The 116,089-nt window shown below is 57.2% G+C and overlaps 4 protein-coding genes across 8 annotated transcripts; 1 reads left to right on the forward strand and 3 right to left on the reverse strand.

Moving 5' to 3' along the window:
- Positions 1-12,321: 12,321 nt before the first annotated feature.
- Positions 12,322-18,173, reverse strand: SNAI3 (snail family transcriptional repressor 3). The gene is made up of 3 exons (XM_033128347.1): positions 18,062-18,173; positions 15,493-16,110; positions 12,322-13,353 (listed from the first exon to the last, which is right to left on the reverse strand). Exons 1-3 carry the CDS (start codon positions 18,135-18,137, stop codon positions 13,169-13,171), a joined length of 879 nt encoding a protein of 292 aa, XP_032984238.1. The 5' UTR covers positions 18,138-18,173; the 3' UTR covers positions 12,322-13,168.
- A 6,583-nt stretch (positions 18,174-24,756) lies between these two features.
- RNF166 (ring finger protein 166) lies at positions 24,757-35,194 on the reverse strand. 2 transcript variants are annotated; one of them, XM_033129526.1, is made up of 6 exons: positions 34,958-35,194; positions 29,442-29,598; positions 27,777-27,889; positions 27,138-27,252; positions 26,926-27,033; positions 24,757-25,868 (listed from the first exon to the last, which is right to left on the reverse strand). In XM_033129526.1, the coding sequence occupies exons 1-6, from the start codon at positions 35,110-35,112 to the stop codon at positions 25,803-25,805; spliced, it is 714 nt and encodes a 237-aa protein (XP_032985417.1). In that variant the 5' UTR covers positions 35,113-35,194; the 3' UTR covers positions 24,757-25,802. The 2 variants fall into 2 exon arrangements, with proteins under 2 accessions (XP_032985417.1, XP_032985418.1); XM_033129527.1 differs by lacking the exon at positions 34,958-35,194 and adding an exon at positions 31,059-34,780.
- A 48-nt stretch (positions 35,195-35,242) lies between these two features.
- On the forward strand, positions 35,243-43,266 carry CTU2 (cytosolic thiouridylase subunit 2). 2 transcript variants are annotated; one of them, XM_033129524.1, is made up of 15 exons: positions 35,243-35,393; positions 36,058-36,132; positions 38,390-38,468; positions 38,710-38,769; positions 39,808-39,868; positions 40,437-40,546; positions 40,728-41,020; positions 41,107-41,242; positions 41,404-41,535; positions 42,074-42,165; positions 42,280-42,383; positions 42,492-42,639; positions 42,784-42,850; positions 42,979-43,037; positions 43,128-43,266. In XM_033129524.1, exons 1-15 carry the CDS (start codon positions 35,323-35,325, stop codon positions 43,201-43,203), a joined length of 1,563 nt encoding a protein of 520 aa, XP_032985415.1. In that variant the 5' UTR covers positions 35,243-35,322; the 3' UTR covers positions 43,204-43,266. The 2 variants fall into 2 exon arrangements, with proteins under 2 accessions (XP_032985415.1, XP_032985416.1); XM_033129525.1 differs by having other exon boundaries at positions 42,966-43,037; positions 43,128-43,262.
- A 172-nt stretch (positions 43,267-43,438) lies between these two features.
- PIEZO1 (piezo type mechanosensitive ion channel component 1) lies at positions 43,439-108,157 on the reverse strand. 3 transcript variants are annotated; one of them, XM_033129523.1, is made up of 51 exons: positions 107,804-108,157; positions 76,720-76,815; positions 69,877-69,999; positions 68,803-68,845; positions 68,549-68,687; positions 65,351-65,519; positions 64,987-65,200; positions 64,709-64,880; positions 64,482-64,595; positions 64,308-64,401; positions 63,492-63,592; positions 62,680-62,940; positions 62,006-62,117; positions 61,747-61,925; positions 61,519-61,667; positions 61,205-61,387; positions 60,683-60,792; positions 60,399-60,553; positions 60,092-60,268; positions 59,373-59,498; positions 59,061-59,261; positions 58,307-58,511; positions 54,891-54,995; positions 54,093-54,246; positions 53,581-53,824; positions 53,405-53,501; positions 53,005-53,182; positions 52,371-52,460; positions 52,194-52,288; positions 51,805-51,876; positions 51,064-51,164; positions 50,412-50,505; positions 50,279-50,329; positions 50,005-50,177; positions 49,771-49,877; positions 49,421-49,531; positions 49,083-49,341; positions 48,823-49,011; positions 48,316-48,625; positions 47,934-48,054; positions 47,696-47,843; positions 47,398-47,612; positions 47,121-47,279; positions 46,882-47,029; positions 45,107-45,295; positions 44,843-44,935; positions 44,563-44,735; positions 44,367-44,489; positions 44,212-44,291; positions 43,936-44,125; positions 43,439-43,853 (listed from the first exon to the last, which is right to left on the reverse strand). In XM_033129523.1, exons 1-51 carry the CDS (start codon positions 107,865-107,867, stop codon positions 43,604-43,606), a joined length of 7,506 nt encoding a protein of 2,501 aa, XP_032985414.1. In that variant the 5' UTR covers positions 107,868-108,157; the 3' UTR covers positions 43,439-43,603. The 3 variants fall into 3 exon arrangements, with proteins under 3 accessions (XP_032985414.1, XP_032985412.1, XP_032985413.1); XM_033129521.1 differs by having other exon boundaries at positions 49,421-49,612; XM_033129522.1 differs by lacking the exon at positions 51,805-51,876 and having other exon boundaries at positions 49,421-49,612.
- Positions 108,158-116,089: the final 7,932 nt, after the last annotated feature.

Genomic DNA, 116,089 nt, shown 5'->3' on the forward strand with positions numbered 1-116,089 from the left:
TCACAGTGTTGTGCAACCATCACCACCACCTAGCCCCTAGAACTTCCTCATTTTCTTATACTGAAACTCTGTTCCCGTTAAACACTAACTCCCCATTCCCTATCCCTCACCCTCCGGCACCCACTATCCTTTCTGTCTCCACAAATTCAACTGTTCTGGGGACCTCATGTAAATATAATCATATAATGTTTGCTTTTTTGTGACTGAGTTATTTTACCTAGTATAGTGTCCTCCAGCTTCATCCATGTCGTAGCATGTGTCGGAATTTCCTTCCTTTTTATGGCTGAATAATATTACATTGACTGGATTGATTAGACCACATTTTGGTTATCCATTCACACCTCAATGAACACTTTCCACCTTTTTACCGTTGCGAATAATGCTGCTATGTCTTTTGATTTTCTTCGAGACAACTGTTCTTAGCTCTTGGGCTGTACAAACACAAAGGTGGGGATTGGCTTTGGCCTTGGGCCGTGGTTTGCTGACCCCTGTCTCAAATGCAACGATCCCAAATCATCTTCACTGGTCAGCTTTCAATCCTTGCTTGGTGTTCTCTACCCAGAAACCTGCCCAAACTCACAGGTCGTTCCCATGTAGAGAAGATGGATCAGGGTGGAGTGGCTCACAGCTGAGGGCTGGCTGGGGACTGGCAGGGAGGAGAGATCGGGGACAAGCATTTGCTGGCTTCTTGGCTATCTTCAGGAGCACCAGTTTGGCAAAATGAGAGAGGGAGCTCCTCTTCCTGGACCACTGCTTCGTAACTGCTGCAGGGGTCACTCCCTCCCCTTGATTTCTTTTTGATATCTTTTTCTTCCCCTAGAGCTACTGTTTCTTTGTAAAAATTTCCTGGTGCACATAAAAGAATACAGGTCACGTGGTCATTTGAAGCATCAAAAAAAGAGCCCCCAGCCACCACCCCTCACTGAGCGAACTCAGACCAGTTCTCCAAGGTTGCAGGTGCAAATGGCCCTCCCGGTGTCTGCTTGCAGGGATGCGGGTTGGGTGGTGGGCCCTGCTTTCTCTGCAGTCTTGACCCTGCACAACACTACACATGTTCTGAATCTAGCTATTCTCACACACTATTACATCTAAAGATCACTAATCTCTTCTTCGTAGGATGAATTCAATGTCATGGGGATCCATGGCCTACTTGGCTGAGACCAAGTGTTTTCAGCAGGAAAGTATCTGCTGGTGCCCTGGGAAAGGTGGGCATGGCGGGAGGGCGGGGAAGGCGGTTGGTAGGATAAATGGGAAAATAAGTGTTTAAAGAGAGCATGTGTCAGACTGGTAGTGAAATGGACCTCACTTTACACTTCACGTGAGGACGAGTGTGAGGTCACCCCCTGACCTTCCCATTTTCAGGCTTTCAAAAGTATCCTCCCATTCTCTCCTTCAGGGAAGAGCTGCGTAACTTTCTAATAATCACAAACAGGTTCTAAAGCCTTCTGAGTCTTCTCACCTGTGCTGAAGGTGTGCACGCTGCTCTGTGTGCATTCACAAACCTTTACTGGGGTGACCCTCCAGCAGGGCACCGTAGCAGGTGAGAAGGTTGACGACCCAGTTGTGGAGATGAGACAACTCCTAAAAAGTGAACAACACACAGCAGAGACAGTGGTGCGAGAGGCCACAGGTGACAGCTATGAGTCGCCAGAAGATGCTATAAATGCTGAGGTCCCACAGACATGGAGACGGTCTGGCTTCCGTCTGGAGAATGACATGACTAACTGTATCCTAGGAGCACAGAGAACTGGTGCCATGGATGAGCTGGAGCAAGGACTGTCTTTAGTCAGGAAGACCCCGACTGTGATGGTCTGTGACATGTCTGTTGTGACGTGGATTTACGGTGGTCTGTGACGGCATAGGCTATGCTAGTCTACACTAGAAGATCTGGAGCAGCAGGGGACGGGGCGATAAAAGGAGTCTGAGGGTCTGGCCCGGTGGCTCAGGCAGTTGGAGCTCCGTGCGCCTAACTCCGAAGGCTGCCGGTTCGATTCCCACATGGCCCAGTGGGCTCTCAACCACAACGTTGCCGGTTCAATTCCTCGAGTCCCACAAGGGATGGTGGGCTGTGCCCCCTGCAACTAGCAACGGCAACTAGCAACGGCAACTGGACCTGGAGCTGAGCTGCGCCCTCCACAACTAAGACTGAAAGGACAACAACTTGACTTGGAAAAAAGCCCTGGAAGTACACACTGTTCCCCAAAAAAGTCCTGTTCCCCTTCCCCAATAAAATCTTTAAAAAGAAAAAAAAAAGGAGTCTGAGGCCTCAGAAGTGTGATGGGAAGAAAACGAGATAATGGTGAGGACCTGGGGGAGAGACTGGTGAGGACCTGGGGGAGAGACTGAAGGAAAGAGATAGAAAACAGATCATGGCAAATTCCACACATAAAAATGCTAGAAAATGCACTAACCTATCGTGGCAGAAAACGGAGCAGTGGTTGCCTGCAGCGGGGCTGCAGCGGGAGCGGGGGGAATAGACAGATTATAAGAGGCAGGAGGAAACTTACTGGGGTGGATATGTCTGTTATATCGAGTGGGCTGATGGTCTCACAGATGTGTACGGACGTCAGAGCTCATTAAATTGTACACATAAGGTGTGCACTTGTTCGTATGCCGGTTGTACCACAGTAAGGCTGTGTCAATAAGCGGAGACTTTATATCTGAGCTACCCGGTGGATGGTTATGAATTGAGGGCTCAGAGAAGGGAGGGAATCTGGTGAATGGCTGGCTTTAGATTTACTGCCTTGAATGGGTCCTGAGGATATCTAACATGCTCACCAGGTCAAGCCAGAGGCGTTGTCTTTGCTCAATGCTTATTTAAAAATATTTGCCCTTCAATTTTGGAAGCAAAATGTACTCATTGAACCCGGCATAAACACATTGAAAATGGTGTTTTGGAACAAAGATCAGATGACCATAAAGGCAGCACAAGAGGAAGTTACACAAGTGTAGACATGAAGCTGAGTCTGGAGGACGAATGTGTCACTGATGAAACACTGAGCAGTGAGGCTCCCCTCCTCTGCTGTCATTTGATTCTTTATGTCTTCATTAATCCATCCTCAAGAGCAGAACCAGGGACATCATTTGCAGGGCCCAGTGCACATTGAAAATGTGGGCCCTTTGTTCAAAATGTATGAAGAATTTCAAGATGACAGTAGCAGAGCGTTCACCCGAGCACAGCGGGGCCTCTGTGTGACCTGTCACTGAGGAAGAGACTCAGAAGAAATTGTTTCTGCCAGTTCCTTGACCTGAGGCCTAACATTGTCTGTTTGCATGGTTCCTACTCCTCCCTTTTGAAATTACTGACATTTTTCAGTACTCCAGGTACTCCTTCATTCCACTTCTACATTCCATTCATAGCTGCCAGGTCTGCCTCTTTGGAGGAAGGGAAGCCAGAGTGAGCCCCTGCAGTGCCATTGGCCCGTGGGCCTCTCACAGGTCGCTGGCCTCTGAGCACTCCCATTTCCTACTGAATCCTGCTTTTTGGACGCCTGTTAGGAGGTGACACACCTGGCAGGGAGCAAGGACTCAACAAACGGCAGTTGTCTCCCTTTTTTCATTTTCCATTAGCAGAGAGAGAACAGTAAAAGAGAAGACTTTATTTCTCGATTTTAATTCCTTTTTAATTTTATTTATTTATACTTAGGAATTAGTCTTGGGCACATGTGATCGGCGCAAAGTGAGGAATTGATGCCCTAGTCAGAGGTGCCAGGGAGCTTGTGTGACGGAATGGGACAGCCAGGAGGCTGGGGCTGTGGCCCTCACCACCTGGAAAGCTGTCCCCCTGGAGGCACTGCTGGGGAAGAGGAAGGAGGGCTAGATGAGAGGCTTCTAAATCAGCTCCAGAGAAGGCAAGCACCTGGCTGTTGTAAAGGTGGGGAAGTCAGAGAACCCATCTCATCAGCGTCCCGCCCGTCGTCCTCTGCAAGAACTGTCTCTAGCAGGAAAGAGGCATTAGAAGGACCCCCAAATCTGGGCAAGACCGCTGGGTTCCAGTTCAGGTCCCAGCACTGTAGCTGGGAGACCCTGGGCAGGTCAATTCCCCTCCCATGCCTGTGCGTCCACCCCAGAGCTGAGGCTAGAACAGCGCCACCCTCAGAGGGCTAAAGACTGCCTCCCAGGAACAGGCCTGGGGGCACAGCAGCCTCTGCGAGGCCACAGCAGGGTTTCATTTTTTAAGGTTAAATGGTTCTGACAGGAAGCTCTTGTGGGCTGAATTATATCCTCTGAAAATTCCTATGTTGAAGTCTTAACCCCCAGGACCTCAGAATGTGACTGTATTTGGAGATAGGGTCTTTCAAGGGGTAATTAAGTTAAAAATGAGGCAGTAAGGTGGGTCCCAATGCACCATGACTGGGGAAAAGAAGAAAACAGGACACATATACACCCACACACAGGGATGACCTCGTGACACAGGTTGAGGACAGCATCCGCAAGGCAAGAAGAGAAGTCTCAGGAGAAATCAGCCCTGCTGACACTTTGATCTAGGACTTCCAGCCTCCAGGACGGGGAGAAATGAATGAATGGGGTGCTTTGTCATGGCGGCCCTAGCAAATGGGTACAGAGGTTATAATACGTTGTATTCCCCAAATGCTTAGGAATAAAGGCACAGAGCAGGCATATTGGTGCACACTTCACTACAGGTGGCGACAGTGACCCTCTGTGGTATCTGTACCTGCCTAACGGTGGCCCCTTAGCGTCAGTGCTCTTGCAGGTATTTTGGCAGATTATCAGAGGTGCCTTCCAGCTGCTGCCAGCATCTAGTGGCTAATCTTTCCTTGAAAGGTTTGTAGTTCCAACAGAAACGGTTGCCGTTCTGTAAACCAGAAAGACCAGAACAGTGAGTCATAGAATGTAGAGGGTTGAGCATTTATTGAGCATCTATTGTGTGCCAGGTGTTGTACTGGGCCAGTTACCTGTTATTCAGGCTCCATGCTGGGCTGTTGGTGTGGGTGTGGGGGGGTTTGGGGGGGAGGTGGGGCATGGGGAGGCATCACACCTGGCTCAGGAGAAATCCTTTGCAAATTCACCTTTGGAGCCATTGCTCTGCCACTGCCCTTTGACCTCCCTCTTTTCTCCTTCTTTGCTGTTTCTGTCTTGTTTCTCAAACCTGATCAGCTCTGTAAGATTTTGAGCATTTCCTTATTCCTTTTACTTCCCTCCAGCCTTGTTTTCCTTCTGTTTATCACACCTTCTCTTCCCCTAACCAGAGGGTGAAAGAGAACCTGCTTCCCACCCTTGAGTTCCAGAGCTCCAAAATACTCTTCCAGGTCCAGGCAGCTCCCCTTCCTGCACGTACTCCTGGCTGCCCTCAGCATCTCACCTCACGCCCTGGCCCCAGTTTAAAAAAGTGTCTGTCATCCTGATGAGGCACCCTAGTTCTGATTTCCGAATGGAAGGAGAGCTCAGAATTTCTTACTGAGCAGCCAAGGTGACAGCCTCTCATGCTTACGTTTAAATCCCAGCTCTGCCACTGACCTGCTGTGTGACCGACAAGCTGCTGAACCTCTCTGTACCTCAGTTTCCTCACTTGTAGAAGAGGGAGAAGATAGTTCCTACCTCACAGAGAATAAAGCCTTAGGGTTCACGTCAGTGTCACGCCCGTGTCAATCCACAGCGAGGGCTGATGATTATTGGTCCCAAAGGAAGCTATGTGGGACGAGAGTGGTCGCCTATTGCGAAGAAACAGAATGTTCATTTGGTTAAATCAGTGAGTAACTCAGACGGCTTCTACAGCTTCCAGTTTTCCAAAACAAGGGCTCCAAACATGCCATCACTGACTGTACACACGTGGTGAGGAAACCTTGCCAGCTGGGGCCAGCTGACTGGCATCACCACTCCGCACTTGCCTTGGCGCCTCTCTACCTGAGCCACTCGCCATGGAAAGTATTTCCTTCATCAAGGGGACGTGCACCCAGCTCACCCGCCTTACATGCGCGCACACGCTGTCCTGCCCCACAGCCTGCCTGGATACAGCAACCCCAGGGCTTGGTTCGCACGGTCTGGGTAACAGGAGGCTGCTTGCCCTGCCTCTTGGGACTGGTGGTGGCCATTCAATTTGTGCTAAAGAGAGCAGATTCCTTTCCAAGGATAGGAAAAAGCCACGATTGTGAGATTAGCCCCAGAAATAGATTAAAGGGGGGGGAAAGAAAACAGATTAAGACTGAGCCTTGCCCCGTTCCCTGTTTATTATCCCTCATTCCCTTGATGCTTGTCGAGTGTCCCTCTTAGATCAGATGCAGGTTAGGCACGGGGGATAACAGAGGTTGCTATGAAACACTGGGGCGGGGGCGGGGGAGAGGTGGCCTTGTGCTTGATGCAAGGATTATGGTCTTGAACTTGAGACTGTGGTGACAAACAAGTCTGAGGTTGGAACAGAGGCTTGGGGGTCGTTGTGGAGCTGCATTGGGGGTGCAGGATGAAGGGTGACTCGAAGATGGAAATGCAGGGCTAGACGGATTCCGCAGTTGTCGGGCTGGGAAATCGCAAGACTATGAACTAAGATGACAACCATGAGGATCGAGATGAAGAGGCTGGTCTGAAAGGCTTGGAGGTGAAGTGACTAGATGTGGGGGTCAGGAATGTGGGGGCTCCCTAGCAGTGAGGATCAGGCCATTCTCCTGCTGGTGCAGTGAGTCTGTCTTTGCACATGTGATGATGTCACATGACCTCAGGGATTCATTCCCAGAGTCGGTGGACAAAGCCAAAAACACACATAGAATCACCTCTACTCATCCCTAAAGTCACCCATGAAACAGCAGAACCATCTCGCTGAGGCCGGTGCAAGCTTATCTTCTAGCGCTGGGCGGACTGCTATTTCTTTGCCACCAATGGGTTCATGTTTACACATGACAATCACACGTGGAATACTGGTTATCAAGCTTTGTCTCAAACCCCTTTCACACTCTTCAAAATTCCTGAGGACCCGCAGAGCTATTATTTATGTGGGGTACATCTATTTAATATTTACCCATATTGGAAATTAAAATTGATACATTTTTTAAAAGATTTGCTGCATTTATTTAAAGCCATCATTAATGAACCCATCACAACATTTTTGTGAAAAATAACTATTTTCTGAAACAAAGTTTTACTGTGTTTCCCTGAAAATAAGACCTAGCTGGACAATCAGCTCCTTTGGAGCAAAAATTAATATAAGACCTGGTCTTATTTTACTATAAGACCAGGTATAATTATAATATAATTATAATATAATATAATATAATATAATATAATATAATATAATATAAAATACCGGGTCTTATATTAATTTTTGCTCCAAAAGATGTATTAGAGCTCATTGATTGTCTGGCTAGGTCTTATTTTCGGGGAAACACGGTAGCGAGTTCAGTGGCCGTGTTTGCATTTTTGTGCATCTCCGTAGTGTCTGCCTTCATAGATAGCAGCTGGGCTCCTCTCTCTACTTCCGCCTTTGGTGGACGCAATGCTGGGTGCAACCTCAGCCTCTCCTTTTGGCCAATTCCTAACAGTTGCATTTATTTCTGCCCCCCCTTCTTTCGCCTCCTCCCTCCCCACTCTGGTTCAAGCCATTGTTTCTCAGCCTAGTTGTGTAGGACACAGCTCCCTGGCCCAGGCTGGTATTAGGAGCCTTGTGCTCCCCCCAGCTGAGGCAGTCGGTTGCTGGTCGTCGGTCGGCCGCTCACAGCGGCTCTCGGCAGCTCTCGCCGGCTGCTGGCTGCTCATGCTGGCTGCCAGCCACTCACGATGGCCACCGGCCACTCATGGCGGCACACGGTAGCCTACGGCAGCTCACGGCAGTTCACACCAACCTCCAGCTGCTCACAGCAGCCCAGCTCCAGGGAGAGCTGTTGTTCACAATCTTAGCTGTAGAGGGCGCAGCTCACTGGCCCATGTGGGAATCGAACCCGCGGCCTTCCGAGTTAGGAGCTCGCGCTCCAACCACCTGAGCCACCCGGCTGGCCCAACAGTTGCATTTCAAAAGGTAAATATGTAGATATCACGGAAGAGTCCCCTGTGATCCCATTAGCACCTTCATGCCTCTCATCTAAAGCATGATCCATAAAAGTGTCACTTGTGTAACTTTCATCTGAGTTACCCGTAAAGACCTGTTTCCTGGGGAAGGGAGTGGAGGCGGTGTTTTGAGTTAGATAAACAAACTGAAGTGATTAAGGACCAGTTACATTTGATCCTTACAGGGAGAACCAAGGAGAGAAAACAGAAGGTATTCTGAGGGATAGAGGTGTGGGGAAGAGGAGGTGATGGGTGCTCCCGGGTCAACCTGGGGTCGACCTGGGGGAGAGCAGGCTGTAAAAGTGACGTGGGGGGGTGCGGGGGGGAGGGGCAGCATTGACCGACATGGTGGGAAGGTGGCCTCTAATTTCAGGATATCCAAAGATGGTTCGTGCTCACTTGACAGGAGGGACCCTAGCCTGAATCCCTGCTCGTCGCCACTCCCTCCCTTCGCACCCTCCGTTTACTTCAGCTCTACCCAGTGCTCTGCTGGCACCTACAGATGCCCTGGACAGGTGCCAGGCTAGCTCTCAGGCAGCTTATGGGTTGGGCCTGGGCAGCTGGGAGGAGAGTGTTACGCTAGCCAGAACTTGGTGATCAAGAAATGGACAGAGAGTCTAAGAGGAGTTAAGGCTGAGGGTTTGTCCAAAGTTAGCAATTATATTTTATTTTCGGTATCCTAAGTGCCTTTTTTTTTTACGATTTTGTTTACTTGGCATTCTCCTGAAGTCTGAGATAGAGGTCAGCATGATTCCCTTTTCACAGACACAGAAACCAAAGCTTCGTAATGGGATTGGCCCAACCCCAGCAGAAGCACAGCACTGGAATCAGAGCGCCTCCCTTCTGGACCTGGCAAGCACACCCTTGTTCTCCCATAGAGCCCTGCAGACTCCCCAGCTCAAGGGGAGGGTGCTGCCCACGCCCTGCGCCACCTCCAGCCTCTCTCTGAGTCTGCTGAGTCTTGGCAGCCGAGGTGCTCTCCCTGGAATGTTCTGCCATCCACAAGGTGATGAAGGCCTGGAAACTTTTGTTCCACTGAACTTTGCCAGGGAGCTATACTTAGCCACCAAGTGGAGGCCAGGAGTGTGTTCTCTGAATATAGATAGTAACAAGTGGGCTATTTTCAAATTCCCAGAGAACCCCCAGAATATTTGGGGCCAAAACGTTATTTATAGAGCCCTTTGGGCTCTGGAAGAGAAAGCATCACCTTAATGGGTCTTCCGCTTCAAGAGAGAGGTTTCTTTCAATGGGGTGGGGGGAGGGACCCAGCCACTGAGAAACTGGATGTCCCTCTCACACCTGTTTCCAGGGATTGAGCTCACGGAGGCCAGGCACTCACGTCTGAGTCAGAAAAGAGTGGAGGTCCTGTTTTCTTTCCTGTGCACTCTGGTGCTGACCCTGCCTGCCTGTCACGTGCCATCCTGGGAGCACTTTTCATGCTGTGAAGCTGTTGTCCCCAACTTTGGAGAGCCCATTACATGGTTTTTCTCTTGTCTGGAATCCTCTTGATTTCTTAGGCTCCTTCTTTCACCCAGATTTAACTCGGGCTGTGGCGAAAACACCTGCTTCCAACTCCATAGGTCCTGGGCTCTTGTCCCTCCCTCACCGCTGCTCCCACCTTGGAGAGAGGTTCTGACAACACGCCTGGAGTTGTTCAATCGAAAGGCCTTCTTTAGGGAGAAGAGTGGCAATGTGCTGAGTCAAGATTTGGGTAGGAGAAAGTGGGCCTGTAGGTGCAGGGACCAAACAGCAGACCCCAAGAACTGGGGTCAACGTCACCCAGGAATGAATGCAAACGAGCCTTAGACCCCTTTCTGATTCTCATTCTGTAGGTGTGGGGAGAGGGCTCCAGAATCCCAAATGTTAAATGGGCATCCTGGATTAATTCTGATGGTCAGGCTAAGTAACACGGAAAGGCAAGACGGGGTGGGAAGCTGTCAGCTCCGAGTGTGTGGTGGGTGGCGTGGCCCACGGGGGACATGGCAGCCTCACAGTCTGACTGTAGCCGACAGGCTCCGAGTGGGATGTCCCCCATTCATTCTGTGTCGGTTTCCTGGCAGGTGCCTGGGCCTTTCCTCACCCCTCTGCCAACCGACCCTTCACTACCCCTGCCCTGTGCCAGCCCAGATATAAATATAAGAGCATTTTCCATGGGCCGACACAGAAGGGCAAACACTCGACTTTATTTTAGGCCTGTGAAATTCCCTTCCTTCATACCCAACAGGTGCATTGCCTCATTTAGATATTGGGGCCCAGAAATAGAACACAATTTACAATATAGCTTCCTTCAGGCATCTGGATGCTGAAAAAAAAAAGTCCTGTGAACTGGCTGGGCACAGCACAAACCCTGGCTGGAGCGTTCATCTTTGCCAGGATTGGGGAGAGGCACCCACCCCCAGGCAGCTTGACCCCACTTGGCAGAGAGGCCAAGCACCTCAGGAGACAGTGTGGGGGGGTTGGATCATCCTCTTAGGTGTTCTCACGGGCGTGTTCTCACCCCTGCAGGGTCCCCTGGTAGGACAATGGAGAGGAGGAGAGGGGCAGGCACAGACACTAGAGAGGGGCTGGGTGCTGGGCCGGGGCACTCAGACCTTTGGAGGTGTTTCTAGTAACTGTCAGTTAGAATCCACTGCCCCCCTCCATCCTTTGAGGACTGGGGGAGGAGAGGATCCGGCTGTCCTTCCTTAAGCCCCAAGCACAGGGACACACCTGGCAAAACTATGTGTTCTCATCAGATATTGGGGGTGGTGAATGGTGTCCCTCCAATTTATATGAAGTCTTAACCCCCAGTACCTGAGAATGTGTTTTTATTTGGACATAGGGTCATCGCAGATGTAAGTCACAGGAGATCCTTAGGGTGGGTCCTAACCCAATATAACATGTTTCCTTAAGAAAGGGGGAAATTTGGACACGGACAGACGCACACAGCGAGGACGCCATGTGAAGATGGAGGTAGAGATGGGATGATGCTTCTACAAGCCAAGGAGCACCAAAGATTGCCAGCAAACCAGCAGGAGCGGGCAGAGAGGCCCTCACAGCCCCAGAAGGAACCAGCCCTGCCAGCACCTTGGTCCCGGACTTCTGGCCTCCGGGACTGTGGGAGAATACATTTCTGCTGTTGGAGCTGCCCAGTGTGTGAGACTTTGTTACAGCAGCCACGGCAAACTGATACTTAAGGTAAATGGCACATTCCCAACTTCAGAAGTGTCTTCATTCCACCGGCTGAAATGGTCTTGTGTAGGCCAGGCAGGGGCTCTCCTGGGTGGTCTGCTTCACTGAGGTCACCTTGGTCCAGAGGAGCCCAAGACCAAGGTCAAGTCTCCTCTGGGATGCCCCCAAGGCCCTTCCGACGGCCATCATCAAACCAGCCACCCAGAGTCCTTCACCCCCTGATGAACGTCAGGTGGAATCTACAGTGGGGACGGCCAGGACTGGAACCGCAGCAGCCGGTGGCTGCAGAGTGAGGTCCTTGGCGCTTGGTGTGGTCCCAGTGAACACTCCTGAATGTTGTCACATGCAGAGGCGGCTCAGCAGGTCTGATGGCTCAGGCCTGAGAGAGGGCGGCCTCTTGCTGTGTGGCCCCATTCCAGGGCCAGGTCCAGGGGGCCCAACTCTGTCCCCTGGCCAGAGCCAGAAGTGGAGCTGCTGAGAGCAGGCCATCCCTCTCGCAGAGGGGAGCAGGTGTCCCCACCCAACACCAAGGACTCCGTCTCTGCTAGACTCCTTGGGCCTGGATGCTACCCTCTCTCCAGGGTCCCACTGGAGACAGTTAAGACACACTGGTAAGAAGTGGGACCAGCCAAACGGGTGACCTAGAGGTGAGAGGAGGCCACCTATGAGAAAGAAATAATGCCACTATGCCGGCAGTGGCTGCAGGACACTGGGCAGGGGGCTCTTAGGTGTTTGCATCTGAGTTGGTTTGGGAAGGCGTGTATCCAAGCAGGGTCACTCGCTCCATTCATAGATGCCCCTGGCCTCAGGAGAGGGTGTGCAGACAAAAGGTGACAGTACTGTGGGCAGGTGTGGAGACGCAGCCCCTTGGCGAGATGGTGCAATGAAGACACATCCTGCGGTCTCAGTGGAGAGGTGCGCAGATACCAGACTGATCCTCTTTTCTTAGGCCTTGGGGGGAATGAACACCCTGCCATGCGGCCCTTGTAGCCCACCCGTGGCCTTTCTCCTGGCCTGGGTGTCCTTATGCTTCTTCCCTTGCAAGCCCTCACGCACCCCCAGCCTGACTTCATGGCCTTCAGTCATTCTTCCATGACGTTTGATGTGTTCCCATCTCCCGTCGCTTTTCTTCCAGAAGACACCCTTGCTCACCTGGATCCTGCCGCCCGCAGCCTTGCTCCCCATCCCATCACAACGTCACAGCTCGATGCCCTGACCCGTCTCGCCCTCCTCTGGCCCCAGGAGGGCCCAGTTATCCAGGAATCTTGTTGCTTCTGGAGGATTTCCCAGAGCTTGGCCTCCTCTGTAGACACGGGGCTGGGAAGACGCAGACCCCCCGAGTACATAACAGACCTGAGTGCATGGACTCTTTATTGCCTCACAATTGTGAATGGGGGCCTCGCTGTGCATCCCCCCGGTGCTGCTCCATCTCAGGGACAGCCTAGTGAGGTAGGGAGCGTGTGTGTGACATGAGGCAGCGTGGCCCACATCCCAAAGCAAAGGCAGGTGGAGGTGAGCCTTGAGGTAGCTCTGCCCACGAGGGCTAGACTGTGCAATGCACTCAGCACACGTCAGACTGTGGAGTTGCAGAGATCCAAAGGCAGCCCCACGTGTCAATTTAATGGCAGGAATTGTCTACGTTGGCGACAGTCTCCCAACAGTCTTTAAGTCTCGGAGAAATAGAACCTGAAAATAAAATGGTGGTTCTTGTTTCGATGCAAGTTGTCCCTGGGAGAGAAGTGTCTTCTAAGTGGGCAGAGTGAGCGGGAGACGTGCACAAGCCCCTGCTCACTCTAATGGTCTGCTGGGCTGCTCTGGTTCTGAGTGGAAGCAGGCTGCAGTGGGCCGGAGAACGCGCCTGAGAGTGGGCGGCTGGGCTCCTGCCCTCCCAGGATGCCTGGCTCCTCTGGGCACGTGAGGCAGCACGGGCCTGCCAAGAGGGGTGCTAGCCATGGACTCTCGGGGTGAGGTCCTGGCCCTCCTACCTGCACCAAACCCATGCCTCTCAGGGGCCAGGGCAGCAGCAGCCAGATTCCTCGTGCCGTGCCAAGAGTGACATGCGGGAGAAGGTCTTGGCGCAGCGCTTGCACTGGTATTTCTTGGTGTCAGAGTGTGTCTGCAGGTGGGCCCGGAGATTGGAGCGGTCGGCGAAGGCCCTGCTGCAGTGAGAGCAGGCATAGGGCTTCTCCCCTGGGGGAGGAAGAGGGGAGGGCCAGGTGAGTGACTGCCTGGGGTGTCCTGGGACAGCGGCCCCAGGGTTCACGTGTCCCTGCTTATGAATGAATAACCCATCCTTCCCCCTCCAAATGCTCACCCAATTCGAAGGCATTTATCTTCGTCACCCTCCCTCGGAAGTAAGTGATAGGGATTCAGCCCCTACCTTAGGAGGAGACGCTGAGGCTTAGAGGCCACAGAGCACCCACGGCTGGGGCCGCTTGGGGCCAGGGTGGAATAATACACTAACCCTTCCTAAGAGCAAAGGTCTAGCATAGCTCTTTGCTACACCTACCACCACAGCTGCTAGATCTTTCTCTGTTTCTGCCAGAGCTCTCCTGGGGCCCTTTGCCACCCAGATCTGGATGTGAGAAGCACGGGCACCTTCGGGCAGCTTGTACCTGCCCACTGAAGGCCAGTGGTGGAGACTGGCCGGCTCCCACAGAGTCTACCATGAAGGCAAGCTGGCAGGAGTGAGCCCTCGTCCGGCATGGAAGGCAGGCATTTAGGAATGGCTAACCTTGTAGCCTCCAGGCCACCTCCAATCAGGTGACCAGAGATTTGGACAAAGTCTTTCTCTTGGGACCTTGGCCCCCAGGACAACTCTGACAAGTATAAAAGGAAAGGTCACTGAAAGTCACCTGTTCTCCTCTGCCCGTGTAGCGTGGCGTCCAGTCCTGTAGCCCTACAGAGTCCTGAGAGGCACCAGCCTGTAGTCCCCGCTGCCTGACACGTGGGCACACTCCCAGCCTGGCAGCCTCCTCAGGGACCTCCCACCCCCTGGCTCCCAGGCCAAGAGCACTGAGCCTCTGACGGAGTGACATCCTCAGCGAAAGGGCAAGGAAAACCAGATGGGATTTCCAGCCTGGAAAAAGGCTCCTTTCCAGCAAAACCCTTCTTTCCAGTCTCCACCCAGGTGTGACTCAGAAGATTCTAGTCACCGAGCCATGACTTAGGATTACGGAGGCTCCGGTTATAGAAAGTGTGTATTGCAACTGCGGGCTTATAATCAGGATCCAAGTCTTACTCCAGGAGCTCTGTCTCTCTGTTCCTGTCTCCCACTCTGTACCGTGTGCTTGATAAAGTCCCGGGCTCCGAGCAAAGCTCTGAGCTGAGGTCCAGTTCAGCCACTGCTTGCCCTTGGGCAGGGCAGGCCCCTTCTGCTCTTCCGGGGCACTATTTTGTAATCAACAGAATGAAAAGGCTGAAGTTCTTAGGCCTCCTTCAGCTCCATGCCCACATCCCTCTCTTTCCTCTGTTTCTGTCTTTGTCTCCTCTCCACAGCCGCTCTTCTCTCCTTTGTTTCCTGTGGGCTGCTGGCCACCCTCTCACCCAGATAGGTTTGCTCCAGGTCGCCAAATCCTGAGTGACGTCCCAGCTGTTATTTCTACCCTTCAGATAGGCTGTGACCCCTATGGTTCTCACCCCCAGGCCAAGCCTTTCTTGCTCCCCTCTCTCGCTGCTCCAGAGTCCTGGAAGGCCATGGAATGTGAGAAGTCAGATCCCGCTGAAACCCTGTACATCCTGCATTTTGCCAGGTGTTATCAGTTCAATTGTGTCCCCGCAAAAGAGAGACATCCTAGTCCTAAACCCCAGTACCTGTGGATGTGACCTTAATTGGAAATAGGGGCTTTGCAGATGTCATCAGGTTAAAATGGGGTCATGCTGCAGTTTGTGGGTCCTGGTTCAATATGATCGGTGTCCTTATAACAAGAGGGAAATCTGGACACAGACACACAGGGAGGGGTGGCCCCGTGAAGATGGAAGCAGAGTTTGGAGTGATGAGGCCACAAGCCAAAGAATGCCTGGAACCCCCAGGAGCTGGAAGGGGCAGGAAGGATTCTTCTCTAGAACCTTTGGAGGGAGGCAGCCCTGGGACACCTGGATTTTAGGCTTCCGGCCTCCAGACAGCGTTAAGAGGACATTTGTGATGTTTTGAGCCTCCCAGATGGTGGGACTTTATGCTGCAGCCCCAAGACATGGATCCACTGGAAAGCAGAAGCTGTGTGAATGTCCATTCTCTTGTTCATAAAATCACCCCTCCCCTCTTTCTAACCCCCAGGTCCCACCCCCACTCCTACCCAGCTCTCTCTTGTGGACCCAACGATGTCCTACCTGTGTGGGTCCGGATGTGGCCCTGCAGCAGCCAGGGCCTGGAGAAGGCCTTGCCGCAGATGGCACAGATGCAGGGCAGTGTGTGCGTGCGGATATGCATTTTGAGGGCGCCCAGGCTGGCATACTCTTTGTCGCAGTACTTGCAGGTGAAGCAGCGCTGAGCCTGCAGGTGGCAGTGCAGCTGCCGGTGCCTGGCCAGCCCGGCCAGTGTGTGGTAGGGCTTATGGCAATGGAGGCACTGGAAGCCCCCTGGGGGGCAGAGGGCCTGCTCAGCCCCCAGCAGTCTGTCTGGAGCCTGGTCTCCATCTGGGCCCAGGATCGGGGGCCACCGCGTGGGCAGAACCAGCAGTGGGGGCAGGTTGAGGTGGTTCAGGCTGTCTTTGAGGGGTACACTGGGGCCCCGGCCAGCCCATGGGTCCACCCGGCTGACTTCCAGGGGGTCTGGCTGAGAGGCCTCCCGAGCTTCCTCGTTACGTGGGACGGGTAGGGAGATGCAGGTGATGATGGAGGTGTGGTCCCAGGGCTGGGCAGGGTCACCAGGTGTCGGAGGGGCCGCCTTGTCTGGGAGGAGGAGGGGCACCACCAGCCCCCCGCAGGCAGAGCAGGCGCCATTGATTTCTAGAAGGGCAGAGGGAGAGAGAACGGAAAGGTGAAGACTGAGTCCCAACACATTTTGTTCTCAACCTTGTCTCTTGTGTCCAATCTCAAGCCCATCTTCTAGGCAATCAGCAGCTTGGCATGAAGGGAAAGGCCTGAAAGATGGAGGCGTTGGCTAGGACACCACGGGATCTAGCAGAGGAATCTCAGTTCCTTTTTAACAACAAAGAAGAATATCTTACAGGATCCCAAAACAGCCTTCCTGAAGGCTCCTCATGGAAGGACCCCTCACTGCCAGGCAGGGCGGGCCTTCTCTCTGGGCCACTGTCGCACCTCAGGACCAGCTCGCAGCACATCCCCCAGGCTCTCTCACACAGTGTTAATTCAGAGCACCTGGCAGTGGGCCCCCACATGGGAAGTAACTAATTAGCTTCCAGTCACCTCTTGGTCACCCCTCACCATCATGACACGGTGCACACAGCCTCCTGCCAATGTTCCCGGGTCCAGAGGGGCTGCCTCCTGGATGGAGCTGCTCTCAGCCTGTTGCTCCAGTATTTGTGAGCCAGCATGCCCCATGCTTGACCCGGATGAGAATGGCAGGACCCAAAAATAAACAGGTTATCAGGTGAGAGTTAAATCTGCATCTCCCCAAAGCCCACATCTCCAAACGGCCCATAGCTCATTTCTTATTCTTTATGTGTTGAAATAAACCTCTGGCTCTGGTTGGGGGAGAAAAGAGAGGAGGAGGGTAGCAGAGAGCGTTGACGGACGGTGAGGCTGTTCTCCACCAGTCCTTTGCTGGGCCTTGCACAGCTGCCTGAATTTGCACAAATGGTGACGTAGGGCACCCTGTAGGACTGGACTCTACACAATGGTTTTTAAACTTTTAAAACTATGACCCATGTAAATTCAGTTTTCCATCATACATATCTGAAACAGAAGTTTCTTTGACTAGGAGCACTGCTCTCTGATGGTATCTGTTCTTTTTTATATTAATAAAATTGCTGGTGGTGCCTCTTGATTTCAGCACGCAGAGGTGAGGCGCCTGGTCCTGGAAGGCGCCCCCTGGTGGCAGCCAGTTCTCGGTACCGGTCAGCGACTCCCTCCCCATGCTGGGTTCTGAGAGCGCTAAAGGCTCCGAGGGGGCCCGGCTGGGTGCCCTGGACTCCGCAGTGTCGCTTCTTCCTCTCTCCTCCTTTGAATCACAGAGTAGTCCCCCAGGGTGTCTTCGCCCCAAGAAGCTGCCGAGCTATCTCAGACAGCTCTGACCATTCTAGAGTCCTTTGCCCTGGGACCTCTTCATGTCCCCGTGCCTAGCAGAGTCTGAGAATGAGGGGACTGGGCTGGGTGCTGGACTTCCGTCTCCCCACAGAGCCCCTAGGGTGAGGATTGCAGCCCCTTAGCCCAGCCTGCCCTGGGCAACCTCCACTGGGGTGAGGGGAGGTCGGAAGGAGGGAGACCCTTAGAAGGGACGAGGAGACGCTGGAGGGGCCCGCGCAATGCTGGACGAGCTGGGTCTTGGCACCATAGAGCCCACGGTCACTCTTCGCGTCCCCTGTGGTCACCACCCAAGCCAGGATGCTTCGTAGGAGCCCTTGTACGGCAGCCCCAGGTGGTCCTCGGTCTCTCACCCCACCATCGCTCGGACCCTTCCCAAACCTCCTGCCCCAGGAAGATGGCTCCGGGTTCCTTTAGCTGGGATGGGCGCGCCAGGTCATGGGGGAGAGCCCAGAGAGTGACTAGAAACTTCTCTAAGTGGGGAGAGAAGCCCCACCCGCTCCACCTGACTCGGGCCACCAACCTACCTCCAGCCCTGCGACCTCGGCCCTAGCCGAGCAGGCAATTTAATTCCTCTCCTCCCACCTAGGATAGGTGCCGCCCCCCACCCCACCTCCAACCCGACCCCGCTTCCCCTCCTGCCCCGCGGGAGCCCGAGCCCTGGGCGAGGGCTAAGGACTCCGGCAGCCCCTACCTCTCTGCGTCTCCAGCTGCCCGTAGTTGGGGACCCTGTGGCTGGAGTGCGTTTTCACCAAGAAAGAGCGCGGCATGGTTCCTCGCGGGCGCGGGCTCCACTTGCAAGTCCAGCGGCGCGGGTCAGCAGCGCTGCGGCAGGTGCCGGCAGGGTCAGGCTTATTAGCATAGCGCACCGCCTCGGCCAACCAGCAAGCTGCGCGGCCGGGGCGGGGCGGAGCCGCGGGATGGGGCTCAGGGGCCACGCCCAGGACAGGTGCGCGGCGTGGGGGCGGTAGCGCGTGGCTGGCGTGTTCTGCCCACGGGACTTCCCTGGCGCGCGCCGCGAGTCACGCCGACCCCCTGGGGCCTGGCAGACTAAAGGGCAGAGGTCAGGGCTGGATTGAAATCCAGCCGGCTTCAGTGCACACGGCCGGCGTGCGAGCGTGTGTGGAACCCAGGCTGCGAACCCTTGCTCCCTCCCGTTACAACCACCCCACCCTCTGCGCAAACCAGCAACGGTAGGAGTGGCCCTTTCCCGGTGGACCCCTACCCTGTGGAGACACTACGTTAGGAATTGGCCCCAGGCACCCAGAAAGCTCGTTTGGTGGGAGAAAGGACACAGCCTGGAATTTTGAGGGGTTAAGCGAAGTTTTATCAGAGGGCAAAGCGTGTGCACTCTACAACAGCTTGTCTGTGACGCTGGGCAGCCATGTCCCTCCTTCAGTGTCCTTTGGAATTTTCAGTGTTACAGAGAGCTGGGTGAGTCAGGTCTGGGTGTCTGGTCCCTTTTGTTGTGGACTTTTCATGAGTTCAGGGGTCAGATGGGGCAGTCTCTGCATCCTGAGAGCCACAGGGTGTTCCCATGGCTGTGCAGCAGGCCTGCCTTCCAGGCAGAGCCTTTTGAGGCACAGATGCTGCATACAGCCTGGTGCTCTTTGCCAGCTGTGGGCTTGGGGGTCATGGTGAGGATGGTGGTGAGTCTGTAGAAGAACCCTCGCAGAGACAGTGGGAAGGAGGGCCGTGTCACACAATGGCTTATGTTCCCCCAGTTTTGCAGATGAGAAAACTGAGGCTCCGAGAGGCTGAGAAGTGGTGGAATTGGGACCCAGGCTCGCAGTTCCAGCCTTACCCAAGGTGTGTGCAGCCAGTCTGTTGCTTGGTGAGGGTGCGTGGAAGGACAGAGGAAGTGCATGGATTGGAGAAGGGGAGAGTCTGTCCTGTGGGCCATGGCCTGGCACCACTCTGCCACGCGTGTGGCTTTCAGAGGACATGTGGCTGCCTTCTGCTTGTTCACCTGTTCCTGGGCCTGGAAAGGTTTCTATTTATACCCTCTCTTCCTTCTCTCTCCCCCTCTCAGACACAGATAACACTGTAGATACCTGGGCCAACCCTCTACCCACACTGTCCTTCCTTACCCAGCCACCCCTTGTGTGGCCGCCGGCCAAGATGACCTCCTTAATCCCCAGAGAGACACTCTGTTATTTAGGGAAGCTGGAGCACTCCTGTGGAGAAGCTGCTGATTTCGTTCTGGAAGTGTCCCAGGGATCGGAGGGTCCCTACAGTGCTGGTGGGTAGGGGCAGGTTTTCCTTTTCCTAGGATTGCCATAACAAACGACCTGAAGGGAAGTTTGCAGTTCCCTACCAATATTTCTGTGGTAGCACAGACTCACTTTCAGCTGTGACTCATAGGGTTGTGTCAGGGCTTGACCCAAGTGGGAGCCACAGAGGAAAACCTCAGTGTCTGCCTGTCCCTACCTGAGCAGCCCAGAGAGGGGGTGCAGCTGTCCCCATCTGTTCTGCTCTGTGTCCTTCTGTCCTCAATATTACCACTGTGCGTGGCGGTGAAGCCTTATGCCCTGCCCTGCGGTGGGAAACTTACTTCCCACCAGCCCTGTCTCTCACCCAGAGCAGGACTTGCAGGGAACCGAGATCCACATTTCCTGCAGAAACCATAGCAGTCTTCCTTGGGCACCTGGGACCCAGGGGATGACAGCTTCCAAGAGCCGCCCATATGTCTCCATCAGCTGATCCTCAGGCCAACTTGCAGTGTCCAAGTCAGGAAGCAGGGTAGCCCCAGGAGCCGCAGTCAGATGTTATAATCCCACTTACATTGATATTTTCTTTTTATGTGTATTTTCTATGTATCTGACCACACCATCTGGTCAGATTGGTGGCCAGCATGTGCTTGGTCACCCCCAGTGAAGGGGAACTCACTACCACTTCCAGCTGCTCATTCCATTTTGGGGCCTGGTTGTTAGAGGTGATACTGGTTCATAAACTGGGGTTCAGTGGTCACATCCTGTGTGATATGGAGGTACTGAGAGGGGATAGCGTCCCTCCACAAACAGCTTATAAGACAGGCAGTAGAGGCCTAGACACCTTAGGTCCTGCCAGAAAGAGTGATGTTGGATGCGGAAGAGGGTCCTGGGGGCTGGGGCAGGAAAGGTGAGAACTGAGCAGGGACTGGGCAGGGATTCTGTGTACACAGGCGTGTCCATGCGTGTGCACGCATGTATGTGCATGTGTGCAGACCTGTGTTCTGTAATGCATGTATGCAATACACATGTGTACATGTGTGAGACCACAGGAGCTTTTCCCATGTGATACAGAGATTGAGCATCAGCGGGTGAGCCTTGAGGAGAGGGGTCTGTTGGGTCCACAGCTTGGTCCCCAGCTCTTCAGCCCACTGTATCCTCTCTGCACTCTTCTCTATCCACACAGTGGAGCTGGTTGTAGAAGACTTGAAGGGTCACATGTTGGCTGCTTCTGTCTCTTTCTCTCTCTCTAGGCCATCCCTATCTTGTCAGTCAGTCTGCACTGGAGTGCTGAACCTCGGTACATGTGGTCTCACCTTTACTCGGTCAGTGTGTTGTGCTTCTCTTGCTTGCCCAGCCCCCAGGGCACAGAGAGCAGCAAGGCGCAGCCTGTCCTCGAGGCTAGCAGGAGCAGCATCTCAGCTGGCTCTGACCTCCACAGCAGCTTCCAGCCAAGGAGCCGAGCCCTGCCAGTGGAACATGCCCAGGACCCCAGGATGTGCCTCCTGGGTTCCAGGGCTCCCGTGACAGACAGCCAGGCCTAGGATGGGCTCTCCAGAAGCCGCTGACTGCAGGATCTGGAGTTCCTTCAGGGCACACCCCAGAGGAGCTAGAAGTGGGTCTAATAGGTCCAAAGGCGCCTTCTCTGGCCTGGCATGATGGCCACCACATTCAGCGGGACACCTTTGTAGGGGCCCAGCTGCCTCTGTCCCTGGGCTGGGTCAGGGCAGTGAGTCAGACTCTCAAGGGGCCCTCAGCCACTTTGGCACCAGGCTGTGCCTCTAGCACCCTCCAGAAATCCACGAGGCAACTGAGCACAACCATAATGAGATTATAGCTACCGTGTTTCCCCAAAAAAAGACCGGGTCTCATTAATTTTTACTCCAAAAGACACATTAGGGCATATTTTCAGGGGATGTCTTATTTTTTTCATGTACAACAATCTACATTTATTCAAATAAAGTCATGTCATCTTCTTCTGGAACATCATCATAATGTACTAAATGCATCCGTCTGGCTGATGATCTTAACTGGCGTTTATTTTCGGGGAAACACGGTACCAGTTGCTGCCCCTTGTGTTCAGCGCATTTACCTTTCCAAGTGGCAGCAAGCTGGAGCTCATGCCGCATTCTTTTCTACTCAGCTGTCAATGAAGTGACGGACAGCGTTCGGGATTGAAGCACATATCCCAAAAAGACGTTGAGTCCTAATTCTGGCACCTGTGGTTGTGGGCTTATTTGGAAATAGGGTCTTTGCAGGTGTAGTCAAGATGAGGTCTTTAGGGTGGCCCCAATCTGATGACTGGTATTCTGATAAAAGGGGAAATTTGGACGCAGGCACACACAGAGGGCAGATGACGTGAGGCGCAGGAGAAGACCGTGTGAAGCTGATGGGTCAGAGTGGTACATGTATGAGCCGAGCGTGCTGGGGGCTGCTAGAGGCTGGCAGAGCAGGAGAGGAGGAACGGATGGATGCTCCCTCATAGGCCGCAGAAGGAACCAGCCCTGCCAATACCAGGACTCTGGGCTTCTGCCTCCCGAGCTGCGGGAGAATCCCAAGCTGTGGAAGCAACATTCACACAGACGGTGGCCTGGCTCGCTGTGAGGGCTCAGCCAATCAAGGAGAACTAGCGACAGCCCCACAAACCCACGCGGCAGCAGTGATCAGAGTTTCTAGGAAAGTCCCACGTTGGTGCTGTTTGCACTTCCCAGTGGCCCATTCTTGTCCCCTCTCCAAGCGTTTTCAGCAGTTTGATAACATAGACTCCCCAGGGAGGCGCAGGTCCACAAAACAGTCTGCCAGCTCCTGCTTCTTTTGCTTGTCCCTTGGAGAGGAGCCCACACCAGGAGGAGTCCAGCCGCTGGCCACACTTGCGGCTGTGAGGGCCACACTCAGAGGAAACAGACCGGTTTCAGCTGGCCTCGTTCCCACCCAGTTGCTTGGCATTTTCCTGAGCTGAGGCCCAGGCTCTGGGTGGGAGGCCAGCCGCCCCTCCTGGCTCCAACTATCTGAGAGTGTGCTGCTGGAGCTACGTTCCTGAGGTTGATTGTGTGAAGGCGCCGCGGACCCCATCAGGCCTGGCAGTGAGTGACTTTAAGGACTCCTCCCCACGAGCTTAGGGAGGGACAGAGGTGGGGAGCCCTGGTATCCCAGAGAGAGTGTTAGAAGGAAGATCTGCAGCATTGGGTGTCAGCACCGGGGGTGGATGGGAGGACAGGCACAGACAGCCTTTTCAGAGTCATCTCTGACAGGGCTGGCTCACCCCGGTGTCTGGACAGACTGACTACAGCTGTGTCATGAGCACACACCCTCCCTTGCACCAGACCCCAGGGGCAGAGGCACGTGGTCCCCCATAGATGCCTCAGAGTTTGTCAAGGTGGGCCAGTAGAAAGAGTCCAGACTGGGACCAGGCCACAGCATGTCAGGCCCTTTGCCTCTAGGGGCAGGTTCTTGGAATTTCTTTCTTCATCTAGGAAATGGAAGCAGTGACTTCAGCCTATTTTCCCAAGGGCTCGTGAGCCTAAATCAAGATGAGCCTGTGTTAGATGACCCCCAAGGTACCACCTAGCATGTCCACGGCATTGGGGAGGGTATGGCGCTGTGTGGCAGGTGTGCTGGGTCCCTTGAGGATGAGGTAAAGCAGGTAGACCTACTTGTTTATTTTCTGGTGCCAGACCCATTTACACTTGTGTTTCCTGAAAAGACTGGCCTGGAGTCTCATAAGCCCAGGCTGAAGTGAGCGCGCTAGGAGGCCACTCTGCAGTGGGCTTGTGTGGCTGTCCCGTGTGTCACCCTATTGCCCATGAGTGCCCAGAGCTGATGGCCAGTTCTCAGGAGCCCCAGGCTAGTGAAGGGATCCCAGCCTGGGCTAGAAGGCTCCGTGCTTTGGGTGTCCTGACTTGAAGTCAAGGTCGCGGGTACTTGGGAACCCGTAGGCAGTTTAGGCAGTAGGGAGCGCCTAACACGACAGGAAACGGTGTGCCACCTTTGTCTGGGGACGCCCTAGGGCATAGGCTTGTGGGCCCTGGACAAAAGGAATGTCTGGCTTTATGCTGTGGAGAAAAGCTGCTGGAGTTTGTCAGTCCCTGTTTGTCAGAGTGGAGGTGACCCTGGCTTCAGAAACTCCCAGCTTAAAATGATGGGTCTCTGAATCTGCACCTACACACAAAGCAGTGGGAAGCCTGGGGCACAGCCTTGCAACGAATCTGGTTCTGGCTACCCTATAGGCTTGTGGTGGGACCTGGGGAGGGACAGAGGGAGCTGGCCTGGGTCTGAGGCTGGCATCCCAGCTGTGGTCTGGGCCCCCCACTCTCATTGGGAAGCTCAACTGCACGGATTTCAGACATTTGGCTCCAACTCTGCTCTCATCCAAAGTAAGAGGAGGCTGCTGGGACAGTGGCTTTAGCCTGAGGCGCCCCTGAGCCCCCACTGTGGGCCTGATGATTCAGGTAGCACAGACCCCTGGGGGGAGACAGGACACGGGTACTGGCCAAGGGGAGGCTCGGCCGGCCCTGTAGGAGGTCCGTACTTAAGGCACCAGTACAGGGAGGTTCAGGGGAGAGGAAGGTGCTGGGTCAGAGGGGGAGAGAAGGCTGTAGGCAGCCCAGAGAGTGGCTACCGCATGGTGGCTGCTGGGGTCGGGGGGGCCTTACCCCTAGGGCATTCTGTAGGCCACCCCAAAGGCCGCCATGGTCAATTCTGGGCCCCAGAACGGGCCCCATTCAGACCAGCCCCCACCAGGGAGCCTGGGGAGTGCCCAGCCTGCCAGCCTCAGCGGACCCCATCTTAGGCCCAGGAAGGTGAACGCCACCAGGTACAGTTCAAGAACTTGGAGAGGCAGAAACAGGCCAGGGAGGGAGGGCCACAGGTTGAGAAGCCTCCAGTGCCCTGGGTAGGTGCCATGCTCCTGGGAGGAGCAGGAGGGCCCCGTCTTCCCAGTGACTGCTGGTGGCAGAGGCTGGCAGAGGTCTGGGAGAAGTGGGCAGGACGGCTGTCCCATGGCACCCCTCCTGGCCACTGTGTCCTCTTCATGGGTGACTCTGAAGCCAGCTTTGCTCTGAGCTGGAGCTGCCTAGGGACAGACGCATACCAGCAGACCTCACGCAAAGGAAGATCATAGTGACATACCAGCCCTCTGCTTTTAATATTCGCAGAATGAAACCCACTGGTCTAAGGTGCTACAGATGCTCTGAAACATTTTATTTAAATTTTTTTTAAAAGACAGCAATAATTTATGCCATGAACCAAACAAGAGTACTGACGAGTGTTTTCTGGCCCAGCCCACCATTGCACAGGGCTCCCGCCCAGGTCCCCCAAACTCTGCCACCACTGGGGTGGCCCTGCCTGAGGCGGACGTGGTCAGCTCTGGAAAGGTGTCAGCGGGGCTCAGGCCAGGATCCCAGGCAGGAGGAGGCCGCGGAACAGCCCAGCGATCACTGCAATTGGCCAGTGTGTTGGGATTTCTTCCTGGTCGTTATCTAAGGGAAATGACAAACCAACCACAGGAACCCTGGAAAACACTTGAGATGACCTGGGATGTGGCCACCGCCGTCCCATGTACATAAGCGAAACCCCACAGTTCATTTTGGCTCCAGCATTTACCCGCTCTCTCCTTTTCTCCCCAGCTCGATCCCACAACTGTTTATTTTTGATTGTTTTTTTTTAAAAAATATAATTTTGTAAATGTTCCATAAAAATACTATTGTTCCTAGTCAAACACAGATATTGCAATATGAAGAGTAACTGCTTTGTCTTTGCTCTATAAAATGTGAAAAGGTTATCACACTGGATAATATAGAAAAATGCCAGAATTTCTAGTTATCACAAAGCCAGTACCAGGTGCGCAGGGGGATGTGTTGCCAGACGCTGGCGGCCAGGCGGGTGTCGCCGGGGCTCCCCCTCTATACGGGGAGGACGTCATGGCTTTGAGAGAGACAGACATCTGACTGCCTCAGTCCCAACGGGACGTCTGCTCGGCCCGAAGCACCGAAGAAACCAGCCACGCTCGGCCAGGAGCACCGGCGGCTGTCCTCTGACGGCAAGGGGACAGTGGTCTCTCCCGGGCCCTGGCAATCTTGGGGGCTGCCTCTCCGCCTGCAATGATGAAGGCTCCCTCTGGCCGACAAGGTGCATTCCAGTGCAGGCGCTGGACCACAGAGAGCCAGCCTAGCCCTGTCCCTGTCCCTTAAGGCGGGAAGGCTCGGTCCTGGTGGCCGGGCTGCGCCTTCAGTTCTCAGAGAGAGACAGGGCCAGGGCGGCCTGGAAGGCGGCTTCCTCATCGATGCTGTAGTCCTGGAAGACAGGAAGTGGGGGATGGGCTGGGAGACGAAAGGGCCCAGACAAGCCCGGCTGTACGAGTGGCTTCTCAGGGCTGCCACTTCTGTCCACTCACCCCAAACCAGTGCTGCCACTTCCAGTCTCCCCATTGCCCGTCAGCATGACCCAGGTCAAGACTGAGCCCCTGCAGTCATGGGGACACAGGGTCACTGGTGTCACGCAAAGACAGTTTTGTGGGAGGTTAAAGTGCTGCCCTCATGTGGGATCGCTATCTGGCTTCCCCAAGTTCTCTAGTTCCCCAGGTGCAGCGTGGGGCCTCTGCAGCAGCCCAGCAGACACCTCCCCAGCAGACCCCTTGCCCAGTGGGCCTGTGGGAGGGGTGGACACTCAGAACAAGAGCTGTCCTTTCGTCTCTGGCTGAGAAATGGAATTCTGAGATGAGCAGAGAAGCCAGAGAGCTCCATGCCTCCAACCACTGGAACCCCAGGGGCAGATTGGAGCACGAGTGGTTATCTTGTACAGCCCAGGTGGCTGGCGGCTGGAGGCTGGTGGGGACAGGAAAACAGGGCTGAGTGGGGAGGGGCCAAGCAGGAGGAAGAGCTTATGGAGGGTTGGCAGGCCTAGGGCAGACACCGTTCCGACCCGAGCAGTGAGAGAGGGAGCGCAAGCTGGAGGGTTTCCGGGGGTGAAGTCCCTCTAGTTTTTCTCCAATAAGCACCCGAGAGCAGCCTGTCACTCTCCAAGGAGCTCTCTGTCCCAGCAGGGCCGGGGAGACAGTACCCTTGCGACAGCCGCTGTATCTGTGGCCATCTTTCCCAGAGAAGCCCGCACCGTGTGAAGACAGCTTGCTGGTGAGCCCCACAGAACCGAGGGGCCCTTGCAGACGCTCCACGCACATCCGAGTCCCTGAAGGCCGTCTAGGGGCCATGCAGACCTGACGGTCATCGGCACCTGACCACAGGTGGCTCCCACAGAAATGCTGGGAGGCCTTTGTGTGTCCAACTCCCTTTGGGCTGTGGGTCTGAGGCTAGTTAAGGGCCGGGGCGGGGTGTGGGTGGGGTAAGACACGCACCACAAAGGTGTCGTAGGAGAACTTGTGCCGGTGGAGTAGGTGCTGCAAGAAGTTGGCGCTCTTGTAGCTGGGGTCACCCCAGGGCATCGCCGAGCAGATGGGGCACACCTGGAACAGGGGACGCTGTGGTGAAGCTGGGCCACAGTGGGGAGCAAGCCCCCACCCTGGGGTCCCGGGAGGGCACTGCGGGCAGGCGGGCGGCAGGTGCTCACCACACGGTTGGGGTCACTGCGGTGGTTCTCCACACAGTGCTTCACCAGCTCCTGCTGGTCCAGGTTTCGGGCGCCACAGTAAGGGCAGGTGAAGGTGGACCTGTTGGGGACAGTGCTGGGGCACGGAGAGGAACGGTGAGTGGTGGCCAGCCCGGACACTGCCCATCTGCATGCAGCCCAGCCCTGCCCTCCCCGGCATGAGCCCTGGGCGGCGGGCAGGAAGAGGCCCAGCCAGAGTCCTGAGGACCTCGGCCAATGTGGGGCCCTCTGCCCTGTTCCCCTGCACGTCCCCCTGCAGCTGCTCTAGAGCCGCTTGCTGCCTGGTGAACTCCCAGTCCCGCTCCTTCCCTGACACAGATGGGCAAGCAGCGGGAGGACGGGCTATCTGCCCGAGAGGAGGCATCTATCCAGTCGTAGCCTTTCTGGGGCCCACACTCCTGCTGCGTGCTGATGCCCGGGCCTGACATGGACCTCCTGGGGGTCCCGTTCCTACATGTGGGCGAGGCCCTCCTCAGAGAGGACACAAAGCCCCTCCCACCTTCTCAGGGCAGAGCAGTGCTGACCCCACCTAGTGATGCAGACCAGGAGCTGCCCCTGCAAAGGACAGGGACTCTCAGTGCCCCTGGCACAGTGGCCTACCTGGGAATGGGCTGGGATGTGGGCACCACAGGGACAAACTTGGGACAGTTGGCCATCTGCTCCTGGACCTTCATGCAGGAGGAAATGTGGACCCTCATCTTGGCCAGTGTCACCTAGGAAGAGAGGCAGGGCCGGGGGTCAGGCAGGGGAAGGGGGGCAAAGCCTCAGGCTCTCTGGAGGGCCAGAGAACCTCCAGCAAGTGGGGCCGGTACTGTTCTTGCCGTTCATGGCTCAGCAGCATGTGGAAGTGGGTTCTAGGGGCCTCTGTCAGGGGCCCAGTGTCCCTGCTGGTGAAGAGGCACTGAGGGAGGAGACAGATGTGAGACCCCAGGGACGTGCTGCTGTGGCTGCACAGGGGGCTGCTGTTGGTCACCAGCCCCTGGAGGGGAGCAGGCCCCAGCTAGGGTCCCTGGGGAGCTGCAGAAGGGCAGAGACAGTTCCTGGGGGAACAAGAAGCATGGTCATTTAGGAAAAATGCCCCTCCTAACAGGCACCAATGGACAACATTCTTTTATTAGACAGCTGAACATTTGAAAAACTGCTTCCCCAAAGGTACCAAACAAAAACCAAACAGAGCACAACTTTTTCTTGGCCACCCAAGTCATGAGCTTTGGCCCAGGAGGGACCCAGCTCAGAGCAGGGTAGGGTTGGTGGTGAGCACCGACTTCCTTGAGCAGATGGGGAACCTTGGTCTATGCTCCCTGGGGAGTAGCCACCACCCTCTTGCTATGTCGCCAATGCCAAGAGGCTGGGAGTAAACATTTCACAAACAGACTAGTTCACAAAACTGGGGAAGCAGCATGGAAGGGTGGGTGAGGGTCTGCTGCCGCCATGAGCACAGGGCACCGACCCTGGGCAGCCGGGGTAACAGGAGAACGGCTTCCCGATACCACCTCTGCCCCCAGGGCTGGCGGACAGCGCCAAGAGCAGGGCTGTTTCACATGTGAAACCACAGGAGGACTCCAGGGGAGAAGGCTGCGTGGAGGGGGGGTATGTGAGCTCGCAGGAAGCCCAAACAGCCCCTCCCCGAGGCCCTCAGGGCAGCCCCAGAAGTTCAGACCTTTGCGCTTTAGGGCAAAGCAACCGGGGGCTGTTTTCCATTCTGATAAGTCGGTAGAACTAGTTAACCAGAGAGATAGCAAAGTCTGAAAAATGTAAATTCAAAATCAGTTCCAGCTCTATACCAGGAGGCAGGGCTTCCTAGCCCTGGGGCAGTAGTAGGTACAGGGAGGGTGGTGGGGTGGGCTCCTGGGGCAGGATGGTAAAGGCAGGCCCGGGTGGGGGAGAGGCCACTGACGAGCTCCATCTGCCGGTGGCCCCCAGGTGCCCCCCCTCCCCTATGTCAACTCCTGCGGTGGGCGGATCACTGGAGTGTGAGGCTGCGTCTGGGGTGGGTGTCAGCTCAGTCCTGGTGTCCCTGCCTCGGCCACAATGCACACAAGTCCCCAGAGCCCAGGCCAGGTGGTGGGTGGCGGGGATACAACATGTGACACACACAGGGCCAAAGGGAAGTGGTCAGCGTCGTGGGGGAGGGGCCAAGTACAGCTGTAGAATCCTCAACAGGAAAGGGAAGAGCCCAGTTCCTCTGCTGGGGGTGGAACCAGGACCACAAGCACCCAATCAAAAGCCCCTTGCCAGCCCCCAAAAGCCCCTCAGGTGGGGTACCTTCTTGTTGCAGCCCCGGCAGGGTGCCTTGTACGATGAGAGCTGCTTCTCCACGTGGGCGGCCTTGTCCACCTTTTTGGGGTCGAAGGGCAGGCGGCACAGGGGGCATAGAGGGGACGGCACCTGCAGACATGGCTGGAGGCACTCCCCGCAGAACCTGCAGGGGGCAGGGGACACGGGCCTGAGGCTGCCAGCCTGCGCCAGCACACACGGGACAGCTCCCCTCTGCTGTCAACTGCACGTTTCTGGAGATGGTCACTTCTGAGCCCACTCGCTGGATGGGTACCATACGGCTAAAAGATGACCTCAGGTCCCCTCGCAGCTGTGGGCTCTTGGGACCCCCTGCCGTATCCTGGGGCCAAGCAGAGCTACAGCTGTGGCTCTCCAGGACCTGTGCTGGGCCCGTGGCCCTGGGACCCACCAAGAGCTCTGGCTGCAGGAGGAGGCCTGGGCTCAGCCTGCCACTGTCACGTCCCGTGGTGATAACACCTCATGGGACTCCAAGGGCACAGCGACAGCACAGAGGACCCTGGAGACCCTCCACCCACTAAGCTCTGGGGAGTAAGATGACTAATAATGGCGGGCAAGGGAACTACAGGGGCCCATGACCCACTGGACAGGGCAGGGCCAAAGCTGGCAGCTTTGGGACAGCGTCCCCTCCCCAGGCAGGAAGGGCTTCTGCTAGGCTCCTGACTGCCCAGCAATACCGCCCCCAGCCCCGGGCATGCACTCAGGCACAAGAGGCTCCTTGCAGCGCTGAGCTCTAGGCACTGTCCCTAGGGAGGCCACATCCTGTGTGAGTCGCATGTACAATGAGCCCTGCCCCTGGACCCCTCAGCTGGAATTTACAACCACTCCCCACACTGCAGAGGAGCGCGCTGCTTATTCAGCAGCAAAGTCGGGTCAGCGGTCAGTGGAGGAGAGGGAGAAGGCACTTGATCGCAGGACCATCTCAGTGCAGCTTCGGAGGAAGTGCCGTGGGGACCGTTTAGCCACAACATGGGACCTGGAACTGGAGACACTGAAATGGAGCCTCCACAGCCCCAGAAAAGCCCCAGCGTTGGGGCTGCGCCCAGACGTATGAGAAAAGTAGTAACTCTGCAGATGGCAATAAATCTGCAAGAAACCAGGGTTCGTACCCCTCTCCTCCCACCTGTGTGTGTCAAGCAGGCTGGGCCATGGTGGGGGCAAGAACTGTATGGGACACAGGGACGTGAGAATGTTCCTGAGTGTACCGAGACCTCAGCTACACTGATCCCAGCTCCCTTTGCCATCAGATTTTCACCTTTTCAGGAAAAGGCAGCCAAGGGGGATCCAGAGTCCCTCCTGCTGCCCAACCAGAGGCCCTCCTCCTACATGCTGGCTTCCAGTGCTGCCACCACATGGCTGATCACCACTCACATAAGGTTTGCACACGTTTGTAACAAGAGAAGGCCTGACACCTGAGGCTGTCAGAGTGCAGTGTTCCTGACAAGCCTTGCCCAGCACAATAAGGAGGTCACCCCCCTTGTTACGTCCCGCACCCAGTGAGGGCTTGCCGGGCATCGTAGGCATGCAAAGACGACACCACACACTCACCCCTGGCACGCAGGAGGAATCCAGGGCTGTGCCGCTCACCTGTCTCAGGATCTGCTTAGCTTAGTCTCTGGATGGTCACAATGGAGAGGCTGCACACAAGTGCTCATATAGCACCAGTCACAAGAGCCAAGTGGGAACAATGCCGTGTGCATTGACAGGTGACAGACATGCAGGTCCTGGCCATGAGAGGGAGTGAGGGCTGACAGATGTGACCACTTGGAGGAACCTTGAAAACGTCGTGCTCAGTGAAAGAAGCCAGTCACCAAGGACCACACGGTGTGGGACTCCATTTATGTGAACTGCCCGGAACAGGCAAATCCACAAAGGCAGGAAGCAGGCGAGTGGTTGTGGGGGTGGGGGCATAAGGTTCGACTCCCAGTGGGGACGAGGTTTCTTTTTGGGGTGATGAGACTATTGTAACATTGATTGAGGTGATGGTCGCTCAACACGGTGGACATACTACGGAACACTGAACTGTGCATTTTAAATGAAGAAAAACTCGACAAAACTGTAAAAACACACACAAAAGAAAAGGACACAGGACCGCATGTGGGGATGACCTGTCGCTGCGTCAGCAGCAGAAGGCAGGGTCCAGTGCAGGCCTCAGGAGGAGCAGTCTCTGACAAGAGACATCTAGGACACTGGGGTGAAGGGTGCCCACTGTCCTCCAGTAGGAGGCAGGGAAGCTTTGGGAGTCTCCGGAAGGTATGTGTGGCTCCCTAGCTGACCCCTGGACTCAGCCACCAGCCCTGCAGCACTGCCTGTCTCCGTGTCAAGGTCCCTGAGGAGCTGGAGGCAGAACTAGGTGTCCATGAGGTGGCCCAGCTCACGGCCTAGTTTCCAGCATCATCACTGCGATGTGCTGAGAGCCAGAGCAGACGAACCATGCCCGCCTCTCCCGCAGGAGGTTCCTCCCAGCATCTGCCCAAGGAGCTGGTGCTGGGCCGCTTCTCAGCTGAAGGAGGCAGCTGAGGGGTCTGCGCTCCCAGGCCAGGCCCATGGGCACAGCTGGAGCGGCCTGACGGCCCCTGCACAGACTCCAGGTTACAGCAGCACCACCGATGGGTCTCACTCCCACCTCGGCCTCCCGCACACACAGGTACACCAGGCCAGGCCAATGTTTCAGACCCAGGAAGGCAAGCAGGCCCGGCCCCAGGCACCTGGACCTGTCATGAGCGCGGAAGCTGACTTCTAAAGCCTTTTCTGAGTGATCACTCAGTTGTTCGCTTCCTGGCCCACCTGACTCAGCTCATCCACACACAGATCCAGGTGAGCCATCTGTGGGCCCAGGCCTCCATGCACCTGTCCAAGGCCTGTGCTCTTGGGAGTGACAGAAACTCCTGGGTCCTCTGGGACCCTGCCCCGAGAAGCCAGCTTACTGGCCTGGGTGCAGCTCATCTGCCTGGGGAAGAGCAGTGTAAAGGCTTAGCAGTCCCCAGTCTGTGGTCACTGTTACAAGAGCACAAGGTGTGGGGGGATGGGTGCTGATGGTGGTTGGGGGACAGTAGCGAAGAGGCTGGCCGGGCCTGACTGCCAAGCTCAAACCCTGGCTTTGCTGTAACACTTGGGAATTTTACTCAGCCTCTCTATCTCGTTTTCCTTGTACAATAGGAATAAGAACAGCACCTGCCTCGCCGGGCTGTGGAATGCAAGGAGTACTCAGAAAACATCTATTATTATCATTCCCTGCGGTTCCCCTTAGACATGAGCTTTTTAATTTTCTGTGACCTCTGTTCATTAATATACTGCATATGGGGATACTTCGACGCAGGTACATATGGACAGCACTGACCAGAGGGGTTGAAAGAAGAGGTAGAGAGGCCAGACGTAGCCTCGGCTGAACCTTACCCCAAACAAACATGGGCCCTGGGGGGAGGGTCTATGAGGGTTAAGAAACAGCTGTGCTGCTTCTGGTTCCGGATGTGGCTCACTGCCCAGGATGTTCCTCAAGTGTGACAGACAACTGCCTTCCTCTGGGGCCCCTGGGGAGTTCCTGGGAGCTCTTCTACAAGCCCCACTGAGGGGGTTCTACTCCTGCTCAAAAAAGTCCTGTGATTCTTCCTTCTGTTTGGGTGCTGGAGCAGGGACACCTGCCCCATATAGTGCTGCTCTCACCACCAGAAAATCTATTTTGTGGAAGGAAACTGCTTATAGTCAGGTAACTATGGAGGGAAGTAACTAGACCACCAGCAAAGTTTTTTAAAGTTAAGTTGGAGCCTTTAAATCGGTGGTCCTCTGCACACATACCTTGCCAACACGGGGCAAGAAACTTAAGAAAAGTAAGAGGCAGAGACGGAATAGCCAGGATAACAGGCCAGCAGGCAGAGCCAGGGAGAAAATCTTTCTAAGGCAGAAGCTAGAGCAGAGGCTCGTGTAAGACCTGCCTTAGAAATAGAAGAGGGTCAGATTCTGCCAAGAAAAGCATGGGGGAAGGGCATTGATAGGAGACGTTTCACAACAATTCTGTGTAGTTCTGTATTTTGAAAACCACGTTTTAAGAAAAGACTTATTTGGAAAGAGGAGAAAATATAGGTTTGTGCAGACCCGGAGACTGGAAACACTGTGGCCCACGGCTGAGTGTTGGTGCCAAGGGGACATCACTCGAAGCCTAGGAAAGGCTTTCTAAAAATCAGGCCCAGGACAAGCCTTATAGTTCTCTCAATGATGGACTGAAAGACGCAGAACACACCTTAAAACACCAACTAGCATGTGCTTAGAAGAAACAAGTCTTGTTCAGAGGCTGCCCCTATCACAAAGTCATAAGCAGCATGAAAAAGTGAGGTGTGGTGTCCTTGAAAACAAGTCTGTAAGTGCTCTCTTGCACTGTCTGACATGGGAAAGTGGGAAAGGAAAGTGAAGGGTTCCTGGATTCTGACACTGTCCTTGCCACCTCCCTGCTTGACGACCGGTCACACATCCACCCAGCGGTTCCAGTTCCCACTTTGTATCAAGAGCCTCCTAAGTCAGCTATCTTTTTTTTTTTTTTGCTAACGTTCCAGGGCCTCCTACCAGCCTGGGTACACCTCAGCCCAACCCTTGGAGTGAAAATCCAGCCTCCTCAGCAGCTCTACTGGCAGCAAAGCCCTTCTGCCCCCTCTCCCCACCTTGCTGATTTCACCAAAGAGCTGTATAATTCAGTCACTTGGGAGAGTCAGGGAGCAGACACTTTGATCTCGGCTCCCTCCCAACCAGGCTGGCAGCTCCGAGATCTGAATGCAGTTCTCATCTGGGAGGAGAGCCATCCTCAGGTTTCTGTTCCTGAAACACCCCCATAGGAGCCCGCTGTGGGCCCTGATGCAGCTGGAAACCCAAGCAAGGTGCTTGGTGACTGGTCCCCTGAGGGCCAGCCTGCCTGGCTACTCGGTGATAGATGGGACCCAAGTTCTCTACCAAAACAAAACAGCAACACACTCTAAACAAGCTCCTCTTCTAACTTTAGGGAACTTCTCTCCTCAGCAGTCTAGACAAGCAGACAGCGGGTCCGAAAAAGAGTTGACAGCAAAAGCCACAAGGCATTTATTTACAACTGTCCACTCCAAGCTCCACGGGACCGAATCCAAGGCGACTGGCGCAGAGGTCGCGCCTGCTGCCCGCTGAGTACCCGGGGAGGCCCGGCGAGGCGGTTAGCAGCCCTGGGGGCCCGGGACCCCGAGACCTGGCAGTACTGCAGGTCGCCCCCGGGTGCCGACAGGGTGTTTGGGTCGGTCGATTGCCTCGGGCTGGCGGGCAGGAGGCTGGGATGAGGCGGATGAACGCGCCTCGAAGGCAGGGCCGGCGCTGCGTAGGGAGCCCCTGCGCCCCCGCGCCCGAATCCTCCACGCGCGGGGCTCCCGGGCTGCGCGGGGCGGCGGTGGGCCTCGGGCCCCTCCCGGCCGGGCCCGGACCCCTCCCCGCAGCCGAGACCCGGCCCCGCCGCCGCCCGGAGGCCGGGCACTCACGTGTGGCCGCAGCTGCCGATGGCCACCGGACGGTGGTAGACCTCTAGGCAGATGGGGCAGCTGTACTGCGCCTCCAGGCCGCTATCGCCGCCCGCGGGCGCGCCCGGCGGCTGCCGCTGCTGAGCCGAGGCCACCAGGCTGCGGAACATCGCCATCCCGGGGCCAGGCCCGCCGCCGCTGCCGTTATCACGGCCGGCCCGGCCCGGCCCGGCCCCCGCGTCACGGCCGCGACGGCGCCGCGCTGACGTTTAGGGCGGGCCCGGCCCCGGCCTCAGCGTCACGGCCGCGACGGCGCTGCTGTGACATTATCAGAACGCGCGCCGCCGCTGGCCCCGCCGCCGTCTGCACCGAGTCCCGGCACGGCCATGTGTCAGGTGGGCGAGGACTACGGGGAGCCCACGTCCGTGGGGCCGCCGCCACCGCCACCGCGACCTGGGTAAGAACTGGGCCCGCACCCACCCGCCTGGGTCCCGGCACACCCGGCCCGCGGCGAGCGCGGACCCTCCGCGCTTTGCTGTGAGTCCCGGGCAGCGCGCTTCGGGAAAGCCAGAGGCCGCCGAGGCCGGGCCCAGGAGGCCTCCGATCCTGGATGGGGGCTGGGCCACCCTCTCCAGCACCCGGAGAGTGTCTGTCAAGTCGGTGGTGAACACCCCAGGGAGGGGCTCCCTCTGCTCGCTCGCACCCCAAATTCTTGCAGCCAGTGGGACAGCTCCACTCTGACCATGCTGTCCTTACTGGAAGAGGGAGTTGTCTCCCTGTCGCTTCCACCCACTGGCTCCCTGTCTCCCCTCCAGGGCTACACAGCAAATTGTCTCTTGTGCCAGCCCTCAAGACATTGAGAGGTGGCCTCTATGTGTCAGTACCCCCACACCGCCACCCCAAGCCGACTATAACCGACTGAAATTCCCCCGGGGCCCTTGTCTTTTTGAAAATTGGTGGTTTGGATAAGACACAAGCTCTAGTTTGTGTGTGTACAGCCCCCGGCATGACCTCTCCCCTACACTAGCTTGGGGTGAGAAACAGGACTCCGTCTTTCTGAAGCTGCTCGGAAGGGTGTGTATCATCTGTTCTAGTTCTCTCTTCTCCCCATGTCTCCAAAGCTGTGAGCTGAAATGTGTGAAGTGCAAGGAAGGCCTGCCGGTGGTGGTGATCCGAGTGGGAGATGCCTTCTGCAGGTGAGGCCTGGAGGTGGGAAGGAGACCCTGGCAAATGGTCTTGCTCAGCAACTGGGAGCGCCTTTATTTCTGTGGCTTTATTTCTTGCGTTTAGAAGTATTGAATCGCTTTGCTTTTGCTTCTAACATCGGTCTTGGTGACTGGTCTTGGTGGGGGAAGGATTGGTTTCTTGTACCATTCTCCCAACATCTAACCATGGATCAGGTGGCAGGAAGGTATGTGATGAAGTTATGGGGAGAGTTGGCAGTGAGAACGAGTGAGGTGTGGGCAGGAGGAACATTTTGGGGCAGATAGAATACATCTAGGGGCAGTTTGGAGTATCCTGGGCTCTTGGGAAGGTGCTCCATGGGATGCCTATTTTGCTTGTGAGGGATAGAGGGGTGGAAGAGGGGCCCAGCCTTTCACCAGCTTTGGGGGTCCTTCAGCCAGGAGCAGAGGCTTATTCCCAGAGGGGCCTGGGCACCAGCATGTTGTTTTATCTGAAGCTCTCTTGTGACCCTGTCACATCGCTCTTGAATCATAACTCTTTTATGTCTGATCACTTTTACTAGATTCATAGCTCTGCAAGGCAGGGCCAGTCTCCCATTTTATCCCTATTTCTGGTGGTGGTGCATGCTTTATATAGCAAACGAACATGTCGAATGAGTGACCGGCTTGCATCTTTACATGGGTCTCCAAAAGTCTTTGACTCTGCTTTCTAAAATGTTACAAAAAAGAAACTAAAGGGACTGAGTAAATTATTTTCCAAAACGCTTTCTCGTCCCTCACCATCTTTTGGGAGCCTCGTAGACTGGGTGTGTGCTTAGTAGCACGAGGTGTGGGCCACCATGAAATAAATTTTAGGCAAGGGAGCCACTGGTTTAATCACTTCGGAACATCTAAAAAAGATGACCACTCCAATCTGCTTAGAGAACTTGCTGGTAAGGAGAAGGAAAGCTGCAGTAGCTCTAAGCAAGGCTGGCAGGGCTCCTTCTGGGCCCAGAGCTCTACCTCCGATGTTTGCTGAGTCCCGGAAGAGGTGGGACGCTGACTGCCCGAGTTGCAGATTTTAAGCTAGTTTCCTCAAGGATTGTGAGGATCAGCACGTGTGGGAAACCTGGCTTGACGCAGAGAGAGAGTGTGGTTTCCGGAGCCTCGTGGTACAGGGAGGACGTGAAGGGGGGCAGCCACAGGTTGGTTCCTCCCACCCCCAAGTGAGCAGGCAAAATCAAGCATCTGTGTCTGCTGGGGGGACCTCACCACGTTCGGACCTTCCTGGGAGTCACTTCCCGGGGCTGGTCACCTGGGATCCCTAGAGCTCCAACATGTTGCTGTTCAACACTGAGTTGAATTACTGCCCTCAAATGACCTGTGGGGTGTTTGGTTGGCCCCTCATAAGGGGTTCCTGTTCAGTGTTGGGGGGACACCAGGATATCTGAATAGAAAGAAGGAATCAGATAGGAGGTGCAGCCCCAGGTGTGGGGCAGCTCTCTTGGGGCAATGTTGCCCCACTCTGCTCGGGGTATTGTTCTACCCCCTGACTGGCTGCTGCGGTTGCCGGGGGAGCTTCAAAATGCAGATGCCTGGGCCTTGTCCCTACATCCTCTGACGTCGTTGGCCTGAGTCTAATGTGCAGTCAAGGCTGACAATCTGACGTAGTGAGCCCGAGAACCAGCTGGAAGGTATAGCAAGAGCACAGATTCCCAGGACCTGCCCTGCAAGGTCTGATCTGTGGGTCTGAGGATTCTGCAGGAACTTCCGGGGCGTTTCTGGTCGTGGTGGGATCAGCATGCTAGAGAGAGGCCTGTGGGCTTAGGGACACTGGGCCCCTGCAGCCCAATCAGTGTTGCCCCCTTCACGCCAAGAGGTGGCACTTCTCCCTGTGGGCGTCTTGGAAGGGGTTATCCTCATTTAAGGGAAGGTCGTGGTGCCCTGGCCCTGCACTTGCCTGGATCCATCCATTCTGCCAGCTGGGCCTTTCTGAGTGCAGGTGGCACCCAGACTCCTGGCCCCTCAGCCATCCGTTGGCACTGGTAAGGTTTGTGGGAGTGATTCAGGTAGGCCGCCCCATGTGGTGTGAGGTTCATCCCGGGGCAGCCATCCTGGCCTCTGGGTGGATCCTCAATGTCAAGACGCTGCTTTTAAAGGTGGAAGTGGGTACGAGAAGCAAAAGGTGACTGCTCCCTGCGGGAGCTGCTGTGACCCGCTTCCCTGTCTCTGTGTGGAGGATGGGCGGCCTGGGCTGTGTGGCCGCCATCAATGGTCGTTTGTGTTGCAGGAACTGTTTCAAGGCGTTCTATGTCCACAAGTTCAGAGCTATGCTTGGGAAGAACCGGCTGATCTTCCCAGGAGAGAAGGTAGAGTGTGGGGTGACTCCTCTATGAGACATCTGTACTCAGCAGGGCAGCTCAGACCTCTGGGCCCCGGTTCTCTGCTCCTGCTACCCTTCCCGCAGACGGCCTGTCCCAGCTACATCCCACCAGCCCTGTCTGCTGCCCTGCACCTGGGCTCTGAGGACGGACCCATGTCAGTGTGGGGTGGTGGGCAAGCTCATGTTGGAGATGCAGTGCCCCTCCAGTGATGTTCCTTCTCTCCCAGGTGCTCCTGGCATGGTCTGGGGGGCCTTCGTCCAGTTCCATGGTCTGGCAGGTCCTTGAGGTGCGTCTCCACACCATCCTCCTGGGTCCAGGTTGCTGCCCTGCTGAGATTGAGGGTGGAGGGCGAGCACCGAGGGGCTCTTGCTCGGGGCCCGAGAGAGTGGCCCTCCCCCCCCCCACCGCTGGGATGCTGGAGGGTTCCTGGATGTGTATACAAGAGGTGCACAAGCCGGAAGCTGTGTCCAGAGTACCCAGCCATAGCCCAGTTTAGGGCTCTGTCCACTTGCTCGACTGTAGAAATGTAATCCCTGGGAAACAGGTGTTACAGGGGCCCCCACGGAGCATCACTCAAAGTGGCCCTGAAGCCGTGCCCTGCCCCTCCTTGTCCTGGGAGTACGTCTGAGCCCCGACATTGGAATAGGAGCAGGTGCCTCGGGAGAACAGAGTTGCCCAGTCCTGGCAGCTTCCTTGAGAATTTTAAGGGGAAACCACAAATGAGGCAGTTGTGGCTTCTCTGGATGACGCTGGGGTACTTGGTAGGTCTTGACCCAGGGGTGGGACACCATGGACCTGCACTCCTGTGAGGGGTACAGACTGCAGGGACTGGGGACAAGGCTATGGCTGTGGGGTGATCCGTACAGGGTCCTGGGATGTGCTCAGGGTGCTGCATCTGCGCTCACATCACAGGGGCCGGACGGTGTGAGATGCACGCCCATTCCCCCAGCTGTGCGTCCAGACCTGGCCCCGCTCTGCCCTCTGAGCAGCGGTGGCTCACTTTTATCCTGTTGTCCTGTTGCATCCTGAGCAGTCAGAGGGGCTCGGGGAGGGGGCATGGCAGGCCTTGTGGACCCAGCTGCTTCTCGGCATCACCTGGAGCAGGGACAGACTGGAGAGGGCAGGTTTTACAAGGGATGGGGGTGCAGATGCCCAAGTAGGGCCATTGGAAGTGACTCGGGCTGTACGGCATCCCCATCTACTACAGGTGGGGGTTACTGCCCCTTCCTGGAGGGCACTCAGTCCAAATAGACAAAGGTTTCTGCAGGGAAAGTGTCCTGTGGCTTCTGGCTGTGGGGCTGAGGCCCTGTCCCTACCTCTCCAGGGCCTGAGTCGCGATTCTGCCAAAAGACTGCGTTTCGTGCCCGGGGTCATCTACATTGATGGTATGTATGGCCATTGCTCCTCCCAGGCCCTGGCCATTTGGGGTGGGCCCCCCGAAACAGCTGTCACAGTGCCCACACCAAGGCCCTGCTGGGGGCGTTTCTCTGGAGGCAGAGAACCCACGTCCAATAACAGATGGCACCGCTGTTGCCTTAAGCCAGACCTTCATTAGATTTGGGCAGTATTGTCTGCCTGGCCGCCTCTGCGGGTTGAAGGCACTGAGTGAGAAGGGCCAGGTGACTGCCCCAGGGGCTGTGATGCTAACCTGCCCCTCCCCTCCCCTCCCCTCCTCTCCCCTCCTCTCCCCTCCTCTCCCATCCCTTCCCCTCCCTTCCCCTCCTCTCCTCTCCCTTCCCCTCCCCTCCCCTCCCTCCCTTCCGCCACTGCAAATAGCCCACTGCCCACTCTGGAAATGCCTTTCCAAGGAGGTCTGCAACCTGTAGTTTCTACAGAAACAGCTGCCCTGCAGAGCACAGCCTCGAGGGATTTCTCGTGTGGTGTTGACCGTGTCCTGCCTGTCTGAGGCTCTTCTCCTGTAAGCCACGACTCTTTTCTGCTTGCCTGTTTCAGAGGGAGCAGTCTGTGGACAGAGCCCAGAGGACAGAGCCCAAACCCTGGTCGAAGTGAAGCGGATCCTGCAGACCGTTGGCTTCCCCTGGCACTTAATTGCCTTAGAAGAGGTGGGTGGGCCGCCCCTGAAAAAGGCCCCTGAAGGGTGCCCTCTGCAGTGTCCACAAGCATGTGTGTCCATTTGTTGGGGCCAGCCTGCGGGCCTCTTGCCTGGGCCTATTTCTCCCACCTCAGTATATACAGAGTTGGGCACGGGCCTCATATGAGCTCCCCGACCCTCCGCCCTGCAAGGTGTTCAGCTTGCCACCGTCCGTGCTGCGCTACTTTGCCCAGGAGCCCACTGGGACCGAGGGGGCCTACAAGGCGGCTGTGGACAGTTTCCTCCAGCAGCAGCACGCACCAGCCCAGGGGGAGGAGCAGCTGACTGAGCCTGGTACCCAGGGCCTCCAGACCCCGGCTGGGCCACCCACAGCTGCCCAGACCGAGGCTCGGCCACCCACAGCTGCCCAGACCGAGGCTCTGTCCAGACTGTTCGACTCAGTGAAGACACTAACAGCCAAGGAGGAGCTTCTGCAGACCCTGCGGTGAGTTAGTTCCCTTGCCCACCGGCTCCTGGCCCTGGCCCACCCAGGCCTGAGACCCCTCTGAGATCCCCTGCCCTGCTCTGCAGGACCCACTTGATCTTGCACGTGGCCCGGACCCACGGCTACTCCAAGGTGATGACAGGGGACAGCTGCACCCGATTGGCCATCAAGCTCATGACCAGCCTGGCGCTGGGGAGAGGGGCCTTCCTGGCCTGGGACACGGTACTCGGGCAGGCCGCCCAGGGGCCCCTTCACCTGAAAGTAGCGTCTTATGAATCAGCCTTGGGGGTCTCCCTCGTGGAGGGCGGACCCTATGATCCTCCGCCCCAGCTGGCAGGGAAGGGGTGCTGTCAGCGGGGTGCAGTGAGGAACATCCCCCTCAGGGCTTCTCAGATGAGCGGCACGGCGATGTGGTGGTGGTGCGGCCCCTGCGTGACCACACACTAAAGGAGGTCGCCTTCTACAACCGCCTGTTTGGCGTTCCCTCTGTCTTCACGCCGGCCATAGACACCAAGGTGAGCTTCAGGGGCAGGGCAGAGGTCTCCGGCACACCTCTGGTGGCCCAAGCTGTCCATACCAGCCTTCTGGCCCAGTGCCTGCCACCTGGTGCCATAGTGGAGTCCCTGGGTCCCCCAGCACTCTTGGGGCACATGCATGGCATCCTTTTGGAGGATAGGCTGGTACCCTAGAGTGGGAGGGGGCTTAAGGGGAGAGGAGGTGGCTGCCTCCTGGTATCCGTCCCTGGCAAAGCAAGGTGCCCACCTGGGGTGTTATGAACATGGGGGAGACGATGGTGGGGGGCAGGATGACCTTTGTCAGAGACACTTTTTTGCCCCACGTAATATACTTTTTAACAATGGCTGTGTTTAGCAGCAGGGACACTTTAGAAGTGTGTGCCCTGGCTCACTCCAGCTCCAACACAGCAGACTCGGGAACAGATGGTGTGGAGAAACCCGTGGCCCCCACTCCAGATGGCCCCTTGGCCAGGTCTGGGAGCTGCCTCTCTGACCAGGGCCACTGTTGCAGCCCTCCCTCCTTTCTGATTGTCGCTAGGCCCCTGAAAAAGCCAGCATCCACCGGCTGATGGAAGCCTTCATGCTCAAGCTGCAGGCCCAGTTCCCCTCCACGGTCAGCACCGTGTACAGGTGTGTGTGTGTGCTCGAAAGGGGAGTGGGAGGGTGGGCATGGAGCTCACCACCCCGGGGCACGTGTCCCGGCCAACCGACAGTGCCTCTGTGCCCTGTCCGCAACGCCCCTAGGACCAGTGAGAAGCTGCTCAAGGCCCCCAGGGACAGCAGTGCTGGTGTCCCCGCAGGCCCTCGCTGCCTGCTCTGCATGTGCACACTGGACATCGACACTGCCGGTCTGTGCCCTGGCTCCTCAGGGTGCTCGGGTGAAGGGGGCGGGACGCTGGGGAGTGGATGCTGGGGTTCAGTAGCCCGAGGTCCACTGAGCTCATCTCTGCTTGCAGATAGTGCCACGGCTTTTGGGGCTCAGACCTCGCATCTCTCCCAGATGCCGCCCCCCACACCACCAGCCAAGGCGCTCACAGCACCCTGCTGTTCTGCAGGGGAGGGCAGGCCCCAGGGCTGCTGCCAGGTGGCTGGGCCCTGTGGGAGGTGAGTCCCTTCACTGACCCACTCCATCCCATAGCTGGTCCCTTGCAGCTACACACAGGGTGGTGGTACACCCTGGGACCAAGCCCTTGGACCCTGTGCCGAGGCGCCAAGACCAGGCACACAGGTCCAGCTCTGCTCTCGCAGGGAGGACCCCCGAGCCTGCATCATTGAGCAGCTGTGTTACGGCTGCCGTGTGAACATGAAGGACTTGGTGAGTTGACGCCCGCCCTGTGTTGGTGACAAGGGAAGCCATTCTGCTCCTGGGAGTGAGGGGGCAGGTGGGCAGTGGTCCCGCTTTGTGCCACGTAGCCCCTTGTCCATGCCAGCTCTCTGTTGCAGCCGTCCTTGGACCCCCTGCCACCTTACATTCGGGCTGAGGCCCAGCTCCGTAGACAAAGGTACACGCCTGCTGTGTTGGGGGAGCCTGGGAAGGGCCTTCTGGGCGTGAGCACCTTTGGGCTGATGCCCACTGTGTGGCTTCCCCCCAGGGCCTGGGTCTCGCAGGAGATCCAGGAGTATCTCATTGAGAGCAGTGACGAAGAGGCACACGCCGGTGAGAGCTGAGCTTCAGGACGGACACTTGGGGTCACCCTGCTGGGGCCTCTGCCACGTCAGAGCAGGACAGCAAGGATGGACAGGCAGCATGTGATCATCCGTTTGTATAAATAAAAATGTTTTTTAATTAGAAAACTCTACAGTACGCATGGGGAGGGGAGGGCCAGGCCCCCTGGCCCAGTGTGGCTGGCTGTGGGCTCCACCAGGCCCAGCAGGGACAGCAGTCCAGCGCTGGGCCACGGAGCGGCAACAGCTTCCTTCTGAAAGCAGCATCAGGGCTCAGTGGGCTGGGAGGACGTGTCACAGCTGGTGGCCTTGGACTGGGGTATCTGCTCCCACGGCCCGAGGAGCACCGCCCTGCTGACTGCCGGGCCGGCGCCTTGGTTCACGGTGCACAAGGAGCCCGGCCCTACTCCTTCTCGCGCGTCCACTTGATCATGGTCTCCGGCGAGCGGTACAGGAAGATGAGTTTGGCGTAGAGCTCCTCTTCCAGCTCCAGCTCCCGTGTCTCCCGCACCAGGAAGATGTCCTGGCAGAGCTTGAGGATGCGGTCCACACATGGCAGCTCCTCGAACATGATGGAGTGTGAGATCTCGCTGAAGAAGCCGCGCACAAACTTGCCAATGACCAGCACGATGGACACGTAGAGTCCCATGATTCTGCCGGGCAGGGGAGGGTGAGTCCGGGCCGCCGCCCCTAGCCGCCCGCAGCCTGCAGCGCACACGCACACCGCATACTCACCCGTAGCCGGCCAGAAAGCCCAGGCTGGGTGGGCTGACCTTGTCGCTGAAGATGACCATGGGAAGCAGGTTGCAGTCAGCCTGGCAGTCCTGCAGCTCGATGACCCACCACTCAAGGAAGCCGGCAGCCCCCGAGCCCACACGCTCCCTCCGCAGCTGGATGCGCACGCCAAGGTAGTCGTCCTCCTCATCTGGGTCAGAGCCGTGAGACAGTAAGGGCCACCACCCTCTGCCAGCGTGGCGGCCGCGGCCCAGCTCCCCCCTCACACACACTCACTGGGCTGCAGCTGCTTCACGGGGTTGGCTTCAGGCCCATTGGGAGCACGGATGTACTTGGGGAAGAGGTTGGGAATGACCCTGCGGGGAGGAGTCCAGGGGGTCAGGCCTGGCCCAGCCCCCACGGCGCCCCCAGGCCCCCTGGCCCCCACTCACACTGACTGGTCCGAGGTGCCATCCAGAAGGCTGGCCAGCTGCCGCCGCTCAGTGCTGTTGGGGGCCAGGTCCAGGGTATGCTTCTCATTGGTGTACTCCACAGTGCCGCCCTTGGCCAGGTCCCTGCAGGCAGGGGTGCAGCGTGACCCTCCACGGGGCCCACCCCAGCCAGGCCCCACGCAAACCCGGGACATACCTCTGGAAGTTCCAGGTGAAGCGCAGGGTGATGTCGGCAGTGCCGTTGTACAGCTCCCGCTTCATCTGGGCTCGGCTTGGCGGGCTGATACGCCACAGCGCTCCGGAGCTGCCCTCGATCTGCGCTGTGACAATGTCCTCGGGGCTGTACTGGCTGATGAACTGCATGGCCAACTGGGAGCAGGGCGGCACCTCAGTGGTGTGCAGCCAGGCCACCCCTCCCCACAAGCTGTCTCCCCCACATACACACACCAGGCAGACACAGTGTGGGGGCCGCTCACCGGGTGGGGTTCAAACTGTCTGGACAGCTCCTCGTAGGTCTGTTGTGTGAAGGGCACGATGGACGGCTGCTGGGCACTCATGGTGAACAGGGGCTGTGGGGGGAAACGGTCATTGGTACCGGGGGAGCCAGGTCTCCAGCACCCAGGCTGAGCTCAGCAGTCCATGAGGACAAGAAAGCAGAGGGAGGGGTCTGGGGCTGCCTAGCCAGAGCCCCCAGTGTGCGGGCAGAGCTGGCATCTGCACCGCTCCCCCTGGCTGCTCACCTCGTAGCCACCCAGCTTGAGGGTGACGGTGACGTCGATGGGCTGGTTGACCACGCCGACAACAGAACGCACCAGGGACATGAAAAGCAGCGGGAACCAGATGATGCCCACGAGGAAAAGGATGATGAGGCCGCCCATGCCATACTTAACAATCTTCTTCTTCTTCTGCCCCTTGGGCTGCGGGTAGTTCTGGTGGGGCGGGGCACTGGTCAGCTCTGCACTCCCCCTGCCCCGCCTTGTGCAGGCCTCCAGCCCTGCTCCCCTGCCACAAGCGCTGTCCTAGCGCCTCCCTCCCTGCTGCTCCTGGAGCTGTCCTCATACCCTGCCCCTCCTGTCCTCAAGGTCATGAGCTTAGGTCACCTACTGGACCCATAAAGTCAAACCATGACTGAGTATCCAAACTGACCGCAGAGCTACCTAACAACGTATATAAAAATGAACTCAAACGTAAGACCTAAATCAATGAAACTCTTAGGGGTAAATCGTCATTATCTTATATTTGCAAAATATTCTCAGATCTAAAACCAAAAGCATGAGCAACAAAGAAAAAAAACTGGACATTATAAATATTAGACTTCTGTACTTCACAGGATACCATCAAGAAGGTAAAAAGACAAACCACACAATGGGAGAAAATGCCTGCAAATCATGTATCTGATCAGAGTCTAGTATCGAGAGTATCTATAGAACTCTTTCAACTCAATAAGAGACAAACAACCCAAGGGAAAAATGGGCAAAGGATCTGAACAGACATTTCTCCAGAGAAGATGGTTGTGGCTGACAGCCGACGAGCACAGGAAAAGATGCTCGACATCATTAGCCAATAGGGAATGAAAAATCACAACGATGCGTAAAAGGAAAAAGTCAGGCAATAGCAAGTGTTGGCGAGAATGTGGAAGAGATTGGTGGAACTGAAACGGTGCAGTCGCCATGGTAAACAGTTCGACGGTGAAACCTAGAGTTGTCTATTCCACTCCTAGGTGTCTATACCGGAGAAATGGAAATGTGTGTCCCCACGATCTATTACGGGAATATCCATAGCAGCATTTCTTATAATAAAAAGAAACAAAGCTGAATGTCCATCAACACTTGGATAAACAAAAGGTGGTACATCCACCTGACGGAACACTACTCAGCCATAAACTGAAAAGAAATTCTGACACTTGCTACAACATGGATGAACCTCGACAGACTGAGTAAAAAGCCTGTCACAAAAGGCCACATGTTATGTGATTTCACTTACACAAAATGTCCAGCACAGGTAAATTTATATAGAAAGTAGATGGTGGCTGCCAGGAGCTGGACAATGAAAGGAATGGAGAGTAACTACTAATATGTGGGGGTTTCTTTTTAGAGTGAGGAGTAAGTTCTAAAATTGACTGTGGTGATGGTTATACTACTCTAAGTTTACTAGCCACCACCAAACTGTACACTTTAAATGGGTAAATCTTGTGGCGTGTAAATTCTCCCTCAATAAAGCCGCTAAAAAAAGAACAAAACTTTCGGCTAACGTGATGGCCAGGCCCCTTCCACTGGGTATTTGCTCAGGCCACTCTGCTGACATACCTGCCCCGACAAGGCCAAGTTCTCTCTAAGGAGTCCCTTCTGTCCACCAGGAAGAGTTCTAGAAATGCTCTCTGGCCCTTGGTGGCTTCCTGGCCTTATGGGGACGTGGGCTGTGATCCTGGGGAGGGGGTACTGGTTCTCGCAGCGCCCACCCGCCTTAGTGGGGGTGACCAGTGTCCCCTCGCTACTCCCAGCTTTGGCCCGGGCACCTTTTCTGTCTCTCGGCTGCACTTGATGATGAAGATGTTGGCATAGATGTCCTCCACGCACATCCAGTTGGACAGGGACAGCGTGGTGTCCGTCCACACCCAGTCCATCACGGCCCGCAGCTCTACCAGGAACGGTACCAGTCGGAACCTGCCGGAGGCCAGGGCACTCGTCAGGAGAGGCTGAGGCAGCACAGCCTCGCTCCTCCCCCGCCCCGACCCCAGGGCTGGCCCGCACTCACCCCTGGAAGAGGAAGAGGTTAAGGTGGTTGTACTTCTTGGTGAGGAAGTTGCCGAGGATGCGGGTGGGATAGCCACAGCGGATCTGGTAGGCAGACAGGGCGAAGTAGATGCACTTCACGAAGTACCACAGCTGGGCCACTGCGTTCTGGCTGAACATCCTAGATGGGACAGGAAGCCCAAGTCAAGGCACACCAGCCGAGTCCGGCGGCCGGGGCCTCAAGGTGTCCGGACCCAACCACGTCTCTGCAGTGCGGGGCCCGAGCCCCCAGCACCCACCTCTCGGTGACAGCAGGCAGGATGAAGAACATCCAGAGGTGTATGGCCAGCACCAGCACGACCTGGAAGGCCAGCTTGCCCAGCACGGTCTTGCGCAGGTAGAGGGCACGGTCGACGACCATGGTGCTGAACTGGATCAGCAGCATAACCAGGAAGGCCTCAGGCACCTGGTCGTCCGACAGGGAGGATGTGATGTCCGTGGCCGCCGAGTGCTTCTGTGGCCGGGAGAGCAGAGGTCAGGGGGAGCTAGGATGGCTACTGGGCTCTGTGCTCCCTGGAGGCCCTGAGCCCGGCTCACCCCAAAGGCCCAGAAGCCAAAGATGATGATGATGAAGTCGACAACGTCAGCCAGGAACATGAAGGCGTACACGTCGGTGGCTGCGCGGTACTTGGTGTGCAGGATGTCGTGGAAGAAACACCGCAGAGGCTGGTATATGCTCTGGGCCCTGTGGGCATGTGGACTAGGGCTCAGCTCAGTCCCACCTTGTTTCCTCCCCCCGCCCCTCTCCTGGGCCACTCCCAGGCCAGTCACTCACAGGGACAGGCAGAAGGTCTGCAGCTGGATCCCGAGAGCCTTGACTCTTTCCCGGGGGCGGCTCCGCCTCTTCTCTCTCTGAGAGGCGGCTGCTGCCTCCTCCTCGTCCTCGGCGTCAGTGTCTGTGGGGGATCAGCCACCACTGAAGAAGGCCACAGGGGGCTGGGCCCAGCTCAGCTCTGACCACTCCGAGAGCCCCCTGAGGGGCTGCCATCACCCCATTTCACAGACCAGCAGACTGAGCACAGGGCCCTCCCAGCGTCACCAGCAGTGGGCCAGCTGGGGCTATGTCCTCTGGACAGAGGACCTGGTGGGAACATGGTCAGGGCTCCAGCATGGGAGCTGGGTGGGTTGGGATGGCATAGGTGGGAAGGGCCACGTACCAACGGCTGCTGGTTGTCTGGATTCTGCGCTCTGCTTCCTCCTCCTGAAACGCAGGCTGATGCGTCTCCTGTTGCGGGGCTTGGGCTCCACTGGCTGCTCTGGGGGCCCATCCATCGCGTCCACCTGGATGTCGTCCTTGGTGGTAGCCGCAGCCACCCCTGGCTCCTCCTGGGGCCCTGTGCCCGCCTTGGTCTGGAGTCCCAGCAGGGCTGGCTCCTCCTCCTCAGGCTTCTTCTCCTTCTCCTTCTCATGGCTCCCGTCATGCTCCCTGGAGAGTGGGACCTCCTCGTGGTCCCAGAGGCCGTAGCACTGTGGAGGGAGGGAGGGAGGGCGGTGGGGAGGCCAGTGTGGCCACACTGGGCAGCTCTCGGACCAGGCAAGATGGCCAGGCCTACCCTGGGGCCCACAGCATTCAGCCTCGCCTCCTGGAACAAGATGGCTCAGGCTGGGGGGTGGGTGCTGAGAGGTGCCCACCCACTGCCCACCCACCAGCACCTGGCACTCACCAGCAGCTGGGAACGGTGGAAGAAGAGGGCCATGAGCTGTACCAGGTCATACTTGATGTAGCTGTCGGTCTTCTCCAGGCCCAGGATGCGTGGTGGGAAGTAGGGCTTGTTCTCATAGCGCCGAAGCACTGTGTAGCTGTTCCAGGGGAAGAAGCCAAACTGGAACAGGTACTTGGTGACGACTGTGACCTGTGGGGGAGGGGGACTCAGCATGGTGGGGCCAGGCCCTCATCCCCAGCCCACCCTCCTGCTGCTGCCACCTCAGTGAAGACGATGGCAGTCATCCAGAAGCGCTTGCTGGGCCGAGGGATGGACAGCATGGCCCACAGGAAGACCAGCACGGGCAGCACAAGGGAGGCGGCGGACGCAGTGACCATGTGGTTAAGGATGATGATGAAGTAGCAGAGCAGCTCCGAGTGGGCAGCCACGCACTGGTACACGGCCTGCAGCAGCCGCAGTGCTCGGCCCTGCCCAGCCTCGAAGCGCTTAGCCTCCTCCAGCTCCGGGATTTGCAGGCACCTGCAGGGACCACATTCAGGCAGGTGCTGACCCCCAGCCTGGGCCCACCTGCCCCATACCTACCTCCCCTTGTGCACACCTGTCGAGGAGGAGCTCACTAGCCGTGCGTGGCCGGGTTCCAGTGCTGGTGGGAAGCTCTCCGGAGCCGCGCAGGGAAGCCTCGGGCTCGGTGACTATCTCCTCACTGCCACTGCGGGTATTGTAGCCAGTACTCAGGGGGCTGCTGGCATCCCCGGGTGTGCTGCTCAGTGGCTCCTCGGCTCCCAGCCCACTATGGGAGGGAAGGCTGGTCACAGAGGTGGCGGGATGGCCTCGAGGTCCCTGGTGGACAAGGGGCTGGGAAGCTACGTGCCCCTGAGTGCAGCGGCTCGGACGGGCCAGGGAAGGCAGGTCCTGGCTCCTGCCTGAGCCCCTGTGGCCCACACCTACCTCGACACTGTGCTGGGTGCCTCGCGGGCCTCCGAGGGGCTTGTTGGCATGGCCTCGACTTCACTGGAGTACAGCTGGTCCGTTTCTCCCCGGTGCACCTCTCCATTCTGCAGGGCACAGGAAGGGACTTAGGGCAGTGGAGGTGGTCCCCGCTCTGCTCCGTTCCCCAGTGCAGGAGAGGGGGGCAAGGCATGGTGGCAGACGTGCGATGGGATGGAGGCGTGCGGCACCCACCCTGAGCAGCTTCTGCGTGAGCAGGTAGCGCTTGGCACGTAGCACGTCACTCATGGCGCTGTGGTGTCGGGTGAAGGTGTGCAGCCAGTGTGTCAGCCCGTCCACCAGCGCCTGTCCCAGCACCCACAGGAACTGCACGGTGCTCAGCACCCGCTGCATCATGTGACTGCGGCCTGCGAGTGGGGGGGTGCGGGGGGATCGGGTGGTTGGCAGGAAGGTGCTGGAGGGGCAGCCAGTGGGAGACCCCCAACCTCAGCCCCCGGGCCCCACACACCTGCCACCACGTCCTCTGGGCCCTCGGCTAACTCCACCTCTGGTCCGCCTCCTGGGCATAGGGTGCTGGTCAGCGCCTGGCATCCCTGCAGCCCCTCCTCCCCACACCCGCACACGCACCCGGCCTGACTCACCCACAGGCAGTTGCTGTGCCTGCTCCCGCACCTGTTCCTGCCGCCGCTGCTTCAGCACCGACTGGGCATTGGTCACCCACGCCTGGTATGCCATCTGCAGGCCAGGCCCTCTGGGTTAGCACCCTGCCTCCCCACCAATCAAGTCCCCGTGGACCCACTGCTGAGCTCCAGAGGAGGAAGAGGAGGAGGAGGCGCCGGGACTCAGACAGCCCAGCTGGGGACCTCCAGCTTGAGCCTGAGCAGGAAATGGGCGCCACGGAACTGCTGTGCACAAAGCCCACGCAGTACATTACAGTTCTCGCTCAGCACCCGGGCCCCATGCTAGGACAGCGACCCAACAGTGGGTAAGAGGCTCCTGGCTCAGGAGACAGACGTGTGTCCAGCAAACTTGTTGAGTTCTTCTCGAAGGCCAGGCCCCTAGTGGCCACTGCAGGGCTGGGTGGTCAGAGTTGGGACCTCAGAAGGCAGTGGGCAGAGGGCCACGTAGCTGCCCTGACCTACACCCCGCACAGCCTGCTGTCCCACCTGACTTGCGGACTCGGGAGGTCTGCATGGCTCCCCAGGCCCTGGGGGCGTCATGTCCTCCCTGTGCTGTCTTGGCCCAGGCGCTCAATGGACAGGAAAATGCAGGCAAGGGACACTCCCACTTTACCTGGAAGGCACTCTGTGGCGATGGCCTGGGGTCCTCCGTCTGGGTCTCCTCCTCCTCCTCGCTGTCAGACTCGAACAGGAAATAGTCCCCGGAGTGGATGACTGTAGGTAGGGTGGAGCTGAGAGCTGGCCTCCCCACCACGGGGTTGGGTTCTGCACCTCCCCCCAACCTGCAAGACTCGCTAGTTCATTTCCTGGGTCTGGGTGGGCCCGGTAATAAGCTGTGCTGCCCAGCTTGTTCCCTCAGCATCCCATGACCCCATGGGCCAAGACCCACATGCCACCCTCCCCCCAAGGGACAGCCACAGTGGCTGCAGGCAGGAGCAGCAGGCTAGGGGACAGAAGCATATGCACCAGACACAGGCCAGAGCGGTGGGACGAGACTAGACGGGACGAGAGGAACACACAGTGGTCAGTGCCAGGAAAGGAGAGGCTGTGGGTGGGCAGGGAAGATGCAGATTTCTGAATCCCCGAGTTAGAAAAATGCATAGCCTGTGGTTAGGGGTCCAGCTAAATTGAGACCTAGCCCCTTATCACTGCATGGCTTAGAGCAAGGCCTGTGAGCCTGCATGACAGTGGTTATAGGGAATACAGGAAAAGGGGGCGGGATGAGCATAGGCTGGAGGTCAGCACCCGGCAAGTTCCATCCGCCCCAAAGGTGGACAGCAGCCGAGAGGGGGGAAGGATGCCCGGCACACAGTGGCTTGAGAGTGTGGTTATGGCAGCCAGGTTAGGGTGGTACCTGTGGCGTGGTCCAGCCAGGGCCGCCACCACTGTCTCCGTGGCGGGGAGGAGCCCCCTGGACTGCTGGGCCCTGTGGAGGGGAGTGTGGCAAGCATGAGCCAGCAGGGAGAGGCACAGGAGAATGAGGGCGGCCCCTCAGCAGAGACAGACACTGAGTCCCTGCAGTGACAGAGGGGCCATGTGGTGCTGTGGGGGCAGAGGACAGTCCACAAGTGCAGACGGACAGTCACAGGCCGGCTATGTGGCCTACAGGGACAGAGTGACCACATGGCACAGGACAGATGGGCTGGAAGCCCTGTGGAACGTCACGTGGCACAGACTCGGGCAGGCTCCAGCAGCACAGACACGCCAAGGTTCAGGGGCCCCTGAGGCTCCGCCCACACTCACCTGGCTCTTGGCCGGGTTCTAGGGGCTCCTGGGTTTGGCCAAGGCCCACCCGGCCCTGCCTATGCTTTTCCTGCTTGGCACGGATACGTTCCATCCTGTGGGTGGAAGACAGCCCTGAGTGCCAGGCCGGTCAAGAACCCCCCTACCTCCCACCCACGTCCCCCAGATGACACCTACTGTCTTTTCAGCTGGGCCAGGCTCTTCTCTTCGGCCTTGCGGTGGAAGTCAATGCTTTTGAGGTTGGCAGCATTGTACAGGTCGAAGCCCCTGTGAGGAAGTCAGTGAGGCCTGGGGTTGCTGAGCTCCAGCTGCACAGGCTCCCCCTTCTCTGGGCTTGGCCCACACGCCCAGGCCCTCCCTGTTCACACTGAGGGCTTGCTTCCCTACGATACCCCCCCAGTCATGCGCTGCAGTAAGAGGGACGGGATCCCCTCCTGCCACCTCCAGTCTCCTGGGATAGCAAACATGCAAATGAACCGGCGCCAACGGGAGGGCAGCCTGCCTCCCTGGCCATGGGAGCTGCAGACGCTGGGGATGGGAAGATTCGCTGGCTCATCGGCCAGAGTGCAGAGCAAGGGGGCAGGCCCTCTGGTGGGGTGCACGTCAGGCCAGCATGGGGGCAATAACAGGACTGCAGCGCCAGCCCACACAGAGCCAGGGCCAAGACCGCATGACATGGAGGTTGTGCACTTGGGCCCGAGCAGGTGCTGATGGCCCGAGGTCCTCAGTGCTTCCTCTAGGGGACACGTCACATCAGGGACCAGCGCCCTGCCTTAGATGGGCCTGGGGAGGGCCTGAGGTGGGGGCCCACCTGGAGGCCAGCTGGGCGGTGGCCTCAAGCTCGGCCCTGACGTGCAGGAAGTAGTAGCTGAGGAAGACGCGACGCTGTAGCAGCAGGAACAGGAAACAAACGCTGTCCCAGAGGATGCCAGCCTCCTCCACGGGCAGCAGGCAGTCCTGGTCCTTGCCCTTGCCCAGCATTTCCTTGGCTGTGGGACAGGCACCAGCACGATTCAGGGGTGTGATCAGGAGCACAGGTGGGGAAGGGGTACGGGGCAAGGGTTCGGGACCTGAGTGAGGGGCACAGGGCGAGCATGTTTTTCAGGATCAGTGTTAGAACACAGGTCAGGGCCGTGGGTCAGGGAGAGGGGTCGGGGTCCTGGAAGCAGTGTGTCCCTGGTAGTGCCAGCCGCCTGCCCTCTCCCACTCACGGTCATAGTAGCCTTTGACTGTGCACACGAGGCTGAAGAGCTGGATGACCCAGCAGAAGCTGCTCTGCATTTGCTCCACAAAAACACAGGACAGGAGCTGGGGGGGCGGGAGGAGGGTCAGCTGGCCAGCGGGGTCAGGGGCGGGGTCAGGGCTGGGGCTGGGCAGGCTGGCTCACCGAGAGCATGTTCTTGGAGATGATGACAGTGACGTTGTAAAGGATGAGGCAGTCCCACAGCACGAGGCGGGTACGCGTGTCCTTCTGTAGCAGAGAGGTGCCGAAGAGCAGCAGGTAGAAACAGGCCAGCAGGTAGCCCAGCCCGAAGACACTGATACGCGTGGCCCCAGTGACGAACACCACCACCAGCACCAGCCAGAAGAGGTAGCGGAAGACGGCCACTTTCAGCATGTCGAGGTAGGACCTGCCAGGTGGGGTGTCACTATGGGCCAGTCACCCCGCCTCCCCCCACGGCCTTGGGCCAGAGGACCTCCGGAAGGCTCCTCTGCTGCGAGGTCAGCGTCCACCCCTGGTCCTAGCCATAGCACCCCTGTGGCAGCCCCTGCCCCTGGCTCAGTCCTAGCCAGAGCCCAGGAGTGTGTGTTAGCCCTGCTGACCAGTGGCCTACGCAGCCCTACTGAGTCCCCCAGCCCCCACTGGGCTCTGCCAGCTGGCGACGCCCCAGGACCCACCTGCAGTGGATGAAGTTGGGCACGGGGTTGGGTTCCCTCAGCACTGTCTCCAGGTGGTCGGTGTTGACGCCAGCCATGTGCTGCCATTCCTCCGTCCGTTCAGCCGTGAACACCTGCCACTGCTGGGAGGCGCAGAGCAGCAGGAGGAAGTCACCTGTGGGCACACAGGAGGCCACTGCCACACTGACCCCAGTGCAGAGAGGCCTGGTGCATGACAGGTGCAGGGCACATCCCACCTGGCACTAACCTTGTATCCAGATCAGACAGAAGCATGGTGTGTGTGTGTGTGGGGGACTAGGCCGACACCAGTGTATGCGTGTGGACACCCGCCAGCGGTGCCCATAAATGGGTGTGGGTGTGCACGTGGATGCCTGTCTGTACACATTCTGCACACACCACACACACGTCAGGAAAGGAAGCAACGCTGTGCCTGACTGCATACCATGTAGGCATCGGTCTGTGCACACCTATGTCCGCCCGCACCTCCACACCTACAACTATGCCTGCGTCCATTCCTGCATGCACACCTGCGTACATACTGGTGAGCAAATGTGTGCCTGGTAGCTGGGTATGCACATGGGGGTGTCCTGTAGGACTAGGCACACTCATGGGAAAAAGCCCCCATCCTGCTGGGGAAACACAGGATGGGACCAGCTAGCGAGGCCTGAACCACGCGCCCCTTGCTGGCTGGAGAGGAGGGGCTACACTGCCTGTCCCCATGCAAAATCTCCTTGGCCTCCCAGGAGGCTGGCAGCAGGTGGCGTGTGTGGAAGAGGGGCCCAGCCGGTGGGCACTCACTGATGAGGTTGGTAGAGTTGGGGGTCCTGAAGAAGTCAGGTAGGTACAGCCACTTGATGAGTGCTGAGTTCATGGGGATGGCCTGGCTCCAGCGCCACGGATAGTCTGTAGGTGGAAAGTAAGCATCAGGGCTCCAGACATCCCATCCCTGTCCCCATCTGCTGGCCTGCAGCCTCCAGGACCCATGTCCCTGGGAATCGTTCTTACACCACATGTACATTCAGATAGGCAGCCTCAAAAACACACCCACTGTCACTTGGAGATTCGAGAGCATACAGGTCCAGAGCTTCCAGCACATTCTTACGTGCATGTTTCCCAGGCATAAACTGTGCCCCTGGCCCCAGTGGGAGGAACTCAGTGATGGAGAGTACCAGGAAGGCAGATGGGCAGGGCAGCCTCCCTGACTGGTGGGCCATGGTATGAATGCACCGGGATGAGACGTCATTACACACCTATCAGAATGGCTAAAATGAAAACTAGTGACGACACCAAATGCTGGTAAGGATGTGGAAGAACCGAATCACTGGTGGGGATATAAAATGGGACAGCTGCTCTGTTTATTTATGCCAGAGAAAAGAAAATCATGCCCCTGCAAAAACCTATACACCCATTTTCACATCCCCAAACTGGAAACCAGATGTCGCCTATACGTGAAAGGTCAAACCAACTATAGTACATCCAAACGACAATACTACTCAGCAAGGAAAAAGAACAGTGTCAACATAGATACACCTTAAATGCTACAAAGAAGCCAGACCCAAAGGCAACACGTACAATTCCATTTGTATGACATTCTGGAAAAGACAAAACTCTAGGGAGAGGAAACGTCAGTGGTTCCCCGGGGGTGTGGTGGGTGGGGGCAGGCTGACTGCAGCGGAACCAACCCCAAAGAGCTCCCCGGCCCAACGTTGGGACGGTGTGAACAACAAAGCCAACAGTGAAAGAATAACCTCCGGGATTTGTACAGCTATAAGTAAACAACTAAACAAATAACAGGGAGAAGAAATAGCGCTTCTCCACAGAGCGGGTCAGTTAATAACTATATAAGAAACGGAAATAGAACGTCACTGTTAGAAGCCAAATTAATTCCTGGGGCAGGATCCACCAGCTGATGCTAAAATTAGTGGGTGAAAGCTTAAGGAGAAATAAGACATTTGCATAGTTTTAGGTATCTCCCTCCAACTAAATATGCATTAATCACAAGGAGGAAAATACTAGCTTCACAGTAGAGAAAACCTGAAGACAGCACTGTAACCAAGAGATGAAGGGAACTGTTAACTGCGATGAGACACATTGGCCCCATATGATGCACTGAGGTACACATTTCACAACCATAATATTCCTGCCAAAAGTGTGTTACCTGGTCTAATGAAAAAACACCAAACAATCCCAGATTGAGGGACATTCTACAAAATACCGTGTTTCCCCGAAAATAAGACCGAGCTGGACCATCAGCTCTAATGAGTCTTTTGGAGCAAAAATTAATATAAGACCTGGTATTATATTATTATTTTATATTATGTTATATTATATTATTATAGACCCGGTCTTATAGGAAAATAAGACTGGGTTTTATATTATATTATGGTAAAATAAAACCGAGTCTTATATTAATTTTTGCTCCAAAAGACACATTAGTACTGATGGCCTGGCTAGGTCTTATTTTCGGGGACACACGGTAACAGCCCAGTGTTCCTCAAAAATTTTAAGGTCATGAAAGATGAAGGAAGGCAGAGGAGCCAGCATGAGGAACTGCACTGTGGGATCCGCGTGGGGTCCTATGACAGAAAGTGGGTGGCAGTGGCCAAGCAGGGCGGCCGCATGCCGTCTGTGGTTCCATTAGTAGTTGGTGGCATGGTATCCGTGTTCATCTCAGTTTTGGTCACTGTGCCGGGTTATGTCAGAGGCTAACAGCAGGGACACTGGGTGAAGGGCATTTGAGAACTCTGCTTCTCAACTCCTGTAAGTCTACATAAAAAGTTGGAAAACAAAACCAAACGAAGGAACGAAGTGCTGACACACATCGACACAGGAGAGCCTCGAATGTGTTCTGCTGCAAAAAGCCAGACTCCAAGGTGACATGCTCTGAGTCCACTTTTAAGGCGTTCTGGAAAAGGCAGTTAGAAGGGGTCGCACCAGTGGTTGCGGGCAGGGTGTGGGGGCTGGAACACTTCTGTGACTGGCTGGTAGTGGTCCTATGCGTGCCCGTGTCAAAACTCACAGAACTGGATGCTAAAAAGGATGGGGGCGGTGGTTTGCTGGGTGTGAACAGAGCCCCAGTGAACCTGACTTTCAAAGGCAGTGGTGGGGCACATCGAAAGCACCGGCTTGAAGGACCTGCATGGGATGCCTCTGAGACGCTCCGAGCGTAAAGGGGATGACAGCAGTGGGTTATACGTAACACATTTTAAAAAGAACTATGGATCTGCCGACAAGAAGAAACAGAAATGGGAAGGGTGAGAAATCAAAGCTCTGTCCACGGAAAAGCCAACTAATTAATGTACCAGCAATAACAGAAATGAAAACGTCCATTTTACAAAGTCCCACCATGGCAGATTTAGGAGTCAATGGATGAGGACACCACCCATGTCAATGGCGAAAGGTAGAGTGGCTGCCCCTCCACAGGGTGCGCTGGGGATCCCCGAATAGGACAGACAACAGACTGGACTCCCCATCCTGGGCCACCAAGCCCAGCACCACTCAGTGCCGTCTACACATATGGGAGCAACCCGGCAAATACACACTAGGAGCTTTCTGCAAACCCACTGCCCTGACTAGGAAAACTTCAGAAGAGTCAGAGGTTGAGACAGTCCAGACCAAAGGAGACAAGAGAAGAGGACGGCCAAATGCAAAGGTCAGATCCTGCATTAAAGCAAGCAGCCACCAAGGACAGGGCCGTGAGGATGGGACACTGAGTCCGGACACACATCAGACCAGCATATTGCCCAGGGATGGACAGCTGTGCGTGGTCATGTCCTGGGGTACAGAGGGTGCCGACTCTCAGGCGGTATTGGGCGTGGAACTCCTCCAGTGTACAACTCTTCCTTGCACTATTCTCCCAAATGCTCTGATTGTTTGAAAGTTTTCAAAATAGAATGTTGGGCAAAACTAAGGTGGCAAAGGATGCCGGGAGTCCAGCCAGGGGCCAACAGCCCCCCACCAAAAAATGGCACAGCTGTACCCGGCCGGGTCCATGGAAGCAACACCAGGGGCCCCTGGGTGGAGATGGGGGCTGAGCAGGGATGGACTCGAGGAGGCCAGGCTGTGCAATGGGGAGGGAGGCTGAGGCCAACTCCAGGAGCTGGAGGAGCCCAGGGCAGGTGGGAAACACCCCTGTGCGCTCTTATGTGGCCACAGCCACGCACACCGTCTCACTCAGTGCTCACGCCCCTGCCCACAGCCCGCGCCCCGCTCACCGATGCACAGGGCTGGGGGGATGCCCAGGCATAGCAGGTACTGATAAAGCAGGAAGAGCGTCAGGAAGAGGCAGTACTTGGGCCAGAGATGGGCGATGGTCCTGCGGTGCCGGCGGGTGAGGATGGCCACCAGCCAGCAGCCATGCAGGATGACCATGAAGTTCATTCGCTGCCCAATCACATTCACGGCCATCAGGAAGCAGATCTGGGGGCAGCAGAAGGGGAAGGAGGAAATGAGACTGGGAGACGGAGGGAGCTGGTGGGAGGGCCCTTCTTGGTCCTGCCTGCAGGCAGCGTCAGGCCCCGCAGGCTGGCTCAGAGGGCCACAGGCAGCACAGGGTGGTGGGGCAGGCTGGGGGCTGAGCATCCTCTGCCTGGAGGCAGTAGGGTGTTGTGCACAGAGTGGGGGCCTGCAGTGCAAGCTCGTGGCAGCTCACACCGCCCTCCTGGAGGGATGGAGAGGCTGGACATGTCTCCACCTGGCAGGGGGGAAATCGAGGCTAGGGGTGCTCTGTGGCAGACTGGAGACTCTGACTCAGTCTCCAGCCTGAGTCCTGCCCCCCTGCCCTCATTCTACAGGCCAACTTTGCCTGGGAGAACCCAGCACTCTTGGTAATCTGCCCCCGTGTCCCCAGGTGGCCCCTGTGGGTCTGCACATTGCAGAGGCTCGGCCAAGGCCCCACAGAGGGCGGAACGGACACCCCGGGGCTGAGCCCTGCCTGGGGAGTGGGTGAGGATTGATGCCCAGCCTCACCTCCAGCCCAAATTTGTAGAAGAAGAAGTTGACGAAGTACTTGATGCAGCTGAGCAGGTCCTGGTCCAGCTGCTGGCGGGTGCCATCGATGCAGACGGCCTGGGCGGGCAGTGGGGCCAGCTGGTGCTGCCGGCGGTGGTGTTCTTGGCGCCGGTACACAATGGCCTCGAACACCAGCAGCAGCAGGATTTGCAGGTGGTTCTGGGGAGGTGGACAGTTAGGCCCCTCCAGCTCCTGCCCCCTCCCTGGGCTCCCCCCCAGGCTCCTAAGGCCCAAGCCCCCTTGTTCCCGCCCCCTTACCCTTGCCCTCACCTGGATGTAGCCTAGGTTTGGGAAGCCCTTCCGCACGCCAAACCAGTTGGCTGGGTCGATAGGCCCTCGGTACAGCAAAGACTGGTTGATCTCCGTCTTCTGTAGGTTGGTGCTATTGGGGAGGGGCTGGGGAACGGAGCGACATCAGGACCTGCTCCGTGGCTGGTAACTGGACACTGACCCCAGAGACCACTGGCCCTGCCTTGGGCCCCTGCTCCAACCACAGCTCTGGAACATGTCTGGGCCAGACCACAGCTGCCCCCAGCCAGGGATATGGGGGTGCTGTCAGACTCCAAACCACCTTCATAAAGAAGGGGACCGGGTGACTGGGGATGGGGAAGCTTCAGGCTGGGGCCGAGGGGCAGTAAAGAGAAAGCTCTGCGTAGAGGCTACTCTGAACGGCCTCTCCCCTCCCAGGCCTGGCTGAGGCTCCCCCACTTCACTCCAGAAGACATCTGGCCTTGGTGCCCCTTCACGCCATGACCTGTATCTCATTAGGGAGTCAGCGAATCAGGATCCTTCTCTAACCCAGACACTTTGGCATGGGGAGTGGGTCCTCCATAGACCAGATGGAAGGACACCTCCTCCAGGAAGCCTCTGGCCCTGAGGACGTCCCTCTGCATCCGTCCCTCACCACCCTGAGTTGAAGAAGGAGCCCCTTGGCGCCCGAGGTGCAGGAGACTTGCGAGGCTCAGGGACGCGGTGCCCGGCGGCTGTACCTCAGTGCAGTTGCTGGAGTACTCGCTGGGGCTGACGATCTTAAGCTGGTAGAGCATCTTGCACACGATGATGATGCAGGTCCATACGGTGGACAGGCAGGAGGCCATGGGCCGGAAACGAGGGTAAGGCAGGGCGAAGGCCCAGAGCACGACCAGCAGGAGGTTCATCACAGACACCTGGTGGCAGGTGGGACAAACAGGGCTGAGCCAGGCAGGTGGGGCAGCTCACTCCCCTGTGGGCTCTGAGATGCAGGGATGTGCCCTGAGTGACCACTGCAGATAAGGAAGGTGTGCACCCCACTCTCACCTCGTTTAGGGCCACCCAGACGGTGTACAGGGCTACCAGCTTGAAGATGTGTAGTTCCAGCAGACGCTGCACAAACACCTGCACGCGGGTGAGGACGTTCGAGAAACTGGCAGACAGGTCCAGCAGTCGTTCGGCCACCAGGCCCCACTTGTTGGCTGTGACCGTGGGGGGACAGGCAGTGAGAAGGGGACGGGGACTCTGGGCCTCACAGGGGGTCCAGTGGCCCGGCTCCCCAGCACACCCCACTCACTTCTTGGGGGTTGCTCTCCACCCCTCTGACTTACCTTCCGGGGCCTGTGTGGCCTGGTGGCGGCCAGCGGTGTTCGGCCCCTCGTCCCTGGGGGCCTCCTCCTGCTGCTGCTGTAATAGTGGGGTCTCGCTCATTGCATCCTGCCTAGGACAGGACCCCAAAGTGTCACTTCCTATCTGTGCTCCTGCCCTCCTGGGGCTGACACAAGACCCTGCCTGCCCCTCCCCTGGCCTCTGCTTGGTGACCGTGTTGTGTGTGCTGCAGCTGCTAGGTCAGAGCATGTGGCCCAGAGGACATTCCACCCGAGGCCCGCACCCCGGTCAGAAAAAACGTCCAGCACCTGAGGCATCTGAAGGTGGTGGCTGACGCCTTCAAGCTGTCCTGGGTCCTCCCGTCTGAATCCCACCAGCCTCTTTTCCCCTCCCAAACGAGGCCTTTCTCTGTTCAAGGGGGGTTAACACTCTGTAGACCCCTAAACCCCCATCCCCAGCCCCTGTGAGTTGAGACCCCCAGTTCCTGCTCCTCAGAGGCAGTGGCAGCCAAGGTGGGTCCGCACCTGTGAGTGCAGCGCAGGCGGCTGGCGCCAGGCAGGGGGATGTGCTCCAGGTCGGTGAGCTGCATGAAGGGCCGGTGGAAGTAGTGCAGCTGCAGGATGCAGGCGAGCAGGAAGAAGCCAGGGATGAGGATGCTGGAGAAGAGCTCGGACACGCTGAACTGCTCCAGGCCCAGGTCTCCGAGCCTGGGGAGGGGTGGCCATCAGCACTGCCCGGCCCCTGGGGTCCACGATGCAGAGCCTCGAGCCCAAGGAGGTGACTGGCCCATGCCAGGACCCCGCCTGCCCACTTGCCCGCCAGCCCGTTCTCCACTCACTGCTCGTCAGTGAAGCCAGTCAGGTTGCGCCAGTACATGGGGAAGTCCTGGAACTGGAAGGTGTAGACGGCGATGAGCACCAGCATGGTGTAGGCCACCACCAGCCACCAGAACACCTTGAGCAGTTTCCTCCACAGGCTGTAGTAGACCTGCAAGGACAGGTGTGTGAGGGCCCCCCGTGGTGAGGCCCGGCCGCAGGAGGGCCCCAGCCTGTCCGCCCCTAGGGACCTGGAAGAGGGTGAGGCACAGCAAGAAGAGGAACATGTAGACGATCTTGTAGACAACCAGGCGGCCGGCAAAGCTGACCACGATGAACATGCCGGCGCACACGTAGATCCAGTACTTGGCGTGGAGGCCCGTGATCAGCTCCTCCAGGCTCCGGAGCAGCGTCCGCGTCCTCGTGGGCTCTGCGGGCCAAGCCAGGGGACGGGGGTGTGACTTCAGGACCAGGCAGGAGGGGACTGACCCAACGGCCCCGTCCGCTCACCTGTGTCTGCCACGGTGACCTCCATCAGTGCAGACGGCACCTTCTTCTTCCTCAGTAGCTTCTCTTTGACAAATTGGCGCAGCAGGAGCCAGAAGGTCAGGGTGTACAGCAACTGGGGTGGGGTGGGGCGGCATCACTGAGGGCCGGGAAGCCTGGCACCCTCCCAAAGCCAGGGTCCCGCCCAAGAAAATGTGGGTGGGGGAGAGACCCTCAGCAGGGAGGTGGCCAGCCAGGGCCCTGCAGTCACAAGCTCACCCTGTCACATACACACATGCACACAAGTGCACGCATGTGCACAGATAGGCTCATATATCTGTACACGTTCACAGCCACACAGGCTCACATGTTTGTACACACATCTGCATATACATGCACGCACGTGGGTTCACACTTCTCGCCTGGTGACACCCAGGGACAGCATGCAACACTAAGGGAACCTGTGTCAGGGAGATGGAAACAGTGCCCGCTATGACACAAGATCATCACTCACTCACTCAAGCAAGTACTCTAGGCTGGCCGGTGGGGACCCCGTGGGGACCACTACACACGGGCCTGCCCCTCCAGAGCTCCTACTCCACTGGGTGATAAACAGAATGTCACTGTCACGGGTCCTCATGCAGAAACCCAAGGCACCGGCACACACTTACAGGCACCTTGGGGTGGGGGGCACTCACCATGGCACCCAGGTCCAGGCACGGGTAGCGGGTGTGCTCCAGCCCCAGCTGGCGCAGGCTGACAGGACCCAGGGTGGTGGGCAGCTCAGAATGCAGGTCCATGGCCCACACATAGCGCAGGCCGCACAGGGCCAGCCCGTAGAGCAGGATGAAGGGCGAACACAGCATGGCCAGCTGGTGGCGGCTGCGCACAGTCCAGATGAGGCAGGCCCAGAGCAGCAGCACAAAAGTCAGCCAGCTGTGGTAGGTGATGCTCCACACCTGGATGGCAGGGGCTGGTGGGCAGGCTGCACAGCCTAACCAGCCCGGCCCTGACCGGCTCCCCCAGAAGGCTGACAGGGCGGGGCCCCCAGGGGGATGTTCCAACAGGAAGGCAAACACGCCCATCAGCCTGGAGCACAGCGGCACAGGACACGCCCCCCACGCCACAAGTATGCACACACGCTCACGTACACATACACACATTCTACATGCACACAAATGCATACACATACACACTCACATGCACACATGTTCACATACAATTCTCACACATACACACTCGTTCACATGCATTCACACACACGTATATACATGTTCACACGGCCATGTGTGTGCATGTTCACATTCATGTGTACACACACACACTCACATACTCACACACGTTCACACACACAGCTGTGGGCTGGCCAGGGTGGCTCCTGGCTCAGCAGCTCCATCCATTTCTGGTGAGGAGGCACCAGGCTATAAACCATGGGCCTCCACCCGCCTCCCAGTGCGTGTGAGGGATCCTGTGGGAAGGGTGCGGTGCGCCCAGGCCTGCTGCTCCTTACCATCATGGCGATGAGGGCACACACATAGCTCTGGTCCATGATGAGGTGGCCCAGGCCATGCAGTGGAGACGTCTCTCTTGGCCTAGCCAACCTGGGGTGCACTACAGGGGGAGACAGGGGTCACCTGGGAAGCTCCGACATCAATACGCCAGAGCCCCTCACCCACACCTGATTTTGACCTAAAATGGGGCAGCAGCCCAACAGGAGGAGGTTGCTGCTCGAAAGACAGCACTTGGTGGTCTCTGGGGGCAGAAAAGGCAGGCCCCTGACTGACTCTGCTCCCAACTGCCATGCGACCCTGGGCAGTCCTCACCCCTCTCCAGGCCTTGGTCTCCAAGGCTCTGAAGAGACAGAATGGACAAGATGGCCCTGACCGCCTCCCAGCTCTGTGGGCATGCAAGGGCCTAGGGCATCAGCTCCCGAGGCCAGCGATTCAGCTTCTGCTTTGTGCAGGGGCAATTCACAAACTAGAAATCAAGGCTCAAGGCAAAGGAAAACATCACACATAGGGATGCGAAGCTGCTGTGTAAAGCTCCCAGGCCAGCATCGCTGGGATGACCCACAGCCACCCTGGGCCTCGGGGCCAGCCCAAGGCAAGCAGTCAAGTCGTCTGGGAACTGGGAGGCGGGCAGGGAGAAGATGAGAAATTTGGGGTCCCCCTCACCCCCACAGTGTCTCAGGGTCTATTAGCAACATGGCCCCAGGTGGGCACAGCTGGAGAGGTCAACACGGCGAGATCACTCAATGGCCACCAGGGGACAGCACCAGTGTGCTGAAGGAGGTGTCCCTGAGCTGCCTTGGGCATGTCCTACTCACCAGGGCGCTGCTGGACGGGGCTGTGGCTGCTCAGGTCATGCACGATGCAGTTGTCAGCTTCAGGGTCAAGCCCAAGGGGCATGGGTGTCATGGGCTGAGAGGCGAGTTAAGACCCAGTGAGCCAGGCCCGCAGGCTGGGGATCTAGGCCCCACCACTCAGCCTGGACTTCTCACCTGGGCAGCGCCCTCCTCCTTGGTGGCTGCAGCCTTGGCTTGGTCCTGGGGCCACTGGTCCACTTCCATCAGTTCCACCTCCCTCTCCTGGTCACCCCCCGCCGCCTCCTTTATCTGCAGAGACCAAAGCAGAGCTCAGCTCCCCACCCCATCCACGGGCCATGGCCTGAGGGGTGCTGGGGTGGGAATGTGAGGACAGAGGAGGGGAGCTGGCCGTGGGCACCCACCTGGTCGGGCGGGTGGTGTGTGCGGAGCTTCAGGAGAGAGGTCACGGTGTAGTACAGGAGCAGCAGGATGCCAGGCCCCACGTACACAGGCCAGTCGTGGCTGGTGTTAAGGACCAGTGCATTGGAACTGGAGCAGTTGGTGCGGGTCACGAAATCCTTAAGACCAAAAACCCTGCACAGAGAAGGCATGGCACTGACCTCTGGCCAGGGCTGGGGGGCAGTTGGGCAGGTCCCGGATGAGGGGATAGAGCGGGACCTGTGTGGTGGAGAGGCCTCACCTGGCCCAGATGCTGGCAGGTGGGAGCACGTCCTGGGCGAAGGGCATCTGGTAGCAGTAGAGACAGATGAGATGGCCAGCGCCAAAGCATCCCACCATGACACACAGTACGCTGAAACCCACGGGGCTGATGGGAAAGTGGCAGGCCCACCAGGTGCAGATGGCCAGGAAGACCAGGAAGTAGACGCTGGAGAAGGCTGAGGGGTGAGCGATGCCTGCAGGACCGGACAGAGGCACGCAGGGTTATGCCTGGCCGGGGCTGTGTGACTTCCATCTCATGGGTCAGCAGGGAGTTTGGCAGATGCCAAAAGCCCTCCCAGTGTGACGGTCAACGCCAGGATCCCCGCTCTTGACCCAGTGGGTACCTGCCAGCGCGAGCAGCACTATGGCCAGGGTCCGCCCGGCGGCCACTAGCAGCCAGTGAGCTGTGATCCGGAACCGGGTGGCCAGCCGCGCCCTCCGCTTGGGGGCCAGCGCAGGGGCTCCCTGCAGCCCCACTGGGGAGCCAGTGTCCACTTCCCTGTCATCATCGTCCTGCCAAGGTCACAGGGAGGGATGGAGGTCAGGGGCACAGTACTCAAGCCACAAGGGAGGGAGAGGTACCGCTCCTCCAAGGGCTAACAGGCTGCCAGCCCACGTGTGGCCCTGGACCACCCTCTGTGACCAAGGTCGGCCCACCATCTTCCCACTGCCTCTCTCAAGTTCACAGTCCTGCAGGCCTTCCTGGAGGCAGACCACTCTGGCCCCAAAACATACTCCTGCCAATCCGTGGCACAATGACTGACCTTGAACTATTCTGGGACCCCTCAAGGGCCTCTTCTTTATCTCCTCATCTAGACCTGGGGCCCCCCTGAGAACAGGCAGGTCCCACAGTTTCCTGCATATTCTTGAAGCCCCTGGTCCTGCTTAGTTTGGCTCCTAACAGGGCCTAAGTAAGGATTTTTAGGAAAAAGGGAAGCAGTACACGCACATGTGTGCACTTCACAGTTTACAAAGCACCTTTAGACCGCTACACTTGGTGCCTCAGGCTGAAGCAGCAGTTTCCTTATAAGTAAAAAAGCAGAAGCTTGGAAGGGACTCCAGATTACATGGCTGTTTGCACCCTGTTCCCTCTCTGCTGCCCATGGGGCCTCTGGAAAGTGAGGGGCAGGCCCTGAGGAGCACAGCCAGGTGCCCCCTGCCAGCTCTCTGGAAGCCAAACCTCAGGAGCGATGGAGGTGGCAGGCTACCTGGGAGGAAATAGGATGGCCCTTCCAGCCCTCCCCTGCTTCCCCAACCCTACCTTAAGATTTCCCAGAATGGAGCTGTTTCCTGGACATCAAGGAGAGCCAGGGTGAGGCAGAAAGAACACGAACTCTGCGCCAGATGCCCGGGCCCTTCCCTGGGTCCCCATCTGTAAAATGGGAGCCCTGCCTGTGCCTTTCCCAGAGGCTGAGGCAGCACTAGGTTTCTGTGGTAAGAGCACAGCTCTGAAGCTAGGTGACCTGGTCACAACCCAGCTCCAGGCTCCCGTCTGTGCAGCCTTGGGAAAGTCACGTAACCTCTCTGATTCTGTTTCCCATCTGTCACATGCAGGTAAGGACTGGACAGGAGAGATGAACCAGACAGGTCCTGCCCTCCTAGAGCCTGTGGGGGTTGGGGAGGCCCCAGGGAGGTACAGTTGAGCTGTAGGGGAGGAGCAGGCCAAGGGAATGGGGCTACAGGATATCCAGAACCCAGGATATCACAGCAGGGCCCGGGCCCCTGAGGTCAGATTGTGTAACCAGGGTTCTCCCTTTAGACCCCGGAATGCAAGGAGTGCCCTAGCCAGCCCAGATGGGGGAGACGTCTGCTGGAAGGCACGGCAGCCAGGCCTGAGCTCACCCCCGCCCACAGCCTGGCCCAGGCCCTGGGAAAGCTTCTGAGAAGGCCTGTGAAAAATGAGCATTTCTGGGAGTGAGAAAAACAGGCAGCTGCTGGGAGGAATGACAGGTGCTTGGGGGCCACCCGTGGCATCCAGCCCAACCAGGCCTGGCTCCAGCCCTGACTCGACTGGTCCCATAGAACAACAAGGGGAACGGGGCAGAGGTGTCCACTCGTCTCCTGACCTCCCACCGCAGCCCAGCTCACCCCCTCAGAGCGTGCATGTACACGGGTATGACAATCAGGACATGTGCAACTACTCAATTATGTGTACCACGTGTGCATGTGGCCCTGCCAGGTGGTGTTATGCACTGTTTGAGCTGCTCCTAGCTCTGGGCTTTAAAACTGGGCACCTGTGAAGAGCGACCCCACTGCCTTGTTCCGAGGTCTGTCCGGCGACACCGGTCGCCCCTGAGTTGGCAGGATGACGCAAACTTTATGCCACTGAGGATTCTCGGGTGAAGGTGACCTGTCCCAGTCGCCCAGCAGACCAGAGTCCTGCCCCAATGGGCAGCGCGGAGTGGAGGGCTGACCCCTCCTGCCCACCCACAGATTTCGGGAATAGTCCAACCGCTTCCCGGCAGAGCTGTTCCAGGAAGCCCTGGCTCTGCTAATGAGGAAACCAGAGGCAGACCTGGCCCATGCACCCGCTGGTGCCCAAGCACCCCTGGGGGAAAGAAGGGGAACCTGAGGGCAGGCACGAGGGCAGTCCCAGCCCTGGCTCAACTTCCCACAAAGACCTGGAAAAGCTACTTGACCACCAGGACCCTATTTCCCCTCTGAAATGGGGATGCCAGCCTTGCCCTGTGGAATGGGCAGCAACGGTGGGGGAGCAGGTTGGCTCAGCTGCAGGCTGAGTTGTCCTGACCTGCTGTGGGAAACTGCCTGCCCTCTCTGGGTTCCTCTGTAGGTCAAGGCCCTTATGCCTTGCAAGCCTCAGATATTGGACAAAGGGACACTGGGGCTAGGGGCGTGAGAGGAGCCTGTGGGCCCCAGGTGGCTCTTGTATTGGGACCTTTGGATGGGCCCAGCCCTGGAGACCAGGCCCTACTGGATGGAGCGCCCAGGTGGGCTTGCGACTGCAGCCTTTGTGTGTGACAGAGGAGTGCCGACTCTTCGACTGAGGACATCGAAAGTTCGACGCTCACGCCTTGCCCCAGAAAAGACTCAGGACCCTCCAAGGACAGTGTCTCTGATTTAGTCTCTTGCTGCCTGTGAGCCTCCATAGCCCACGCCTTGCTACAGTCCACTGATGCCACTGCAGACGTCCTTCTGTCCCTAGGTCTCCTGACGTCCGGCACAGGCCATCTTCCAGCACTGCTGACTCCCTACTGTCCTGTGACCACAAAGAATCTCCTCCAGGATGATCTCTAAGGGCACAGATGCTGTCTGGGGTCCCTGCAGGTATTCCCCCCGAGGGAACCCTGACAGAACCAGGTCTTAAAGGGATATGCTCTGCATTGCTAGTGTGTCCCCCTCCCATGGGACGTGCACCTTCTCTCCACTCTCGTGTCTTTTCATAATTCGCACATATTGACTCTTACCACTAAAAACCCCACATTTGTTAAAAAAGAAAAGAAAGTAAAATAGTCCTCAAGTATCCAGGATGCAGCTCTAGGACGCCCCTCCTCCACACACACGCCCTGCCCACCACAGCTCACCGGCTCTCGGGTGCAGTGGCTCTGCCGGGTTTCCCGTGTGAGGCGCCCACAGAGGCCAAGGCACACGGCAGAGACCACCAGGATGCCCAGATCGGGGGCCACCAGCCGCACGGCATTGGGGATGTCCTTCAGGTCCAGCCTGTGATGGGCAGGAGAGCCCACTGGTTGACCCAGGAAGGCAGGTGCCAGCGGAGGTGGGGCATGGAGTAGGGGGACCCCACTCTTGGGCTCAGGAAATCCCCTGGGGGTCTTACCTCGTGACTCCCACAAGTCGGGAGAGGTTCTCCCAGTGGCTGCCTGTGGAGAAAGGCACAGGGGAACTGGGTCAAGCGAGTGGGTCACAAACAACCCCCTCCTGTCACCAACAGGTCCTTGGAACCCCCGAGTCATGGAACCCCTGGTCTCCAGGGCACCTGTTGCCAGTCTCTCAGATGCCCAAAAACACTGCCTTCACTGGTAGGGAAACTGAGGCCCAGCCAGGAAAGCCAGGCAGATCGAAGGCCCATCAGTTTTGCCTGGCAAAACGGGATTCACAGCCCAGCTGGGCGGTATGCAGCCTTTGCAGGGTCCAAGTGGCTCAGAGACTGAGCCAGGCTCTCACACCCGTCAGCCAGGACCAGCTGCTCCTTGAGGGTCAGAGTGGGGAAGCCTGGTCTCAGAGCTGCCAGGACCAGTACATCAGCGAGGCACCTGACTTCCATCTAGTTTCTAAACTACAGGAGGGACATGTTCATCATGGAATGAAACGGAAAGTCAGGTGGGGCACCCTTCCTGCCCACATGGCTGAGTATGTGCCAGGTGGGAGCCTGGAGAACCTAGAGGTGGGAGACCCCGGCCAGGCGGGAGGATTGGGAGCGTAGGGCTCCCTCGTCTTGATGTCAATGGAGCTGGAGGGCTGGGTGCCAGCTGGAGATACCGGCCATGGGGTGAAAGGATGAGTGCAGTTGGGCTGAGTCTCTAAGCCCCAGCATGCACTGGAGGATGATGCTGACAGAGAGAGAGGGGCCTAAGAACAGGGCTGTCCCAAGAGCCAGACTCCAGCAGCATCACACTGGTGCTCAGCCCAGCCCGACAGTTGGCCATTACTGGGGCACTTAACTGGAACCATCTCTGCTGGACATAAATCGAAGGCCCTCAGGGGCAGCCCACATTAGGCAAAGCCTGGGTGAGGCAGAGCAGCCAACTTCCCTAAGGAGAACCGAGGTTCCTGCAGGGCTGTGGTGGCTCCCTCTCTCCAGTTTCCCCTCCAGCGAGCTCAAGAAGGCCAACAGCTCTCCCCCAGGCCTGCTGCCCCTCGTCACACCCTTCCCCACCCCTCGGTGACTCACAGTTCGAGCCCAGAAGTTGGTCCAGGCCAGGCACGGTGTGTAGGCATATCTGGAAGGTGAGGTGAGCTGCCAGGAAGAGGAGGCTGAAGCACAACAGGGCTCGGAGGAGGCGGCCAGTGTGACCTGTAGGCAGAGCAGGAGGGGTGAGGCCGGCACACAGCCCTGGCTATCAGCCCTGGACACACACTGAGCATGTACATGGGATCCCGGGGGGCCACCAGCAGCTGATCTCATGCAGTGCTCGGTACCATCCCACTGACCAACCACGCACAAGAGCCCCACGAGTGGGTACTACATGACCCCTGATTTATAGACACAGAGAGCTGAAGTAACTTGTCCATAGACACAAAGCAGGTGACTCAGCAGAGCACAGCACACCAGCTCGCATGCGCTCCGGGGGTATGGGGCAGTGGGGGGCAGGAGCCAGCACTGGAAAGGCCCCCAGGTTTGAGGCGACACCTTCAGGTTTATTCACACGTCCAGCAAACACATGTCGCTCTGCGTGGCCCTGGCCACAGAGCACTGCTTCACCCGTGTGGACTGAAAACATGCATTGGGATTGGTGGGTGGAGGGGGGCAGGGCGGGGATCCTGGCTCTTTAAGAAAAGTGGGGCAAGCCTCACCCTCCTGGGGGGTATCATGGGGCTTCCAACGTGTGCATGGAAAGAGTCACTGCGGAAAGATGGCCACTGGCTGAGAGCCTCAGAGGCCTTACTTCATCATCCTGGGGGCCCCACCTCACAGGGGGAGAAGCCAAGGTAGAGCTGAGCCCAGCAGCCCATGAGTGCAGGCAGGGGCAGCCCTGGATAAGGGCCCTCTCTTCGCCTGGAGCCTGGCAGGATGTGGCATTCATAACCATGTCTAGACCCTACTCACTGGGAAGTACGACTCAGCCCACCTGGCAGGGAGACCTTGGCTGCAGGGAGAGGGCTGGGCGGCTGTGGCCTGTGGGCTGGGAGGACTCGGGGAGCCCTGGAGTAACCTCTGTCCTATGAGTGGGCGGGCAGCTCCCACTCTGTGCGGGGGCTGGGACCAGAGACCTCTGCTTGGTTCTGACTACTGCACTCTGAGCTCTGAATCCTGGGTTTAGGACACCGGCTGCAGACAGCTTCTTCCTCCAGTCCCTAGCTTTTTGGCAGGAGACATCAGGTCCTCGCCCTTGCTGGCTGGCTGATTTGCTACTGACAACTTAGCAGCTGAGCCCCTCTTTCAACTTCCTGGAGCTCGGGGACAGATGGGGTCATCATCAAACCAGCCCTGTTTCTGCTGCCCAGAAGAGGCTGGTAAGCTCAGGGCCCCTGTCCATTTTGTTCACTATTGTTCAGCATCATTATTTGTCGAATAGACTCAGAATTGGCCTGTCTCCCCTCCCGCAGGAGGTGATACTTCTGGAGTGACATGGGATCACCCACAGTGAAGGCTGAGTCCTTTATCCTTCACCCACTGTCTCGCCTGACTTTACCAAGGGAAGCCAGGCTCAGAGAGGGTTTCCCCTGAGTGACAGAGAGAGGCCCCCAGACAGGATCTGGACAGCTTCTCTGCCTTGCTCATTTCTAGGTCCCTCCCAACCCTAACATTTTGACCTTTCGATTACAGCCTCTGACCTGTGGTAGGCAGGGGTGAGCAAGAGGGAGAGCAGGGTGGAGCTGTGGAAGAAACAGCACGCTGGTGGGAAGGAGAAATGGAAAATGAATGGGAGAGTCTGGCCCTGGGCCCTGGCTGGGCCCCTCTGCTCAGAGCCCCAGGCCAAGAGGAGGAAGAGACCGCAGGCCTCCCCACAGGAGTACAGAGCTGAGCTGCCGGGGGCGGGGGACTCTGTGCAGGGCTCCGGGGTGGGGGTGAGGGAGAACCTTCCAGGGGCTGGCCTGCACCTCTCGCCACCAGGAATCCACAGGAGCCACAGGGTGAGAAGGCAGAGCTCCCCCTTGCCACTGCTCAGCCTCCCCTCTGTCCAGCTTGCCTGCACGGCCTTTCTCTTGCAGATCTAGGAAGTCCCAATGGGTGACATGGTGGGAGGGTACCTGCCGCACTCTGTGGCCTCACCCTGCTCCCAAGCCACAGAGATGAAGGCTGGCTTCGATGGCACTACCAAGACTGATGGGTTACCCAGACATGCCAGGGCCTGCAAGTCAGGTAGGGAAGCATCAGGGCGAAGGCCTCTTGGCAGGAAAGCAACCCAACCACCTACCTGGATCATGCCTGACAGCCTTCCCATCCAGCACCACTGTACATCCGTCCGGCAGGCATGTCACCACTTCCCATTGTCTTCCCCTCCCCTTCTGGGTTCGCTTCTCAGCTGGAGGCACAGTGTCCTGGACCCTGAGCCAGCACCAAGCCAAAGGGCCGGAGCCCTGGCTCTGTGGCTTTAGCTCCTCCTACCTAGCTAGAAGAGGCAGGGAGGGTCCAAGAGGCACCCCTGGGACAGGAAATGTGTGCCTGGAGCGATGTCCTGCTGAGGCAGGTGCTCCAACCTGGCCCTCTTCTCCGGGTGTGGCCGTGGAGCCCCCATGTGCTTGCCAGCGCCACCAAACGTTCATCTCTAACAGCGCACCCCCTCCCCCCCCCTCCCCCTGTTACCCCCAGCCCTGAGCTCCTGACGCCTCCTTGGATGTCTGGTGGCTTCTGGAATTCCTCCATTTCTGGGGCTCTGCTGAGCCCTTGCTCCCCTCACTTGGTCAGCTCCTCCACCTCTTCTGCTGGTCTGACCTCTAAGGAGGGGGTCCGTCCTGGCCTGTCCAGGGGAGGCCCTGCCTGGCACTCAACACACCACTTATGAAAGCTAGGATGCTCTCCTGCCTGCACAAACCCAACTGAGTTGGAAGCGGCCAGTCCCCTGGGAATTCACACGTGGGCAGCAGGAATGGGTGAGCCCAGAGGGCAGCCTTTGGCTGTGGGCAAGCAGGGGGCCAGGCAGGTAAGGGATTCTTGCATCTGCTCAGGAGGGATAAGGGGTGCGGCCGGCGCCATTAGAGGTGCTGGAAATAGGTCCCTGTGGACTCTGAGGTTCGGCCCTCAGTGCTGGGAGGAACGGGTACCATTAGTGGGCAGGGAAGAGGGAAACTGGGGGGAAAAGGGAGGAGGGCATTGGACCGTCCAATGCAGCTGCTGGAAGGCACTACCTGCCCTCCCCGCTGGGGACCTGAGTGTCACTCAACACTTGAGGATCACATGGGCAGGGAGCACTGTAGATGGACAAGGCCCTGCCCTTGTGTGGCAGGTACACCTCACCTCTGTCCATGGCAGGGGAGGGGCGGGTATAGAAATCACCCATCCTGAAGGTGCTGGGTCCTCACTTAGAGTCTTCAGGTTTGGGCAGGAATCTCCAGAGAAACAGAAAGTAAGGCTGGGAGTCTATGGGTCCCAGAGGCACAGGAAGGGGGGGGGGTCCTCCCAAACGGGGGTTTGTAAAAGAGCATCTGTCTGACCCAGAGGAGGTGCCCTGGGTCTGAGTCCCCAGAATTGGCTTGGTGGACGCTCAGCCTGCAAAGGCTCACAGCGTCTCCGCCCTCGTCAGGGCCCTGATTCCTACTGCCCCCTCCCAGCCAGTTCACAGATCCCCCGCCTGACGCCCTTGGTTTCCCCTTGAACCGTGGCCCATGAAGGCCTTGCTCACAGGCCTTCCGGGGTAGCCTAGGCCCCTTGCAGGTGTGGTGCCAACCTCGGGGCCGAGCTCCTGGGCTGTGATGAGCCTCCCCTCCCCCACACACAGCCTGGCAAGGGCCAAGCATGGCCCATGGGGTGCACGTGGGTATTCCTGGAAGAGCTCTGAGCAGCCAAGAGAAGGGGCATCTTCCAGGTGTCCGAGGTCCCATCTCACCAAGCAGAGTCCGGGGGCCGGGGGGCAGGATGGGGACAAGACAGGGACAGGGCAGGGTGTAAACCTGTTGGGGGAGGGGGTGTATTATCGGCTCTGCTGAGAGCTGGGTATGGGGAATCTTCTATTCACAGGCACAACGCATTGTCTGGGCGAGGATGACGGGAATTACACCCAGGGGCCCCTCATCTCATCTCCCAACAGATATTAGGGATCCTCACGTGTGCTGCTCTGTGAAGTGGACCAGACAGGCCCTCCACCCTTCATGCAAGCACCTAAGTTAAAGCAAAGCCCAGGTGCTGGCAGGGCAGTCTCGGGGGTGTTTTGTTCTAAGGCAGGGATGGGCCTCCTTGAGTCCCTAAATGTTAGTCAGGTCACTGGGAGTGGATCCCACAGTTCCCCTGCAGCTTCTGTTGCACCTCTGCCCTGTCCTCTGTTGGCACATGGCCCACGCCCACAGCCCTAGCCCCTGCACAGCGGCCCCCAGCGCTGGGCAGTGACCAAGGAAGGAGCTGGAACTTCCCTGAGGAAACACTGAGGCAGGTACCTCCAGACTCCGCCCCTCCCTGCACAAGGAGCTGCACCCCAGCTCCCCTTGGGTCAGACTAACACCCGTGTATGGATGGGGCCAGGGGACAGTGCCCAAGTGGCCCCAGGCAGCAGGGGACCTTCCACCAGATGCCAGAGCCAAGGCCTAGAGCTACACAACTCATGAACCCTTGGCCAGGCGCTCAGGCATGGGCAGGCCTCCCACTTTCCTCTTTCCCGCCCGAAAAACCCACAGTCTTCCTGTCTCTGCAGGGCCTCTGAGGCCAGCAGACGGACAGACGGAGGCCAGGAGGACAGTCTTCCCAATGCCTCTCCCTCTGCACCCTCACCCTCCTCACTCCAGACTCCTGCCCCGGCCCTGGCCTGGCAGGAGCCTGCATTTCCCCCATTGCCAATCAGAGGAAAGTGTTTCCAGTCACATAAGGGGTGTGAGATACTTACTGAAATATTTACGGGACAAGCAGCTTTTAGCTGAGGGCCTGGGAACAGACAGAACTGGCTCCATGCAAAGAAGAGGACGGCATGGGTGGTAGACTCTGCCCAGCAGGCCCTCCCCCAGGGAGGGGAGGGGAGGGGGGCCAGCTGGCCTGAGCTGGGAGTCTTGGGTGGACAGCTGAGTCAGCCTGGGAGGGGTCTGGCCCGGTCCCCAGCAGCTCCTAGAATTGTACCTGTGCTGGGGCCCCTTTCTTCTCTGCACCTGAACTCTCCATGTATTCCAAGACCAGTGCCCTCTGCAAACACCCCGAGCAAGGAGGCAGCCTGATGGGGCAGTTAGAGCCAGTGTGACGGGCCAGGGAGGGTGTGACCTGTCCCCCTGTGGGAGGCCGAATGACCCCTCCCACCACACGTCCACACCCCAGTGCCTGGACCCCATGAATAAGTTTCCTTACACGGTGAAAGGGAATCAGATGGCCAATCAGCTGACCTTAAAACAGGGGCTGATCCTGGGTCCCTGCATGGGCCTAGTGTCATCTAATGGTGGGAGACGAGCAGGAGGGCCAGAGTCAGGGTGACGGGGGTGACACTTGACTGGCCACTGCCAGCCTGAATGTTGGAGGGAGGAGCCTCAGGCCAAGAAGCCAGAAAAAGACGAGGAAACGTGTTCTCCCCTGGAGCCTCCAGGAGGAACCAGCCCTGTGACACCTGATTCTAGCCCTGGGAGACAGTGCAGGACTTCTGACTTCCAGACCTGAGAGAACAAACACGTGTGGTTCCAGATCCTCAGTGCGGCAATTGTTTCAGCAGCCACAGGACACTCAGAGGCCCCCAAGGCCCCCAAGCGGCTAGTCTGCTGCAGCCAACACCTCCCAAGGGCAGTGCGCGTCTCCCTTCATGGTCTCAGCCAAACCCTCGGCCTGCCTGCTGGGTGACTTTTCACCCATCTCTGAAGGGTATTGGGGCTCATGCTGCCGACAAGATGCTTCCTTGGGTCCCTCATTGACGCCTGGGTGCCTCTTCTCACCCTCTGAAACCTAAGAGCCCTTCCCACCCGGGGACACAGGGCAGCCTTTGGGGATGGGTCCCTGGGCACTTGCCCTGCCTGAAAAGCTGGGACAAAAACAGACACTGAAGTACCCAGAGAGCACAGCCCAGCCCCCATATGAAGGGGTGGGGCCCCTTCCGCCATCTGTCCCCATGTCATCCTCTGCAGCTCCCTCCACAGGGGACGTGCCTATGCTCTGCCTGCACTCGCCCTGTCCCTCTCCTACATGGGGTCCTGAGACGAGGCAATGGCCTGTCTACTCCCAGCCCCTCCCAGATGGATCCACGCTGCGAGCCCACTGTCCAGACCCTCCTGTGGGCATAGCCTCCCTCATGGGCTTTCCTACATCCGTCTGCGTGGTGGACACAGAAACCTGAGACAGTGCCCACACTCCAGGAGCTCAGGACCTAGATGGAGACATGGTGTGTCCAACTACCCAAAGTACGAGGTAGCTACAGGTAAACCGAGGCCCCATGGAGCGCCAGCAAACGAGGCCAGGGTGGAGCCTGACTCTATGGGGTGGGGGGCAGTGAAAGCCAATGTGGTGACTGAACTTAGGGGTTGGCTGGAGTCTTGCCAGGCAGAGAGGCTGCAGAGATGGTGCAGGGTAGGGGATGGGAGAGGGAGCTGGGAGCTGGTGGGAAGACTGGCCAGCCCATACAGCTCGGGGCCTGAGCCCATGACGGTGGGGGGTCACCCCAGGATCAGGGGAATCCATCCAACAATCCCCCACCATTTTCTTTAACATGCCCCTGAAACATGTGGTCAGAAAAGAGATTCTGAGATCAGCAGAGGTCTATGATGAAAATGAGACTTGGGACTGCTCAGCCTTTACCTACGACTGGTAAACCGCGGACAAAGTTCTTCGCTGCCCAGGGTTTCTGAGGAGCACCCAACGCTTCCCTCCCCCTGGGTGCCTGGGCTGGGTGCACGCAGACAAAGAGCTCGGAGCCCCGAGTTCCCCTACTGCAGGCAGGAGCCACTGCCCGGCCCTTACCTTGGATGCTTTGCCGGGAGGGGCCCGCGAACCAGGGCAGCAGCAGCAGGAATAGCAGGTAGACCAGCGAGAGCGCATTGTAGCGGAGGAGGCAGGCTGCAGGGGGAGACGCATGGTTAGCAGGGCTGCACGCAGGGGATGGCCAACCCCACGCCCCCACATCACCCCCCTGGGACTCGCCCTCTGAATACCATCCCCCGAACGTCACCCTCCCAGGACAATGCCCCCCAGGAAAGCATCCTCCCACACTGTGCTTGTCATGCCTGCAAGGGTGCCTACCTCCCTGCATGGGGGAGCCATGGTGCTCAGCACGTGACATGTCACCTGTCACTCAGTCCAGACAGCATGCTACATGCCACCTGCACACAGCCACGGCCACACTGTGTCCCCAGACATGCCACCTTTGCAGCAGCCCCGCCCCTGTGGCTATGCCTTCCCCAGGACCCCACACGTCACGCTGAGTGGAACTGCCCAGCACGGAGCATTTGGCCTGGCTCCTGCCTCTGACTCTGTGTCAGCAGCTTGTTCCTGCCTTTCCTCTTATTAACTCAACAACATGTCTTTCCACCCTGTGGGTACTTTCCAGAGTCTCACCCTGTTTGACGCTATCTCCACAAAGTACAGCAGGGTGGCTGGGGGACCTCACTTGTCCCCCAGGAACTGTGTTATCAGAAGATGACATGGAGATGCTACATGTTTGATGCAGATCTCATCACAGGAACTGGGAACCCACTTAGCCTTTCCTGAGGTGCCCGAGAGGCACTGCATGCTGTCCAAGGGGGGCAGTAGCACGTGGGCACCACTGGCGAGGCCCCCAGGACTGGAGCCACCTCTTCCCACCCCGCTGCTCAATCGCCGCCACTAGCAAGGTGGCCCAGGTTGACCCCAGCCCTGCCCATCCAGGCCCAGGATGACAGCACAGGACTCGGCAGGCAACAGCGCCCACCATGAATCTGTGCCCTCCTGGACAGCGCAGCCCCACAACCCAGACGTCTATGAGCAGAGGGACCTGACTCCTCTCCTTCCACTGAGACCATGGGATAAAAGCCAGCTCCAGAAGCTGTCTGCTGAGAGGGGAGCCTGTTGTCCTGCCTCCACTCTCTGCCCCTCAGACCCCCAAATGCAAGCCATGAGCCTGGTCATGACTCAGACCTATCCCTAGGAGCTGTCTGGACCACCAGGGCTGAGACTGTCTGGAGCTTGGCTGTGGACGTGGCTACACAGACCATGTCTCCTGGGAGAGGCAACAGGGCCAGGTGGGGCGTGCTAAAAATAAGCCAGGTCCAGGTCATCTCCTCTGGGAACAGAATGGCCCAGAGTCACAGGCCTCTGGGGACAACATCAACAGGCAGCATTTGTCTGGAAGACACTTTTGCACCCCTCCCACGCCTTCCAAGTATGGGGATCCCCTTGGGGGCATGACCCCGAGCCCTGCCGGCCCCATGGCCTCTGATCACAATGACCTTCCCAGTTTCTTCCAGAGACAAAGGCATCTGAAACATGCTGAGGGCAGGTGCTGCTGCAGAGGAAGCACAGTTTGCTGCCAGTCACTAGCTAGTGACGATGGCATTCCCTCCTGTGCTAGAAAGAAGGTTTGGCGCTTGGGGCCCCTGCAATCGGGAGAGGCCATAGCTGGACTCCCTCAGTGGTCCCACTTCAGAGGCCAGGACAAAGGAGGAACTCCTCCTCACAGAACTCAGACCACTGAGACCCCAGCAGCACCCCGCTGACACTTGACACCCTCCCCCAACGCCCAAGCCCCTGGTCACCAGTGGTGTGGTGTGGGGGGGTTGTCCAGACCTCTGCCTGTCCCCCATCCTTGCCAGGACGTGGGACCCCAGGATGTCTACTAGAGGGAACACAGGCTGGCTCACGCGCCCCTCCCACCTCCACCTCCACCTTCACCAAAGGCCCTGGGACAGTCTCTCGCCCAAACCAGGAGCTCAGGCATCTCAGAGGAAGTGAGCGGAGATGGTTCCAAGAGGAGCCAGAGCTGCCGCAACAGAGCTGCTAAGCCGGGAGACAGCTGCCGCCCACAGAGCGAGGCCAACTCTCATCCCCAGTCTTGTAGCCCCTGTGGTCAGGGTGCCCTCCAAGCCTGTTTCCACATCTGTACAGTGGCATTAAAACTACCTGCCCGAAGGTCACCAGGAGAGTTAATCCCTAATCACAGATGTGAGGTGCCTAGCGCAGGGCTTCAGTCCCTTCCCACCAACCCTCTAACTAAACCTCTATCACCTCAGCAACATGGGAACCCCAAAGAACCACACGGCTGGTGCTGCGATTCCGAGCTCCGGGTCACCCGCCTTCCTTTCTGGACACTGTAGCATGCTCCCACTCCCCAGGGAGCCGGCCCAAAACTTAAGATGCCTCCTCCTTCCATTACCCACACTAGTTATAGCGATCAGCTCAACTCTAAATCGAAAGTTTTACAACAATTATACATTTTCATTAAAAAAAAAAAATCAATCTGATCCGGCCCAAGCAGCAGAAGGGAAATGCACTTATGGCAAAGAAGGCTTCTAAAGTTCCTTTGTTTTCCAGAACTGCACTTTTCAGACCACTGGGCTCTGCCTCTCTCCCCACCACAGTGCCAGCCCCAGCCCTAGCCCCAGAGAGGTGGCACCCTCCCCTTTTATAGCAGCCTGGTGAGAGCTTCTCCAGCCAGCCAGCCATCTGTCCATCCATCCATCTACCCACCCACCTACCTTCCATCCATCTACCCATCCATCCATCCATCCATCCACCCACCCACCCATCATCGGAGTAACTTTCCCCTGAAGACCTATTCTGCAGGTCCCTGCCCTCAGACACTCATGTTCTCATCTGCCAGGGACACTAGACACTGAACAAGGATACGTGCACCAGGGATGGCGTTCAAAAGCCCATGACAGGGCATCTAACATGGAGTAGGCACCAGGGAAGCTCCTGGAGGCAGAGGCACAGTTTTGAGGAGGGACAGGTTCTCACCTCCACACAGCTCCTACAGGCTCCCCGGCCTGGCTCTGTAAGGGACCCCAAGGCTGAGACGGGGGAACGCAGAGTCAGTGTTTAATGGATGCCGTTTCAGTTTAGGTTGATGAGAAAGTCCTGTGGATGGATGATGGTGACGATTGCTCAATATTGAGAAGTATACTTAATGTCACTGAGCCATGCACTGAAAAATGGTTAAGGTGGTAAATTTTATGCCATGTGTATTTGACCAAAATGAACAAATAAACTCAGTGAAGATTTCAGAAACCAGAGCCTGAAGGGAAGGGGTTGGCCCGAGTCAGGTCTGTTGCTACCAGTGGAGCCATGAGGTAAGCAAGGGGCCAGCCCTCGCCCATCCTCTCCCCACCCCCAGGCTGAGCAGGAAGAAAAGAAACTCAGAGAAGCTCTGTCGGCCAAAAGCCCAAAAGCCGGAAATGGGAGATGAAGACTCAGAGAGAGGGAGCAGGGTCAGAGGGGAGCACTTTGGAACAGACTGCACGGGCTGCTGCCCCACCCTGGGAAGGGTCCATGGGAGCCATAGCCCAGCATAAGACCTGCCCTGGAATGGATAACAACGCCCCCCTACAGAGTCACTCATTCATTCATTCATTACTCATTCATTCGTTCATTTACCACACAGCTGACCCAGGAGAAGACACTGTCAAGGCGCAGGGGACACATCCAACAGTTAGAGAAAGGCAGTGAGTGCCCTGGGAGGTGAGCGTCTCCACCCACATAGATGAGGAAACTGAGGCTCTAGCTCTCCTAATCCCAGGATGTCCTGGAGCGCAGCCTGCCCAAGCCTTCCTGCCCCACTGGAGCCTGCCAGTTCGCCCAGCCCTGGCTGGTCTCCCTGACTCTATCTTCTGCCATCTGCACTGCCAGCAAGCTGGCACTGGGCATGTCGGTGGCGCTTGGGACAGCTCTGGATGGCGGTCCAGGGGATGTGAGCTGGAAAAGATAGGCTACTGGCTTCCAGGCCCAGCAGGGCAGCCCAGGGGTCAGGCAAAAAGTAGGGGCTGGGTTATGTTCCTACCATGTCGACCTCCCCTTGTCATCAAGAACTGGAGACGGGGTGAGAGGCCAGCCAGCAGAGCAAGAGTGACCTCGGGCTAGCCCGGGAGCAAAGGCAAACTGGCCTCAATAGCAGAACCTGGGCCAACTCTTGCGCTCCCCTATTGTTCAGATGAGGAAACAGAGGTTCTCAGAGGGGAGGGCTTCTGTGATGGGTGGTACAGCCAGGCCTTTAGGTCCAGACTCCTGGCTCCACATCCAGGGCTTTCAGAAAACTCCGAGTCTGTCCATCAGGGCTGCTGGTCTAAGGCCATGAACATGGCCCCACAGTGACTATGCATGCCGAGGAGGCCCAGGGCATCAGACCGCTCGACGAGGTGGCATTGCTCTGGCTGACTCAGCGAAGGCCGAAGGAGGTTTTGGTCAGCCCCAGGCTCCAGCAGAGAAGGAAGAACTCAGCCCGGGAGGAGGTAGGGACCAAACACATCAGAGAAGGGGGAACAGGGCTGCCCTGCCCAGACAACTCCCACCTCCCCATCAGGAGCTGCCAGTGGCCAGGATGGTTACCTCATGGGGGAAATATGCTTTTTCCTGAGCCAGGAACAATAGGATGAGGGTGGGGGGAGTGAGAAAGCCAAGCTGGGCAGGAAAGAGCTCCCTCATCCCCACCAGCACAAACTTAACCCCTCCCAGCCCCTCACCCAGCACATCAGATCCTGCAGATGAGGAAACTGAGGCCCGCAAACAGGACAGACTGCCCTGAGCCTCCGCTGCTGCCAGGTCAGGAAGGGAAGGCGAAAAGGGACAGTGATGAAAGTCACACGCATCCGGGACCACTCAGCTAGGACATTCCACGCAGAGGGCTGGACGCCACAGCCACAGTCGCAGGGAGACGGGGATCTGCCGAGGGAACACCAAACACCCGAGACCAAGACCCCAGGTCCCACGCAGCTCCTGGGACACATCCCCCAGAGGCTAGCCTATGCCTCCGCGGCAAGGAGACTGCCAGGCCCTGGAATCGCTTGGATCTGCCCCGCCCCCTCCTTCCTGAGGGAACTCCAGCAAGGACTGCCTGCTCTGAGCCTTGGTTTCCCCATCGACGAAGCGGGACAAATCACGCGGCACAGAGGGCAGGCACCCCACGCATGGCAGCTCACAGGGTCTTCACAGCAGCCCTCGGAGGCAGGTCTGTTTAGCGCCATTTGCAGGGAGATTGCAGGAAACAGAGCCAGCAGCCTGCGCACGACATCACACTGCCCTGCAACCCACAGGGTAGGACAGTACCCGGGGAGAGATGGCTAAAACTGCCAGGGTCCCAGGGAGAGGAGGGGAGGCCTGGGCAGGTGGTGGACACCCTGTGGCCATCACTATTAGTATTACCATCACTGTTCCTGCGGACCTGCCAGGGGCATATCATTACCTCTACTTTGCAGGTGAGGAAACTGAGGGAGTCCCAGGGACTGGGGCTGATACCGCCTCCCCGGGAAATGGTGTGGGTCTAGGTGGCCCTGAGTTCAGAAGGCAGGGGAATGAGGGTCACCCTTAGGTCAGTGTGCAGGGGCTGCCAAACTGGCCCAGAGGACAGACTGCTGACAAATAGGCAGGAAGGGTTGGTCCAGGATTAGCAAGTCAGAGTGGGTAGCTGGTGGGCAGCAGGACCAACATAGGAAACCAGGGCTGGGGCAGAGCCGCTCACCCTCCCGCCCTGGTGGGGGGACAACCAGACCCCTCCCAGTGGTGGCCAGGGCCTCCGCACATGGAGGAAATGGAGTCAAGAGGGGCAGACGGAGGGGGCGGGGCCCAGATCTCAGGGCTGGGCCTATCACACAGCTATTTCTTCCTCTTTCCACTGTGCTCCTGCTAGGGCGAGGCTCCAAGGGCCTGGGCCAGCCTGCTGGGCCGAAGAGAAAAGGGCTGATGGCCAAGGGCTAAGTCGTTAGGAGGAAGTTCTGGAAGAATATGGTTCCGTGGCACAGAGCCCTTGCCAGGAACCAGGAAACTTGTCCTAGCTTTCCTCTGGGCCTTAGTCCCCCATCTGTAACATAGGGCTGGAGCCTGCAATCTGGTGGTTCCACCCAGCTCTGCAGGAGATGGGGGCCTCTCTGTGCCTCAGTTGCCTCGGCTGTTAAGTGGAAGGGATCATAACTACCACCCATCAGAGGCTGCAGTTGAAACAGTGCCTGGCACATGGTAGGAGAGAACGAACGTGGACCAATGCCTAAGACACTGCTGGACCATACCATGGCCACCCATATATGCACACTACAATTCCTCTTGCGTAAGATTAAAAGTAAAACACCAACACGAGTTGTGTACATAGACGTATAAAAAGGCCCAGAAAGATCAACACCAAGCTGACGTCAATGCTCACCTGTACAGAAGGGTCCTCGGCTCTATCTGAAAGGTTTCCATTTTTACAAGGAGAACATTCTCATGTGTTACTAGAATCATGACCAGGAGGACTGATCAGGAGGAAAAAGGGAGACTGGAGGAAACATACCACAGCAGGGGGTTGGGTCGCATATCCCAGGCTCTCCTTTCACAGAAGGGGCTGGAGGCTGGGAAGGACAGGAGTCATTTGAGCCATGGCAGCAGAATATCTGGACCCGGAGTCTCCTGACCAGGCAGACACCTTGTGGGCCTGCCTTGTGGTATCAGCTGGGCAAGGCTCCTCAGAGGCCAGGCAGGGCCCAGGGACAAGAGAGCCAGGATTCCCAGAGGACAGCTGCCAGGTCAGGCAGCTTCAAGGGGCGGGGGTCCTGCTCCCAGCCCCAGCCCCTCCCCCAGCCTGCTGCATCTCCCGAATAGTCTGCCTTATTTGGCTTGGAGGAGAAACCCATAAACACTTCCCTGCTAGCTTCTGCCAGCAGGCAGGCGGGGCAAGGATAAGAGGAAGCGGGAAGGGAGACATGGCAGAGGGGGTGCCCAGCAGTGACTGGCTGTCCCCTACCCTCCACTGGAAGGTAACTGCCCGGGGAACTAGGCCTTACACTCCCACAGTGGCTCCCACAGCACTCAGGTGGTCACACCTGCCATGCCCCCCAAGGCAGGGGGCAAAAACCGAAGCCAGACTCAGGCCCAGAGGTGACCCAGGGCTTCGATCAAGCCTAACTTTCTGGAAGAGGAAAGCTGGCGAGGTTGGCCTAGGCAGCCGGGCATCCCCCCACCCGTCAGGACAAGAACTACCGTCAGGGTTAGCATGGGCAGTGCGCCTGGCACCTCAGATCTCCGGGCACGCAGGGACCCTTGAACGGCACAGAGAATGTGGAGGGTGGGAAGGGGAGCTAAGGGGGCCTGGCTGGTTCATACCCTCCCTCACCTGTCATGCCCACAGCCTGAGCAAAGCCTGTTAGTCTTCCTGAAACACCTGGCACTTCAGCCATCTGCCCCTCTAATCACCCGCCTCCTACTCATCACCCTCCATGACACATTCTGCAGCACATGCCCACCCAAGACCCTGTCCCACCTGCAGCACCCACCACCCTGGAAGCCCACCCTCATGAGTGGCCAGGGCCTCTCTATCCCCTTGGCAACTATGGCACTGGCCACACACTGGCATTCTCAGGGGCTTTGCTCCTACAGCACCTTGGGCAGTCGCAAGGGTACGACCATGTGGCCACCTCCTCGCCCAGCTCCAAAGGAAAAGGAAAGTTGAGAGAAACAAGGACAGCGTCTAATGCACACCCCTCGTGAAAGGAGAGAAATGGTTTCTATAGCACTTCAGTTTACAAAGGTCTAAAAACTCAGACCTTCACAGGAATCCCTTCCGTCTCACAGAAGACTGAGGCCTGTGGTAGAAAATGGGTCTGTCTGCCTGAAGACAACAGAAGACGAGGGTCAAAGAGGCAACACGGGTGAAGGGGAGGCCTGGGCAGAGGGAAGGGCCCTCGACAGCCAAGGGACACCTACTTGGAGCCCAGCCATGAACCCTGGGTGCCGTGGCACAGGTTTAACTAGCACGATGTCCGGGTTAATTAGTATGGCGACCAGAACACCAGTTTAATGGTTCACCTGACCTGTTGAGGACAACCAGGCCCCCTCCCTGCACCTGCTCTGTGAAGCCATGGTGAGTGCCGAGGGCCTAGGGGGGCGTGGTGGCTGCTGTGAGCGGGGCACAGAGAAACCCCACAAGAGGCACGAGGCAGCCACAGGCCCACCACAGACCTGCTCACTCCCCACAGGTTTGGAGAACACCAGCAGAATGCCACCTCCCAGCCACACTGAGCCCCAGGCTATTGATGAACCACCTGTTTAAGGGGTTGGGGGTGGGCAGCTGCAGACAGGTGACAGTGCAGGGGACAAAGGGACGGCATGGGTGGTAGGAGGGGGGCTACCTGCCTAGGGAGTACGGGTGGCCCACAGGGTATCCAGGGGCCCGACAGACATCAATAGGCCTACACTTTGCAGGACAGCTGCCAAGAAGCCTAGATAGCCCCCAAAATGGGGGAGGGGGACTGAACCAAGTCTTGGGGGTCCCAATAGCTCACCATCAACAACACCACAGGCATCGCCCATGAGACTGCCACACAAGCCAGGCTGATACCACTATGCCCATTTCACAGATGAGCAGACCAAGGCTGTGAGGAGACAGCTCCCGAGATGACAGCAGGTAGAGCAGTGGGGATCTGAACATCTGCATCCCAGCTCTCAACCACCAGTGCTGCCTCATGTGAGGGAGCCCAAGCTGGGGTGACGCATACTGACAAGAGCAGCTCCTTGGGGGCACAGGCGACCTGGCCTCGATGACCATCTACAGGCCTCCCAACACCCTACAGTGGGCAGGGGGCACTCTGTGCACAGATGAGCAAGGAGGGGCACTTTGTACTCCTCAGGCCTGTTTATACTGCCTCCCCCACCCCCCAGTGCTCAGCCATCAGTGAAGACACCCCCCAGCACAGCCGGGAGCACCCCCTTCCCTGCCAGTGAAATATTCCCCTCACATCAGACCTGCCCTCCTCTCCTAGGACCCTCCCCACTGCCAGTGTCCCCAGAAAACAGGGATGACCCTGACTGCAGCCCATTGCAGAAGAGCACATATTTGTTAGGTACGTGCTCAGCTCCCCTGAAGGGGGTCAGCACTAACCACCCGGCCACAGCCGGATTCCAGGGCAGGGGTGCGGTCTGTACTCTGCAGGGTGGAGACCCCTAACTGCCAGGGTGGGAGGAGAGCAGGCTCTTATCTGCCTGGACATCTCTGCAGCTGACACAGGTAAACAGAGGGGAGGGCAGGGCTGCAGGAAGGGAGCAGTTTATGGACCTGGGGCCTTGATGTGTGGGGGGCCCCACCTCTGCACGGGCTGTGATGTGGCAACTCCCTCTTCCCCCTCAGGAAGGGGCCACAACTGGGGCCTGCACAAAGGGCCACAGTGAGTGGATGACAGTCAGCCTATGTCATGGGGTCCCTAAGGCCAGCATAGCTGGCGCCCTCCACCTCTCCAAGTGGGTCAGCCTCGGGCAGGGCTCCAGCCTGATCCTCAGGTCACTCCCTACCACCAACACTACCCAGGGACAGGCAGGACCCCCCCCCCAGCTGAACTGTACCCCCAGCCCACGCAGGGCAGCCCCTGCCATGTGGTGACTCTCACCAGGCCACACAGGGTCCTCACTGCACCCTTATGAGCGCTGCCATGCCTGACCCTGAGCTCTGTGCCAGCAAAGTGCTCCTGTTATACCATTTGCCAGAGCGTCTTGTGACAGAGGACGCCCATCTAGCGGGGGCACAGCCAGAAACAGCCGTGGTGATAGGACAGCAGCTCGGGGGTCGGACCCGGCGAGGCCTGCAGTGCCAGGTTATGATTCAGATGTGCCTGGTGTCCAGCTGGTGAGCTGGTGGCCAACATGCTTGCCTGGGATGAGACCGCTGCAGGGAGCAGCTCCTCGAGAGCAGGGCCTTGCTGGTGGCCAGGGTGGGTGAGCATGCAAGCAGCTCCTCTGTGCAAGAGGCCGAGAAGGCCGGGAAAGGCCTGGCCCTGAGGAGAGGTGGCCGCAGACCACACGCAAGTGGCTGCTTCTCCTCCATGACCCTCTTTCTCTCATCTAGAAAGTGGGGACAGCAGTTCTGGCCCTGTCTTCCCAGGTGACTGTGAGGCTTTACTGATAGACACACGTGGGGAATGGGCCCATGGAGGGGGCTAGGAGGGGACTCTCTTGAGAGCGGGGTGAGGATGAGGGGAGACGCACGCTGGCTTCAGGAATGCGGTCACTGTAAAACGGAAGAGGGCGCAGCCACTTCCTGGTTTCTGGAGTGTGCAGAGGACGTGGGTCTGGAGAGTCCCCTCACACTATTTCCCTGACCCCGGGAGCCCAGAGGCCTCTGGGACCACGCTGATTAGCACAGAAAGAGATTGGCGTGATGCTCTGGGTAAACAAAGACGCAAAGCCGCTCTATGACCTGGAGCCACTCCCACACCCACCCCTACCCCTGGGTTCCAGGCTAATTGCTGATTGGGTTCCTACAGGGGTGGCCCCTTCCCCCAGTGTGGGGGTTCCCACAGAGGTGGCACCACCATCGGCACCTGAAATAATGGACATGATGAGGCCACGCGGCCCGGGGGCTCTCCTGAACTAGGACACAGGCCTCTCATCCAAGCCTCGCACCTTGTCCTCGAGCCTGGGCCACCCAAATCCTCTCACACAGACAGAACCCACTCCGTACTGACTGCCCTTGACAGCCCTTCTCAGAGCTGCTCTGGCTCCGGGGCGAGGGCGGACACCTCCCTCCTCTACACGTGGGACAGAGGACGAGAGAAGATGACAGAGCTTCCACGACAGCACCCACAGCCAGAGCCGTGAGCTGGGTCACAAGGCGGGAGAGCACGGGCTGTGAGTTAGGACACAGATCCACATCTGTCGCAAGCCCTCAAATAACACACACACACACACACACACACACACACACACGGACCAGCCTGTTGCATGTCAGGTATGGCCATAGACCCTGTAACTTGAAGAGAAGGGGCCCCAGCTGGGGAGCCCACAAAGCAACATCCAGTGCCCTAGGGTGGAAATGCGCTGGGAGCTCTCAGGGGACTCGGAGGACAGAGGGAGGACGGCAAGGCGAGACTTGCTGTGGCACACACCTGGGCCACACATAATACCCGGGTCTCCATCACAGGAAACGGGACCTTCCCAAAGTCCCCTTTAGCCAGGAGGCCACCACGTTTTCCCATCAAGTTCTTTACTGTGACCAAATTTAGCATAACCCACTCCATAGAGCTGTGGTTCTCAAAGTGGGGACCCCAGGCCTCACCGTTAGTATCACCTGGGGATTTGGTGGCAATGCAGATGCTCAGGCTTGCCAGACCTTCAGAGGTGGGCCCTGCAGTCAGTGTTGTAACACACCCACCCCCCAGCCCCACACACGGGATGCCAATGTGCCCTGCCGACCGAGAACCTGCACTCGGGAACTAAGGACACAGGTGCGTAATTCTTCTAAGTCAGAAGGAACAAGCAACATGATTATTCATCACAATCTGTTAGGTTGGTGCGACAGTAACTGCGGTTTTGGCAATAATTTTTAACCTTTTAAACCGCAATTACTTTAGTGCCAACCTTATACTTGCCACAACCTATCTTTTGATGGGTGTCTAACCCGACAGTGTGACCTGCACTTCTCCTTGAGGGATAAAGACCTGCTGTTCTGGTTACATGATGGAGGGCACCTGTCCTTTGGGCTCTGTCTGCTGCCGTCTTACAAGTCCTGCCTCCCCGAGTGGAGACATGCCCACTTTAAGGATGGCCCACAGCAGCTGGGCCCAGAGGCAACAGGGGCTTCCAAAGAGCTTCTGGGCTGCTTACCGCTTCCAGTGGCCACCCCTTGGGCTCAGTGCCACCTTCCCAAAGTGGGGGGTCCACCCAAGGCAGCTCTGGGCACAGGACATGAGGTTGGGGCACTGACCCAGGCCCACCCTGTGACTCAGCAGGCCCCTAGCAGACACCCCAAGTCCCTTGGCCTATCTGATCTGACTGGTGCAAATGGCCTCAGAGCCTGGTCACAGGCTGGCCCTGCTCTTTAAGGCCCTTAGGGAGGAATGCCACCTGGCCACTTCCTGCTGGCAGGTGGGGGCGGGGTCACTGGCTCCTGGGAGCTGCCTGGCCAGGTGGGGGAGGGGAACTGCAGGCCCCTTCAGAACCTTGACCTTCCCAGGGATGAGGGAGCTGGGTGGTGAGGGTGTCTGGGTGTTAGGAAAGGGGCTATTATCCTCTGCGTATTTCATCAGGAGATTCAGGCTGCCTGCCCTGTGTCGAGGTTTCCCCTTGTAACATTTGCCTTATGACGATCGTGCTCCCCCGCGTAGGCTCCCCTCGGCATAGCACCTGTCCCCAGGAGGCACCTTACAAATGTGTAACTGAATGAGAACCTTGCAGAACCAGTGTGAGGACCAGATGACAGGTGACACCCAGTGTCCTTGGAGAACCTGATAGCTATCTCCTTTCTGGATGAAGGCATGGGGTCAGGGGACTTGCCTGAGAGCTTGGAGGTGTGGCCAGAGACGTCACGTGCAAATCAGCTCACAGTTTGTGTTTTCTTACTAGACTTGCAGGTTGTAACGGAGCAGCGTGGGTGCGGTGGTTCATTGTACGCGTCAACTTGGGCGCCCAGTTTAGTCAAACACCCGTCTGTGTTTGCTGTGAAGGTATGTTTTGGTTGGGATTAACATTTGAATCAGTCAGCTCTGAGTAAAGCAGATGACCCTCTCAGAGTGAGTCACAGCCAATCGGATGAAAGGCTTAAGAACAAAGACAGAGGCCCCCTGAGGAAAAAGGAATTCTCCAGGCGCTGCCCTGTGGAATTTGGTCTAGAGATTGCAACACCAACTTTAGCCTGAATTGCCAGCCTGCTGGGCTGCCCTGCGAATTTCAGACTTGCCGATTTCTTAAAATAAATCTCCTCTGTGTCTTGTGTGTATATATATGTACACACAGATGCATAAATATATATGGGTGTACATATACCTTATGTAAGATGTCATATCTATCTGTATCCTGTTGGTTCTGTTTCTCTGGGAAACCATGACTGATTCAGCTGGGTTTCGAGGTTCTGCTCTGTGAACACCAGGCTGGCCTACCTGTCTCTGAGGTCCAGGCCCAGCTGGCTGCTTTGGACAGGTGTGTGGCTGCGGGGCTGGGGACAGACAGGGTGCCAGGGGCCCCACACATTCTCTGTAAATTCAACAAGCTCATGAAGTGACCAAGGGAAAAATCAACACAGTCTGCTCATAACAACCGGCCTGGCCCCACCCCCAGGAAACCAGCCCCTGGAACAGGGACCTGGACCACACTGTTCTGAGTAGCCAAGGCGATGACTAGCATGGGCCTAGCAAGATGGCCGGTGGCCTCCCCAGGCTAAACCCTGGGCTCCAGCAGGCCGGAGGTGGGCCTCAGTTTCCCCTTTGTACAAAAGCTCTTTGACCAGCTCACCTAACATGCACTTTCCTTTTCTTCATTTTCAAAAGTTTTTTAGATGCAGAGAAGCACAGAAAGTATTACACATCCAGTCCCACTCCTCCTGGTACTGGCTGGCTGTCTCACACAATTCTCAGCCAGGGTACATTTTACTGAATGAAACTTGATGATTATGCTCAAGTGCCCTTTGCTCATCTCCCCACAATTCCTCTTCCCTCCTCTAGAAAAAAACACTCATGAATTTCAGTATTATCCTTCCAGGGCAGAGCCACTTCTGAGCTCTGGAATTCTATCCGGGGTCATTTCCAAGGGGCATTTCCAGCCTGTGACTGTGGTGTCTCTAGGGCCGCAAAGCTCACTGGCCTTTCTGGGCCAGGCCCCGTGCCACCATGGAGGTGCCAACCTCGCCTGTAAGCCCATCTTGGCCACTCCCAATTCCTAGGAGAGCAGAACGCAGAGGCCCCAGGCCGGCTTACTGACACAGTCCTGCCGAGGAGGGCAGAGGTCTGGGCAGCTCATGACGAAGGTGAAGAGGGGCAGGCCCTGTCCTGCATAAGCAGGCCACGGGGCTTTCTCCCCTCTTAAATCAGCTTTGAAACCTCCAGAACCATGAAGCCCCAGCCTTCTGAGAAGTGGCTGAGGGGGAAGCTGGCTTTGCTAGAAATCACGCTTCCCCTCCCCTCATCTCAGATCCCCAAAAGTGGGATGCCATCAGCTCTCGAGCTAGGCAAAGCGCTGTCCCCCACCCCTCACCCCGCACTTAGAGGAGGAGCCCACAGTGGAGGGAGGTCCCATCGTCGTCTGCTCATGAGGAGGGGCTGTGCTTGGAAAGGTCTTCACAGATCAGAAGCCAAGGCCACTCAGCCAGTGAATGACAGAGCCAGGCTGGACCAGCTTCCTCTGAACTGGGTCTTTCACTGTGGTGCAGCTCCTTGCCTGCAGCCAGGAAGTAGCAGCCGCCCTCACAGGACTCAGAGCTACGAGGGAAGCCAGGGGACTCTAGCTCCTGGCACCAGCAGGACAAAACCAACACTCCCTAACGCGTCTCCAAGGCCCAGCCTTCCCAGACATGCCCACATGCCGACAGCTCCCCGATATCTGGAGTCTTTCTTAAAGCAGCCACGAAGCTCACACAAGCAAACCCCATCCTCACATGCACGGGCCATGCACGCCCCCGGCCCCTGCGTAGCTCTCTACCACGTCCTTAATTCAATGACCCCCAATCAGAGGCTTACAAAGTGGGACACACAAACCCCTGAAGTTCTGTGCTGTCATGGGGGAGGGGCCAAAGTGCCTGCTAGCTACCACAGGCCATCCCCAAGGTTCAGTCCAGCCCCGCGTGGCTGGTGGCACAGTGGTCCTCTCAGTGCTGCCTGGTGGGCCCTGCAGCCCCTCCTCCCTACACCCTTCCTGGCCCTCAGACCACACCACCATTGGCGTACTGGCCGCTGGTGTTGAAACAAGCTCCCCAGATGAGAGGAGTCGATTAAGCCGCCACTTAAGAGCAGAGACGGACATTTCCTGCACCCTGGGGGAGGTAGCGGGTGGGGACAGGGCAGTCCTGGCTAAAGCTATACATTCAGTTCCTGGAAAAAGCGGAGTGAGAGAAAAGACTAACACAGCCGTATCACCCACTACATCCTGTTTTTATGGAAAACTAATCTAATTCCTAACAGCAGAGCAAGCAGCAGACATCCTCGGGGTCCCAAGAGGCCATGATGTACGGGCCCCAAGAGGCGGGAGGGCTCCCATGGTCCAGTGTGGCAGAGCCAGCCACCCTCCCCTGCCAGCTCCATTCGGGCTCAGAGCCTTCATGCCCCCATCCCCCACTCCGGGGAGGTAGGTGATTGATGGCCCCTTCTCAGCAGCGAGGAGCAGGCAGGCTCTCATCCTCACACCCCAATCTCAGCTGAACCCTGCTCCCGTCACCTTGAATCTGCTGCCCCCAGTGGCAGGTAAGAAAGCTCCAAAGATGCCACGAGACTTGAGGACCTACTTCTGGGCCTGGTGGCCTAGTGGCTGCAAGACTCAGGCTTTGGAGTCAGAATAGCTTCGGCTGGAGGCCTGGCCCCATGTCTGTGGGCTGTGTGGCCTCTCTGAGCCTCAGTTCCCTTTCCTGTGATATGGGACACCAACCCCATCCACCTCCGAGGTGCCAAGTGCGATGCCCTGTATGGAGCTGTAGGCATGTTGGTTATTACAGTTGCTTCTTACTGCTACAGTATGTGTTGTTTGTTAACATGAAGAGTGCTTGCTGTCCCCCACCTGGGGCCGGGCCTGTGCTTGAGCCTGATGGCCAAGGGCTGCTCTCAGAAATGCCGACCACCTGCCCAAAGCCTGGGAGCCCTGGGACTGGAGTCAGGCCTCACACCCACCTTCCCACCACTGCACCCTGACCACGGACACCCTTCCTGCAGGCCAGGGCCTAGCCTTTGGGAATTTGCAGACTCCAGTCAATATGAAAGGAAAGGCCGAAAGTGGCCGGCCCCTGCCCCCAGGCCTGGCTGCACTGTGTTCCCCAGGGTCCCCGCTAACACATGACAGGACACATGGTTTCTGTGTACCTCCTCCAGCTGCTGCAGCTGATGGCAGGAAACCAGTGAGTGCCAGAGAGCAGAAGGGCCTGGCATCACCTCAGCACCCACTCAGCGCTCACTCAGCACCCAGTGGGCCTGCAGAAACCCGCTCCTAATGCCTCCCCAGGTTGTCCTTTCACTTGGAGAGGTTCCCGAGGCTAAGGCCACCTCCCACCACAAGCATACACACTCACTGACACCATCCCCACTGCCTGGGGTTCCCCCTCTCCCCACTCTGTCAGCCAAATGTGACAATTCCATCCTCATAATCTCGGTCGGAACGGGTCCTGTGGAGCCTGAGAGGGAACCTGTGGGCAAAGGCAGCCCACGGGGACAGCCTGACACTGTTCCCAGTGAAGCGTTCCCTGGTCCTCTGTGCCCTGATACCAACCACACACCCGCCCTCCTCTGTCCAGCCCAGAGCTGACTTCTGGCTCCCATCCTTTCCAGCTGTGGGACTTGGAACTTACTTCATCTCTTTAAGCTGTGACCTTTGTCTCTACAACATGGCTAACTCAGCGGCTGCCCCAAGAGGCCACAAGAAAACTCAATGGCTGACATGGTGAGAAGCTGAGGAGAGCGTCTGCCAGGGACCCACTGATGGCAGAGGGGCCCCAGGGGCCTGCACAGAACACCCCCATCTTGTTCTTTCCATTAGTCAATACCCACCCCAGTCCCAGGAGCAGGGAGCTGCCTGGTGAGGCCACGTCCTTTGCCCTAGAGCTTCTCAGCCAAGGCTGGTGATGGTTCCCAGGGTGTGGAGCCAGGTGTCCTTCCTCAAGGAGGGCTTGAAAAGCACGTCCCCCCACTGCCACCACTCTAAGGAGCTGGGAAAAGTGTCAGTGCGGTACCCACCATCCCGAGCAGGGCTCCAGGCCATGGGCAGGGGTGAGCTTGCCTGGACCACTCCCTTCCTGCCTGGGCTGGGGAAGACCCTCCTTCGGCAGCCCACAAAGTTGGCCACGCAGTGCCTTTGCCGCTGTCCTGTGGGATGACCTAGCAGACTCCACTGTTCTTGCCTGAGCAGGCCTAAACCTGGGTGCCGTCATCCTGCCAGCTCCCGCCTTGGCGGCGGGATGTCACCAAGCTGCCAGACAACTCTGTGCCTCAGATTCCTCACGGGTGAGGCCACTGACATGCCCAAGCGCTCCGATGAAGAGCTCTTTGGTTAAAGTGCGTGGCATGCAGCTGCGTCCTGGGTAGGCTTCGTGATGACATGGGATGCAGCCCTACTGGCCCTGAGAGATGGGTGACTAAGAGGCTGGTCATTGCACGGGCAGCCAAGGCAGGGAGGGTGTGGGAAAGGCAGCACCAGCCCCACCTCTCACTCAGGTGGACTTAGCAAGGTACTTCCACCCATGGCACCTGGAGGGCTGTCCCCAGGACCAGGAGACCAAGCAGGGCCGGCGCTAATATTACAAGTGGAGATGAAAACAACTGGGCCCCTGAGAGACCCCACAGATGGAAGGGTGCTGGGCCCCCTGCCCCCGGCTCTGCTCTGGAAGGCCTGCCTGCAGCATAGCAGGTAGTTACGTTCCACTTTTATGGGTGAAGAGTTCAAGGCTCAGAGAGGCTGAGTGATTTGCCTCAGGGTACCCAGCAGCAGAGGGAGGACTTGGAGCCAAGTCTGACTGGCCAGCTCCAGGCGGGAGGAGGAAAGGAAAAGAAGCTTGGACTGGGAGCTTTTCCATCCTACTGCCTCTGTTCTGAGGGCACCCACCTCCCCAGCAGACAGAAGGAGGCATGTGGCCTCTTAAACCACTGGTTCTGAGACCCTCACTGCTCACTCGAGCCTGAAACCCAACAAGGCTGTTCCCTGGAGTGCCCCAGTGACCATGGTAGAGGTTTAGAATGAGTCACCTCAAAATGTGCCTCAGTGATATGTAGATTATTTTGAGCTAAAGGCAAGTGAGACCCTGCAGGCTCAAGAGAAACTTCTGTCCTCCCTTAACTACTTAGAAGAATTTAAAGTAGGGGCTTTGCCCATAATATATTATCAGAGGCAAACTGTTTGAACTGTCGGACAGAATAAACTTCTAATTACTGACCATCTGCTCTTTTTATCATCTTGCAATGACCTTCTTCCCCTCTGAAGCCCCAAAGTGGCTTACCTCATCCCTAGCTCAGAATGTCATATGCACCTCATTTTCCCTTTCTATCTTTGAACCTCTCATGTATTTGGAGTCCCTAACTAGCTCACATACGTGGGGTTCCCACGTGTACGTAAGTAATTAAATTTGGTTATTTTCTCGTTATCTCGTTATCTGCCTCATGTCGATTTAATTATTAGATCAGCTGAAAGAACCTCGGAAGGTAAAGGAAAGTTTCTTCCTCCCTCATAGTGTTTAGGATGAGATGGACATCTGGGCCAGCTGAGGTCCCAAAGCTTCCGCAGTGGGTCTCCACCTACGCAGAGAGCAAGCAGGGGCAGAGCCAGGATCCAGAGGCAGTGACTACAACCAAACACTCAATGCTCTGAGGCCATCCTGGCTGGAGACCTGAGTCCCCACACAGCCACCTGCATCACCATCCTGCTACGAGACCTTGGGGTCCGTCCAGCATCTCTGTCACCACGGGCTGACATCTCATGTCCATGGTCAGAGCTGGGAAAAAGTGGCAGCAATCTGGGCCCTCTGCACGGTGGCAAATGAGGAAGCCAGTGGCACACCGATTGCCTGGTGCCTAGGATAACCACGTGGGTTTCTGCAGCCCAGCCACCAGCAGAAGCTACCACTGAAAATCTGTAGGAAACCAGTCTCAAGTTACAAGTAACCCATCGACGGACAGATGCAAGGACGTGAGTATCCGAGAGGCTGCGTTTACACCACCAGGCCGCTGATCCCCAGGTAGGCCTGGGTTTGCGAGAAGCGAGCCCCAGTCTGGCAGAAGGGTAAAAAAGAAACAACAGCGCCAGGCTTCTTTCCCCCATGAGATGGCTCCCACGCCCTGCCACTTCCGCCTCCTCTGAGGGCTGACCTTCGGCAGCTCCGACCCATGTCTTTAAAGCCACCCTGTGCAAAGCCTGAGCTTCTGAGGCTGTCCTGGTCAGGATGCGTTGGCAGCACTGCCCCCTCAACAGAAGCCACTTCATCTCAAAAGCCTTCAGCCCTCCCGCACAGGGCTGGCATGCAGGCAACGCCTCCTAAAGACACAAATGCATGCACAGGCTCCTGGCCTCTGGGGATGCCTGGAAGTGTCTCTCTCAGGCTCTGGAATGTGATGCAGCCTGTCCAGCCCAGAAGCTTCTCAAGCCTCCTCTGGAGACAGCGATTAATCACTCCTGCATCTGCCTCCTACGCCTCCAGTCCTGGAGGGTCAGGGGGTCGCCTCCCAGTTGGGTCTCCTCGATTCAGAGTGGGCCTCCAGAGGAGTACGTTCCCCTCTGGTCCTTGTAAGTAACTCTTGGCGTCCAGACTTCCTCCCTTGCTCTCCAGGACAGGGAGCTGAGGAGGACAGGAGGGGGCGAGTGGGACAACATGGTGGTTCAACAGTGGAAAGCTAAGCGGGGTCCCCCAAATGGGAAACCACGGGACATGAGGTTTGCCCACCCAGTCGGAAGCAAGGGAGGAGAAAGGGAAGGAGAATAGGGGCCTTGCTCCAAGAAAAGGGGTGGGGGGTGGAGGTCAGGCAGGAAGCCAGACGTCTGGTGAGTGGAGCAAACTCCTTGTGTGTGGCCTTCCCCAACCCTGGGTTTTGTTTACTCAGTATAAGTCTGGCTTCATTCTGGGGAAGGACTGAGATAGGGCCCCCCTACTCCCGCCCCCACTGGAGTGTCTCCACCTGCAACACTGGGGTGCAAAGCCACCCAGGGCTTCCCCAGACTCCAAGGGCAAGAGTCTGACAGGCCAAACAGAACAGTGGGATGGCAGGTGGGCACTGCCTCCATGGGAAGAAGAAGAGAGCCCGGTATCGCTCCAGCTTCCTTAGGCAGAAAACACATGGACAGCGGGACCCTAAGTTCATCACCCATCCTCCAGCATCCAGGACCCCATGTAGGACAACCTCCAGGCAGACAATGCTCCATACTTTGTTTCTATGTTAATCTCATTCTCATGAGGTCAAATATGTGCCCATTTGCCAGGATGAGGAAACTGAGGCAGGAGAGGTTGTTGCCACGGTCACAGAGCAAACAAGCTCAGATGCTGAATCACACAGTCAGTTCCTGAACAAATGGGGTGGCCACCACCCCTGGGCTTCAAGCCACCGTCCCTGAATCACCCAGCCCCCCTCCAGCACCGGCAAGCGCCCACTCCTGATCTTTGGATGTTGGGGGCCAGCCTGGCCACCTCCCCACGGCTGAGAAGGTCTGCACCCACTGTTAAGGTCTGGGATGTGGCTCCTGCAGTGAGACAGGAAGTGGCCCCAGGCTCGGGAGCTGATGAGGTTGGTGTGAGCCTCAGAGGGCACAGCATCAAGCAGTGCCACTTGTCACAGCCTCTGCCTACGTCCCCCTCCCACCTGAGGATGAGGCCCTGACAGTGCCCTAACAACATCAGAAGGACAAGAGCCTGCCCCAGGGGAATAGAGGTACCACCACTGACAGCAGAATGGCTCGGGGTGGAGAAAAGCCCGCCCGGATACTGGTCTCCGGGAAGCGGGTTGGTGCTTCTCCACACAAAGTGGAGAAGAAACAGGCGTGAGTATATGCTGTGCAGCTGGGTCCTGGCCAGGACGTGTTGGCAGCACTGCCTCCTCAACAGGGGCCACTTCATCACAAGTCCTCAGCCCTCCCGCACAGGGCTGGCAGGAGACGCAGTACTGACCCCGGGGAGGAGCAGTCATTCTGGACAAAGAGAGGAACGGAGAACTCACAGGCAGCTCATCTGCTGGGGAGATGCAGGAAAGCACTAGGGCCGCACAGAAACTCCCTGGAGAATCAAACAAGACAGGCCACCCGGGACCAAGCCGTGCTGCACTCGCCAAGCACCTGGGCACAGCATCCGCAGGCCCTGAAACTGTGCTGTCCTTGGACTCAGTGGTCCAACTCCAGGAGTTTATTTTGAGGGGAAAAGGTCAGAAGGAAAAGCAGGCAGCACACAAAGATGGCTACTGCGTTCCTGGGCCTGGTGGGAAAGGAACCCACTTCATCCAACAGGTCGCTCAGGGGGAGGAGGCCATGCTGAAGACGACAGAGCGCGTCCCAGCCATGCCCAGGAAATCCAGGACAAGAGCAGGTGAGCAAGGGACAGTCCCTGCAGATAGCAGGACACAGGCCCTGGGGGGGGACCTGGGAGATGAGAGTTAGGGGGCGAGTAGAGGGCAAAGGCGGAGGCAGGAAGCACAGAAGGAGACCAGCCAGCCTGAGGGGCCAGGCCCACCTATCAGGAAAAACTGAGACAGATCCCGAGTGCCAGGCGCCCAGCCACAGCCGCCCTTACAATGTTCTGGCGGGAAGCTGGCCATTTACACAGAGCACATCACTAGCTACTAACGGAATTTCTAATGAAAATACCTACTCTTAAAAAAGACACCATTCAGAAAATGATTAGAATCGCCAAGCCACCGGAGGGGAAAACATTTGCAGTGCACATAGTTGATAAAGACCTAAAACCTGAATGCATAAAGAACCCCCACAAGTCAGAAACAGAAAACGAAAACCAATTTTTAAAAGTGGGTGGAAGACTTTGAGACTCGTCACAGAAGATATCAAAGGCGATTAACATCAGGGTGACACGGTTAGATACCATTTCACAACCACAAACTGGCTAACATCAGAGGCCACAGCACCACAAGCTGGTGAGGGTGTGAGCCCTGGAATCCTCCCCCTGTGAGGGAATGGAAACAACGTAACCTGGAGAAACCGCCAACCCCACGCCCAGGTGTGTAGGAGTGAATGAAATTCAAGTATGTGTCCACAGAGACACACACAACTAGCAGCCTTGCTCATACCGTGTTGCCCCAAAAATAAGACTGGGTCTTATTATTAAGTTTTGCTCCAAAAGACGCATTAGGGCTTATGTTCAAGGGGGTGTCATCCTGAAAAATCAGGCTAGGGCTTATGTTCTGGTTAGGTCTTATTTTCGGGGAAACACGGTCATCGCCAACCCAGAACAGGAGAATGGATAAACAAACGTGGCGCGTACAACAGAGGACCACTAACCAGCACTAAAAAAGAAGGTGCCACTGACAGCCTGGACCAACTGCAGAAACTCTGCACTGAGCAAAGGCAGCGGATACAGAAGCACACGGCCCTGGTGGTCCCTCAAACATGAACCCCAAATACAGGCAAAACTAACCTAGGGTGACAGAAGTCAGAGAATTGTGTGTGTGGGGAGGGGGAGTGACCAGATGGGGACAGGGGGGCTCTTGGGGCAGAAGTGTCACAGATGTACTCCACTGTCAAAAATCACCAAACAGGACACTTAGGATCTGGGCACTTCAGCGCTTGCTCGTGATAACAATGCATGGACTAAGTGGGGACTGCGCCAGGACCCCCAAAGCGTACAGCAGAGCCTGGCTTAAAGCAGGTTCTTCAAACGTATTTGCCAAGTGCATGAAGGTGGCAGAAGGCAACAGAGTGCCCCCGTGTCTGAAGGGGAACAGGGTCAGCCACAGGAAGATGGTGGCGAAGGGAATAGGTAGCAGGGCCCCGGAGCGAGAAGGAGCTTGGGGTGTTGGGGGGAGATAGAAGCTGGGTGTTTGTGGGGGACAAGGCACGGCTAGAGGAAGGAACTGGGGAGTCATTCGATACATTGACAGGTGGGAGGTGCAGGGGCTGAGGGCCGCGGGGAGGCAGGAGGGGCACATTAAGATCCGTGGTTCTGGGGGCAGGTGGACCTGGTGCCAACGGCCAGCTCCCTCCATGACATCACCCCCAGGCCCCTGTCCTCACCTGTGAGATGGAGTCACTACTGCCCACCTGTGAGAAGTAGCATGCTCACTATAGAGTGCTGCTACCAGCAGCAGGCAGGAATGGTGGGGACTCACTCTGAGTGGAGACTAGAAGATTGCGGGCCATGTTCCAGGCTGAGCAGCAGGGTTTACGAGGTGGGCAGCGGGCAGCTCTCAGGGCTTTATGTGCAGGAGTAGCTGCTCAGATATCTCGGTAAGTCCCCTTGGCCATGGGACACGTGGTGGACACAGCCAGAAGCCTGGGGCAGGGAGGGCAGAGAGGCCTCCACGCGCGTCTCAGCCCAGGCTGCTACGGCAGTGCACAGGGGTGGAGACTGCAGAGGGGTGGGGAGACAAGTGGTGACTGAGTTAGAGAAATGACACAGAGGTTTGTGCCCGAGTGACCAGTCAGCTGGAGGCAGCGCGGCCGGACTTCAGGGATGAAGAGACCGAGTGAGAGCAGGTACAGACTGCTCACCTCCCCCTGATGGAGAGAGGGCAGGAGCTCAGGAGAGGCTGGGGAGCCGGTGCGCTAGGGTGACCTCACACTCCAAAAGGCGACTAGCACACGGCATCCAAACTGTACCTGGGCTGTAAGTCACCATGGCACGTGCGAGCCTGCAGACAGATGTTGGGAAGTGTGGGCCACCTGCTCCTTTGTGAAACAGCATAAGACCACAACCCCCACCCTAGGAGGACAGACAGACACACCAACAGCACAAAGCCTGGCGCTCAGGAGCTCCAGATAGGAGTTGGGTCGTGGTGGTCCTTTGTGTTCCTGGCTACTGGGAAAGGAAGAAGAAAGATGAAACAGTTAGGAGTAGTGAATGGATGGATGACTTTGTTTCCCTTTTAACAACTCCTTTCAGGTTGTTAAAATGATGTGTTGTTTCAGTGGTGTTTTAACTATAAACAGAAATCAAGTGAATGGGAGAGGGTGGTGAGAGAAGAGAGGGAGAAGGGCAGGAAGGAGATCACAGCAACGCGTGCACAGAGGCAGAACGGGAGCGAGGCCCCTTGGAGGAGCTGGGGTGTGATAGGGGTCCCAGCCAACAGGTCACAGGCCCTGGGAGTTCCAGGAAGTGAGAAAAACTGAGACCCAGGCCTGAGGCCCCTGGGGCTCCTCAGGGGGCCTCCTGCCTGGGGAGCCCACACCTGGCCCTCTCCGGCTGTCTTCCAGTCCTGGCCACAATCACAGGCCTTTGGCTACTCCCGCAGGCCTGAGGAATCTACTTATGTGGCAGTTTTATTCTTTTTTACTCCAGAGGATCCACAGGGAGGGCAGGGGAGGCGAGGAGAGCTGGAGGAGGGACAGGCCTAGCTGGCACACCTGGGCACTGCTCCCTGCTCTCTGCGTGGGCCAGCTCCTCCCCACCTGGCAGCTCAGGGACCTGGGATGGAAGCATGGCCATTGAGCACCCCCCTACTCTGCAGGAGCCCTTGGTGCTTGGGCCCATCTCAGCCACTCATTCACTGGCAAAAGAAACCACAGGAGGTGGCCGCGGTCCTTCTTTAGCCTGAACCCAAGGAAGGAGAAGTGGCCTCGGCTATATATACTTATGGAGAAAACAGTGTGTAGATAGAAGGCTGGTAAACACCCGGCCCGTTAGAGGGAACCTAAAAATACTCCCTATAATTATGTTATTAAAAAACACCAGAAAAATGGACCCACCCCATGGAGCAAAGGCCCCCAGACGGCTACAGGGAAGTGGGAGGACACACACGTCAGCCTGAGGGTGCCCTGGCGTCACCCGGGCGCTGGTCTGGGCCTGGATGCTGCCCCACTGTGCTCCCAAGACAGCTGTCACCTCCCCCTGATGAGTGGCCTGCCCTACGGCCGACCACGCTGCCCAGTCTCATACTGCGGCTGCTCATCTATAGAACAGGAAGCTCCGGGCCCCATGTGGACCCCCTAGAAAACACACTGTGACTCCCAAGGCCTGGGAGGAACCTCAGCTCCCACGAGTTGCGGGGAGCAGTGACTGTGAATGCCTGCCCGGGAAGGACAGAGGGGAGGCCGCCGGGTCATGGGGATGCAGGAAGGACACAAGGCAGAGATGTTTATGCTCTGACAAAAAAGCAGACAGGCCTGAACAACAAATAGCGTCCCAGGAGGCCCACAGCGCACTGGCCAGGTCTCCTGCTGAGACTGCGTCAGGGGCAGACAGACCTACAGGGTTAAAACAAAAACTTCATGTTACCTGATTTAACATTTCACTATTTTATTAAAAGTCTTCATACATTACTTACGTAATTAAAACTAAATATAAAAAAACGAAAACTTGGAGGGGCATCAAGTCTCAGGTCCCAAGGGTCTACTCCGCTGGCCCAGCCCTTCTCCTGCCCCACCTCCACCTGGCTACCACCAGGGGATTGGAGCCTAGAAAGAAATGCACCCCCACAGCACCCCCATCTACCAGGCCACCCGCTTGGCTCCTTCCAGAGACAGAGGGCCCGACCTTGGGGCACTGCCCTGGTCTGGGGCCCTGGAGCTGAGCTGCCCTCCTGCCTGGCTGCCAATTTCTCTCCCTCCAGCAGACTGGCCTTGCCAGGTGCTCACCTTTCTCCAGCCTGTCCAGCCCCGTGTCCAGCTTGGACCTTGTTCTGTATGGTACTGTGTTTCCCCGAAAATAAGCCCCAGCCGGACCATCAGCTATAATGCGTCTTTTGGAGCAAAGATTAATATAAGACTCGGTCTTATATATTATATTATTTAAACATATTTTGTATTAAAATAAGACCGGGTCTTATATTAATCTTTGCTCCAAAAGACGCAGTAGAGCTGATGGTCCGGCTGGGGCCTTTTTTCAGGGAAACGGGGTAGTATTTTGGTACTCCATCTCGTGTGGCTTATTTGTTGCACTGCGTTTCTTGTCTATCTGTGACAAGCACACCACTGTATGAATAAACACAGGAAAGGCGCCTACAGAATCAAAGCGCCAGGAGCTGGGAGACCCCAGACCTCTTGTTACAGCCAAGAAAACCACAGCCTGGTTAGAAAGGGAGAAGGATGAGCCCCAGCCCCTCCCACGGCCACCACCATTGGCCCTGAACCAGAACTTAAGTCCCTGGCTCCTGCCCAGAGCTCTGTCCCTTGAGATCTGGATGATAGAACGCATGAATAAATCTAGGAAAGACTCAGGGAAAGGTCCTGTGTGAGCTCACAGGAATCTGTGTGGGTGGGCATAGTGCATGCTGGCCGAGGGCCGGGCTGCACACACCCACGGTCCCTTGGCCAGCCCTGGACACCTCACCTCCCCCTTCCTGGTACTGCCTGTGTGCACTGACCCCCGGGGCGGGTGGCTTCTTCCATTCTGCACCCTGGAGATCCAACCTGGCTGCTGAACACCAGCACGTGGGCCCGGCGTGCTGGCACATGTGGAAAAGTGCTCTGGGGTTCCTGGCCTACCGGGAGTACGGGGGCTCCCGTCAGAGACTTGGAGACCAAGAGATCAGAGGCCTGGGAGTGGCCATTAAGCTTTTACTGTCTTGTTTACAGGTGAGGAAACTGAGGCCAGGAGAGAGCGGTAAGGGCCTGGCAAGTTCAAAGCAGGACAGAGGCTGCTGTGGCCAACAAACCCCTCCAGCAAAGTCAGCGGAGACTCCCCCATCTGTCCTATCCCCTCCGCTCCCCTCTCTGCTTCCTTTCCCCCTCTGTCCTCCCCATGACTTTCCACCCCAGGGTCTCTCCAAGGTGATATCCTACAAGGTGTGGGACTCACCTGCCCCCCAAAAAATCTCATCCCGAGCTTCCTCACTTCCTACCTTTGTGATCTTGGATGAGTGAATGAACTTCCCCAACCCTCAATTTCCTCATCCAGAAAATAGGCTACACTCAGAAGAATTCAAAGGTCAAGAGTGCAACGAAGCTCAGGTGTAGAGCAGGTGATCCTGCCCCACCCCACCATCTCTCCAGCAGACTCAGGCTGAGGGGCACAGGGAGCTGGGGACAGGGCTGCCAGCCACATGCTCCCCTTGAGGAAAAGCTTGAGACGAGAATTCCACAAGGGTCCCCTGCCTGGCAGACACGTGCTGCCTTACCAACTGCTTCTGGAACACTTGGTCCTTACTACCAGGAAGGACCAAATTGCACTGGCAACCAGAAGGGGAAAATCTACATTTAAAAAGTCTATATATGGGGCAGCCCGATGGCTCAGTTGGTTGGAGCGCAGGCTCTGGGCAACGGGATTGCCGGTTCGATTCCCATCCACAACTAGATTGAAGACAACGAGCTGCCGCTGAGCTTCTGGAGGGGTGGCTGGATGGCTCAGCTGGTTAGAGGGCGAGCTCTCAACAACAAGGTTGCTGGTTCAATTCCCACATGGGATGGTGGGCTGTGCCCCCTGCAACTAAGATTGAAAATGGCAACTGGACTTGGAGCTGAGCTGCGCCCTCCACAACTAGAGGTCAGACAACGACTTGGAACTGATGGGCCCTGGACAAACACACTGTTCCCCAATATTCCCCGATAAAATTTATTTTAGAAAAAAGTCTATATATTTCTAAAATAGACAACAAAGAGAAGCCCAACAATTTGTTGAATCCTAAGGAAAAGGGGATTTCTAAGGACCAGAGGCTACACTGGACCCTGAAGATTGTGGTGGCAAGATCGAAAACATCCCTAATCCCTCCGGTGGGCTGGCCCCACCTCCCACCAGTCACAGAAAGCAATTCCCTGAGCCTGCCCTCAGAGTAGAGGGAGTCAAGAAGGGCTGCCGTCCTTCCTCTCCAACTTTGAGCACTGAAAGCAAATTCAGTGCCCTGTCAGAACAGGGGAGACACCGCCCAGGAAGCAGCTCGTGGGGCCAGGATCCGAGACTGGGCACTCCTCCTGCCTCCAGAGACGACACTTCCTTTGTAGGACCCTTCCTGGCTGGGCCCCAGGCTCTCCATGCCCTGGCTGCCAGCACGATGATGGCCTACAGATGACCACAGGTGACCCATTCTCAGCTCCGGGACAGACCCTGGCCCCGCCCCCAAAACACACACATGCACACCCACCCTTCAGTCCTGCTGACTCATTCAGTCTTCCTGGGGGCTGGCACAAGGCAGCGTCTCATCCCCAAGGTCACAGAGGAAAGCACGACCTACCTCCAGCTCCAAGGCCACCCCGTCTGGGTGCGTTCCTTCCTAGTGGCACCACAGAGCATAGCCTCTGGACGGGACAGACCCAGGCTCTGTGCTGCTCTGAGAGCCGAGCACAGTCTCACCCCCAAGGAGCAACTGGACAAATGCTGAATTCTCAGACCTGGAGTGCTGTAAGGCCCTGAGGCGCAGGCCTCTGTTTTGTCATTACCGAAAGAGCAGACCACGTCCTGCCTGCCTCACAGGGGTGTGGAGACAGTGATGGTGACAACACTATGAAAAGGAGGAAGTGTCCCCATTCTAAATGGTAACACTTCTCAGTGACAATCAGTCTGATGCAGGTGACAGACCAGTGTGTAGTGGGTGTGCCTGTGAGGCGAGAGGCCCCATCCTCCAGCAAAAGAAGCCATTTTGCCCCATTACCTGTTTCCCATAGTCAGTGATACAGTTACTGCCTTCTAACCACTTCCCTTTTGGCTACAACGTTTGTTTCTGGCTGTCCCTGGAAGGTCAAGAGTCAGGAGGTGTGGCCTGTCCTATGGGAATCACAAAATGTCTTGCCTTGAAATCTCTCTAGAAGCTTCCAGCTTTGGGTCCTGACTCCCTAGAGCTCCAGGGACAACAGGTGAGCAGCCTCTTGGCCCCCCCTTTACAGGGGGGGTCTGGGAGTCTGTCATGATGAAGAGGCCGGGCGGGGCTTTTCGGGGAGTAATTCTGCACGGCACGGGGAGTGGCATGGGAGCAGTGGGGCACCCCAGGATGACTCAAACCCTCCCCACAGCCCCTGCCTGAGCCAGCACAGGACACAAGGTGACTAATATCTTCTGAAGGCCTTACCCAGCACCTTCCTCTCTCTTCCAAAACACTGCAGAAATAGCTGTTTCCAGCCAGAGCTTGGAAGAAAGGAGGGCTCCAGAGACAGTAGAGTGAACATTCCACCTCCAGCCAGGCCGCACAGCCTTGATATCGGCAGGACAGCAAGCGGGTCCCTAGGGATGGGAGCCGCCCACGCCCTGGACGAGAAGAGTCTCAGGTATCACCCGCCAGGCTGGCTCGACACCACCCTCCCCAAAAGCTTAGGAAAAAATACTGGAGCCCAAGCCCTACAGCCAGGCACAGAATCAGTGTGGGGTGTGGCCTGGGCATCAGGGCTTTCTAAAAATTAATAGACTTTATTTTGGGGGCAGTTTCAGGTTTATCGAAAAACTGAGCAATAAGTACAGGGAATTAGTCATCAAGCTCCCCGGTGACTCGAATATGGCCCAGGTGAAAACCCCCGAGCTAGCACCACCTCCACATCCAAGGACAAGAGAACTCTCCCCCATCACCATGTGGGGAGCAACAGAGACCCAGAAATGAACCCAGGACCCCTGCCTAATTCTCGATCAACATACTCCAGTCATCGGGCCAAACCTGGCCCCACCACTTGTTTTGGCACAGCCCAAAGCTAGGAGTGGTTTTTACATTTTTTAATGGTTGGAAAAATATCCAAAGATTTCATGATGTGAAAATATTTACTCTCTCGCCCATTACAGAAAAAGTTTGTTGACCCTGTGCAAGGAGAGTCCACCATGTGGGGGGTGGGGCGTGTCCTTCAGGAAGGACCCCCCCACCTCCGCAGGCCTAACGGATACATTTCCTATCTCAATAGGCCAGGCTGAGAAGGCTGCAGCTGCACTGTGCGCAGGACAGGTGAACCTGCCCCTTTGAGAAGCTTACCTGTCCTCCCTCCATCCCTACCACCAGCTTCAAGCTACCTCTTGTTGGGTCTGTTCTGCTTGTCCGTGCCATCTGGTTCTCCAGGGGCACTGTGCACAGCCAGCAGACCGTGTGCTCTCCCATGTTCATCCCAGGCTGTCCTGTCTACACAAGGGACAACTCAAATCCTCCTCTCCGACCTCAATGTTTTCATTGATTCCTGTCTTGAAAATTTTCCCAAGTTTTACCACCTTTCTCTGCTACAAATCAAAACACAGTCTGTCTGGGAGCCAAAGTGCAGGCTGCTGTGGATCCCCCACCTTCCCGGCCCACTGGGAGCCTGTGCCGACCTATAACAGAAGTTGGCAGAGGCCTACCTGGATGAGTTACCAGGCTCTGAAAAGGCTTTCAGAATAAAACACCCCCACCCACCATGGTCTGACAGAGTTCCACCCAAGACACAGACTTTTGCACCCAATGAAAACCTTTCCGTGTTTCTGTGAATTAATTGAATCAGACTACTTTCCCCGCTCACACCCAGTAAAGACCATCTCACATGGAGGGAGCTGAGGGCAGTGTGAAGGGTGGAATGAGCTGCTGGGCACTCTGCCCTGGGCACAGTGGAGGCAGGGAGGGTGCAGAGGGGGAGGCCTAACAAGCACCCAGAACCACAGGATGTGCTTTCCGGAAGGGGCAACACTCATGCCAGAGCTGGGGACCCTCCACTCTGACACCCCGGCTAGAGCCTCCTGGGGGGCTGTTCCCTCCCCCAACTCAGGGCCCAGTTGCCCAGCTCCTTTCCGTAGCACTAGAGATGGAACGGAATAAGACAGAGCACAGGGAAGGGCAGGTTGGAACCAGAACTACTTTTTCCAAAGCATGGGCCTGCCCCAGTCCGGCTGAGCGTGGGGACGGGCAGGGAAGAGCGGGGGCGCCGCGCCCAGGGCACAGACGTTAGTTCTGCTCCGAAGGCTCCAGATTAAACAGCTCCAGGCAGGAAGCCCGCCTTCTCCCACACTGGTCAGGAAGTCATGATGCAAGTTTGAGCTTTTTTTTTTTTTTTAACACGAAAGAGAAAAAGAGATTCGTGCCCCTCTCACCCGCTTTCCAGCCTGTCCACGGGGGTAAACAATCCCCTCGCAGTGCTCCCCCCGCCCCCCGCTCTCCGGCGTCCGGACGGAGAAACCCGCCGCGCTCTCCAGGGGCGCTCGCCGGCCAGCACAGTGGGCGCCCGGTTGCCACCTCTCCGCCAGCCCGCCGCTGCCCTCCCAGCCCGGCGCTCGGACGGGGACCCTGCCGAGGCCGCCCGCGCCACCCCGGCCTCCCTGGCGCTCTCATGCTTCTGGAATGCGGGCGGCGAGGGCCGCGCGTCCTGGGAAATCTCCGCGCCCGCCCGCTCACGGCACCCGCCCCGGCCGGTCTCGCTCGCGGCGGGGCCGGCAACTGGGGAGCGGGACACAGCCGTGTCCCAACTTAGAGCTCACGTCGCCCGCCCCACTCACCGGCCAAAAGAGAGAAAGGCAGCAGCAACCAGTAGAGCACCGCGCCGAGCACGTGCGGCTCCATGCCCGGAGGGCCCGCGGGGTCCGCCCAGGGTCTCTGGGCAGCCGCGGCACTAAGGGGCGGCGCGGGGCGTCCGGGGCTGGCGCGCCATGGCTCACAGGGCGGGTGGCCGCACGTGCCGCGCGCGGCGGCCAGGCACCGCGGCTGGTCGGTCTGCCGGGACCCGAGCGCCTCCGCGCGCTCCTCCTCCTGGGTCCGGGACCCGCGCCCGCTCCGGGGACAGCCCTGCCGGCCAGCAAGCTCAGCGCGCGGTTCTGGGAAACTCGCGGAGGCCGAGCAGGGCCGGACGGCGGTTTGGCGGCTCCCTCCCTCCCTCGCCGCCCGCGGGCCTTTATAAGCTCGGCCCCCGCCCGCCCTCCGCGGCGTGCCCGCCTCCGCGCTGCCTCGACGGCCCGGCGCGCCCGGCACCCCCGCTGCCCCACACACCAGCGCACCCCGCCAGCCCTCAGGGCTGGGTCTGGCAAGCCGAGACCCGATCCCCCCACCTGGCGTGCGCCCCGAGAAGACCCCCCACCCCCTATAGTTTTGGTGCTGCCGCTCAGTGTGAGCGTAGGGACGGGCAGGGGGCGCTTCTCCTTGGCGGACCCGGCCAGAATGTTAAAGAAAGGATCAGCACCCCACGCGCAACTGCGCCCCGCGTGGCCAGAGCGACTTTCGCTTTGGTGCCGCAGACGTAAGGACGTAGCGCCCCCTGGGGACGGTGGGTCGGCTCGGGGCCCCAGCCCAGAGGACCAGCACCCGGTCAGGCTGGGGTTGAGTGGGGGCCGCTTCCAGCCACACCTATCACCACCAACAGCTTTGCACTAATCGCTTTGCCATAAGGCAGCAGTGATAACAGCCAGAGCACTCGCCGAGGCCTATTGTCCTTTAGGGTGGACAGGCTAGGGTCTGAGTCCAGAGTGCTGCGCACTTCACCCACGTCACCTCAGTTTGGCCTTTGCCGGGTGGCTTGGCAAGGAGAAACGGGAAGGGCCCCAGAGTGTCAGAGATTGAGCCCAGGGGATATGGCTGGACACTGTCCAGGCTCCCAACTTGGCTGCATGAGGGAATGAGCGAGGTTGGTGGGTGTGGTGGGAACCAGAGAGCCTGCAGCCAGCATTGACCCACTCCACGCTCGCTGACTGATGCAAACCAGAGCACAGGACCAGACGGTCCGACTCCTCAAAAGCCACAAAGGGGAACTTTCATGAAGTCTGGCGTTGAAATGCTGGCTGGCTTTCTCCATGCCGCTCCTCCTGCTCTTTCCTTTCTCAATTCCCAGCTAGAGTCATGTCTGACTCTGGACTTTTTCTAGACCCTCTGAGACTTGTAGCGTTGGGGTTTCTCCTCAAGGTCAGAGCCTTGAGGAAGCTGGGGACTTGGAGTCCAGCTGATTGGGAGTCCTAGGACCCACCTGCAAATGTGCCTATTTCAGCCTCTGGCAGAGATGGCTGGAGCCATTCTCAAGGAAGGGCCCGAATCTGGCTGCCTTGGGTCGCCCCTTGGCAGGGGTTGGGGCAAGCGTCTCCAAGTAGCATCAACATCAATGGAGATGACCAGAGGACAGCCCATATCTGCTCCACTGGCTGCTGGCATTATGGTCCCAGTAGGCCAACCCCTCTGCACCTTGAGAGCATCTATGAGATGGGATAGTGGCCCCAAGCCTTGGAGTTGTGAAGATTTAAGAGGAGACGATGTCGGGGGCCGGCCCGGTGGCTCAGGCGGTTGGAGCTCCGTGCTCCTAACTCCAAAGGCCTGTCGGTTCGATTCCCACCAGTGGGCTCTCAACCACAAGGATGCCAGTTCAATTCCTCGACTCCCCCAAGGATGGTGGACAGCGCCCCCTGCAACTAAGATTGAACATGGCACCTTGAGCTGAGCTGCAGCTAAGCTCCCGGATGGCCAGTTGGTGGGAGCCTGTCCTCTCAACCACAAGGTTGCTGGTTTGACTCCTGCAAGGGAATGTGGGCTGCACCCCCTGCAACTAGCAACGGCAACTGGACTTGGAGCTGAGCTGCGCCCTCCACAACTAAGACTGAAAGGACAACAACTTGAAGCTGAACGGCACCCTCCACAACTAAGACTGAAAGGACAATAACTTGACTTGGAAAAAAGTCCTGGAAGTACACACTGTTCCTCAATAAAGTCCTGTTCCCCTTCCCTAATAAAAACGCAAAGAAACAAAAAAACCTCTAAAAAAAAAAAAAGGAGACTATGTCAAAGTAGACGTCAAGTAACACGCACCTGCTGAGGGAGTCACCATCTGTCCCCATGGTTATCCCCCATTATCATTCTTAGGCTGCTGACTGGGGAGAGGAGGGCAGGCAAAGAGAGAAAGGCTTGCCAGAATGCCAGGAGTTGGGATGGCAGAATAGAGTAGGGCTACCCTCACCCCCTCCTCTGCCTGGATTGCCCTTGGGGTAATCATGGGGGGAGCCGGGGGGCTCCACTCTCAAGACACTGATATCCAACAGCACAGGGTCTTGAAGGGATATAAGACAATCTTGTTTGCATAAAAGGTTTAAATGCAAAAACAAAAAAGTTTAAAAACGAATCCTTTAAGCTAAGTCCTCCTACAAGGTTTTAGACCCTTTCCCCAAAGCAAGGTCTGTGGGAGTAGCACGAGGATGCAGGGATGATGAGGAAGGAGGCCCCAGACGGGCAGTTCCAAGCTCCCAGACCCACCACACCAGCTTTGGGGACCTGGCTCGCAGAGCTTACCACCCTCCCGTCTGGCTCCACTACAATTGCTCCAAAGAAAGGGGGAGTCTCAGAACTTCCTTGCAAGTATGCTCACAAAGTAACAGAACATGTGTCCAAGGATTGTGATTAGCAAAAGAAAAAAAAAAACTGTCCACCCACAGCAGGCAGCCAATAAATTACAGTGTATCCTGCAGTGGAGTACTGCCAGAGGGTTACAGAGAATCACATAACTCTGTGTATCCATATGGAACAATCTCTAAGATACAATATTAAAACTGGGAATATTGATCTTGAAGATATAATATTAAAACTGGGACAAAGCAGCAGGGTAATGCCCATGCCTGCTGGACACTGTATCTCTGAGAGGGCACATAGGACCCAGGGCTGGGGCCCCAGTCATCCTGGTAGGAGGACCACATAATGGTCACTGAAATACTCTTTAGTGCCGTTTTGATTTTTTGGTATATACATGTATCACCTATTCACAAAATAAATTTAAAATGATCACAGTAGGGATAGATTCTCTGACAAGAGCTTCTCAACCTGCCAACTTGCTGGGTAGGGGGCAGCAGGGAGCACTGCCTGTCCTGAAGCTCTGGCTGGTCAGTGACTCATGTTCTGATCCTTTGCAGATGAGGACATGGGGGCGACAGGGGGTAAGTCATTTGCCAAAGGATAAGCCAGGGCTTGAGGTCAGCTTTCCTGACTCCAAGACCAAAGCCATTTCTGTGGGACGGGCAGAACAGACAGTTCGGGATCCTCCTACACTGTTGCTGTTGATTAAGATAGTAATTTAGTCTTGGAGAGCAAGAGTGCTCTGGTTCCCTAGGGAACAAATAAGGGCCAGGGCAAGAGTGTCATCAGAGGGGAGGTTATCGCTCATTTTAACTTTGTCCTCAAGGACAATATAGTCATTACTTGTCTACACTTCAAAATCAACTTTAAGAGGAAACAACCCAATGTCCATTCAGATGAATGGATATACAAAAGGTGGTCCAGCCATGCAATGGAATATGATTCAGCCATGAAAAGGAGTGATGCTCGGACATGCACTGCAACATGCATGAACCTTAAAAACATGACACTCATCGAAAGAAGCCAGTCACACATGGACAAATATTGTATGATTCTACTTATAGAAAACATCTAGAATAAGCGAAGTCATAGAAACTGAAAGGAAATGAGAGGTCCCCAGGGGCTGAGGAGAGGAGGGCCTGGGGAGTTATTACTTAATGGGGACAGTTTCTGTTTGAGACAGTGAGAAAGTTCAGAAAATAGTGTTGGTGGTTACGCAACAATGTGAAGGTACTTAATGCCACAGAATTGTATCCTTAAAATGGTTTAAATGATAAATTTTATCTTCTGGATTTTTACCACCATAAACAACTAACTTAGGAAACACACCCCTGGTTAAGATGGTTTCGAGCAGCCCATGCTGTGTCTTCCTTCCACCCTGAGCCTCCCCAGAGGCAACCATGTTTTCTGTTTCTTCTGAATATTGTCTTCCTGACTCCTGGACAGAGACTTGATGAGATTTATGGGGAGATATATTTTTTATTTTCTCGAGTACATTCCCATTGAGTTTCCCTGATCCCCTCTCCTGGAAACAAAGAACGGGAATCAATCCAGTGAAGAATTAGTGTACATCCAGCTCCCGTCCAGTAGTGAGTGGATCCCAGGATTGTCCTAAGGAACCCCTCCATCCTAAACATAGAGCTGGCCTTGAGCAACTGTCCTCTCCTACCCATCTGCCCACCTGGAATCAGCCTGGTGACCCTGCTTCCTTGCTGCCCACAGGCCCAGCATTTGGCTCTGTCTGCTCAGGACGTGACAGGAGCAGAGTCACCAGTGGTGCCTGCCTCCACCCCATGTTGGATCTGAAATCCACCTGCTGGTCTCATGGGCCTGGCTGAGTTGGAAGGTTAGAAGTTGGAATCCACTATGCAGAAATGTGCCAACAGGTGCCTGTGCTGGGAGCCCTTTACACACAGAGACCAGGAATCAAGCCCATACTTGCTGAGGGAACTGCGGTCAGGTGGCCTGATGAGTAACCGCCGTCTTCCACAGGAACCCAACTTGTAGACGTTTGTCAGCGGTGGCCCTACCCACTTCTCAGCAATAACTATGAAGTCTAGCTGGACAGGACGATGGGAAGGACAGGGCCAAAATCGAGTGGGGAGCTGAAAGTCCAGACCTGAGCAGCAAGCACTGCCTGGATCTGTGGCAATGAACCTGCAATGTCCAGTGTCCCCTGTGGTTGACAGGCTAGTGGGGCCAGTAAGAGTGAGGGGATTCAGAGAGGGGACACACATGGCTAAGACAGCGCTCTGCCCAGCCCTCCATAGCCTGGCCCACTTCAGCATCTGGGGCCTCTCGAGCTCTGCCGGGGAGGGCACAGAAAGATGAGTGTTCGCAGCAGCAGTGGGGAAGGGGTGAGGAGAGGGTGACAGAGGAGAGGCTAGGCCAGCTGAAAGAGCGGCCCGAAGTGTGGCTCTCAGTGCTGGAGGACCACAGGCTCCCTCTCTGAACTGGGATCTTTTCCACCATCTAAACAGTTTTGCTTTTTTTTTTTTTCTGGCTGGGGCGGGGCGTGCTGAAGAAAATGTCTACCATCAAAACTTGCACAAAGCAGGGGAATTAAAGCAGACAGGCAACAGGTTAACCCTGGAATGGAACCACGGAGAAATTCCTTGTCTGGCAAGAGTAGGGTGTCCCTCCTGCTGGGCTATCCTCAGGGTGGGTTGGACTGTACTGGTCTCAAAGGCCAAGGCCCAGAACATGATGTGAAAAGACTTGAGAGTAAGACGGGCCATCACCCCATTCATCCATTAGGGTTTGGGGACCAGGGTGAATGATGCACCAGTGGTTTTACAGAAAACCAGTAAGACTGAAGGGTTTATGACACATGAAGAAGCTGAGCTCGGCGAAGGGAAGTGCCTGGCTCAATGACAGTCTACAGCCAGAGAGGGAGGGAGAGAGAGAGAGAGAGAGAGAGAGAGAGAGAGAGAGAGAGAGAGAGAGAGAAAGAGAGAGAGAGAGAGAGAACACATACTCACTCATACTGAGGCACGAAAGCCCTTACAGCAACTGTCCCAGCTGCAAAAACTGGGGCTGCTCTGTGCAAAGGATGCATTCGTTCCAGGGTCCACCCCACCATGCTGAGCTAGATGCTGGGGGTTGGGAGTGGGGAGAAGAGTATTTCTCAACAGCTGAGAGGTCCACCCAACTTCTAAATGCTCTTTTTCACTCCCACTCAGTGGGAAACTCTGAGATCTCACTGCCCCCAGCAACACCCTGGTGGAATCCACCATGGAAAACCCAGGATGTCACAGGCAGCTCCTCTCCCTACCAGGCAGAGCAGCAGGTGGGGGCGGGTGGGAGGGCAGGGCCTCAGCGACCATGCTTTCCAAATCAGGACAAGGCAGGCATCATGGCCGGAAAGGGGAAGGGAGAAGTTAAAGACCTGCCCATTCTCCAACCCTTGCTCGATGCTTAATGGCCTTCTCTGGCCTTGCTGAGTGACTCATTCACCCTAGAATCTGGGCCCACCATGATGGCTGGCCCTCCCAGGGGCCTGGTCAGAGCTGGAAGAGGAACGTCCCTTACACCTGGCCTTCTCTCTGCCCGCACTCCTGGGTTTGGATGGGCTGAGTCAGCTGAAGGTGGAGGAAGGGGGGCATATCCTGCGCTTTTCTCACGTGCAGGAAGCTCCCCAATGGAGATTTTCACTGATGAAGCCCCACTCCCTCCAGCTCTAGCACTTTTCAGGTTCCTGCCAGTTGCCTATACTGGCCCTTCAGTCCTACTGGTTCTAACACCAGTGGTGAAGTGTTGACCACTGGCCCCTAGTGATGGTCCAGCCGATGTAAGTTATCTGCTTGCTCCCCAAGGCTCAGGGAAGGGAGGAAATCACCCCCTTGCCAGCCACAAGTGGATGGCAAGTGGACCTTGGGCGGAGGCCTGGCTCTCAGAAGCAGAGCGCAGGCTGAGGAAGAGCAGGTGGAACAGTCACCTCTCCTGCCCAGGGGTTCTGGTTGGGACAGAGGAGGGAGACAGGAGGCCCTGAGCAGCAGGCCTGAGAGGGCCGGCCCCGGGAGCCTGACCCCCTCACTCCTCTCCTCAGGGTTTTTGACAGCCTGGATCACCCACAGGGGCTTGGCACCCTGCTCCATTGCTGTTGCCACTCATTGAGTTGCTCTATCACCTGTGTACCTGCACCAACCACACAGGGTGGCTGGAACCCCCCAGGTGCCCCACTCTGTCACATTCCACTGGGAATGTCATACTCCCCCACCTCGCCCCCACCGACAAACTCCTGGTTTTTCTGGAATACCTCAGAAGTCCCTCCTCTGCCAGCCCTCCTGACACCCACATGGTTACCTCTCTGTGACAGCCCTGAACTCTTGGGGTATGTAGCCACCAGCTTGGGACTTCCTGGGGCTCTGCCTCAGGAGACACTGCACCTCCAGGGCCAGCACAGCAAATGGAAGGGCCACCCAGCTGTCCAGAATGGATGCGAGGTCAGTGCCTTTATCAGATGCCATTGCAGGCGGCTGATGACTGATGATGGCTGCTAAGCAACTGGCTCAATGTGGCAACAGACAACAAAGTCACACAGGCCCCTTACCCTGATGGTGTCCCTCCCAAATGCCCTCCTGCCCCACTTCTGCCCAGAGCTCTGTGACCTAAGACCCTGACTGTGCCCACATGTGCACAATGCAGAAGGGGAGTGAAGCTAACCTTTGATCTATGGGAACTAGTGGATAAACTCTTTTCCTTTCTCCCCTGGACTTTTTTGGGGAGGGTCATGTGAGACTAAGTCATCAGCTGCAGGCTGAGACAAGTCTTCCACTGGCTCTCTCAGCCTGCCTCGCTCCCCTAACCCCTGATGAGCTCCCTGAAGTGCTGCCTTAGGGAAATCCTACACCAGGACCCGCCTGCGGCTCTGCTCTCTGCTGGAAAGGGTCCCCTACCAAGAACACACACGGGTGTGATTTCCAGGGCAGTCCCAACAGCAGTTGGTCTGAGGATGGGACAGACCCCCACAGCTGGGAGCCGCTGGCCTCACTCCCACACAAGGGCTGTGCTCCCCACAGACACATTTACCACGCAGACAGGATTGCACCCAGTCACTCACCAGGAGCCCCTCTGGTTCCTCTGAGTCTCCCAACCTAATTTACTGGCCTTGGCACTGAGCTTTGGTCTTCAATTGTGGCCGAGTCCTGGGGAGACTCGGAGTAATCTATGTAACAGAGTAACAAATGCAAGCTGAGTGGTCCCCTTACAACCTCAGCGTCTTGGCTGTGGGACCTAACTGTCCGGACGAGGTCTATAAGGAGTGTCCTGGTCCCACTACAGACAGAAAACAACCCAGGCCTCCCCCAAATACAGGACCAACTGTTCTTTGAATAGGCCTTTACAATGAGAGGCCTAGACCAGGGGCAGAGCTCAATGGTGTTATCTACAAAGGTCACCTCCTTCCTCCTTCCCTCTAGGTGTACCCAGCACCTGGATGCTCCCTACGCTCAGGGAGCACAGCGGTT

Source organism: Rhinolophus ferrumequinum, chromosome 15, assembly GCF_004115265.2.
Source record: "Rhinolophus ferrumequinum isolate MPI-CBG mRhiFer1 chromosome 15, mRhiFer1_v1.p, whole genome shotgun sequence".
In the NCBI taxonomy this organism is placed as follows: Eukaryota; Metazoa; Chordata; class Mammalia; order Chiroptera; family Rhinolophidae; genus Rhinolophus; species Rhinolophus ferrumequinum.

What these genes read in the sequence shown, in the direction of transcription:
- RNF166 (XM_033129526.1), bottom strand. Translation starts at nt 35,112, where the DNA reads ATGGCGATGTTCCGCAGCCTGGTGGCCTCGGCTCAGCAGCGGCAGCCG. An exon ending in ATCGGCAGCTGCGGCCACAC is followed by an intron (nt 29,599 to 34,957) that starts GTGAGTGCCCGG and finishes TGCCCCCTGCAG; the next exon opens with GTTCTGCGGGGAGTGCCTCC. An exon ending in GCAGTGACCCCAACCGTGTG is followed by an intron (nt 27,034 to 27,137) that starts GTGAGCACCTGC and finishes CCCCTGTTCCAG; the next exon opens with GTGTGCCCCATCTGCTCGGC.
- PIEZO1 (XM_033129521.1), bottom strand. Translation starts at nt 107,867, where the DNA reads ATGGAGCCGCACGTGCTCGGCGCGGTGCTCTACTGGTTGCTGCTGCCT. An exon ending in ACTCCAGCAACTGCACTGAG is followed by an intron (nt 59,499 to 60,091) that starts GTACAGCCGCCG and finishes TCCGTTCCCCAG; the next exon opens with CCCCTCCCCAATAGCACCAA. An exon ending in TCTACAAATTTGGGCTGGAG is followed by an intron (nt 58,512 to 59,060) that starts GTGAGGCTGGGC and finishes TGCTGCCCCCAG; the next exon opens with ATCTGCTTCCTGATGGCCGT.
- SNAI3 (XM_033128347.1), bottom strand. Translation starts at nt 18,137, where the DNA reads ATGCCGCGCTCTTTCTTGGTGAAAACGCACTCCAGCCACAGGGTCCCC. An exon ending in GCAGCTGGAGACGCAGAGAG is followed by an intron (nt 16,111 to 18,061) that starts GTAGGGGCTGCC and finishes CTGCCCTTCTAG; the next exon opens with AAATCAATGGCGCCTGCTCT. An exon ending in CCACATCCGGACCCACACAG is followed by an intron (nt 13,354 to 15,492) that starts GTAGGACATCGT and finishes TTCCTCCCCCAG; the next exon opens with GGGAGAAGCCCTATGCCTGC.
- CTU2 (XM_033129524.1), top strand. Translation starts at nt 35,323, where the DNA reads ATGTGTCAGGTGGGCGAGGACTACGGGGAGCCCACGTCCGTGGGGCCG. An exon ending in CCACCGCCACCGCGACCTGG is followed by an intron (nt 35,394 to 36,057) that starts GTAAGAACTGGG and finishes ATGTCTCCAAAG; the next exon opens with CTGTGAGCTGAAATGTGTGA. An exon ending in ACGGTCAGCACCGTGTACAG is followed by an intron (nt 42,166 to 42,279) that starts GTGTGTGTGTGT and finishes CAACGCCCCTAG; the next exon opens with GACCAGTGAGAAGCTGCTCA.